The sequence below is a fragment of the Haliotis cracherodii genome, unplaced genomic scaffold, assembly GCF_022045235.1.
Source record: "Haliotis cracherodii isolate W230 unplaced genomic scaffold, xgHalCrac1.p SCAF_10, whole genome shotgun sequence".
NCBI classification, from domain to species: Eukaryota; Metazoa; Mollusca; class Gastropoda; order Lepetellida; family Haliotidae; genus Haliotis; species Haliotis cracherodii.
The window spans coordinates 49,937,234-50,060,170 of record NW_027266265.1 but is presented as its reverse complement, the minus strand read 5'-3'; the positions used below and the strand labels follow the sequence as shown (position 1 = coordinate 50,060,170).

The window sequence follows — 122,937 nt, the reverse complement described above, 5'->3', positions numbered from 1 at the left end:
GATTATGGGTTCGAATCCCAGATTCGCCCCGATTATGATCCTTGGTTTCACCAAAGTGGTAAACGTCTAAGGCTTTCCATCCACATCGATCTGACAGGCCATGATATAACTGGTATACTGTCCTAGGCGGCGTTCAACAAGACAGGCTCACTCTAGACAAGTTGCGCTCAAATGCCCATTTAGATGTCGTTTTTAAAACTGGCTCGAAAAGGTATGATGTACATTTCAACACACCTTTTACGCTCGTCGTCCTGACTTGTCATGAAATGCCGTTAAATTCTGGCAATTTACCAACAGTGTGAACATTCCCGTTATTTGTGAATTGTCCCTGTTTCCGTTTATGTTAAAAAGCATTGACGTACGCGTGTGAGGTGTGTGTGTCTTTATCGACTTCAACTGTCATAACTTTATAGTGTCAAGGTAGACATGTAAAGGTGTGTGTGTCTTTATCGACTTCAACTGACATAACCTTATAGTGTCAAGGTAGACATGTGAAGGTGTGTGTGTCTTTATCGACTTCAACTGACATAACCTTATAGTGTCAAGGTAGACATGTAAAGGTGTGTGTGTCTTTATCGACTTCAACTGACATAACCTTATAGTGTCAAGGTAGACATGTAAAGGTGTGTTTGTCTTTATCGACTTCAACTGACATAACTTTATAGTGTCAAGGTAGACATGTAAAGGTGTGTTTGTCTTTATCGACTTCAACTGACGTAACCTTATAGTGTCAAGGTAGACATGTAAAGGTGTGTGTGTCTTTATCGACTTCAACTGACATAACTTTATAGTGTCAAGGTAGACATGTAAAGGTGTGTGTGTCTTTATCGACTTCAACTGACATAACTTTATAGTGTCAAGGTAGACATGTAAAGGTGTGTGTGTCTTTATCGACTTCAACTGACATAACCTTATAGTGTCAAGGTAGACATGTAAAGGTGTGTTTGTCTTTATCGACTTCAACTGACATAACCTTATAGTGTCAAGGTAGACATGTAAAGGTGTGTTTGTCTTTATCGACTTCAACTGACATAACCTTATAGTGTCAAGGTAGACATGTAAAGGTGTGTGTGTCTTTATCGACTTCAACTGACATAACCTTATAGTGTCAAGGTAGACATGTAAAGGTGTGTGTGTCTTTATCGACTTCAACTGACATAACCTTACAGTGTCAAGGTAGACATGTAAAGGTGTGTGTGTCTTTATCGACTTCAACTGTCATAACCTTGTAGTGTCAAGGTAGACATGTAAAGGTGTGTTTGTCTTTATCGACTTCAACTGACATAACCTTATAGTGTCAAGGTAGACATGTAAAGGTGTCTTTGTCTTTATCGACTTCAACTGACATAACCTTATAGTGTCAAGGTAGACATGTAAAGGTGTCTTTGTCTTTATCGACTTCAACTGACATAACCTTATAGTGTCAAGGTAGACATGTGAAGGTGTGTGTTTCTTTATCGACTTCAACTGACATAACCTTATAGTGTCAAGGTAGACATGTAAAGGTGTCTTTGTCTTTATCGACTTCAACTGACATAACCTTATAGTGTCAAGGTAGACATGTAAAGGTGTGTTTGTCTTTATTGACTTCAACTGACATAACCTTATAGTGTCAAGGTAGACATGTAAAGGTGTGTTTGTCTTTATCGACTTCAACTGACATAACCTTATAGTGTCAAGGTAGACATGTAAAGGTGTCTTTGTCTTTATCGACTTCAACTGACATAACCTTATAGTGTCAAGGTAGACATGTAAAGGTGTCTTTGTCTTTATCGACTTCAACTGACATAACTTTATAGTGTCAAGGTAGACATGTAAAGGTGTGTTTGTCTTTATCGACTTCAACTGACATAACCTTATAGTGTCAAGGTAGACATGTAAAGGTGTGTGTGTCTTTATTGACTTCAACTGACATAACCTTATAGTGTCAAGGTAGACATGTAAAGGTGTGTGTGTCTTTATCGACTTCAACTGACATAACCTTATAGTGTCAAGGTAGACATGTAAAGGTGTGTGTGTCTTTATCGACTTCAACTGACATAACCTTATAGTGTCAAGGTAGACATGTAAAGGTGTCTTTGTCTTTATCGACTTCAACTGACATAACCTTATAGTGTCAAGGTAGACATGTAAAGGTGTCTTTGTCTTTATCGACTTCAACTGACATAACTTTATAGTGTCAAGGTAGACATGGAAACTAAAATGACTTATGATGGAACAGATACTGACCATGGTCGGGTTGGCTGGTGCACCAAGAGGGGCTTCAAGAACATTTATTTTAATTTTGCATTTTACTAAGTACAACAATGTACTTATATGGTTTTGAATATATTCCATCATTTCGAACAATGCATCAGTTGATTAGCCGTTGGATTAGTGAAAATGGATTTATCTTTTGAACTATATTTGAACGCCAGTTTATGAAATATGTCCACTCTACTTGAATAATGCACAAGGGTGCTAGTTTTGCCATACATTAACAGGATATAGAAAGGACAAGATGTGACAATTGATGTGGGTATTATGAAGCCATGTGGTTATTATTTCTGTGATGAATAATTGAAATAAATGTGTGTGACCATAAATGTTTCTTTTTATATGTTCATCATTGTCAACCCAAGCATCAACATTTACAACCCCTGCCTACAATCTGGATAATCGTGGACACGCCTAGAAATATAAACATTCTCTACTACCCTTTGAAAAATACCCGTGTAGATCCGGGTTAGAATAGGTCTTCAGCAACCCATGCTTGCCGTAAGAGGCGATCGGGTGGTCAGGCTCGCTGACTTGGTTGATGCATGACATCGTATCCCAATTGCGTGGATCGATGCTCATGGTGTCAATACTGGATTACCTGGTCCAGACTCGATTATTTACAGAAGGCCGACAAATAGCTGGCATATTGCTGAGTGCGGCGTTAAACAACAAACAAACAAACAAATACACCTACCCTTTGAAAGATAGCTTGACATATGCATGCACACACCTAGACGTATTAAAACATCATGGGCACGCATAATCAAGTTTGACAAATCGGTGACACAAATGGTGTCCCATGCAATTCTTTATGATCTTCCCGTGTTATTTAGGTGAACAATGGACTTGTCTTTGCATGTGTTTGTGATGGGTGCTCACCTTTTCTCGAACACCTGGTATCATCACCATTTGATAGTGATGCATAAACACATGCCTATGACAGTCGGAGATGTAGAATCAACTGCTTTTAGCAGAGATTTCTTGTGATTATGGAATGGATGCTTTAATTCATACAGATAGAGCACATAAACATGGGACCTCCTTTGATATCTGTCATGGCACGTGCGTCTATTCAAGTAGAGTATATGAACGGTCTCCGATCACCAATTGCTGTCAGATATAATGTTTGCGCACGGGTGGCCCAGTAGTCCATTTCGATTTGCAGAGTTGCGCCCCTTGGGCACGCCGGTAACCTATAATAGTGGGTTTGAATCCCAGCTCGCCGCGATCATGTTTCTAGGTTTGTCAGTACCATACCCGTGCTCGTGGGTTTCACCGAAGTGGTTAACGTCTGAGACCTGCATCACTTCGGGCTTTCCTCCCACATTAAGCTGAGACGCTGTGATATAAATGGAATACTGTTCAAAGAGGCGTTAAAACCCAACTCACTCACATATACTGTACCAACACACGTTTAACATATGACATTTAGTAAGGGACTTCCCACATTAACCCAATATCTGTCCTCTGCTCGTCTGCTCAGAGGACCTGTCACGGTAGATAACTCGCGTGCGGTTTTCCTACCTCCCTGAGGAAAAGAGCTACAATCGTAATATCTTCACGGGCGTGTAAGGTAGCCGCGGTTACATCAGTTTTAGTTTTGCTCTGTGAAACAGTCTTAGGCCATGGCGTAAACGTTGCGCAAATATGGCGTAAACTCTACGAGCGTGTAAATTTACGACTGCTTTGTGAAACGTACCCAGGGCGTTCAGGGAATGGATTCAAATGTATCGTGACATCACGGAACACAATAGGACAGAAAGCATGACCCCCACTAAAATGCTGCTCCGCATTAAATTGCATACCTAAACTCTATTGACAAAAAAAACCTCTCTCAATAACGGTCGTCGTGTTGTAGGAGATGTATGCAGAGGGATCGGTCGGTATGCCGGTTACTCGGACTTCATGTAGTGCTCCATTGTTGCACGAGGTATTATGAAAGTAACGGAATATGCCGAGAGGAACCGAATGCACTGACTTTAATCCATGTGCGTCTTTCGTTGCACTACTTCTAAGGCAGCCTCGTGATGAATGAGGACCAGAGCTCACACTGTGTGTACGAGACCACTCGAATTGGTCACGTGGAATGCTGAGGAGTGAGTGAGTGAGTTGGGTTCAATGTCACGCTCAACAGTATTTCAGGTATATAATGGCGTGTCACCTTAGTTACCACTTTGTTGAAATTCAGAACAAATCTTGGTTTCGATCCCACGATTATAGGATATTATAGGATTCTGACACGCCTAGGGGACGCAACTCTTGTTCATATTACTGAGATTGTGTGTTAACTGCCGAGTAAAAGAAAGTATACACTTGAAAATTGGGTTTGACCGAACAGTTACAAACGGTTTCAGCTGCCTAAACACAACAAACTTAAGCTCCAAAACACTAGGATATCCGTATCAAATACATCACTATCGAATAACAATTTCCTGTTTGTTTCATTTTTAACCACCATGAAACGTTGGTGAAAACTTTCTTTTGTTCGGTTTATTGAAAAGTATTTTGTGTTTTGTCTGAACGTTTGACGTGAAGCTGTATGCCTCTCATTCCTTGTGTCGACTGTCAATACGACACCAATGGAATGAAAAAACCCTCCACTATTGTAATATTAAAAAGCAAAGAAAAATAACGCCTGAAAATCAGATTCCTTTATACACGAGATACCTGCAATGAGTCACATGTCCACAGAATCGCAAGTTCGTAGATCATATACAATAGCATGCATTTATTTTAACCGTCATAATTTGATACTTCATGGTGACGTTAGCTTCACGTGAGTGAGTATTGTTTTACGCCGCTTTTAGCAATATTTCAGCAATATCACGGCAGGGAACACCAGAAATGGGCTTCACCCAGTGTACCAATGTAGGGAATGGAACCCGGGTCTTCGGTACGAGCGAACGCTTTAACCACTTGGCTACCCCACCGCTCTATAGCTCAGAGAATATCATGGCATACAGTCAACTCATACTGAAGACGGCATAACGTGTACATGACCTGTATTGTTCATTCTAATAGCACAAATTTTCCACTGTATCGGTGAGTTCGTTATATCCGATGGTCATCGTGTACAGTGAAACCCCAACTTCCGGACGAATGCAACTTGAACGCTGGTATACAAAGTGACATCACATAAATGTACCCCTGTTTCGTTAATTCTGACGATTTGACAGGGAATACCATTGTCCATATTAAAAGAGTTCCACTGTATACAGTGTGTTCTTGTATACTGAATCGCCCTAAATATCATCAAATGCATGTTCAAAAGACTCTGGATATACAAATACTCCGGCACTGAAAAAGGTTTTAACACGGATCTTCCACAGGGTCACTAGGTGTTGCTTAGCCAGTGCGCTACATTCCCTACTTGATGGTTGGCTTGTGGTTTCTTGTACCTCCAGTTGTCGTTAACCTGCCAGTTGGGTTTATAGTCGTATCTTCTCTCAGAACGAGCGTTTAGAGGAGTCCACGGACCTAATCTCATTCTCTCCTTCTTCGCAGCCCTCTGAGAAACACTAGTAAAGTCAGAATCATTGTCAACAAGTCTATGCCTATGCCTGTCCTTGTAATCTCTTCTTCTTAGTATGTCCTGATCGTGTAAATACTTCAGGCGCTCATTTTCACTCATGTGCCAATCAGGTCCCAGATCGGAGCCCCCCATGGGTAAAAGACTTCCTCTGGTGAGGAGATGGTCCCTTCGCATTCCAAAATGGCGTTCCCGCTCCCTTTGGCGGAGAATTTCTTTTTCCCTTTGCAGCCAATTCGGATGGTCAGTGTGGTCAGGTAAGGTACCGTAGTTCTTATTGAGCCATTTGGACGTGTCCATGATGGCAGGATCAGTGCGCCGATGACGACGATAGCGGTTGTGCTGTTCTAAGACTTCGCTGTCGACGTCGTTGTACAGGAGGTAGTCGTCATATTGCCTGTCCCAACGATCTCTGTCAGTCAGTCGGGGTACATGACCTATATACCTCCTCTTCCCCAACGGAGTTTCAAGGAAGTCCCGGTTTAGATGTTCATCACGTTGGATGCTAAATGGCCAGGCTCCTGGATTCCTTGGCGCCGCGTGGTTCTGGATCCACACTGCTGTCTGAACCTTTCCCGGATCACTTACATGTCCCAGATGTGTTCTTGGCTTTCGAATAATTCGAGGAGGTCGAATTGGCTCTGTGTATGAATACCTCGGTCTCGGCTCGTCGGGAGGGTAGGAGAAGTATGGGTAGTGGCCACTCGGAAGATCATACGGGTAATGACCTTCATAGTCATCTTCATCCTCTCTCAGAGGATTCCTGGAATAGTGTCCGTTGTACGCGTTATAGGGGTAGCGGTCTCTCAGAGGATCCTTTGAATATTCCGCAACAGGTGGTTCGTAAAAGTCAAAGTCTCTCGTGATGGTTCTTGTGGCTAGAGTTTGGTTCCCCTGTGATAAAGGCGCTAATCTCTGAGTCGGGAACTCAAAGGGCAGGTCTCGTCTACCGTAGTCAGCTTCACGACTCCACGGTACAAAAAGCCCACGCACTTGACCAACGCTATGCCCGGGGGAGCCAGGAGGGTGGTAACGGTTGATACGGGAGGGGGTGTGGGGGTTAACAAGGTCTCCGACCGTCCGGGGCTTCTGTCCCTGCCTCGTAGTGATCGGCCCTGGGGTGTGAGCCAGGATAATGTCTGTTCTTGGAGTTCCCCTTCTGTCCATGATCGGGGCATTCACGGTGGTTATCTGTGTACCATCGTCGTCAACGGGTTCTATCAGCTCTGTCCGGTTGTCCTCATCTCTGTTCCGGGTAGGTGGACCTGATCCTGCCGCCATATTGGTTCGTGAAGGAGGAATAGATTCTCTCGCCATATTGGTTCGTGAAGGTGCTTTGGATGCTGTTGCCATATTGATTCGCGAAGGTGCTTTGGATCCTGTTGCCATCTTGGATGGCCAGATTTTCAATTCACTATTTCGAATAAGCAGACGGTGTCACCTTGTTCAGATCTGAAATGATTAGGAAATATTGATGAGGAATGTAAGTGAAAAATAGTAATTTCTCGCCCTACAAATATTATCGAGAAAAAACAATCAATTTGAACCTTCAAAACGGCTCTAAGTGATTTAAATGGTAGGGATGCAAGTATTCATATCCTGTCGAGAAGATGGTCCAAATGGCGGTGCAAATATCACAGACAATGCTTGATGTTACACATGTTATCTAGGGAAAAAGCCTGTGCTACAATACTCAATGGTCTGTGTATAACAGACCATTAAATACGTGTGAAGAAGGATGCATTGGAGATTATCAATAGGCATTATATGACGTCATATGTTGTTATTACCTCAATTTAATATTATGGGAAGCTATACAAAAAACTACTGTAGTCAGGACCAAGTAATAAAATACATATTAAAATGTCACGATACTATAACGCGGCCAATGTGGACTTAAAATTAACCTGGAAACGTAGTGTAAATAAGGAGGAAGGAAGGAAGGAGTGTGGTGAGAAAGGCTATCTTGCTGATATGCTTTTTGACCAATTACATTAAGCTGTGTGAAGTACATACATTTATAACAAGAAACGAAAATCAAATCAAATTGTAATTCCCACCTTCCATTCTCATGATGCTAGTATACAGTTGTGAAGATCTACCCAAACAGTACTAGTTCCTCTGCTGCCATCTTGGATCTTGAATCATGGGTCACCGAATTGTCTCCGTTGACAACAAGAGTTTTTCTCGTTGGAAGAAGATAGGTCAAAGGTATTAAAGACGGGCATGTACGTTTCTTGTTGAGAGTAAACGCTTGTCTATTGAATGCTATTTCTGGAAGAGTGTATGGATACTTCGGAACACCATGCCGTATATATTGCAATAGCAAACCTCGCTGTGTCTCGCTATGTGGTTTGAATGGAGTAACATTCCGCTTTGGAACAGATCATTTTGTTCGTCGGCGGAACAGTAATAAATCTGTAGAAGTCAATGCACCGACTGTGATCTATATGGTATTGAATGATAGGCGTTGAGTTCGCTGAATAAGTTCAGATAAGTTACATTGAGTCATTGCTTGGATACCGGCGTGGTATTGACACAGCTTTGTAGCTTGTTTGTGTGGGTGTTTGTAAGTGTGTGTGTGTGTGTGTGTGTGTGTGCACGCGTGTTTGAACATAACCATCAGCAAAATAATCCATGTATGTTATCGCATCATACATTTTAATCCTGATTTGCTGAAAGTATTGCTGATTTAAATTATTAATTCATAAACTGTCGCGGAAAAAAATACACTTCAAAAATGAGAGTTTGCTAAAACATTACAAACGTTATGAAACCGTTTTTAAGCTGAACACAGTCGCCAAAACACAGCCATGATACACATATCAAATACATCACCATCGAATAACCATTTCTTGTTTGTTTCATTTTTAACCATCATCAAACATGGATGTATTCTTTCTTTTGGCCGGCAATTTGAACTCTTTTTGTTTCGATGATGCTGCTCTAGTATATTGGGAATGGTTTTGTTGTACCAGGGTCCGATTCTCAAATTTGTGACGTCTGTTTTTGTGTTTTTAATCCCTTAATTCAGAATTACTAAGACCATGGATTTGTCTAGCCATGGAACAATCCCGCCCCTTCCATCCAGATCCCCATCTTCATCCGTACACTCCATGATACTGATGTTTTATGACACCAGTCGTCCAAGGTGCCACAATTCGCTGGACAGAGTTGCGTGCCTAAGTCGTGCCAGAATCCTATGATCGTGGGTTCGAATCCCACATTCACACTTATAATTCTCCGTGCCATACCTATGCTGGTGGGTTTCACCAACGTGGTAAATAACTGCTTCCTGTGCGACGTTCGGTTTCCTTCCACTTGACGTTGACATGTTGTGATGTAACTGAAATATTGTTTAAAGCGGCTTTAAACCAAACTCACTAACTCACTGTATGGAGGTACTATTCACACTTATCTTTGCCCATACTAGTATAAGGTACTGTAACAATGTCCATGGATATCAGGACACGGTGCTGTGGTGAATGTCCCTAAATACCAGTATAAGGTACTGTAACAATGTCCATGAATACCAGGACAAGGTGCTGTGATGAATGTCCCTAAATACTAGTATAAGGTGCTGTAACAATGTCCATGAATACCAGGACACGGTGCTGTGGTGAATGTCCCTAAATACTAGTATAAGGAACTGTAACAATGTCCATGAATACCAGGACACGGTGCTGTGGTGAATGTCCCTAAATGCTAGTATAAGGTACTGTAACAATGTCCATGAATACCAGGACACGGTGCTGTGGTGAATGTCCCTAAATGCTAGTATAAGGTACTGTAACAATGTCCATGAATACCAGGACAAGGTGCTGTGGTGAATGTCCCTAAATACTAGTATAAGGTACTGTAACAATGTCCATGAATACCAGGACAAGGTGCTGTGGTGAATGTCCCTAAATACTAGTATAAGGTACTGTAACAATGTCCATGAATACAAAGGCCACGGTGCTGTGGTGAATGTCCCTAAATACTAGTATAAGGTGCTGTAACAATGTCCATGAATACCAAGACACGGTGCTGTGGTGAATGTCCCTAAATACTAGTATAAGGAACTGTAACAATGTCCATGAATACGAGGACACGGTGCTGTGGTGAATGTCCCTAAAGACTTGTATAACGTGCTGTAACAATGTCCATGAATACCAGGACAAGGTGCTGTGGTGAATGTCCCTAAATACTAGTATAAGGTACTGTAACAATGTCCATGAATACGAGGACACGGTGCTGTGGTGCATGTCCCTAAATACTAGTATAAGGTACTGTAACAATGTCCATGAATACCAGGACAAGGTGCTGTGGTGAATGTCCCTAAATACTAGTATAAGGTACTGTAACAATGTCCATGAACAGCAGGACAAGGTGCTGTGGTGAATGTCCCTAAATACTAGTATAAGGTACTGTAACAATGTCCATGAATAGCAGGACAAGGTGCTGTGGTGAATGTCCCTAAATACTAGTATAAGGTACTGTAACAATGTCCATGAATAGCAGGACAAGGTGCTGTGGTGAATGTCCCTAAATACTAGTATAAGGAACTGTAACAATGTCCATGAATACCAGGACACGGTGCTGTGGTGAATGTCCCTAAATACTAGTATAAGGTACTGTAACAATGTCCATGAATACCAGGACAAGGTGCTGTGGTGAATGTCCCTAAATACTAGTATAAGGTACTGTAACAATGTCCATGAATACAAAGGCCACGGTGCTGTGGTGAATGTCCCTAAATACTAGTATAAGGTGCTGTAACAATGTCCATGAATACCAAGACACGGTGCTGTGGTGAATGTCCCTAAATACTAGTATAAGGAACTGTAACAATGTCCATGAATACGAGGACACGGTGCTGTGGTGAATGTCCCTAAAGACTTGTATAACGTGCTGTAACAATGTCCATGAATACCAGGACAAGGTGCTGTGGTGAATGTCCCTAAATACTAGTATAAGGTACTGTAACAATGTCCATGAATACGAGGACACGGTGCTGTGGTGCATGTCCCTAAATACTAGTATAAGGTACTGTAACAATGTCCATGAATACCAGGACAAGGAGCTGTGGTGAATGTCCCTAAATACTAGTATAAGGTACTGTAACAATGTCCATGAATACCAGGACAAGGTGCTGTGGTGAATGTCCCTAAATACTAGTATAAGGTACTGTAACAATGTCCATGAATAGCAGGACAAGGTGCTGTGGTGAATGTCCCTAAATACTAGTATAAGGTACTGTAACAATGTCCATGAATAGCAGGACAAGGTGCTGTGGTGAATGTCCCTAAATACTAGTATAAGGAACTGTAACAATGTCCATGAATACCAGGACACGGTGCTGTGGTGAATGTCCCTAAATACTAGTATAAGGTACTGTAATAATGTCCATGAATACCAGGACAAGGTGCTGTGGTGAATGTCCCTAAATACTAGTATAAGGTACTGTAATAATGTCCATGAATAGCAGGACAAGGTGCTGTGGTGAATGTCCCTAAATACTAGTATAAGGTACTGTAACAATGTCCATGAATACCAGGACAAGGTGCTGTGGTGAATGTCCCTAAATACTAGTATAAGGTACTGTAACAATGTCCATGAATACCAGGACAAGGTGCTGTGGTGAATGTCCCTAAATACTAGTATAAGGTACTGTAATAATGTCCATGAATACCAGGACAAGGTGCTGTGGTGAATGTCCCTAAACACTAGTATAAGGTACTGTAACAATGTCCATGAATACCAGGACAAGGTGCTGTGGTGAATGTCCCTAAATACTAGTATAAGGTACTGTAACAATGTCCATGAATACCAGGACAAGGTGCTGTGGTGAATGTCCCTAAACACTAGTATAAGGTACTGTAACAATGTCCATGAATACCAGGACAAGGTGCTGTGGTGAATGTCCCTAAATACTAGTATAAGGTACTGTAACAATGTCCATGAATACCAGGACAAGGTGCTGTGGTGAATGTCCCTAAATACTAGTATAAGGTACTGTAACAATGTCCATGAATACCAGGACAAGGTGCTGTGGTGAATGTCCCTAAATACTAGTATAAGGTACTGTAATAATGTCCATGAATACCAGGACAAGGTGCTGTGGTGAATGTCCCTAAACACTAGTATAAGGTACTGTAACAATGTCCATGAATACCAGGACAAGGTGCTGTGGTGAATGTCCCTAAATACTAGTATAAGGTACTGTAATAATGTCCATGAATACCAGGACAAGGTGCTGTGGTGAATGTCCCTAAACACTAGTATAAGGTACTGTAACAATGTCCATGAATACCAGGACAAGGTGCTGTGGTGAATGTCCCTAAATACTAGTATAAGGTACTGAACTCTATGTCCATGAATAGTGAATGAGTTAAAATCTAACGTCGCATCGGCAGTATTTTAGCCATATCGCGACATGAATACTGGAACAATGTGTTGTAATATATGTCCATGAACCAGTGAATGTGTTGGTGTTGTTTTACGCCACAGTGTGAAGCTGTATTATGCTTGCTTGTAAAATAATCAGGACTGGGCCAGTAGCTGACTGGGAGAGAAACGAGGGATTCGAACGCATATTCACAACGCGACAATGTCCTTTCTAGGATTCCATACATGACACGCAATCACCCAAGTTACCGAGCCTGACCCCCGATCCATCAAAACGTCTGTTACGAGCCCCCTGGAGTCCCCTGAATTCCTCACCGGAATTCCTAAAGGGTCAGTTAATCCGTCTTCACTAGCATATCTTGTGACATACACGGGGTTCCACTTGAAGACTTGAATTCGCATCACAGAACAACAAATGTGTTTATTGTATGTACATGTTTGGCATCCATGGAACAACACAACACCTTGCATCAGGCATACGGTGGTGAGTGAGTGAGTGAGTGAGTGAGTGAGTGAGTGAGTGAGTGAGTGAGTGAGTGAGTGAGTGAGTGAGTGAGTGAGTGAGTGAGTGAGTGAGTGAGTGAGTGAGTGAGTGAGTGAGTGAGTGAGTGAGTGAGTGAGTGAGTGAGTGAGTGAGTGAGTGAGTGAGTGAGTGAGTGAGTGAGTGAGTGAGTGAGTGAGTGAGTGAGTGAGTGAGTGAGTGAGTGAGTGAGTGAGTGAGTGAGTGAGTGAGTGAGTGAGTGAGTGAGTGAGTGAGTGAGTGAGTGAGTGAGTGAGTGAGTGAGTGAGTGAGTGAGTGAGTGAGTGAGTGAGTGAGTGAGTGAGTGAGTGAGTGAGTGAGTGAGTGAGTGAGTGAGTGAGTGAGTGAGTGAGTGAGTGAGTGAGTGAGTGAGTGAGTGAGTGAGTGAGTGAGTGAGTGAGTGAGTGAGTGAGTGAGTGAGTGAGTGAGTGAGTGAGTGAGTGAGTGAGTGAGTGAGTGAGTGAGTGAGTGAGTGAGTGAGTGAGTGAGTGAGTGAGTGAGTGAGTGAGTGAGTGAGTGAGTGAGTGAGTGAGTGAGTGAGTGAGTGAGTGAGTGAGTGAGTGAGTATGGTTTTACGCCGCTTTTAGCATAATTCCAGCAATATCACGGCGGGGGACACCAGAAATGGGCTTCACACATTGTACCCATGTCGGGAATCGAACCCGGGTCTTCGGCGTGACGAGCGAACGCTTTAACCACTAGGCTACCCGACCGCCCCCATACGGTGGTGAGGGATCGAGCTGAACCTACAGCACTGACAAACTTATCCACACATAGCATATACACGGATAATATGTTGTGATCAGTTGTGATATTGCGTTAGGAGAGCTTTTCTTAATGAATATCCTGCAACGTTGGTTTCCATCAGAAGAACGGAGAAATACCATATACATGTACTAAGTATGTTGGTTAATATGTGAAGAAGTACTTATATTCAAGAGATATTAGATGTGTTTGATGCATAAACTAACATACTGTTGTGTTGTGTGAAGCAACGCTCATGAACGCATCACATGTGACGTCATAGATCCATGATTCAAGATGCACCATTTGTCTCATGCAGGATTAGCGAGTAAAGTTTGGAAGTCACGTGCAGCATATCGTGATAAGAATAAAGACACTCTGTGGTAACACTTGACTGATAGCTAGTTTTGTCATAAAGTGGTACAGATTGGAAACATCTCTTCTTACCGTACATACTTATATATGTTGATGGTTCGCGTTTCTTTTTGCGGTGAGTATATATTTTTGGTTTTGCAAATAGGTTGTCTGTTTGCGCAAGACAAGAATCGTTGAATATTGATGCGGTGCAAATTAATACTCACTCAATCTCTGCTCCGAGATATCATATTATGTGTTTCGTATATAATGTTTGTGGGAGGGGAAATATTACTTCTTTTAGTATATCATGTAGTTTAGCTAATAACCATAATAATTACGTATAACTGCATTAACAGTGGAGGATACCAGATTTTAACGGTTAAATTTAGCGCAAAAAGATATTCATGATAGCAAGTCACATGGTAACCATTGTTGGCATAGCAAACCTACACGGCAATGGTCATTTTAGGACAACATTCTCCCCGCCCCTCAACATAATGTTGATATTGTGATCATAGTTTGGTTTTCTATTACTTACTTTGCAATTTAATAATGCGCTTACCTCGAATTAATACTCTTTATATCGGTGAATAAAATAGCAAATTTAGCTTCACAAACACTTCTAGGGCAGCCTCTTTTATACATTAGCTCAAAAGAACAAGATTTCCAAAAGCCTTTTAGGTTGTTACGCGTATGGCCATCAACAACAAAAACGTGTTTATGCATTTGTGTTTTTTCATGTAAACAGTTTATGAGCGTAATGCGTAAGAAGTAAATAACTATCAAATCCTTCAATACGTTTTAAAGTGGAATACGCTTCTACTTATTCGCTAGTGCTTAAACGCATTCCTCATACCGGATTGTATATAAGGTTAGCGCTGTCATGCGGGGATACACGAGAAATACATAGGGAATATATTACAACATTAACACACTAATGATAATATCTGTCCCATCTATGTAGTCCATTTGTAAACATGTTTTTGTGACACTGACAACGACAATGAATTTATTCCAAACTATCTGCGCCTATCGAAAATAACAATACACACGTAATTGGACTTACTTTATCACTTTATATTCTTGAACATAGATGACATGCTATTCACTGTAACTTGAGGTGCTCAAAGACTTTTCCACCAATGTAGGAATAAGACCTCTTCCCGAGGCAAGAGAGTTAACTGACCAGTCCAGTTCCCACCCTTGTCGAACTAGGCTGGAATTACTGGGCTCGACCGTAGCGCCACCAGTGGCTATTACCACATTCGTCACCACTCGCCCCTTTCCGCAACCTGCAAGAAGACTCGTCCCCCTATCGATGAATGTTATGTGCGAAAATACGACAAACCAATCAGAATGCGCGTGTGATTTCAAGTTCAACGTCAAAGAATCCCTCAGAAATAAGTTTTGATTTTACATATGTCTTGCATCTAAAAATATACCCAAGACACAGTTAAATGCGTTCAATCATACTGTATAATTCCGCATGTCCCGATGTGCTTTAAATTGCATCTGAAATATATATAATATATGGGGAAATATATGTGATCCATTACGCAACGAGTTGACAATATTGTTTTAGTTATGCCCGTTTGCGCTAAGATGGAACTCGGTCGCAAAAATGGCCACGAGAGGGGCACGAGTCGCTATTCGGCTTGTCCCGGAAGAACACGAGTTGGTCACGAATGGCTATTACCAGTCATGTACCTAATAAGCCTCCCCTATTGACCAATCAGATTTCACATCTCGTATCACATGCATTTGCTTCAAACAAAATGGCGGTGCCCAGGCAAGACGATCTGATCGATAATCAAGATCTATATTGTGATAAAACGGGTCTACATCGCGAAATGCATCAAATCACCTTGATTAAAAACATGAACAGATTTGGAAAAAATCTGCTGACAACGAGTTGGCAGTGCACATGCTTTGCAAATCCTGCAACCGACCGAAATCTGCACGACAGTTTACGAACCGGATTTTGATTTCGTTACGCGATTTTGATTGGACTATGCATAGACTCTTTAGTCCATAATATCAGCCTAGTTTGGCAAGGGTAGAAACTGGACTTTTGTATCAGTTCACTCTCTTGCCTCGGGAAGATGGAAGAAGATGTCCCTCCATAGTTAATGTCATGGTAATCCAACACTCGACTCTCCTCAACCCCATATGTCATCCCGCCCAGCATTGGGCGCAATCCTAGTTGGAACAGAATTGCTAGTTTCACAAGTTCACGTGACTATTACATTACATTCAGCATTAATATTGGCTGTACCTAGAGACAGTCATTTACACTACAGCTTAATAACAAAGACACCTGAGTAAAGTGAAGTATCGTTAATTGTAAGTGCTTGGGAAAATCGAAAATATATTAAAGTATATCGAGATAAGTGGAATGCCAATAAACGACCACAGTGCCGATAAAGATTGTGCTGGGGTCATCAAGTTACATCGGTGCGTCTTACACGGAAAGTTGAGTAACTGGAATTTGAGTTAACCATGCTTCGACTTCCAAACCATTCTCCGTGTCAGAATACGGTTCAATGTTCTCACAGAGCCTTATCACAGGTTTAAATCCCGATCACGATCACGATCAGACTCGTAACACATGGTTTTCACAAACTCATAACGTCGTTGAATATGGCCATTGTAATGACAATCTCACTGAAATCAGATCAAAGATCTGAGGACATCCCATTTCGGGTCACGTCAGAACGACCTTTCATCCAACCAATCAGAGCGTCGCTTACCAGGTCATGAAAGTGACAGACGGAATGTGTTTTCTAATCATGCAACCTTGAAATATCCAACAGAGGGTATTCCGAACGACAGTTACGAGTTTTATAATTATATCCGTACAATCTAGGCCATCTATAAGCCATTCCGGAATGCTCTCTTTATCAGTTTTAAAATGTTTAATCGAGAATAAGTCAAAATATGTTTCGAAGCGTCGCCAGTTTGAAACTAGTGTCGTAAAGCTGGAGAAAGCTGTCATTTCATTGATCGGTCAAAGTGTGCGAAAGGTCGTTCTGACGTGACCCGTAATGGGATGTCCTCAGATCTTTGTTTAGCGGTAGCGAAAACTAAGAACTGATTTTAATGAGATTGTTATAATGACGACATAGTCTGAGTCGAGTTTCTCCCCTCTGTCGAAAGAATTCATCCTGACAACAAGCAAAGTCTGTGAGGTGGGAACTGTCAGTCCCGGTGCCAAGGGTCATTCCACTCACGGCAGCTGATATCTCTGGTTGTCTCGATCTACACCTGTGTCGAACCATGTGTCTTAAACATCTGGGTATCCTGCCACACACCCCGAGTCGATATTGATGTCTACATACACATTTATATCACAACCATGGGGAGAATAACAGTTATCACATACATACACATGACATATCACAGTTATACTATATAGACACAGAATATATCATAATTTACACATACATACATCGGATATGTCACAGTTATCACATATATACACGGAGTATATCAGCTATCATATGTACATGTGGTATACAATAGTTATCACATACATACACAGGATATATCAGTTATCATATGTACTCATGGTAGACAATAGTTATCACATACATACATCGGATATGTCACGGTTATCACATATATACACAGGATGTATCACAGTATCATATGCACACAGGGTACATCATAGTTATCACATATATACACAAGGTATATCAAAGTTATCATATATACATATAATAGATCACAGTTATCATATATACACAGGATATATCATAGTTATCACATACATACACAAGGTATATCATAGTTATCACATATACATATGATAGATCACAGTTATCATATATACAAAGGATATATCATAGTTATCACATACATACACAAGGTATATCATAGTTATCATATATACATATGATAGATCACAGCTATCATATATACACAGGATATATCATAGTTATCACATACATACACAAGGTATATCATAGTTATCTCATACACACAGGATATATGACAGTGACAGTTTCATGTCATTCACAGAAGTAATATATCCATTGCGGAAACGAGTTCTTGAAGACACAAGACACGTTATCTTGACCTTGACATTTGACAGGTGTTCCTAATACCACAAACACCAAACAGCATCACTTCCATTGAAGTGAGACATTTGTAATGTATTATTTGTTGTTTTCTGACTCTGTTTACACACACACACACACACACACACACACACACACACACACACACACACACACACACACACACACACACACACACACACACACACACACACACACACACACACACACACACACACACACAATGTGCTATGACAAGAACAAAACGAAAACAGGGGACTCCTTCTTGTATGCTGCTATTGTCAAAAAGTATATCCCGTGTATATTATGGAAATATATGCAGCCAATCAAAACGTTTTTTCGTCACAGGAATATACTACGATTCCTTCCATACAATCAACAGTTGAACCTAACCTGACACATCTACAGTGTGAGGTGTTCTTTTGAGGAGGATGAATTCAAAGGTTCAACCAGACCTCGTGTCACCGTGAGGTGCATAATATTCCTCAGTCTATGAGTGAGTGAGTTTCCTCCGCTTGTAGTAATATTCCACCAATAGCATGGCGCTGACACCAGAAATGGGCCCCATGTCATATCCATGCTGGGACCCCGGGACTTCGGCTTGACGAATGAACGCTTTAATCACAAGGCTACCACACTGCCCGCCCTTATCTAATACTCAGCCACCTGTGTACGTTATCCCGACCTGGAAGCGCCGATGGTCCCATCTCGTCCATTTCCTTCCCGTAATCCTTGTATCTATCCCAGCCAGGGTCCCTGGTTGGCTCTTTAGGTCTGTAGTGATTGTAAGACTTGGCAGACACCCTCGAGAATCCACTCTCGTCGTCCCCATGTCGGTCATAGCGATCTGGGGGGATCTCTGGCGACAGCCTACCTACAAACGATCCCTGCCTGGGTTTGACGCTCTCGGGAGAATCATACGTGCGTCTGTGTTTCTGATTCATGTTTCTATACATGTCTTTTTCCCTCAGTGCTTGTTTGTGGTCGTGGTGTCGCTGCTCCCTGTATCCAGGATCTGAACCATCTAGACTGTCATGTATAGGAATCAAGCGTTTAGGGTGATGTCTTCCAGGTTCATAGTTCCGATGTCGTCTTCTTTCTCTCTCCAGTAGAATAGGATCTGAGCTAAAGTTCTTATTCACCCATCTGGACGTACTGTGAGCTTTGTCGTTGTACATAATTGGGTTTGTGGGGTAGTAATCTCTATGCGGGTGGTACTCCGTGTGCTGATCAGCCTCCAAGTACCTTCTGTCGTACTGGTAATATCTCCCATCGTAATACGGCGTGTCTAACCAATCTCTGCTGTCTCCAAAGTTCCGCTCGACCCATCGTGAAGTATTCGTAGCTTCCGGTTCCTGTCCAATGAAGCGTCTAGGTCCTAATGGTGTCTGGAGTATGTCTGAATCCGTCTCAACATCATACCCGAGCCACATTGGCCGACTTGAATACTCTGCAGCGTAACCTGAATGTCTGCCCACCCAGGCGGCAGTGTTGCTCACTTGAGGGTCAGCTACGAGTCTTTTCTCTGACCATGGCGGCGCAATGAGGGAACCCCTTCTTGGCACTTTACTCCAGCTTGTTTTGGGAGGTTTTGGTGTGGCGTCATACCTCCTCAGCTGTTCCTGGGGAAAGGTTCTGAAGGTGTGATTGCTAGGAGCACGGACGTTGTACCTTGGGAAGCTCCATCGAGAAGACACTGGCGTCCTCAGCACGTCGTCTTCATGGACAACTGTCCGGGTAAACCTGCTGACCACAGACCCTGGTACGGGCATCATGCTTCTGTCCGAGATCACTGAGTCCTTGTAGTCTCTGGGCAGTGACATCATGGACCCCTGGTCTGGGTTCTCACTCCAAGGAGTGGGCGGGGGAGAGTCGATGAGATCTCTCCTCCTCAGGCCCTGTCGGGGGGTCCTCGGTAACTCTCTCCGTCGGCGTCGGTGACGGGAGGGCGTCGGAGGCTTCCACAAATTCTTGATACGCCTCGGGGTTCTCTCCCTTGGGAACATAGGACCTGGGGGTGGGAGGTCAGGGGTGACCACGACTGTCCCGGGCGAGTATCTGTCCGGGGGTGGGGTCAGGCCTCGGGGGTGGCCCGGAATGACCACAACAGTTGCATTTCCTCGACTAGGGGCTCGCTTTGGTCTCGGGCCCTCATCATGGACAACTGGTTTTGGTTGGTAGGATGGTCGTGGCTCTTGCCTTGGTTCTTGCCTTGGCACTTGCCTTGGTCTATTTTCGGGAGGAGGTTTTCTCTCCGGGGTCAGCTTCCTGGCTTTTGGTTCAGGTTTGGCTTCTTTTATAGGCTTAGGTTCTGGAGGTTTTTGTTTCGGTTTTGGCTTGGGTTCATCAGCAGGTTTACTTTTGTCATACATTGGTTTGTTATTGTCATACATTTTCTGTTTATCACCGGGTTTACTTTTTTCGTACATAGGTCTATCATTGTCGTAAAGTCCCTTGTTAGCATTTTTGCTTTTGTCATACATATCTGCCCCCTTTGTTTTGTCATACATAGAAGCGCCCTTTGTTTTATCATACATAGGTTTGTCGTCATACATGGGCTTATCGGCGGAGTATAATCTCTTGCTGGTCGCCATGGTGATGTTTCAAGCTGCACCTGAAACAAAAAGATTTGGTTCAACCACAGAACAAGTGAACACAAGCATCTTTTACACGAACATTGGGGGATGTTTCACTGATTCGCGTATGGTGGCGGTGGTGTGGTGGTGGTGGTGGAGTGTGTGTGTGGGTGTGTGTGGAGGGGTGGGGTGGGGGGTACGGTGTTGGTTGGGGGTGGTGGTTGTGATGATGATGTATAGGGGTCGGGGTGGGGAAGGGTTGGGTAGGGTGGTGGTGGTGGTGGAGTGTGTGTGCGGGGGTGGGGGGGGGGGGGGGGGGGGGGGATGTGTCTGCCTCTATTTAAAAAATCTGACTGGGTTTTATTTTTCGTTGCATGTCTGCTAGGATACAGGTTTATTCTTTTTCAGGGCATGACCCAAGACATGTAGTTGCTTGACTACTTACTGTGACGTTAATATTTCATAGAGTTTCAGTTTGGGAAAACACCAGGTTTAGTTCGGTTTCCGTATTGTGTGGATTCTGGTGGAGTCAAAACACTGACCAAACACCTCTAGATATCAACGGGGTTCATATGGTAAACATATGGTTCTATTTGTCTTCTGTTTAACGCCGCGCTCAGCACTGTCCCGGCTATATAACGGCTGCCACAACATATAGGAGTCTAGACCAGACAGACTGATGATTGTCGTTGTGAACGCCCCATGGATGGGAAGGAGGACACGCAATGGCCCAAGTCACCGAGGGTGGCCACTCTGTCTACTGAGTTGCCTCGTGGGAGAAGATAGAACCAGGAATCCCGACGACGCGTAAATAGATCATGCAAAACACTACACATGTGGGATATCATGTCAGACACGATACATGTTGGATATCATGTCAAACACTACACATGTGGGATATCATTCCAAACAACACACATGTGGGATATCATTCCAAACAACACACACGTGGGATATCATGTCAAACACTACACATGTGGGATATCATGTCAAACACTACACATGTGGGATATCATTCCAAACACTACACATGTGGGATATCTTGTCAAACACTACACATGTGGGATATCATGTCAAACACTACACATGTGGGATATCATTCCAAACACTACACATGTGGGATATCATGTCAAACACTACACATGTGGGATATCATGTCAAACACTACACATGTGGGATATCATGTCAAACACTACACATGTGGGATATCATGTCAAACACTACACATGTGGGATATCATTCCAAACACTACACATGTGGGATATCATGTCAAACACTACACATGTGGGATATCATTCCAAACACTACACATGTGGTATATCATGCCAATTACTACACATGTAGGATATCATGTCAAACACGACACATGTGGGATATCATGTCAAACACTTCACATGTGGGATATCATGTCAAACAACACACATCTGGGATATCATTCCAAACAATACACATGTGGGATATCATGTCAAACACTACACATGTGGGATATCATTCCAAACACTACACATGTGGGATATCATGTCAAACAACACACATGTGGGATATCATTCCAAACAACACACATGTGGGATATCATGTCAAACACTACACATGTGGGATATCATGTCAAACACTACACATGTGGGATATCATGCCAAACACAACACATGTGGGATATCTTGTCAAACACTACACACGTGGGATATCATGTCAAACACTACACATGTGGGATATACATTCCAAACACTACACATGTGGGATATCATTCCAAACACTACACATGTGGGATACCATTCCAAACACGACACATGTGGGATATCATGTTAAATACTACACATGTGGGATATCATGCCAAACACGAGACGTGTGGGATATCATGTCAAACACTACACATGTGGGATATCATGTCAAACACGATACATGATGGATATCATGTCAAACACTACACATGTGGGATATCATTTCAAACACTACACATGTGGGATATCATGTCAAACACAACACATGTGGGATATCATGTCAAGCACTACACATGTGGGATATACATTCCAAACACCACACATGTGGGATATCTTGTCAAACACGGCACATGTTGGATATCATTCCAAACACTACACATGTGGGATATCATGTCAAACACTACACGTGTGGGATATCATGTCAAACACTACATATGTGGGATATCATGTCAAACACGACACATGTGGGATATCATGTCAGACACTACATATGTGGGATATCATGTCAAACACTACACATGTGGGATATACATTCCAAACACCTCACATGTGGGATATCATTCCAAATACGACACATGTGGGATATCATGCCAAACACTACACATGTGGGATATCATTCCAAACACTACACATGTGGGATATCATGTCAAACACGACACATGTGGGATATCATGTCAAACAAAAATAAATTCCCCAAATATGTTTCCTTGTTACTTTTTCTTATTCTACACGCCACAATAAATCCTGACTTAGAAGTTGCAGTCAGAGATAATATGTTAAATTTGTTATTCATGTATGAAACAAATATTATTTCATGAAGTTCAAGATATGACGAAAGTGAATCCTAACTGAGGCTTCCACGAATCAGTTTCAAAAGTCTTGAAGCTATTATAATTTTATTTTTACATAAATGGAGCGTATCTTCAAACAAATGACGGGCGTGATTGTGCACCTACGTACTACGGATATACCGAACAAATTCCAAAGGTTTCTGGAAGTTCGTTATAACCATATTTTACTGTATTATAAACTGGATAAACAAAGGACCGTACCTCCTTGTGCCACCAATCACTGATCCAGATAGTCTTCAATGCAAGCCTACAGGGTACTCTTCATTCTGGTACAATTCTGACACAGTCGGGTTCAAAAGTCATTCCCCATTCATTCTCCAAGGTGGGGTCCCAACAACAACATATGCTACCTGTTCACATGAAAAGTGACTATCGAATTCAGTTTCCAGAATTCATGAAGCTGTTCAACAAACACCGTCGTCCTCCAGCGACGCCGACAACAAGCTGTACATTACAGTCCGATTCGTAGACTTCTGTGAATGCGCAAAAGGCCAGTCATATATCATTCTGATTATGAATATGATCTATTACCACTCAGGGTTTCTGTTGAATGTTTGAATACTTCCTTTATTTGTGTGGAACTATAGCAAAGCACCCAGGACAGGCACGTTTCAATAGGCTTTTAAAACGATCTCTCCCTCACTGAATAGACCGTTTCAATTACAACTATATATGTGTGCTATTCATGTGGTGTTTGAGGGGGGGCGTTTATCTAAATACATGTATAAACGTCTATCGAATACGATATAAAAGAGGTACAATATCACTGGATAGGACCGCGTATGTTTGAACAATCCGAGCGAACGATAGTCATTAAAAATGCAATTGATGGGGGTCAGCTTGGTTATATTTATTTCAGATAAATGTTTTTGATATGTATCTCTTAATAGCAAAATAGTTGAGGATTCAATTTGGAAAATGTATTTCAATTCATTTAGAAAAAAAATATGTTTTTACTTGATTGGAGAGGATAATATTAAACTATTACCTGTAGTCTATCCCAATTGATGAATGAATAATCTATCCTCAATTGTTTAAGGTATAGGTTTTCTACAAATTATATTATTATTTTAGTTGTCATGGAAAACATGAACTGGCTAAGTGTCAGCCGGTTAGGTCAATGGAACAAGTGTTTGCTCATCATGTTCAGCTCAATTCTGGTGGACCGGCACCACTGTGTGGTTCGTCAAATCAAAAGACGGTACAAGATGGCGATCGGTATCAAGAAGGACTGGTCGGCTTGGAGTCCGTATACTCTGTCTGAGTGGGATATCCATGTTAAACTACGGATTGGTATCTCAGTTGGCTAGCATTATACAACCGGCAGAAGTCAGAACTAGTACACACTCTCACACACAGTGCAATAATCTTGAACGTGACTTTAAACCCCATTTCGCTCACTATTCCCGAGGTGCTCTGCAGTCATGTATTAAATTAGAGCTGAAAGTGGTATAAATTCATGTCCTTGCTTCTTCGCTCATTCACCCAAAGAGACCGCCTCCGTGGTCTAGTGGTATAGCGTCCGCCCGGAAAGAGGAAGGTCGTGTGTTCGATCCCCGGCCGCGGCATACCACGGCATAGCAAAAGGTCGTGGAAGGTACTTGTTGTTTCCCTGTCTGGCGCTCGGCAATAAGGACTGGTCGGCTCGGAGTCAGTATACTGTGTCTGAGTGGGGTATGGTATCTCAGTGAGCTAGCACTATAAAATAGGCATTAGTCCGGACTAGTATAAGCACACACGTGCATGCACGTCGCTATATGAGTGCAATAATCTTGAACGCGACGTTGAACTCATTTCACCTCACCTCACGATTCACACAAAGACTACCCTACCATTTACTCCCACAAACTGGAGAATGGTGTGGATGTTTCAGGGTGGGACCACCGATCCCAGAGGTCCACATAGTGACATTGTCACTTAGCTGCCGCGTTCATACCCAGAGGTCTTCATCTTACCCAATGCTGTATGGCGCAGCAATGCCTACCTTACCATGATACGTTTCAAGCTCCTTCCCAACGTATGCAACTTCGTTCCAGGTTTAGGGTGTAGTATAGAGAACACCTCGAACGGGCTATTGCTGTGAGGAGCTTGGATCTGCTAACCATTTGCTCCCATCCTTAAGGTTAACTTATAAACCTATTCATTGGGATCGCTATTAAGTAAGAGACTTCTTTCTTTTGGCATTAAAACCTATTGTGAGGTTTTACTTTCCAGTCGGGTTAAATCTCATAAACAGGGACGTTGTCATGTCCCTGGGACTTTATATAATATCCCAGGGATTTTTTCGGATATTCAAGTCATATTTGCTATAATATCCCAGGGATTTTATATAATGTCATGGGTATTTTAATAGTGTAACTTCCGTTCAGATTGTAACATGTAATGAAATGTAAAATCAAAATGACACATGTTTACTTTATATTCCCGAGGATCGGACTCGTAACCTTCATATCTGTAACCCAGTGAGTGTACCACGAGGCTACAGAGGTATTATTATGCCATACTGGTTTTTAGAATGTCCTTTTCAAGATCCGTACGCCAGCAACAGATATTTTACGCGCGTTTCCTAAGGTTCACGGAAAGTATGTTTGAAACATAAAAATGTTGATAAATGTTGTTTTAAGTTTCTTTTTTCGGTTTATAAGTATGGAAAAACACTTTCCCTCGGTTTTGGTAGACAGAGCATGCCCTGGGGGTCGGGAAAAACCGCGGGGGCTTCGCCCCCTTGGTGTCTCCCTCTCCCCAGGGCATGCTCTGTCTACAAAAACCTCGTAAGCGTGTTTTCTCCAATACATAACCAAACGTCTTCCCATAGACTTCTCTAGTAACGTTATATTTATTTTTCAAATGCGAGGCAGTCAACAGCTCACACATGTACATGTGTGCAGTCAGGCCTTAAAGCAGCAATAAAAACAATAAACTTGACAAGCTTGGCCAGTTGCTTTGTCGAGTACAGGGCCCACTTGCACAAAGCGATCTTAGCGCTAAGATGATCGTTACTCCCATACTTCAGCATAGGCTTACAATAGTCTTAGCGCTAAGATCGCTTTGTGCAAGTGGGCCCAGGAGGCTAAACATACCAGCCCCACCCCCACCAAATTTCACTTGCTTGAAAATATCTGTAGTCACACAAGTCATAAGACAGCACTAAATATTAAATATATATTGTCAATGCAAGAGAATAACCAGTCAATATAAGCGTGCGTGCGTGCGTGCGTGCGTGCGTGCGTGCGTGCGTGCGTGCGTGTACTAGACCGGACTGATGCCTATTTATAGTGCTAGCTCACTGAGATACCATGCCGCAGTTTAACATGAATACCCCACTCAGACACAGTATACTGACTCTGAGCCAACCAGTCCTTGTGTAAGCCCCTTAATGTCGAGCGTCTTTTTGTATGACGCGGCCGGGGATCGAACTCCGGACCGTCCGCTCTCCGGGCGGACGCTCTACCACTAGACCACGGAGGCGGTCTGAACCTGCAGCAATGCCTCTCTAATCATGATCTGTTTCAAGCTCTTTCCCATAGTGTGCACCTTCGTCAGACTCATGTTTTAGAATATAGTATACAGTGAGTGAGTGAGTTGGGTTTTACACCGCTTTTTCTTACATTCCAGCAACATCACGATGAGGGACACCGGAAATGAGCTTCACACATTCTGCCCATGTGGGGAATCGAACCCGGCCCTTCGATGTGACGATCGAACGCTTTAACCACTAGGCTCGCCAACCGCCCATGGCACAGACAGCTCCACGAACTGTCTATTGCTGGAGGAACTTGGATCTGTTAACTGTCTGCTCACATTCTGATGATGATGGTTCATGTTCACCATGTTCACCATGTTCACCATGCCCTGCTCCTCGGGTTCAACGAAGAGGTAACTGTCTAGGTCCTGGGTTGTCTCTAGGGTTCAACGAAGGGGTTACTGTCTAGGTCCTGGGTTGTCTCTAGGGTTCAACGAAGGGGTAACTGTCTAGGTCCTGGGTTGTCTCTAGGGTTCAACGTAGGGGTAACTGTCTAGGTCCTGGGTTGTCACTAGGGTTCAACGTAGGGGTAACTGTCTAGGTCCTGGGTTGTCTCTAGGGTTCAACGTAGGGGTAACTGTCTAGGTCCTGGGTTGTCTCTAGGGTTCAACGTAGGGGTAACTGTCTAGGTCCTGGGTTGTCTCTAGGGTTCAACGTAGGGGTAACTGTCTAGGTCCTGGGTTGCCTCAAGGGTTCAACGTAGGAGTAACTGTGTAGGTCCTGGGTTGTATCTAGGGTTCAACAAAGAGGTAACTGTCTAGGTCCTGGGTTGTGCCCAGGTTTCAATGTAGAGGTTATTTTGTAGGTCCTGGGTTGTCACTAAGGTTCAATGTACGGGTAACTGTCTAGGTCCTGGGTTGTGCCCAGGTTTCAATGTAGAGGTTATTGTGTAGGTCATGGGTTGTCTCTAGGGTTCAACGTAGGGGTAACTGCCTAGTTCCTGGGTTGTGTCTAGGTTTCAACGAAGGGGTAACTGTGTTGGTCCTGGGTTGTCTCAAGGGTTCAACGAAGGGGGTAACAGTCTAGGTCCTGGGTTGTCTCTAATATTTAAAGCAAAACTGTTTAAGTCAGTACCATACTTATCAGTTTAACAGTGAAAAGCATCAAAACATTTCTACCAACATTGAACTGATAGCTGTGACAGGACAGAAGCAAGTCCTTCCCCGACTCAGGCATCGGGCCAACACCACTGGGACACGGACTGGTGCAGTCTCAAGATATGTTGGCACATACACAAAGTCTCTAATTAACTTGAAGAAACAAAATGCAACCAAAAAACTGAAGCATTCATTCCAGACAAATCATAGAGGTTTACATACATTTTGCATTCAGTACACACCAGTGTAGAGTAATAAATATATCTTGAATATTTTATTTTACTTCAATTCATATTAGAAAAAGAGACTGCTTCCAGTCTAGGAGACACAGAGACAAACCTATGTTTTTTATATTATTTCACAATAAATGCATCTGTATATTAAAAGACAATATTCTAAGTCTGGTAATGTAAAACATATCTAGAAAGAATTGCCTGATGTTAACATCTAGACTGTTTGATTGCACCGGTGAAGATCCTGGTTAAGAATTGGTCTTCAGCAATCCATGATTGTCATGAGGCGAGCGATGGGATAGGGTAGTCAGGATCATTGACTTCATTGATGTGTGTCATTGTATCCCAGGTAGAATAGCGTATTCGACCAATACCCCCCCCCCCCCCCCCCCCCACCACCAATAAGTAAATATTTCGTTTTAAATGAAAATCGTCCGGTACCGGGGTTTCCGGATATTTGAAGTCCGTATACGCGGGGCATGACTGTGTTCTGTTTATTTTAGATATTTGTGACTTTGAATATTATGCGCAGAAAAAGATTACACCGAACCCTTCAGCGGAGTCCGGCAAACGAACGGGTGATGATAAACTTCGTCAGTACAAATTCGAAATTGGAGATAAAAAATCACCAGACATATGTTGATTTACCGTTTAAATTGTATTTTTCGTTCAACTAGGCATTGTTTTATATCCAGGGATTAAGATTACCTAGTGAATTTTCTCGTAAACTATGCCGGACCCAGCAATCAGCTGTACACACGTTTTCTTGGAATCTACCGGTTATTCGGTCAAGACACAACCAATGATATAACTTTACAGGATTTTAAATGCAAGGATCGGCAAAAGTTGTATCTGAAACTATTTTTTTATCAGGAATAATATATTCCAATATCTTGTTAATTTAGATTCAGCTTTTACTAAACATATTTAAAATAATAAGAACCCTAAGCGAAGCAGCTGATCGCTATTGCCAGGTATTATTTTTTTACATGGAACCAGTCTGACCAGTCACCGTCAAGGCTCCCGTGCACGTGATCGCGTGATCGTGTTGACATAGATCGTCCAACAAAAACAAATGACTTTTAACGAATCAAAGTATGCCATTTATGATATATGTATCCATTCTCTGTTAACTAAAGTTCGTTTCAAGGCGTCAATAGCGGTAATCTGACCGTGGTTGCTGTTAATAACGGTGAGTTGTGCGATCTTCCGATCGTTTCACACACGATTTCGCCGAAATTAATTAAAACAATATGAAAAGGAATTTTGAATAAAATTAATGAAATAGGTTACAAACTTAAGTCCAGATATACAAAGAACACTTTTTATAGCCAAATTCAGTAGGGATTTGTTGACATGGTATTTCCGGTGTTACGTGCTCACAGTAATGTCTTTCCATGGGGGAAAAAACATCAAAACTCATTAATTCGTGTATAATGCGCACCCCCTTCTACACAGCTGTGGTTTTTTTGGAGAAAAAAAGTGCGCACTATTCTCAAGAAAATACGGTAAGGCTTACTGATGAATTTACGCCAATTTGACTCTGAATTGGTCCCAATAAGCGCACACCCCTTCTGTCTTTTTTTAAGCGCCCTGGTGCAACCCATGCTTGCCGTAAAAGGCGACTATGCTTGTTGTAAGAGTCATCGTACCCCAATCGTGTGGATCGATGCTCATGATGTCAATCACTGGACTGTCTTGTCCAGATTCGATTTTTAACAGGCTGCCGTCATATAGCTGGAATATTGCTGAGTTTGTGCCAAACAACAAACAAACAATATATGGGAAGCAGGCTCTCTACAGTCCTGGGTGCCATTGTACAAAGCGATCTTAGCGCTTAGGTGATTGTAACTTCCTTACCATACCATAGACTCACGATAGTCGATAGTCGTAGGGCTAAGGTTGTTTTGTACAACGGCACCCTGGAAAAGGACAAGGGGGCACACAGACTGCAAAATAAGTTGACAACAAGAGACACTGTGTGTAATTTTATTGTTTATTTACTGAATCCCTTTATATGATTTACATGCAAAAAAATAATATCACTGATAAATGACCTTAAATGACTGAAAAGAGATTTGAACTATAAAGGTTTTGTAAGTGAAAGCAAATCTTCAAATAAAGTTGCTTCTCAGAACTAACAATCCATGATACTCATCATTCTAAAACACTTGTTAAAAACGGCCACAAAAATTTAACTCCAAGCATAACACTAATTAAATATTCAAACCACACTTTTAATAATCACCAGTTTGCTTTCACTCAAATTTCAAAACATGGAACTTGAAATGTTCTCTTCTTCCCACCTGTCATCTTTTACATAAACCACTTGAATGAATCCAAACATGTTTTATCACGTAAATTGAAATTGAGGCAACTCAGAAAGTGTGGTTTCAAAAATAAAAAATTCAGTGCAATATGCAACTATTATAGCGAATACAAGTGTGAAATTCATTAACTAGCACCCTCTGAAACTGGTTAGGAATTAATTATTGACAAATTAGACACAAAAAGTAATAAAATATCAAAACTATATAATATATATTTAAGATGAAGTACACAGACATCAAGTGATAAACATGGATATAAATGTCTAAAGTACACACTACAGGGAAAACCTACCCTGGTCTCTAGGGTCAGCATAGCAACATATATAGTCTGATGCCTCCATTCACCCACATCTTGATGACTATAATTTTATAACACTGTGTCAATATCATCAAGCCAAAAAAATAGTTTTAATAATTCAAAACTACAGTCATTGAGCTGGAAATAATCTTGAAAATATACATACCAGTGAGGTAACATTTTAATACTTAAACTTAATATTCATTAAACATATTTGATCTCAAAAAATATTTTTGTCAGTGACTTCTATATTGAGCACCACCTAGAAACACTATGGCAAAACCAGCGAAATTAGAGTTACCTCCCCTTAATATTACTGGTCCCTTTCTATTTCTACGAATTTATTTGTTTAGAGAAATGAGCGAATGAACACTAGTATGTTCATCCAACTACTTGAAGCCAAATTGACAGTTCATACAGCGTTTAGAAAATAGCCATCAAGAATTGCATTATCATAATTGTAAGAACACACTATACATCAACAGCATGTATGATAACAATCCAAACAGAACAAGCACGTGTGCAAGGGAAAGCTCAAACATCATATATAGATTCATCAAGATAACTGAACTTAACTTTACAACACTTTTTCCCAAATGCCCTGAGATTATTTTTTGACTTAAAGCATAACAAAGTTCTTCATAACGTTTGATGTCCTGGAGGCTCAACTATTGAACAGGTCTTTTATTAAACTATTCGAATTACACAAGAAATGAATAATTTATCATGAAGTCAACATATTGTCATGGATCAGTATTGCTGATTTTGTTCATTAGCGTATAAATGAAACATTGAAAACACAAAAATCAGAAAGAAAATAGCAAAAAGTGGCATTGAACATATAGTTATGATTGTGAAGAAAAGGAAAATATTTGTAAATTCGAAAATGAAAATTGCACTGCAAAGAAAAATATTTACTAACAATCATAATTAATTTCACAATTTGACAATAGAACACTTCGTTTTGCTTCATTCATAATCAAATGTTAGCAACGGTTAGAGAACTGAAAATAAACAAGTGTATTCATAAAACAAACAACTTTACAAAACAATATACAATTAACAAGAAGTAGAAGTAATAAGTATATCCGTGTTTGTAAAATCATCCAAAGTTCATAAAACAAAATTCATCCAACTTTCAATATCACATCCTAAACCATGTAAGTTACCTGTTGTACATATAAACCCAAGTCAGATCTAATAAAATATACAGCAAAGAGAGATGCATATGGATGCTTCAGAACTCATATCCATATTTGTGCAGGCATTTCACTTAAAGATGTACACACACAAAGAAAGAAAAGACCATATATCTTCCGCCCTGATCTCAAGATGGAGGGACATTTACACTTAATGATGAAGATGACAAATTTAAACAATGATGACTTACCGGTAGTCAAATTTAAATTCAGTGCACACTGGCATGACTGGTGCACTGTGCTATCTACCTGGCTGTTGCAAGGCTGTAACCATGGTAACAAGTACAGGTGTAAAAGTAATAATTGGGCTTGAGATGTTACTAACTTCCATTATAACATTATCGCCATAACTTGAACTGCAGAACAGGTACTAGTTTCATTTCTGAATAATGAAATATTTGAAAATAATATTTAAGCATTTGAAATTTGAATGCTGATTTTGAAAAGCATGTCAATATATGACTTCATCTACAAATCTAAAAAAAGGCTTGTAATGATTATAAAATTTGTTTTTAACACTTTGTTTTATAATCAGAAATAGACGCAGTGACTTGAACTCTTATGCCTGTGGAAAGTGAAACCCTTTTAATCTAGACACTGCTATTCCAAGTTAATCATCCAAGTTGTGTCCCTTTGCATATATCCATGTTCCCAGCAAATCCTCAACAACCCAGGGTTTCGAGGTTAAACAAAGATCCCGATGGAGGGTATTATTGTGTTCATCTTGAAACCTGTTCCAGCCCAAACACCTCAACACAACGTGCCCCCCGAGTGGCCCCGTAGAGAACGTGATCGTCATCCAATGTCCCCTCCATATATACATGGTATTAAAGAATGCATAAAAGTGAAAAGATGATATGTACCAAGCTTGGCAAAATATACAACATATTCGTACAAATATGTGTCCACCGAGAAAAATAGACATTCTAAATGTTACACAAAGGTTTTGGACATCGGAACAGAATCTGGACTGACATTTTAAAGGCAAATGTTGGCTCATTGTATTAAGGCCTTTATCTTTGAAGAATATTCTTAATTTCTTACCAAAACTGAAAATTATTATAATTTGTAAAATATTTATAAACAAAGAACTGTTGATAATAGCCTGTATAAAATATTTCTCTAGCAAAACCATGTTTTGAGTAAGAACATCCCAAAAGGCCTTTACAAGACAACAGACCATGTCACACCAATGTGACCTAACTAAATACACAAGCCATTTAGAGGGAACCAGAGTTAAACAACGATAAGTCTTGTCCTAGTACTGCTATCCTAGAGTTAGGTTACATATATGTTTTGTCCTAATACTGCTATCCTAGAGTTAGATTACAACATTCACGCAACATTGACTATCATAAGCCTGCAAATTCTAATCCTCAATTGTTCTTAGCTAAAACTTTTACAAGACACTAACTCTTTCGCAGGCATTTTTAAGTTGGAAGAAAACAGATTTCTCATATGAAAAAACTGCATAAATACTCATTTGTAACCCAAATGGTTGTGGTTTTCAACCTGTTCTAAAAGTATCTCATTTCAAATTAAGTTCCTCTTGTTCATTTTTCTTTGCAAGAAAAATGAAACATGCCTGTGTGGGAATGTCAACCGCCATACCCTTTTCGTAGAGTTCTGTAAGAAAACTCCCAAAACAGGCTTTAGCCAAAATATGTAGTTAGCTGCTTCAATGCAAAACAAGCATCACTTAGAAATACCCTCATTAAAATCGTTTTCACAACCAATAAAAGAATCAGAACGGTGACAGAAGACAGAGAATGCGACATAGCAGTACTAAATCCTTTAAAAAGCTTTAAAACTTTTGAAACACGCTGTTCGAGCGACAAATTAAAGTAAACTTAACCAGTGTTTGAAATAATTTTATAACCTAATAAGACAGTGGGCAGGTGAGCCATTAATGTCGCCTGCCCACCTTCGAAGTTACCTGCCCACATACAGATATCATAAATGTTGAAAAATCACAAAAAAAAAGAGACAAATCGCGTCTTGATTCAGTTGAAATAATGCTAACAATTACTTGAGGATCTATAAGGAGTTTTAATAAAACTGAATACATATGTTGGTTTAAAATGATCTGCCTGACAGTTGGGCAGGTAAGGAAAATTTCATGCAGTTACAGGCCACGGGTAGGCGGGGAGGCAGTTATTCCGGACACTGATCTCAAAAACATTTATTGACTATTAAAGAAGTTCCTTAAATATGGTAGTGGTTAATCACCAGGTAGAATGAGATCCATTACAATATTCACACACACACACACACACGCAGCAGTATCTAACTGGGCATGCGTGGTCAGACAATACCAAAGTTCCACAAATCAGAGAAAAAAATATCCCAAACCTCCATATTCATACTTAATTCTTATAAAGTTTCTTTGAATGAGCTCTGTTATGCACCATATGACATGATGCATCGTTGTGCATTTGTCCTCACTTTGAGTCTCATCAGGAGTCTCTATCCAGGCAAGTGTGTGCTATTAGGGGTATAGATTTACATAGGGAAGCCAGTTTGTTCAACGGATCACGTCGAAAACATGCAGGACACATTACACTAATTCATATGGGGTGACAACCCCTTTATCGACTGGTATATTGAATTTATACACTGTTATATCTATTGAAGAATTACATATGCATTTATTACTTGTATTAGATGTGATTGGAAATTTCAACCTATTATCCGATTGCTTAAAATCAAATGACACAAATGACAAAACATACTTCTAAAAATAATTAAGAGTTGCATTTTGAAACAGCTGATTCATTGATGGCAAGTTTGTTTTATTCAATCATTCGTGTTTTTAATTTTTAACTTGGGAGGCACAAGCTTCCATTAACAGTGCAACAAAATTTTCAAACTTTTATAAATACACTTTTAAATATCATTATGGTTATCTCAAAATGATAGTTATAAAACTGACCTTATTAAATAGTTGATTCCTGCAACCATTCTATCTGAGTATCAATCCATTACACATTATCAAGGCATAATAGTTAAACATTCAGGCCCTGGGCCATGTATAACTATCACCAAGTTTCCTAAAACGTCAGCATGTAAATTTACCATCACTTAACATACAGGTCTATGTAGTAAGTCAATATTTCTCCGTTCTCCAACCTGTGACCAAGTCAAGGTCAGTCTAACAGGCTTTGTGAACATCTACACACTGTTACCAGCACATAATGGTTGTTTCAAACAATCTAGCTGTTTTTCTACGATCCGGTCGAGGGAGGTTCAGTTCAAACTAGAGACACCAATCCTTACTAGAACGTTCAACGCTCCAAAGCGATCAATGCATCTTATAGCCGATTTCTAGTCAAAAGTGGACAAATATGTCATCTTTGGCAAGAAAATTAAATAATAAATAAATACAAAAGTATTGTAGATCTCCTAATGGTAGTAAATGATAAAGAAAATGGTAGCCATTTGTCATTATTAAAAGATATTTTATGTAATAACAGCCCAAAGCAAGCTGGTGAAACTTTAAACCAGATCCTGAGTAAATTCATAATGGATTTTCAAGTGCCTGCATTTGTCAATATCGCAATGGTTAGGTAAGTGGATGCTCTGGCTCCGCGTGAACTTGCTGTGGCAGCGGTGACGCAGCTAGTACTGTGTCTTGGTCTCGTAGGATGTAGTAGTTGTAGTTGTCTCCACCGTGGCGGCGGAGGAGCTGGTGGTGTGAGACGCGCCGGTCTGCCAGCCGCGGTACTGGAAGAATGTGTCCACCCCGAACACTGCTGTTGTCGCGAAACAGAAGAACTGAAACACAACATGAGGCAATGAGTAAAGCAGCTCTCACACGTTGCTGAGGTGGTTGCCAAGCTCTCCCGAGCCTAACTCGGTTAGGACTCGGGAGGAGACTACATATATACTAGTATCATACGAGTATGCTACGAGTGTGCTACGAGCCCCATAGGAGTCCAATAGGAGTCCAATAGGAGTCTATTAAGAGTTGCATACAAGCACAACGATATCGATATGATCTGTACGAGTTTGGTACTATTTAAGTACGAAGTGGCTATGAGCTGCTAAATAATTCGGCGGGAATTACACTCGTATAGCTCGTATTAGACTCCGTCAACTCGGCAATAAATTTTGCAGACAATCCTCATACGAGTTCTGTACGAGCACAAAGGGGGTACGACGAGTAGGACGAGTGTGTTACGAGTTTGTTATGAGTTTCTTAGGAGTTGGCTGGCGGCCTGACTGTTTTGAGCAGCTCCAAAACTCTTGTAGATCAATACAAGGTATACTTTGGCTAACAGTGAGTGACTGAGTGAGTGAGTTAGGTTTAACGCCACTTTGATCTGTTTGTTTGTTTGTTTGTTGTTTAACACCGCACTCAGCAACATTCCAGCTATATGATGTCTGTAAATAATGAGTCTGGACCAGACAATCCAGTGATTGACATCATGAGCATTGATCCACGCAATTGGGATATGCTGACATGCATCAACAAAGTCAGCGAGTCTGACCACCCAATCCCTTTAGTCGCCTCTTACAACAAGCAGTCGCCTTTTACAGCAAGCATGGGTTGCTGAAGACCTATTGTACTGGATCTCCACGGGTCAACTTTGAACAGCATTCCATTTATATAACGGCGTGTCACCTTAATGTGGGAGGAAACCCAGAAGTGATACAGGTCTCAGACGTGTACCACTTTGGTGAAACCCATGAGCATGGGTATGGTGATGACAAACCTAGAAACATAAACGGGATGAACCGGGATTCGAGCCCACAATCATAGGTTTCTGGCGTGCCCAAGGGACGCAACTCTGCCAGCGAATCACGGCACCTTAGACGTCTTGGCCACCCATGCCCCCAGGACATAATGAAGTGGGTCTTGTGTGAGGTCTTTTACAATAGATCATTAAGTACATGGACACATTTCCTATTAATTTTAACATAAGGGTCTTCGATTCTTAATATGGAAACACAGTGGCATGTCAGGCAATACTATGTCCATGATACAAAACTATCTATTTGAGTAGAAATGCAGGAAAATATTCTTCAATGACAAACCAAGGACAATAATCACAGATTTGGGGGTTAGAAATATCAGATCCTGGCATGGGTAAGGGAGGCAACTCTACACATTTTCATGAGGTTTTGTTACTATGAAAGGTGATGAATGTCAAATGACTGTCATGTGACTGTACTCACGGCGGTAGCGGCAATGGATCCATGCCAGCCTCCACGTACAGCGGCGACGATGGCGGAGATGAGGAAGAAGATGGTGAAGACAATGTAGCACACAAACTCCTACAACAAGGCAAGGTTAATGGTTGACAACACCTGAGTGAGTTCGGTCTGATGCTGTATTGAAAATTGCATCATGATTGAATGTGTCAGTTTGAAGTTGGAGGAAAGTCTCAAGTGATGCTTGTCTCAGATGTTTATGTCTTTGGTGAAACCCACAAATACAGGTATGGTGCTGAAAAAACTCGAAAACTTAACCCCCTGCATGGCAAAATATATTTCTGATTTCCCACAGAATTTGTGTGCGTGATGTATTTAAAATCTTAAGTGACATCAAAATGAAGGTTGAAAAGGAGGGACATATAACTGTAAAATGTTATTTATTATATTATTTTACAATGTTATTGCTTATATTACTGTACAATGATAGTTTTGACATTACCATAAAATGTTATTGCTTAAAGTACTGTACCCTGATAGTACTGATATTACTGTACAATGTTATTACTTATAGTACTGTACAGTGATAGTACTGACATTACCGTACAATGTTATTACTCATAGTACTGTACCGTGATAGGACTGACATTACCGTACAATGTTATTACTTATAGTACTGTACAATGATAGTACTGACATTACCATACAATGTTATTACTCATAGTACTGTACAATGATAGTACTGACATTACCATACAATGTTATTACTTATAGTACTGTACAGTGATAGTACTGACATTACCATTCAATGTCATTACTTATAGTACTGTACAATGATAGTACTGACATTACCATACAATGTTATTACCTATAGTGCTGTACAATGATATGACTGACACTACCATACAATGTTATTACTTATAGTACTGTACAGTGATAGTACTGACATTACCATTCAATGTTATTACTTATAGTCCTGTACAATGAAAGTACTGACATTACCATTCAATGTTATTACTTATCATGCTTATAGTACTGTACAGTGATATGACTGACATAACCATACAATGTTATTACTTATAGTATTGTACAATGATAGTACTGACATTACCATACAATGTTATTACTTATAGTACTGTACAATGATATTACTTATAGTACTGTACAGTGATATGACTGACATAACCATACAATGTTATTACTTATAGTTCTGTACAGTGATAGTAATGACATTACCATACAATGTTATTACTTATAGTACCGTACTTACAATCAATGGCCATGGTCCTGGGAGTTTCTCAAAGATGTGAAGGAAGTGGAAGATGAACAACAGTGCCACCACCACGCACGCTGCCACGGCCACAAACTGGATCCAACCAGCTCCGTAGGGCACCCAGTACACCACCGACGTGCAGATGAGGACAATAATACAGAGAACCTGAAACAAGAAGACTCAGCTCAGGTCATAGGAACATGTCTCCGTCCAATCAACTCCAGCATTTACCCGAGTGAGTGAGTTGGGTTTGACATCACTTTTAACAGTATTCCAGTTATATCACGGCGTGTCAGCTTAATGTGGGAGAAAAGCCAGGAGTAATGCAGGTCGCAGACATCAACCGGTTCTCAGTTGGGTTTAACACCGCTTTTAACCATATTCCAGATATATCATGGCATGTCAGCTTAATGTGGGAGGAAAGCCCGAAGTGATGCCGTTCTCAGACGTTTACCGGTTCTCAGTTGGGTTTAACACTGCTTTTAACAGTATTCCAGTTATATCACGGCGTGTCAGCTTAATGTGGGAGAAAAGCCAGGAGTAATGCAGGTCGCAGACATCAACCGGTTCTCAGTTGGGTTTAACACCGCTTTTAACCATATTCCAGATATATCATGGCATGTCAGCTTAATGTGGGAGGAAAGCCCGAAGTGATGCCGTTCTCAGACATTTACTGGTTCTCAGTTGGGTTTAACACCGCTTATAACCATATTCCAGTTATATCACGGCGTGTCAGCTTAATGTGGGAGGAAAGCCTGAAATGATGCAGGTCTCAGAAGTTTATTACTTTGGTGAAACCGACAAGCAAGGGTATGGTGCAGATAAACCTAGAAACATAGGATTCGAACCCACAATTACAGGCTCTTGGAGTGTCCACAGGATGCAACTCTGCACATAAAATTGTTGCGTCAGAGCTGACTGGGCCACTTGTACGCCCAGCATATATCTCAGAATTCACTGTAATTGTTTGCGGTTATTGAGGTACAAAAATCGGCACAATGGTAAATTCAAACACGACCTGCATGTCATCATTTTCAGTCACAGGTTTTGGTCCTGACTCGATTATCTTCCAGTTCCATGTCTACATGCTAGTTTTACAGCTAAAATATTGCTGACCAGCACAATACAAAAAATCACTCCCTCTCTCAGGATCACTCACAAATTCGACTATCTTGAGTATTCCGGGGATGGACTTGACGTATCCGACATCGGGGTGGATGCCCGTCGTGCTGGACGAGGTGGTCGTGGTGGTCGTCTCGTAGGTAGACATGTTGACTTATGTCACTGATCAATGAAGACAGGAGATCACAGAAAATCCCAACTGAAAAAAGATACACCAAATAAAACAATGTCTGGCTCAAAGCAAGCAATGATGATATTTACCCTGAATAAACACAGAAGGAAAAGAACTCACATCACAGATTATGAGGGGAAAAACTCTATTTCTGTCATTCAATATTGAAACAGGATAAATAAAATGTCATGTCCTGCATACTATTGTCTTGAATACACAATCTAAAAAAACAAACAAACCAGGATATATCTTTGAGGATTTCCTTTCAAAAGTCACAAAAAACAAACGTCATTGTGATTATCGAAGTATGTCTGGCAAACGTTGAAGTATGACTGGCGATAGGCAAACGTTGAAGTATGACTGGCGATTGTCAAAGTTTATTAGTTTGTTGTTTAATGCCACACTCATCAATAACCCGGCTAGATATGAATAAGTAATCAAGTCTGGACCAGATAATCCAGTGATTGACACCATGAGATATGATGACAGGCACCTGATCCTGTTAGTCACCTCTTACAGAGAGCATGGGTTGCTGAAGACCAATTCTAAGACCGATACACAGATCAACGTAGTGATTGGCGCAGAATGACTTTCCCCAACAAAGCAGCCATATAAGACTGTCCATATCTTTTCTGTTTCCCATCTGTCCCATCTGCCATGAATTTTTATTCCATCATGAAAAGTTTTCGATCACAATTTCTCCTGCTGCCATGGACAGTAATGCCCTGATGAGATAAAAGAAAATACACCCTCAATTGCACACTAAAAACCCAGCTTGATCTTTCTTCAGTAATATTTATTAAACATTTGCACAGTGACTCGATCCACGTCATAAATTAATTTATACACTGTTACGAAGTGTCCTAAAAACTTTAAAATTTCATTTTAAAAAGTTACAATTAGCAGTTGATTAGCATGATTATTGAAAAAGTGTTTTTGATTTATTTTAAATTTTTGAAATTTCACCTGCCCACTCTCTGGCTAGTTCAGGTTGGAGATGAGAAACACTTAAAAAAAATATGGATGTACTAATGGTTGAGGTTGGAGATGGGAAACACTTAAAAACAACATGGATGGCCTATCCTGCTCCCCTGTTTATTTGATAAGTCCTAATAAATACATGATAAACTTGATATGACCCCTTCAAACACTAGTAACCACATACTTATACAGTGTGAGACATTGTACAACAGTGATTGTTTAACATTATAAATATCTCTCTACCTGCTGTAACAGTGGCCAGTACCCAGTACCCAGTACCACAAGCATGTTATATCCTGACCTGTCTGTGACAGGCCAAGTCTGCCCCACTCCTCTGTAAAACACAACCCCCCCCCCCCCCCCCCCTTCCATGTAACCCTGCCCCACTCCTCTGTAACCCCGCCACACATTTGGCAACAATTCCTTCACCACATGGACTCCTGACTAATCCCTAGCCTACTTCATGGAGTCCAGATACTGCTGGCTGTTCCATACAATCATCTACACCATACAATCCATAAGGATAAACCCCCAAAATAATTTCTTGGCCGTACACAAATGACCCAATAAAAAACGTTGATTTATTATCAAGGACTTATTTTTAAATGATACACTAAAGAAGGATTAGGCTCCACTGTTTTCAGTTGAGGTCTAGACATTTTCTCTATAGTGCCCTCCATGGAAAAAAAATATATTAAAAAAATCTCTAACGGCACACCCGCCCTCCTAAGCCATGTAGTGAGTAAGTGAGTTTGGTTTTACGCCGCTTTTAGCAATATTCCAGCAATATCACGGTGGGGGAAACCAGAAACAGGCTTCACAATATAGAACCAATGTCGGGAATCGAACCCGGGTCTTCGACGTGACGAGTGAATGCTTTAACCACTAGGCTACCCGACCGCCCCCCTAAGCCATGTAAACACACTAAATTGCATTTTTTTTTAACTAAGAATAAGAAATGATTTTACAACTCAAATTTAATTTATGTACTTAATTGCCAAAAGGCAAAACAGCAGTAAGAACTAAATGGATTGATGCAAATCAGTGACGCCACCAGGTGTCTGCATGTCCTGCCCTACCTGTAGCACCCACCACTCACACAATAACAAAATAACACAAAAATACAAAAATATAATTAAAAAAATATAATTTTCCCTACCAGTCAGTTTTGAAAGAAGTCATGTGAAACAACACTATTTATCAACTGGTCCTCCTCCTAGCATGTTTAGTGTTTTATGCTGGTTTGTATAAAAATAAATAAGCACACACCATGAAATAAAATGGTGTTTGTAGCACTTGGCTCAATCTTGTTAAGAGTAACAGTTTGCTTTTACTGCTGGTCCCAAATACATTTTAAAATTTTTTTTATTAGGTTGCTAGGCAACTTCTCAGCAAATCACACAAAACATATTTGTCAAGCAAGATATTATACAAATTTACAAATAATTAAATAATGTGACTCAGTGACTCAGAAATTCTATTATTGTTCCAATCACCTGTTGAGCAGTGTACATGGAGCCTTCGTCGACTCACCAGGGGCTCAACCACTGGCGTGACTTTGCCCTGCAATATATATAGGCTACGCAACACCCACCACTACTAACACATGCACACATGGCTGTCGTTCCAGATTTATCCTGTTTATTTACATTTGTTTGATGTGTTCATGTCCGTGGTCACTCCTTGTACTGTGACATTCAGAGGGAATATGGTCCAAGACGTTTTCACCATGGAGATACAACACAGAATAAGCTCTACTGGAAATGGAGTGAGATCTGATTTCACCATTACAAAAGTTCTAAAGTGGAATTCTACCATCCTAGGCTGACTCAGTCTCAAAAATATATAATTTTCATACAAAAAACCCCCAACTTCATTTAAATTGAAAAGGAGCCCCACTGAGATGGGAGGATCTGTTGAAAATCTAGACTTGCTTCACTTAGGGGTATATCATTACAAGCAGCGCTGGGTGGAAGGGAAAATATATAGTTCAGGGACTGTGAGACAGTCTACAAGTCACCTTGCACGACATGAGATGCCTGGACTGTGTTATCGTGGTACTCACTGTTCGTGACCAAGCAAGTGGCACTTGATAACATACACCAAACATTACATCATGTTTATAGTTGTTGGGTTTCGGTCACTGGGTTGGGTTGGGTCATCAGTATAAGGATCTATACCGTAATGTAGCCTTTACAGTATTAAGGTGAGGTGAAATTGGTTTTAACATCGCGTCCAAGATGTTTGCACTTATATATATATAGCGACGTGCATGCATGTGTGTGTGTGGCTGCTTGTACTAGTCCGGATTGATGCCGATTTATAGTGCTAGCCCACTGAGATACCATGCCGCAGTCAGACACAGTATACTGACCCCGAGCCGACCAGTCCTTGTTTTAGCCCCTTAATGCCAAGCGCCAGGCAGGGTAACAACAAGTACCATCTTTTAACGTCTTTTGGTATGACGCGGCTGGGGATCGAACCCCGGACCTTCCGCTCTCCCGGCGGTCCTTTACAGTATTAAAGAAGTTGTTATCCATAAATTGTGTCTACTTTGTCATCTGTCAACTTCTAAGTAATGCCTATGAAACAATTCATTATTATTGAAGCCCTAAATCAGAGTGAGAAGGTGCCCTAAATCAGAGTGAGAAGGTGCCCTAAATCAGAATGAGGTGCCCTAAATCAGAGTGAGAAGGTGCCCTAAATCAGAGTGAGAAGGTGCCCTAAATCAGAGTGAATAGGTGCCCTAAATCAGAGTGAGAAGGTGCCCTAAATCAGAGTGAGAAGGTGCCCTATATCAGAGTGAGAAGGTGCCCTAAATCAGAGTGAGAAGGTGCCCTAAATCAGAGTGAATAGGTGCCCTAAATCAGAGTGAGAAGGTGCCCTAAATCAGAGTGAGAAGGTGCCCTAAATCAGAATGAGGTGCCCTAAATCAGAGTGAGAAGGTGCCCTATATCAGAGTGAGAAGGTGCCCTATATCAGAGTGAGAAGGTGCCCTAAATCAGAGTGAATAGGTGCCCTAAATCAAAGTGAGAAGGTGCCCTATATCAGAATGAGGTGCCCTAAATCAGAATGAGAAAGTGCCCTAAATCAGAGTGAGAAGGTGCCCTAAATCAGAGTGAGAAGGTGCCCTATATCAGAGTGAGAAGGTGCCCTAAATCAGAGTGAATAGGTGCCCTAAATCAGAGTGAGAAGGTGCCCTATATCAGAGTGAGAAGGTGCCCTAAATCAGAGTGAGAAGGTGCCCTAAATCAGAGTGAATAGGTGCCCTAAATCAGAGTGAGAAGGTGCCTTATATCAGAGTGAGAAGGTGCCCTAAATCAGAGTGAATAGGTGCCCTAAATCAGAATGAGAAGGTGCCCTAAATCAGAGTGAGAAGGTGCCCTAAATCAGAGTGAGAAGGTGCCCTAAATCAGAGTGAGAAGGTGCCCTAAATCAGATTGAGAAGGTGCCCTATATCAGAGTGAGAAGGTGCCCTATATCAGAGTGAGAAGGTGCCCTAAATCAGAGTGAGAAGGTGCCCTAAATCAGAGTGAGAAGGTGCCCTATATCAGAGTGAGAAGGTGCCCTAAATCAGAGTGAGAAGGTGCCCTATATCAGAGTGAGAAGTTTTAGTCTTGAAGTGTGGCCCCTGCTGGACCTTCTTTTCCCCTTGAACATGCTGGACCCTTAACTTTATTCATATGTTGAAAATAGTTATTGTGCATTAAGAAACCAGTCAGAGGTATAATATCCATTCTAAACTATCTTTCAAGCTTGTATCAATATGTCAACATAAAATCAAATATTCATTCATAAGTTGAGACTGAAAACCATGGAAAACTATTCTATAAAACATCGAACATTGAGTCTAACCATACATTAGCCAGGCTTCACAAAGACATGATAGATTTTATCATATTTATTATGTTCAATGCAAATTCACTCATAAACAACGTCTAACTAAAGCTGACTACAGATCCACATCATGGAGAGCTATGGTAAAGTGGTGGCCTTGCGGTACAATGATAAATACAGATAAAATACCATTACTGACATTTAGTCATGCCAGTCTTTTATTGGGCCCTGTTATGAGGGCTTAAACCTGTCTAAACTCACGCAGCCACTCAGGTGTGACACACACACAGAACAAGATCAATGGTGAAATTCTTTACATGAAATTTGACACTTCTATGGCTAACATTGCCAATGTCATGGTATGCTGACCGTTGATCAGCGATAAAAATGCATACGACTTGCCCTGCTTACTGAAGTGAGTGAGTGAGAGATTGTTTAAGGCTGCCCTCAATATTCCAGCTATATGATGTGGGTCTGGGCCAGGCAATCCTGTGATTGACATCATTAACATCGATCTAATCAATTGGAGGTACAATTCCATGCATCAAGCAAGTCAGGGAGCCTGACCACCCAATCTTGTTAGTTGCCTCTAATGACAAGCATGGGTTGCTGAAGAATAATTCTAATCCAAATTTGTGAGTGTTTATATGTTGTTTAATGCTGCACTCAGCAATATTCCAGCTACATGATGGTGGTCTGTAAATAGATGAGTCTGGACATGATAATCCAGTGATCGATATCATGAACATCGATCTATGCAAATGGGATACGATATCAACTGAGTCATGGAGTCTGGCTACCCAATCCCATTAATCACCTGATGTGACGTAAAGCATTAACTCACTCACTCACTCATTAATCACCTCTTATGACAAACATGCACTGCTGAAGATGACATGTAAGCTGGATCTTCAAGGGTACACGACTGAGTGAGTGAGTAGATGGGTATTGGGTGAGTGAGTGAGTGAGTGAGTGACAAAGACACCCAACCAGCCAGGTGACACTTTGTGACACCCAACCAGCCTGGTGACACTTTGTGACACCCAACCAGCCTGGTGACACTTTGTGACACCCAACCGCCCAGGTGACACTTTGTGACACCCAACCGCCCAGGTGACACTTAGTGACACCCAACCGCCCAGGTGACACTTTGTGACACCCAACCAGCCAGGTGACATTTGTGACACCCAACCAGCCAGGTGACACTTTGTGACACCCAACCAGCCAGGTGACACTTTGTGACACCCAACCAGCCAGGTGACACTTTGTGACCCCCAACCGCCCAGGTGACACTTTGTGACACCCAACCAGCCAGGTGACACTTTGTGACACCCAATCCACATTGGTCCATCGTTTCAACCAGCATGGTGTACTAAGTACCTATTGTGCCCACAATCACCATGAGGACTGTCCACACAACGCATCTTGTTCATATTTGTCACATGTAGAACATGTACCTCCTCCAAACATTGTTTGCATGTATCATGTTCAAATGTTGACCAGGCAATCATGAATACACCAGAGTGACTGAAGTAAACAAGTTATGTTTGCACCACTTACAACACGTTAAGCAATCATGGGTGACACCAGTAATTGGCTTATGTACAGTACCAACATGAAATAAAAACATTGCCCGCTTCACAAAGTGAAACTCGACAAGACAAGCAAACACCAAATCCACTCAACCACCCTGCAGCCCCTGACCTTGAACAGCCACATGTTTATTGCTTTGAACATGAATGAACTGGCATTCAGCATAAACTAGACTGACACCAAGTCTATGAAAACATTTCTTTCAAATATTTGTAATTTATTTCAAATCAGAACCTTTCCTCCACTGCTCTTTGGAATCAAGTCATCCAGACTTGCTTCAGTTTGATCTAGACCCTCCAAGGCTTTCCTTAAATAATAAATAAAAATATAAATTCTCCAGAAATGGCGCAGGACTATGCCAAAACACTAAGCCTAAGCATCAGACGTTTACCACGTCCATGAAACCCACGAGCACAGGTATCGTGCTAACAAACCTAGAAACATAATTGGGGTGAACCGGGATTCGAATCCACAACCATAAGTTTCTGGCGTGCCCAAGGGGCGCAATTCTGCACAGCGAATTGTGGCGCCTTAGACGACTGGGCCACCTGTGCCTCCTTTCAGGATGTAGGTTGAGGGGTTCACGTCACAGTCCAGCTTGTCAAGTCCTGAGCATCTGCTACAGACTTTGTGAATCAATCATGACATGTTTCCAGCTCACAGGTTTTTTTCATCATGTTCATTATCAGTGAAATATTTGTGTGTGTCAATCATAGATCATCTTTCCGACAGCCAGTCAATATTGTTAATAGAACAGCACACAGAATCAATGTGTGACATCAAATGAAATATATCAAACGTAATGGCAGAACAATCATATTAATGACCAGTCGACAGTCTGTCAGCTAGAGAGAGAGAGAGAGAGAGAGAGAGAGAGAGAGAGAGAGAGAGAGAGAGAGACTTAATATGGAAGAGGATAATCATATTAATGACCAGTCGACAGTCTGTCAGCGAGAGAGAGAGAGAGAGAGAGAGAGAGAGAGAGAGAGAGAGAGAGAGAGAGAGAGAGAGAGAGAAGAGAGAGACTTAATGTGGAAGAGGATAGCCTGGAAGTGATGCAGGTTCCTGACTTTTACCATGACTTCTATGAAACCCACAAGCACGGGTATGGTCAATAATGGTACTGACAAACCCAGAAACAATTGGGGCAAAACTTAATTCAAACCAACAACCATGCGTTTCTAGTATGTACAAGGGACACAATTCTGCACAGTGAATTTCGGCATCATAGATGACCCTATCATGTACTGAAAATGAGGGATAGAAAGGCATATTTGTTTAAGTCTGCCATGCACTTGAAACTAACGTTTAGATGTGCCCATTGGAGTTATTACATGCTACAAAGAGAATAAATAATGTCAATTCACCAAGGATAGATAGTGTGATTCCTTCCTTTTCACTGAGACAGATAATACCTTTTTTGATTTCCAAATACCCAATTCGATCTCATGAATCATACTGTGAATACAGCATGCTGATCATTTTCCATGTTTTTGTCACGGTGATTTGTGGTTTCTGAACTTTGATATGATAAACACAGCCACAAGGTCTTTGTTGTTTATATCCTGATTTCTCAATGTGTCCTTCTGGCAGTGGAATCTTAACTAGGCAATTCTGACTCTAACCGTGCCATCTGAACTTGAATACAAAGAATGTCAAACCCTCAATGTACAATGCTTTCATCATAATCCTCCATAATTTCAAATAAACATATCCTGCATCTGCAGAAAACATGAAGTCTGTCAACAAAAAAGTGTTGAAATGAATTATTAGCTGGTAATCGGAACCACTGACAACAGCTACATAACGAAATGCCGGAGTCTATCGACTTCATCTCTCGATCCCCCTTATGATCGGCAGCATAGAATAAATTAAGAGCAAGTATTAATCATTGAAGATGTTCTACAAGTCTCATAGCAAGAAATTCCTACCGAATCAATTACAGCTGATTGATCCAAAGATCAAGGAGATATACACACAGCTTAGTCTCTAAGGCGCAGGCGGTGCATGCTTGCGTTGCTATTTACGGTTGCATCTCTACGCGCTCCCATGCACACACATACATGTACAATGCTGCATCACAGATAGCGCTGACAGCACTCACTCCAAAATAGACTCAGATGGGAACTCGCTGAGTGGGATACAGAACTTGGTCACAGACCCAGGGGAGATTTCAGCTGGAACTTGGCGTGCACTACTCATGATGCAGTACGCATTTGTTTGTTTCTTAATTTGTTTGTTGTTTAATGCCGCACTGAGCAATATTCCAGCTATATGACGGCGGTCTGTAAATAATTGAGTCTGGACCAGACAATCCACTGATTGATATCATGAGCATCGATCCATGCAATTGGGGTTGATGACATGCATCAACCAAGTCAGCGAGCCTGACCACCCAATCCTGTTAGTCGCCTCTTATGACAAGCATAGTCACCTTTTATGGCAAGAATGGGTTGCTGAAGACCTATTCTATCCCGGATCTTCACAGTTTGCAACTTCATCCCCTGATTTATAAGTTCGAAGCAAGAGCCTAGGAAAATTCTGTTCAGTCAAGCAGAATCAGCAAATAGGACACATTATTACATAAATTCTTCTGAAAATGATCCAAGGAGTCAAGTCCTGACTAGTCACTAGTCTCAGGGGTTCTTGGCCCAGACGGCTGATGATGTTGAATATGTATGTACACGCTGAAATGAATCGGGTTTAATGTCTCTGTGGATGCTATTTCAGTACCGGTAATACTGATAATTCAAGACAAGTATTTTGTATTTTTGTATCAGTTGTGTATGTCAGTGTATTGTGGGAGGTAAGTTCTGTAGATGGGATGCACACTATTGTGACCCGTGAAGATCAGGTGGCTGCTATCAACTTGTAATGATCTGATATCATTGTTTTTGATGTAATACTAGTAAATAATACTGAAGTGATTTATTTCGTTTGTTGATTGTTTCCTTATTTTGATGGTACAAAATTAATGCGCATAAAATTAATACGACCTTCCGTCTTCAGCAACCCATGCTTGCTGTAAATGGTGACTATGCTTGTCGTAAGAGGCGACTAACGGGATTGCTGACTTGGTTGATGCATGTCATCGTATCTCAATTGTAAGGATCTATGCTCATGACGTCAGTCACTGCATTGTCTGGTCTAGACTCGATTATTTACAGACTTCTGTCATATACATGATATAGGTGGAATATTGCATTAAACAAACAAACAAACAAACAAACTTACAAAGTCTTCTAGTCTGCGTGTATGCATGTGTGCATGTGGGCTTGCCTTTTCATGTTAATTGGAGCAGGGCAAGCAAGCATGCAGGCACATGTGAAAAATAATTCAGAAATTAATTGATTCAGAGGCTGTGAGACAAACTACATCCAGCCCTGCTTGACTATTATTGTAGTGACACCTGTGAGGGCCTTGCTCCAACTGAATGTGTCCCTGAAGTAAAAACACTGTTTCAGAGGTGGAACCTTTTCATCAAGAGGAAGATGTTCACCAAATATTATCTTCATTCTCCCTCGTTGTAACACATTTTATGAACCCTTTTTTTCACCATACCTTTTTTCTTTAAACAGTTGATATCGATGATTATGAAGTTCACCTACTTAAAGAATTCATATAGTCCAACGCAGAACAGAGTCAACTTTTTGGAAGAATTCTGCCTTATAACGAGGTGGTGTGGCAACCTCCTTGACTGTTTAAAGAGGCGGACAGAGCTATAAATAGCTCTTTCCAATTGATGAGCATGTAAATGGAGGTCTTGGGGAAACCCAGTGAACATTGGTCTCTCTTAAACAAACAATACATTCTGGATAACTTGACACTGCAGAAATAGCGCATCCTTTGGCAACTAGAAAAACAGCATCAAAGAAGGGGCGCAGTGTTCTCAGCCAGAAATTCTAAATAAAGCCTAGCTAAATTAGATTTTGTATGTCTGAAAGAGCCAGGGAATAATATTTAATGCAGTATCAGCACTTTCACATCTCGTCACTGTACCATGAGATGTATCAGCATCTAGTAATCATGGTTATGGCGCCTTTGTAGCAGGAATGAGGGGACAGGCAGCAAGGATGCCATCGAAGGGTTGCGAGGCATCAAGAACAAATACTGACACAGTGACAGAATTGTTATTCAATTAATTTAAAGTGAATAAGCATCTTAGACAATGCTCAATGAATTAATATTGTATCATGCTTAAGTGGAAATATCTGATTGTTTTATTTTGAAACTTGGACATAATACACGCTGTTTCAATATAATTGAGTGAGTGAGTATGGTTTTAAGCCGCTTTTCGCAATATTCCAGCAATATCACGGCGGGGTACACCAGAAATTGGCTTCACACATTGTACCGATGTCGGGAATCGAACCTGGGTCTTCGGCGTGACGAGCGAACGCTTTAACCTCTAGGCTACCCGACCGCCCGTTTCAATATAAAGCGCCACTGACAAACTTTTACATATGTTTGTTGTTTAACGACGCACTGAGCAATATTCCAGCTATTCCAGGTCTGTAAATAATCGAGTCTGGACCAGACAATCCAGTGATTGACATCATGAGCATCAATACACACAATTTGGATACAATGACATGCATGAACCAAGTCAGTGAGCCTGACCATCCGATCCCGTTAGTCACCTCTTACGGCAAGCATGGGTTGCTGAAGCCCTATTCTCAAACCGGATCCACTGTACCTTGAGATATATCAGCATACAGTAGTTAGTAATCAGGTTGAGGCACCGACGGCAATAGGTGGCAAGGACGCCATCTATTAGAGTTGTAAGGGATTGTGAACAGTTATTGCCAGAATTGTCATTCCATTATTATAGTTTTTGGGGAAAAGCATCTTAGACAATCCCTTAACTTTACATGATTCAGTATAACAGAGCTCCAGATAAGCTGCGTATCTGCGTGAAATACGCATCAGAAATGCAGAAATACACAGTAAAATATAATCCAAGCGTATCAAATACGCAACGAACATTACAGATACGCTACAAAAATAAAACTTGTGCGTATCATCAAAATATTGTGAAGTAACCCTGCGTATTCGATTAGCAAATCAGCAACTTATTTTGAAATTATAAAGGGGCATTCCGTCAACCTTGCCAAACTCCACGATGACAGTTACATCATGATCATTTGCCATCACACTTTCTTGTGGAAGTATCGTGGTATTTTTGAGTCCTATAAAGCTCTCGAACCCGCACGACACCAGTTTGCAGGGACTAGATGAATAGTGTTTTTAAATATTTAACTTAAATACCCACATGTGTAAAAACTAGTGGGTAACAGAAATTTGAATACGCAGGTAGAATTATTGATACCCAATGATTTTAAAATGCATGGGTAAAATACCCACAACACCAAAAGCTTATCTGTAGCTCTGGTATAATGAAAATTCTTGTGTCCCATCATTACAGTAAATTTTTTTATTTTTTTTATAAAAGTCGAACAGCGCATCTGATTTTGTATTTAAGATCAATTTCATAACTGCAGTTGTATTATTTAAACTTTATTTCAAACCTTAAGTTGGCTGTGACTTTTAAATATGCTCTAAAGTTGGCTGTGAATCTCAACCCAAAAGTTGGCTGTGAAAGGATAACATATTTGAAATAATTAGGCAAAAAGTGAGTCAAGGTCATTGTCAATTTGAAAAAGGTCAATCAGTTCCTTCAGAGTGTTTTCCATTACATAATCAATATCAGATGGTTACCCCTCACACTTTTCCATACATGAAAAAAATCCCTGGTGATGACAAATGCTAATTCATGAACCAGGGATGCATGTATCTGTTTTAATAAACATCACATACTGATTACTGTGTTAAAAATAAATGTCTACTGTAACAGTGAGTGAGTGAGTCTGGTTCCATGCCGCTTTTAGCAATATTCCAGCAATATGTCCGGGGGACACCAGAAATGGGCTTCACACATTGTAACCCATGTCGGGAATCAAACCCGGGTCTTTAGCGTGACGAGCGAACGCTTTAACCACTAGACTACTCGACCGCTCCTTATGTACTGTAACAAGAAATACACGTTGTCTACTAACGACATGTGAACTAAGTTTGTTAAGCCGCTCGATCTTTGACATCACCATATGTTTTTTCTGAGCACCTTCTTTGTCAGTTTTCTAAGTGCCCAGTGTGCTTATTACAGTGAATACAGTACATACAGTGTGGATTTTATTATGAAAAGGGAAATACATTAATTATTTTGTCCAAAGACAAGAGGATATACATTCAAGCTGGAAAAGGGGATGAAATTAATACATATTTTTCTGCTTTTGGGTCAGATGGTTATCATGATACTGTGAACTATTACAGTAGCCATTACAGTAGGAAGTCAATGAGCATTGTTCCGCCCAGAGTGTTGTTGAACATCCCCTTCTTGCTAGATTAAGTACCAGGAACGTTTTCATTCGTATCAGGGAGTTGAAATTTATCTCTTCTTTCTCATGACCTGCTAGCCCGTAATATTTAAAAAGAAAATTCAACTCAAATTTCTTTCCTCCGATGGATTCCAAGTTTTTGCACACACCATTATGACTGATTGTATCCGATTCCCAGGGGAACCTAGTCCTGACATTCCTTGAGCCGCAGGGGGCGTGGCCAATGGAGGTCATGTGGTACAATCAACTTTGTTTTCTAGAGTCTAGTCCACTAAACATGCTAAAGAACATGAGGAATAAATGAAAGAAATACCAAAAAGTGGTCATCCCCCTGTACCATGTGAGTATCATGAGAAGCAAAAATGTTTTTACCTGTCCTTACCTATCGGTACTCAAAAAGCTAGAGCTATGACACTCTCTGACATTGACAACGCCTGTATATCATACACACATCGCTTCCTCCAACAATCAATACCAATAGCCTAGTTAGTCCTCATAAAGTGTTGGTGGGAAACTCTCAGGTATATGTCATATTGCTCTCGGCTAAATCAATGCCAGTTCCAGCAACGCTGTCATCAATACACACCTAATTGTCATCACACTTTTTCCCAACAAACTACTAGTAATCATGGCAGAAGTGTGTTATGATTCATAAACGTTAGATGTAGCCAAACAAGCAAACACACGAGCAAACACACAAAAAAATATTATATCTACTACTAGAATTTCATGAATTAACAACAGCCATCATAAGATGACAAATCCCCCGGCTCCCACAATAGCAAAATGCACCACCTTCAGACCCTGGTTAATACATGTTCCAAGTTTGGAAGAAAACGCTGTCACAGTTTTCAAGTTATGCTCTGGAAACGAAATATAGATGGACGGACAGACCAGATGATGACTATACCCCCCCTGGATTATATGCTAGGGGGATAAAAAGTACTGGTTCAGATTTCAAAATTATGTGCCTCATGTTGATCACATGACAATTCTTAAAACAAAACAGTTTTTCTATATTCTTCTAATTCCAATTTGTTTGTATGTGTGTAGTTGCCATGGTAACAAAATAAGGAAGAGGTTATTTTAAACATGTAGCTTGCAAAGAATTTGCAGAAACTGGTACTGAAGGACAAAATGATATTTATACACACTTATGAAGTGAGCTGATGTATCTTGAGCGGCTGTGCAGTATACCATTTACATCTTATTACCCAGGTGCCTTGGCCCGTCAAACCAGTGGTTGATAGAATAAACAACAATAGTTGGTTGTTTAACATAGCACTCATCAATATTCCAGAACATGACATCGGTCTGTACATGCTGTGAATTAACTGGACACGACAAAGCAGTGACTGATATTATGAACAATGATCCATGATGTCAGGGCAAAGGGAACAAAGTCACCAAATAGTTACCTATAATTCACCGTTTAGTTACTGTAACCACCCAAACTTTACTGTAATCAACTTATCTTCCAAGTACCATCAATCCTAACAATAACCAACCAATCCTCATTCTCACCAACCAGTCCTCATTCTCACCAACCAATCCTCATTCTCACCAACCAATCCTCATTCTCACCAACCAATCCTAACTGTAACCAACCAATCCACATCATAGTCACGATTCTATGGATTCTGTACTGGGGACCTATTTTTTGTATTTTGTAAACTTCCTTGTTGAATGAATTGTGTTTTGAATGACATGAAAATTTGATCACTGCTAACACAAGCAACCAACAAATGCAACTAACACAAACAGCTGCCAGAGCTGAATAGATGTTTCCGTAACACGTTTCATTGATGCATGCTTCTATTTATAGCTGGTGACATGTGTCAAGGTCAAACTTGTAATTACATTCACATAATCAATACAGTATTAGACATGATCGTGACCACAGACACTCCAGGCAGAGGAGTCCTTCAGCATGTGCAGGTACCACTTGGGGCACTTTCCAAACGTATCAAATTAACATCAATAAAGCAAACATTACTACAGCCAGTCACACTTAAACTATTCACAGGGTTTGTTTTACAATCCCTAATCCTGTTTATTTATCCATTTACAGAATAATTAAGTAATTAAAATCACGTTAAGATTTACAGAATTAAATAATAGATATACAGAATAAATAATATTTATATAGTAAATTAAATAATTTACGAAGGTTGCCAAGGAGGTGCAATCAGCATTTATGTAATATGCTTGAACCCGATAAGTGTGTCTGAGTTAAGGCTGTCAGACAGCCTTCCAAGGAAGTTGCTTGGTGCCCTGGTTAGGTTGGTTGGTTGGTTTGTTGTTTAAAGCCGCACTCAGCAATATTCCAGCTATATGACAGCGGTCTGTAAATAATTGAGTCTGGACCAGACAATCAAGTGATTAATATCATGGGCATCGATCCACGCAATTGGGATCGATGACATGTATCAACCAAGTCAGTGAGCCTGACCATCCGACCCGTAAGTCGCCTTTTACGACAAGCATAGTCGCCTTTTACGGCAAGCATGGGTTGCTGAAGATCTATTTTACCCCGTATCTTCACGGGTCCCCTGGTTACATTAGAAATCACTGTTCGCTATCATTATTTATACATTATTATATTTTAACGCCACACTCAGCAATATTCCAGATATGTGGTGGCAGTCAGTAAATAATCAAGTCAATCCAGTGATTGACATCATGAACATCAATCTACTCAATCAGGATACGAAGACATGCATCAACCGAGTCGGCAAACCTGACTACCCGATCCCATTAGTCGCCTCGCCAAGCATGGGTTGCTGAAGATCTACTCAACTGGAACACGATGACATGCAACAATAAAGTCGGTGAGCCTGACCATTAGTCACCTCTTACAACAGAGCTGTTGAAGACATAAACAACCGGGATCTACATAGAGTACAGTGAGTGTGTAAGGTTTAATGTCACTTTGATCGCCTCTTACGACAAGAATGGGTAACTCTACCATAGCTACTGCCCCAAGCACTGTCGGGTGTTACCATAGCCAGGGACAGCAGTACAATATAGGCACTGACTACAGTGATGAAATACATCAATAGGCAAGCATAATCACTCACTGACAACATTCGGTCATCTCAACACAGGTAACGAGTTTGAATAATGGTGGTATTAGCTGTTGTAGGCTGTGCATTCACCGGACTGCGTGGTGAGCAGCAAGTGTAACAGAACTTCAGCAACACCTGTCAGTGTCTAAACGGTCTGCATGGCTGAATATCTATCCACATCATTATGGCCAGCAGAGCCCTTTAAGTACACAGCATGGTGCGCGGCAATAACCATCTAAAGTATTAATAAATCCCAAGGAAGTCTTTAGCCATTAATCCAAAATAAAGTTGTGAAAAATTTCTTTGATGTCAAAATCTACCGTGTTCTAACCAGGTCACAGCGGTATGGGCATCACCAAGCCTGGAGTGAGCAAACCAGTGACTGATAGCATGAGCAACCACCCTCACCCCTGGGGTACCAAGACATGGCACTGTTCCCCAAGTGAGTGAGTAGCTGAGTGAGTGAGTGAGTGAGTGAGTGAGTGAGTGAGTGAGTGAGTGAGGTTTTACACCGCTTTTAACAATATTCCAGCAATATCACGGCGAGGGACACCAGTAATGGGCTTCACACATTGTACCCATGTCGGGAACCGAACCCGGTCTTCGGCATGACGAGTGAACGCTTAACCACAAGGCTACCCGACCGCCAATGATAGTTAGATAAGATCAGTATGTTTAACACTCTGAGAAAGCGTCAATCACTGAACAAATGGGACACCTCTTACTGTTAATATAACAAGAATGAGGTATCGCTGGTAACTGTTCTGACCCGGACTCCCAAATTTACTCATTAAATCCCCTAGGTAAACCTAATATTTATAATAAAATCTATGCCCAAAGCATGTGAGACTAGTTCACTTCACCCACACTGTCAAGGCACACTAAGCCTGCTAACACTACTATCTTTGACCCGAGTCAAAGCTGAGTCTGGTGAGATTTTGTCAAATCCTGGTGAGCCTAGCTCATAATTATCAGCAGCCTTTGAAATAATTTTAAAACCCAACAACACAGTCAGGGATGTGACCCATTAATGTTGCCTGCCCATCTTCAAAGGTAACCTACCTGCATTTAGTCACTGATAAATACTGAAAAATCATTAAAAATAAGAGACAATCTACAAGGAAAAATGACAAAAATAAATATGTTCGTGGTTTAAAAATTATCTGCCAGACCGTTGGGCAGGTGGAGAAAAATTTTCATGCAGCCCGAATGAAAAGTAACCAGCCATGGACGCAGTTATTTCTGATACTGATTTAATAAGCCCATAAATATCCACATGAAAAGCTTTTCAACAAGTTGCCACTTGACAAATTTCGGTGAGTCGACTCAAAAGAATTGCAAGCCATTTGAAATGAGAGGAGTCCAAGGGAAGCAGTCTGGCATGAATATTTCGTGCCAGGCAATTTATGCAGCAACAGGATCACCAGATGTCCAAGTCACAGTCCGTTATAGCAGTATATGACTTTGACTGGCAGGGTAATAAACACGATAAACTGTCTAGCAGTATCAGATCAAACCACTCTGTGATTGGACCAACATCATGAACATGCCAAAGGACTTTATGAACACGGGAATGTTTAACCATATGCCTAAACTAAACACTGTTTGCATACATCTAGCCCAGGGCACTGTTCCACAAAGCGATCTTAGCGCTACGACTATCGTAAGCCAGTGTTAAAGTATGGGAGTTTCGATCACATTAGCGCTAAGATGGCTTTGTGGAACGGGGCCTAGGCCTTTTACTAACCGCAATGCAATCATCCACTGGATATCACCTCAGCTAATACACAGTTTGCTCAACCATTTGGACATTCTTGTCCTAAGTTCAGCACAACCATTTGGACATTCTTGTCCTAAGTTCAGCACAACCATTTGGACATTCTTGTCCTAAGTTCAGCACAACCATTTGGACATTCTTGTCCTAAGTTCAGCACAACCATTTGGACATTCTTGTCCTAAGTTCAGCACAACCATTTGGACATTCTTGTCCCAAGTTCGTATGCCAGAATAAACCAACATGGCTGCTTAACGCATTAAGAACACGGTCATGTTCATATTTCAATACACCATTCATGATCGAGCTCTGAAAACCGTATTGTGCAGTTCCAGAAACACACATCAATGTTAGTTGTGATCTTTGAGATGTAAAACTACTGGTGTTGACAAAGGGGTCAGACTGACTCACACAATAGTTTGGCAATAGTTTGGCAATAGTTGCGATAGTGCCTCAGCCAACCATTTCCTGTGTTTTGTCCTACAGAGATTCATGGCAGACAGAACAAGCTATTTCAAAAGGCTGATTTTACAATTTTATTCAGGAAGAAGCACTTCTAGATATTGATGCATTGAAGGTTGTGAGGGTTGTGAGGGAACTGCTGTAGTATTTAAATCTAAAGGCTACGGTACTTAAATGTATATTATTTTTTTAAATAATGGTTATGGCAACGACATTTTCTCACTAACACATGATTAATTCTACAATGTTTTAAACACTGAACATTGAGATATCTCAAGAATATGTGCATCTTTGTGCTTTTAACGTCTGTATTGTCACTGACACTCAAGCAGTGTCCATGGATGCTGATAATTGGAATTCAACAATAACGTCCCATAGTTTTACAAATGAGTGAGTGAGTTGGGTTTAACGCTGCTTTTAAGAATATTCCAGTTATATCGCGGCGTGTCAGCTTAATGTGGTAGGATCCCGATGTGATCCAGGTCTCAGACGTTTACCACTTTGGTGAAACCCACGAGCACGGGTATGGTGCTGACAAACCTAGAAACATAATCGGGGCAAACCGGGATTCGAAGCCACAATCATAAGTTTCTGGCATGCCCAAGGGAAGCAACTCTGCACAGCGAATCGCCGCGCCTAAGACGACTCGGCCACCCATGCCCCCGTTTTACAAATGAATTCATAGTAAGAATAATGGTCTTTTATATTCAAGATCTTTTATGTGGTCACTCTACCTCAGTACACTGTTTACAAACACATGAAAATCATTTCATTGATCTATGGCCAGGGTACAAACATTATTAATACCTCACCCCCATACAGATAAGGTAAAAAATTTCATATACCCTGCTGGGTATTCTTACAATATGTACAATACACAATACAATGTGATTATATTATCTTAAAACAGAACACCTCTCAAATGCAGTTAACAAACTTAACCTATAATATCTAATTATAACCCAAGGGCAATAACTCTGGATATGTTTATGTCGGCTGCTTGCCATCAAGTCGTCTGTGAAACAGTTTGCTAGCTATCCTGATAACAACATCATTGAGAAACAAGCGAGTGAGTGAGTATGGTTTTACGCCGCTTTTAGCAATATTACAGCACTATCATGGTGGGGGGGACACCAGAAATGAGTTTATACATTGAACCCATGTTGGAATCGAACCCGGTTCTTCGGCCTGACGAGTGAACGCTTTAACCACTTGGCTACCCCAACCCAGGGATAAATAGGTGAAAATTACCGTATTCGACATAATAAGCGCCCCTGGCGCTTTCAAAATTAGAAATAGGGGGCTCTTATTGGAGTAAAATTTTGGTGAAAAACAACATAGTTGAAAGATCGTAAATTTCGGGGTTTATGCTGACAGCCTGAAATGATACAAAAGAAAAGTCTGTGTGTATTATACACGACAGATATATTTTTCAAGAATTTAATTGCCCATAATTAAGGGTGCATATAACACATGAGTGTGTACTATACACGAATAAATAAGTCTTGTGTACATTGATCAATCGGATGGAATTGGAATTGTTCACTATTCAATATATTAGCAAATATCGCCGTAGGCGCTTATTACGTCGAATACGGTATGTGAGATAGTAATATAAATGTATCCCTCGGGACATAAGGTCACAGTATGTACCTCATGTGAGACTTACAATAACTGAGTCAGTGTACATAGACTTGCACAGAAGGTACATGACACCATACACCCCTCAATACCTGTCGAAAACTAATACAGTATTCTGATTATAACATACCAAAAGTATATATCAGTCATTATTATTATAACGTCTTAAAATAAAATCTATAACATTCCTTTGAAGAACATCAACGTGATTTTGAATAAAATGAAAATCCTAACATGATCATACACTGCGTACCATATCTGCGAAAACATCAAATCTTCAACTCACCCAAACTGAATAAACGTAGACTTGAGTAAACGATGAGTAAATAGTGAAATTTGACCCAAACCAGATACAATTTAGGTCAGCTTATAAGTTAAACAATAGTGGGCGTAAACACAAGAAACTGACATTATATCTGAATACCATTGGATAATTACCTTAAAAGCTGTAATTAGACCCACTAATTAATGTTCCCAGAATACTGCAAGGTATCGCTTTAAACACACACAGCTGCATCAGCAAGTTTGGGTTGGCACTGTTCTTTGGCTATACAGGGCGCCGCATTGGACAACTCGTAACATCACTTGATCATCTTCATCACAGTGGTGCACTGTAGGGAGTATGCAACCAGGGCTGTATTGCATCACCGTGTATTACGGCCGTTATTGCTACAGTGAAATAGGCTTAACCCTTGATGTGTCAATGTTATGCCACTTCAGGAAAAGAGTATGTAATGGGCAGTCATTACAGCAGCAGAAATCTTCCCAATAGCTTCATCAGCTGCACAGGCTAGATAGAATAATAGATACTGATATAACAGATGTGAATTGGGGAATTCTCAAAAGGGTGGGTTCAATCACCTTCAGTGTGTGTGGTATGTTTGTTTTTCAACACAGAACTGGGCAATATTCCAGCCAATTGACGGCGGTCTGTTAGTAATCAAGTCCACAATAGACAATCCAGTGATTAATATCATGAGCATTAATCCATGCAATTGGGATTGATGACATGCATCAACCAAGTCAGCGAGCCTGACCACCCGATCCTGTTAGTCGCCTCTTACAACAAGCATAGTCGCCTTTTACAACAAGCATGGGTTGCTGAAGACCTTTTCTTCCCCGGATATTCACGGGTGCCTATTATCTGAAGCAGTAACAGCAAACATTTCTCACCAGTTTGCCTCAACCGTGCACTGTTAGGGTTAACATTAGCTTCTTCAGCTGAGGTGATTTATCCTAAGAGACAGGGAATAATTTTCCTCAAAAGATTGTGTTTCTAATCTTAGGCTTAGGTGAAAATAATAGCTGTAATCTGAACCAGATCATGAGGATAGATCTGCCCTGTGAGAACAGCCAACGCTTGCATCTTCTAGGGACAATATCACACCAAGAAATATGATACACTGCTACAATACCAGTCTGCTCTTGGTAAACATATACAATACTGTGTTTTAGATCTCATGTAAGCATCGAGAATGCAGACATGAAACACAATACAGCTTTGTTTCCATTCTTTTTTTAGCATATTGAGTGTGAAAATATAATAAAAGTATTTTTATCACAGAAGGATCATTTTAAATGTTTCGCCACAATTCTCATTTAAAAAATGAAAATGAAAATACATAATAGTTTCCTATTCCACTTTTGAGAGGGACATTTTTATCTTGCCATGACACACGAAACTTATTCTCATAATGTCAAGTGTACAATCAGACATATCTGATTATCCCATCAAAAGTTGAGAGGTATCTTATGCTTCAAATGCAAGTGCCTTATCAAAACACATTTCCGGCACTGATAATGCCTGATTTAAAGGCTAAAATCCCTGATTGAAAGCAACATACATCTTTTGGCCTTTGAACTACCATGAAATGATAAGTATACACCTATCAAACATTCCATATAAATTTTTATTACTGGGATTTATCTAAGATCTTTAAATAAGTGCCCTTGGCAGATAAACTGAAAAAAATACACTATATTTTAGTTTTATACTAGATTTTTCTTTTAAATTCTTATTTTTTAAAACTCAGTGAGTGAGTGAGTGAGTGAGTGAGTGAGTGAGTGAGTGAGTGAGTGAGTGAGTATGGTTTTACGCCGCTTTTAGCAATATTCCAGTGGGGGACACCAGAAATGGGCTTCACACATTGTACCCATGTCGGGAATCGAACCCGGGTCTTCGGCGTGACGAGCTAACGCTTGAACCACTAGGCTACCCGACTGCCCTTTACAACTCAGAGTGTATTGACAATGCATTCAAAGCAATGACGGCAAGCTAAAAGTTGGTTGGTTGGTTTGTTGTTTAACACCACAATCAGCAACATCCCAGCTATATGACGGCGGTCTGTATATAATCGAGTCTGGACCAGACAATCCAGTGATTAATATCATGAGCATCGATCCAGGCAATTCAAGCTAAGAGAAAAGTATCTACCATGACAGGTACTGTTATCAGTCACCTCAACAAAGCCGAAACATTCGTTGAATATATGAGTTTGGAAATTTTCCAATATGGGAATGTTAACAAACATTTGTTGCAGTCTTAAGGCCGAATATCAGCCTCGCCTGGTCAAGACATATCCCTGTAATATTATGTAAAGGTCAATATCAAGAGTTATCATCATGATAATACATGATGACTGTGAATCCATGTGGTTAACAAGGAAACTGCCATTGTTATTACAGCCGCAATTCTGTGATTACATCATAAAGACTTACCATATTCTACATAATAAGCGCCCGGGGCCCTCTCGAAGTTAGAAGCAAATATATCAGCATATATCGCCATGGGCGCTTATCAGAGCAGGGGGCTTATTACGTTGAATGTGGTAATTACTTAATTGTGTGTACTGCTGGCATATTGCATGTCCTTTACTGTAATATCAAAGGAGGGTAATTATACTGCTTCCATCATAAAACAATGACTTGATGTGATAAAGTCTGATTCAAAGCAAGATGCAAGGATGTGGCCAATTTGCAATTCAATTAACAATGTCCTTGAATTCTGAGTTAAGTTTTATTATCTTATGTAAGTATTAATTAAGAGCACTTATGAAGCAATTAACTACATAAGATAATGTCTCTAGTTTACATTGGCAGATAGTTACTGATTTGATGTTTCCGGAGACTAACATTTGACATTCCTTATATACCACTCAAAACCGGGTTAAAAAACACCCACAGCTGGAAGTCTGTGTTGCAATATGCCATGACAGATTAACTGAAGTCATGTGATAAAAACAGGGCGTTCTTTAACTTATTTTTAGCATGAACACACAATGTCATTAAGAAAGTGCTCAAATGTAACAAATGTTATATTTGGGATAACACTTTCTTAATAAAGTACAGATTCTAGTACTATTTTGGGGGGTGGGTCCTGTACGAGAGGAAGTGTTATCCCAAATATAACATTTGTTACATTTGATCACTTTCTAAATGTCATTGTGTGTTCATAGTTTTCGGCCATGGGAGCCATGCAAATTTACACTTGTCAGAGGGTACACACACATCTAGACTACCAGTTGTTGGACTTTCATTTTTGTGGAAGCCTCGGTGACTGAGTGGGTTAGATCGCTGACTTTGTGTGCTGGTGATTAGGTGCCTCGTTATGGAAGTGTGGGTTCGAATCTCGGAGGGGACTCAGCCCCCAAAAATGTACTAGTATCTGTACTTTTCTAAGGAAGTGCTATCCCAAATAGGTTTATAGGCGTCTGGCATGCCCAACGGATGCAACACTGCACAGTGAATTGTGTCGCCTGAGATGACTGGGCCACCCGTGTTCTCGTCTGTTGGACTTGTGTTCAAGGTCAATGTGTTTGTAGTATACTTGTGTGAAGCTTAAATATTACTAGCTTCCTGTAATAACATTTTTAAATGAACGATACAATTTATAAAGTGTGCCCCTTCATGCAACAGAAAAATGTAGGACTGAAGCGATACACTGGTGCACCAGTGCATCGTGAGTTTTCATGCAACGATACGATACACGAAACAGTGAAACTAATTACTGAGGAACCTACCAAGAGTAATGAAGAGTAATGACAATGCCAGACAATCTCAGACAATTACCTGCTGATTACTGCTAGACCCAACAGTTATACACATGTACAGTACTCTGCCAGAAAATCCTCCGAGCTAATGAGTATTTACTTACCATTCTATGGGTATTAAAATTACTCATTGGGTATCCTCGTATTATGGTTTTTCGGATGCTGAAGAAACATTCATAGTTTTCCCGCTAATCACAAAAACATGATAAACAACTGCATCACCTGCCACTCACCTATAAAAGAAAATGTCACTTAAAAACACGCCATCATCCGAGTATTTACAATGTCTATGATACACTCCTCTATATAGCGTCAGAAATCACAATATTATGCAAGATGGCGATCTGAAAAAGTAGGATGTCCATAAAACATTATCCGATGATATAGTACCCCCCGGTAAACTAATTTTGCCAACCCTTCGGTCCTGTCTATTGGGTATTTTTAACCAATCAATAAACATTTGAGAATAATTCTGCTTCAAATACTGTTTCAGGTCACTTCTAATATGCATTTGTTCATACCTGACCTAATGTGCTGCAAAAAGTTCACTAATGGAATACATGCATATATGTTACATAGATAAGCGGGATGAACTGCTTTTTCGCATATTCACTGCAGCAGAGAGTTGATATATGAGGCTGGCATTCAATCAATAAATAACAATGTGTAATAAATAACAGGTACACAAGCTGAAAAAGCTACATTGGATAAATTGTACATTGTGTTGATCAATGATTGATTGGGCATATTTGTATGCAACAACTAAAACATAATTGGGTAATGGTGGTATTTTAGCTACTTCATATTACAGCTTATCTGAAAAAGCAAAACGACTCTTTCAAGCAATTAGGCCACAACTATGTCCCAAGACCAACACTTAGTCTCTGAAAATAAGTTGATAGATACAAGCAACTCCATTTAAATTGAAAAGGAGACCTAGTAAGATGGGCGTTTCCTTGTGGAATATCTAGACTTGTTTCATTTAGAGGTATAGTGTTACAGAAAGGGCTGACAAACATTTCCCTCATGTTGAGAGTAACATACCTAATGATAGTAATTAGTCTACTTCCCAGACCCAAGAAAATAAATTAAAAAAAGAGTCCAACTCAAGTCTAGAAAGATTTGGCAAGTCTAGATTGCCTTAGCTCCAGGCTCTGAAATTAAGAATTGTCCTGGGCTCCTTTTGGATATTATCTTTATTTTGTAGATATATATTATTAATTGAGTTAACTTTATTTTTGGGACAAAATGACTCTAGTTAATTATGTTCAGATAATTTTCTGTCTATAACCAGTTACAGATGTGACAAAAATATCAAGAATGATTGAGTCTCCAGTAACACAGTTTTACTTCTAGATGAATATTGTACATATTAGCTGATGTATACATCAGGCATAAACCCATAAACAGACATAAGAGCTGAATTCACACTAATATTCAAGTTGCCAGTCTTTTGTGAAAAAAAGTCAGAAAGATCTACCCGAAACAAGACAAGAAAACATTTCTTTAATTACATGCTCCTTCCAAACATATTGTTGTGCCGAAATTTGCATAATTCCATACCGATGGGTATTCTTGACAAATGCCCACAGACATGATAAAATATGTGAAACAAATTCGAGTAATCCAAACAAATGGTGATGGGGCTTGTTGTGCATTCAAGCATAAAAAGGACGCTTTTTCATGTTCATATATATATATATATTGTTAGATCCCAGAGTAGAAACAAGTTGTTCAACTTCTGCTTGCGTGGACTGGTTCATCGAACAACCCAGCGTAATGTGTTTCCAACTGCCATAAGGTTACATAGCATGTGTAGCTATCGCCCAGTTGTTAACTTTTTTCAGATGCACATTATAAACATGATAAAAGCTTCTAGCATGACCTTGACCTTGACATACAAACCGAAATGCCAACGTCAAATGTGATACCAGTATGTCTGCACTGGGTCACCTGGGGTATTTAGGGGACCAGGAATGCCAGGAATGTTTGAATGTGCACGTGATGCAGTTGTCTGCCTGTGGAGTATGGGCGGGAGAGTTCTTAGTTACCATTTTGATGGAGGTCCCTTATAGTAACAGACTTCTAGTGATGTGTCAGATGAGATCTGATGCAACTTTCTGATCATTGGACTTCGTAGTCGTAAGCCATTTTGAGTGAGTGAGTGAGTGAGTGAGTGCGGTTGTTTTCCAGCAGTATTCTTTCGGGCTGGCTAAAAGGATTGATAATCAGAATTATTGTCAATGGGAAGAAATATTACGATTATCAATATAAAATTGTTGTCATCGATATTACCTTGCATAAACTATTGTGAGGAAACGGAGATTAAATGAACCGAAACGGTTTTCTTTTTGTCAGACTTACTTTCTGCAGAAGACGAAAAACAACCACTTTTGTCATATCTCAAATGCCTACAATGTAATCAATGCATAAATGTGTCAATACTCACCAGTGAGGTGAAATATGTTCATTTCTTTCTTGATTTTCATGCAATATTTGCTTAAAGTTACTTCTCCAATATTTATCGATAATTGATCAGTATTTAGTTAGCGATTATCTATCTCTGTGACCTATATCGATAGCCAGTCCTTATTCGTACCGGCAATGTCACAGCAAACAAACAGGATGAGGTAGGTAAATATTTTTGTAGCAGTGTGTCAGACCTACACATGGCAAAGACATACTGTGTTAAATTATCACAACTTTCCAAGTTTCTGAAATTGAAATGCAGGTTGTTCTGTATGTTTAGCAAAATCCTAGGAAACTTTGAGAATATGACTAAGTCATTTCACTTCTCACTTACGTCATGAAACAGGATGTAGTTTACTTTACGATCTGCTACCATGGCAGTCGTTGATAATTAGGTGTACTCCATGCAAGTGTGGTCCATGTTAGCTATAGCAGGGATAGACTGACAGACACAGCCACTGGTCTGCTGCAGTAGAAACTACCATACTTAGTTCACTAATCCTTATAATGATGACATTGAAAAACCCTTAAAATCGGAAAATTTCTACGAGTCTACTAGTCCTTATGATACCTTAACAATTGAGCAGCTTGACAAGGACTAGCCCTGTTGACTGCAAGACTAGTGAAAATCTTCAGGGCCGAGTTGGTTACTCCTAAAATCTATGTTTTACATGAACTACTTGTCCGAAATGTGCTTCGGACTAGTTAGCCTTGACCAATGGTGTATACCCCTGGATAATTTCCATAACAGAAATTACTGTTACCACAGAGCAAACGGAATTAAGATTGGGGGATTAAATATCCCAACCACAAGTGAATATCCGGGTTAGAATAGGTCTTCAGCAACCCATGCTTGCCTTAAGAGGCAACTTTGCTTGTCGTGAAAGGCGACTAACGGGATCGGGTGGTCAGTCTTGCGGACTTGGTTGATGCATGTCATCATATCCCAATTGCGTAGATTGATGTCAGTCCCTGGATTGTCTGGTCCACCATTTTTTACAGACCAAGGTTGTACAACTAGAATATTGCTGGGTTTGGCGTTAAACAACAAACAAACATACAAACAAATATTCTGACAGCCACAAGCATGACTATATATGTAATTCTCAGCGTTACGTGGTTACTGCATGTATTACATAGTAAATCAGGGTTGGAAATTCTGTGTATTTAAGTGTCAACTGAAAGTCAGAATGACTAAATTCACAATGGGGTAAGATCCTACATTAATATAAATATACAATGAGGCGACTTTTATTATGTGAAGCCAATAATAAATGTACTTTCACACATAGACATAGATATAGACATAGACACACACACACACACACACACACACACACACACACACACACACACACACACACACACACACACACACACACACACACACTACACACGCACGCACGCACGCACGCACAAACGCACGCACGCACACACACACAGATTTTTAACCAAGGGCAGGTAACTCTAACCTTCTTTCCTAAAAATGAACATACAAACCGCACATCACACAATGCTTATGTTTGAGCAGGTTGTGTGTTTGTGGAAGATTAAATGGCCTTTTGGGCTGTAGTGCAGTTTAAACACACACCACTAAACTTTCATAAATCGCTGCAAAAAGGGAATTTTAATACAAGCGACAAACTATGTTGTTCCTCCGGAATACAAAGATTGTTAATACCATAATACCAAGCAAATTGGCTTGTCCCCAAAAATACCAGTAAATTTTCTTTTCCTTTTGGCCTATTGAACCATTTTTCAACATGTTCAAATAACCTTTATTTTTTCATTGAAAAGTATTCTTCTTGTTGACATGGTTGACACACTTAAATCTCAAAGGCGCAGCTACACATCCATAGGATCTTACAAAACAGGTCTTACATCCCGAATTGCAACAAATCACGTGAGCACCTTCATTAAAAACATAAAAAGATTTGGAAAATATCTGTTGACGAGTTGGCAGTGCACATGCTTTGCAAATCCTGCCATCGACCGAAATCTGCATGACCATGATGACAGTTTACAAACCAGATTTTGATTGGACCAGCCTAGTTCGGCAAGGGTGGAAACTGGACTTTTATAGTCAGTTAACTCTCTTGCCTCGGGAAGATGTAACACTTGTAGCTCACCAGGTTCTCCGTCAGTGCAACCATGGTAACTTGATTGCATTTTTCCACGATGCACGAAGCCTAAATATTTGATGCAATCTGCCATACTGGTATTGGTTACCATGACAATCGTGATAATATCATAAACAAGAATATTGCAAATACTCTCAGAATTACAAAATTTGTACTGGCTTATGACTTGTTAGAATTGGTAACATTTCATGACAAACATTTTGCAATTAATTTGTGACAACCATACAATACGCACTGGTGCTATTGACATTTATAAAGTTTCAATGTTCAGTGTGCTGTTGAACTGTCCATGCTGATGGCATTTATCATGTTTATATGGAACTGAAACGATTTCAAAACAAATCATATAAAATGCAGCTATTGTCATACATGTTTTACCAATATGAAAAAGAATTAATACAGATAACATGGCTTCTCTGTGAATCAAAATATGGTGATTCATATCACAAACTACGTATTGTATTTTTACAAGCTGTCACAGTCCAAACATCCAGGTTCGGCATGCCACAAGTTGGTTCCCATTGAATGCCTGAAATAATTAGAAGTTTTCTTTGTTTGTCATTTAACGCCACTCAGCAATATTCCAACCATATGACGATGCTCTGTAAATAATCGAGTCGGGACAGACAATCAAGTGATTGACATCATGAGCGTCGATTCACACAATTGGATACAATGACATGTCCCAACCTAGACACGGATCCTGAAATTAAGCATTGTTCTGGGCTCCATTTGGAATCTATTTTATATTTCGTAAATACAGTAAACTACGTTTAAAATCACCAAGCATATAACGAACTGGCGGATATAATGAACTGTTTTTTTTGGTCCACACCATTGGGTGTTTAAATCATGATGTATACATGTTTATAACTAACTACGCTTATAACATACTAAAATTTGTTGTCCCTTTGAGTTTGTTATAACCTTAGTTTACTGTATTTATATATATTAATCAGATAACTTTATTTCAGGGACAGAACGCTAGTCAATGTCTAGCCTTGAACTTGTACTCAATGTCTCTATATACAGCAATCACTATGGCAGTAATGCCTGACATGATGTTGTGTAGTGAAGCTATTTCAGCATCAGTCAGGGTGAGATTATTGTCTTACTGCCAGATTTGACTTATCCACCTACAGAAGGCAAAACGTCCACTCTGTGTAACAGTGTCAAGTTCCCCAAGCTAGAGGCAGGCGAAAATGTCAAGTTCATGTAGTGTTGGCACGAACCATGTTACAGCTTGTTTTATGACTTGCCTGTGAACAGATCACCCATTTAATAAACATACAGCTGTATTACATATTGTGTGCACGTGCTTATGGATGGCGGGAACAACTTTCACTGACAATCTCTTTGGTTTATTCAATGACACTGCGTGTAGAGATGATAGATCACTGAGAGGAGCTTATGCACACTCGATGACCACAGCAACCCTGTTGCTAGGTTTACGTCACATGACATTATTTTGATGGTGGATCTTGCAACGAAATTGTGATTGAATAAAGTCTTTGTTAAATTATGGGAGTTATGATAACTTTAGTGCTACGATAGTTGTGTGGAACGGAACCCTGAATACTAAAGGTATTCAGGTTTATGGTATTAAATTAACATGTGTCAAGTAAGTATTATTCTATTAAACTCAATAGGATTATGTTGTGCATCTCATGGATGTCTGCCTATTAATAAACAATGGTGAAAGTTTTTAAAAAGTTATAAGCGGGAAGGAAGCAATAACATTGTCAACTCACTCCCGTGTAATACCAATTTTATGAAATTTGTGAATAGTTCTGGTGTCTGACACGCTTTCGCTTGTTTCATAAAATTCTTGTGAACTATTCACAAGTTTCATAAAATTGGTATTACACGGGAGCTCTTTAGTATTCTGTATGACCAGTAACAATTTCCATGTCTTGAAAATGAACTTATTCAACTTGTTCAAGCTTAGAGAAAAGTTCAAAATCATGCTTTCCATCAGAAAACCACACTTCAAAGGCTATTCAAGATTGACTTCCTTGTGTGAGTTCCTCGACAGTTCAGGAAAGGTACTGGGTTCACTGTATCCCTCGACCCTGGATGTTCGTCACGAGAACCGACTGAAGTGAACACCTGGTGGTCAGTGGTAATAATGTCTGACCTGCCTGGTAGTGTGTCACCATACCCTGATTTTGTTGATCGTTAAATCATTGTGCTATCATAGTACCAACCACTTGTAAACCCGGATACTAATGTGGATTGGATGGTTAAATGTCTGACCTGCCTGGTAGTGTGTCACCATACCCTGATTTTGTCAATCATTTTATCATTGTGCTATCATAATACCAACCACTTGTTAACCTGGACACTAATGTGGATTGGATGGTTAAAATGTCTGACCTGCCTGGTAGTGTGTCACCATACACTGATTTTGTCGATCATTAAATCATTGTGCTATCATAGTATCACTTGTTAACCTGCCTTTTTAATGGTTAATGGTAACATGTGAGGATTAGATGGATGAATAGCTGGAATATTGATGACTATGCTAGCTGTTGCATAAAACTACATTCACTCACTCAAGTCACACTTATTTAAGCAGGATTCAGTTCGTTAGTTGAGGTTCTTAAAATGCAAACAGAGAACATTAACCATATTAAGGGCTGTGTGTGTGTGTGTGTGTGGGGGGGGGGGGGGGGGATGGGAAAGAGAAATTGTCTACAGGAACAATTTACCCCCTGGAACCCCCCTCTAAATGCGCCTAGGCCATGCGTCCCAATAGTATCAACTCAAGAGTGTGACTTAACAGATGAACTGAGGCACATACCCAGACCAGCAGATGGTAAGACTGCCTGCTGCCCCACCGCCCCATTTTTAGCTACCACCCAGCCAGGCATCACAAACCTCAGCTGGTGTTTCATGTAAGACGGCAATTACAGGGACTATGGTACTGAAAAGCTGCACTGATTGCCCCAGCAAGGAAATGACAAGTAGGACTATATCCTGTGGAGCAGGAATGTGACTGATACCATGATGCCACCAGTTTGGCCTGTCTGGAGCAGGTTTACAACTCCCTCAATCCTGTCATGCCCAGTGGACAAGTTCAAAGGTCAAGGTCTTGGTCATAGTCACCACGGTTCAGTAGACATGACTACCTCTTGTCAACTCCCTGTGAAGTTGTGTGTCATGCTGTGACCACCGGTGTGTGTCACGCTGTCACAGAGCGCGCTGAATGAGGAAATACACTCCTGCAAACAGTTATTCGTCATAGCTAAGATGTCTTTACTCGTGATATTTCATCAAATATTTGACACATGGTTGAAATGTCTTTTAATGACAGATTTCGTTATTGAAATATTCATGGTGAACTCATCAGCTGTCAAACCAATGTGATTTGTTCACAAAATAACACACGAATAAATTACTAAAAAAATGCTGATCATGTATTTTTTTACCCAGACTCCTGAAAAATTATTGCATAGATTGAAGTTTCAAACAAAAATACCAATAGCATTAGGAGTAATTCTTCTCAACTGCCTCTTAACCATATGAATTTCATTTCAAGTCCAAATGAAAATTATGTCAATTTAATTTTTTATCTTAAATACCAGATGCATGATACAGCATGTACAGTATGACCATGAGATTAGGTATAATGCTTACAATGTAATCAGTAATGAAGTATGTTAATTTCTAACATAACATTTCATGAAAAACACTGATAAAAAAAGCCTTATCAAGATAATATCAATAATGCATTGCAATTAACAACTGAATTATTATACTGCTACACCTCTAATCATGCTATTAGCACTAGCCAATGAGCATCCAGACTACTGGTAATTTGGTCACTCCCAACATTGTGGTAACGTATTAGCTGAATCGGCAAGTTTTCTGTCAGCATCTTTGACATTCACTGTATATACCAAAGCAACTGGCAAATTGTCTATCAAAACAGTGGCTTGCTTGCCCTGGGCCTGCCTGAAGTACACACCTAGTTTCCCCAACCGTCGTGAAATGTTGGGGTTATATTGGCGGGCTATTCCCTTGCTAACTTACATACATAATATTAAGGAGCACTGCATTCCACTGGCCATGCTAGCTAGCTGCTAGGAGCGATAGATATTGGCCTGACTTTTGTATTGCAGTTTATTACAATAATTCATGTATTACAATAAGTACAGCAATATATTGCATGCATGCTTGAGTCGTCCGAACGCATGCATAATGGACACATTATTGACAGGAAGTTGGTCGTGATTAGTTTTGCTTTTTCGATCACAGGCACTGGTTGAAAATGTCATAATTTCAATGATTTGTCACTTGGTCAACTTTACCAACAAGTTCTAAAAGAATTTATCATTATATTACAAAACGTAAAAGGCTCTTTTTATTATTGGCCCTACTATCAGTCAAAAATCACCTTGATTAAGCCATCGCATTAGTTTTAATTATGTAAATGTGAATTCTTAATTCCCATTTGGGAATTTATACCAACAATTGCTGCAGACTTGGGGCCAATATCGGACTCTGAGCAGGTCTTGATATACCCTTGATGTCCGTTGGTCAATTTCTCGGTTCAAAATTATAATAAAGAGGTATCTATTCTACAGTGGGACTACATCAAATTTCAAAACAAAGTAGGTTTATCTCCTAAACGAACTTGGAACAGGGAACAGAAGAGATTTATCTTCTGCTGAGAGACCGATGTTCAGCATCAAGACTGCAGCAAAATGCATGTTAATATATACCTATGACTGATGTTATGACTTTGGACAGGTGACCAGAAATTCACAAATATATAAGGAAGAAACACTGTATTGAGCGCAGCAATAAAATATCTCTATATTTTGGAAAATATGAAATCTAAAAATCCCAATTTTGTACATAATTTTGATCCCCTCCCCCAAATAGCCTCTGTCCAGCCAAGGGTAATAAGTTTGGAATCCTCAACAAATCCTGACTATTCTTATCAGAGACTTGGATGATTACTTCAGGAACCAAAGCAGCGCTAAACCCAACCCACTCACTCACTGTACCTACGGTTCAGGGGCAGTGGGGTAGCCTAGTGGTTAAAGCTTTTGCTCGTCATGTCAAAGACCAGGGTTCAATTCCTCAAATGGGTGCAATGTGTGAAGCCCATTTCTGGTGTCCCCAACGTGATATTGCTGGAATATTGCTAAAAGTGGCATAAAACCACACCGACTCAGTTAATGTACTTACAGGTCAAGCAATCCATCAATGATTGACCCTGAAGCAGACACTTTGGGTCATGGTGCCCCTGTTGTTCTCAGCCAGTACATCTAGCCAGGATTTCCAGGATATTGAAATCACCGATTTAACTACAAAATGATTACACACAAGGGAACATTACACTGCCGTTCTAATTAAATATCACATGGCAACACTAAATGCATCATAATTAAAAAAAATAAAAATTATTTAACATTTGAAGAAAGGTTCAAATTCTGACACTATGAAAATATTAACCTGAGATCTCAATTATCCGACACTGACTATTTGCATCTGCCATTATTTTCACGCTGCAGTGACGCGATTGTTCACGCAGGATGGTGACCCAAATAGCAGGTTCCGCCTGCAGATCAATATTTGTACTCGGGATGAAGGAGGCAACAGCCATTGCTACAACATACAAAACGGTCTTAGTTCTGTCATGAAACGTTGGGCCGACCACGGCTCGTTACAAGCCTTCTAATTACACACTGGATTTGTTTGTAACACCTGTTAACATATTAAATAACATTACAGACATGGTAAAAGAAAACCAATATGATGAAAGGTTAAACAATGGTTATCATGGTTTTGGTTTGTTGTTTTTCAGGACATGTATTAAACTAGTTTTTTAACATATTAAATAAAAAGGAAAAAAACCTGTGGCTTCGACCAACATGTGCGAACCTTTCAAGTGCTTTGGGGAGACTAGTTCTGCCTCTGCTGTTAAGCTGCTGGTCAATATCCCTCAGAATTAAACACACTCTACCCACTTCTAATTCATGATCTTACTCCAAATATGTTCTACTTTTTTATCATTTAACTAACATCAAGAGTTCAAGAAAATATTTTCACAGCCGACCTGTGACTGGAAACCTAACTTACATTAATATGATTAAATCCATAGTCCCTAGTTCACAAAATTTTTTTTTCAAGACTTGCCATAAATATTACAATGAATTGTTTGATAGGCATTACTTAGAAGTTGACGGATAACAAGATAGACACAATTTTATGGATAACAACTTCTTTAATACTGTGAAAAGCGATGTTTCAGTATAGATCCTTATAAGGATCTATACCGAAACGTCATTTTTCACAGTTTTAAAAAATTACAAAAGCTATTGGACAAGTGAAAGGTCGACAGTCTTCTAATACACACTATGAATTCTGACAGGCTAAAATAAAGTATGGCTGAAGCCATAGTGACAATGAGTCTAGTTATTTATAGTTCTCGCTCTGGATTTAAAATGTCATTGTAAACATACCTAGCGCCCCCACAACCGGGCTCCACAGAAGAACTGCTGTCAATAAGCCAATGGCTGACAGGCCTGTCGGTGCGGGAACCCTTATCTCAATATACAGCCCACATAGAAGCTTACACAATTGATGCTGTCACCTCAGTCAACATTGTGCATGGTATACTTATCGGCCAATTGATTAAATTCCAAAAGGTGAAATTCATGCACATATCATGCATATGCTAGTACTAAATAGATGTCGCCAGCTGTTATTGACACAGTGCAGAATCTCTATAGGTAGACTTTTTCTGGAGAAATCACCTAACAGTGTCTTAAGTCAGCAATTTCAATTATTTGCTGTCTTACATCATGTATATGACACAATCAATTTAACAATAACTGAAAAAGAGTTACCAGATGGTTGCAGTCATCTTGTGAGGATCACATAAGGGGCTGTGAGACATGCCAAGGACGAGCCCAGAGCTCCAGATAAGCTTTTGGTGTTGTGGGTATTTTACCCATGCATTTTAAAATCATTGGGTATCAGTAATTCTACCTGCGTATTCAAATTTCTGTTACCCACTAGTTTTTACACATGTGGGTATTTAAGTTAAATATTTAAAAACACTATTCATCTAGTCCCTGCAAACTGGTGTCGTGTGGGTTCGAGAGCTTTATAGGACTCAAATATACCACGATACACTTACAAGAAAGTGTGATGGCAAATGATCATGATGTAACTGTCATCGTGGAGTTTGGCAAGATTGACGGAATGCCTGTTTATAATTTCAAAATAAGTTGCTGATTTGCCAATCGAATACAGAGGTTACTTCACAATATTTTGATGATACGCACAAGTTTTATTTTTTTAGCGTATCTGTAATGTTCGTTGCGTATTTGATACGCTTGGATCATATTTTACTGTGTATTTCTGCATTTCTGATGCGTGTTTCACGCAGATACGCAGCTTATCTCTACATTCATATAACAACACACAATATTTGAAGTCAGATATCAGACTTATATCAGACTGGGATGATTCAGCAAGTATAGGAACTATTTCATGGAAGGTCACTGAAAGTGTCGCTTTGTGTAAATTACACAGCTGTCCCAGGTGGATGATCAATAGTTACAAGTACGCCTTCAATTATGATTGTCATCATATGGCAAAGTTGTAGTCCTATTGATCAGTCTTGGAATATATTTAAATAATTCATTGAAAATACCGATGAGAGTGAGGGGAAACATCCATTTTATTTAGAAAAGGATAATGTTAGGTTAGGTATACTCGACAAATATCATGCAAATATCATTGTCATCACCTAAATTCACAACTGAGTTCGTAGTTTGAGAAAGTGTGTGTGTGTGGAGGGGAGGGGGGGGGGGGGGGGGGGGAAACAAGGGTCTAGTCTTGTCGGTTGGACCCCCTCACGTCCAATTTAGTTTTCATACCATCGTCAAGTCACACAAGTTCGATCGACATGGAACTTCAACCGGCCATTTTGAATTATATTTCTCGCGATATGTAACGAGAAATTACTATACCTGCAGCTTTGATCTTCTGACAACACTGCTTTCGTTCGCTAAGACGGGAAAATGCTTCGTGTCAAGTTACCAAACGTAAGAGCTCATATTCAGCAAACAACTAGTTTTTAACCCGAGATCACAAATTAACTTGATCAGCTCAAATAAAATGTCAATTGTAATAAATTCACGCGTTGTAAATCGACGGCATGCCTATCGTCTGCTTGTTTACTTTCATGGTGTAAATGTCACGTGATCAGACACATGATGTGCTCACCAAAATTTAGAACTATGGAAACAAGTAAGGGCCATTTCTTATTGAAATCTTTATGCTTATTGAGAACTTCTGTCTCTGTAGTTTTGATGATATATAAAATAAAGCTTTTATTTTTTCAGGTTTTGACCAATGGTGAATCAACCAGAAGAGGCCAAAATAGGCAATATTTGTCTGCAGCCCTAGACAAGGCATATGATGCTGTTTTGGATGGAATGGCAAATTAGGAAAGCTGCCACTACCTTTGCTGTTCCATTTGCTACACTTCATGACAGGATTAGTGGGAAATTTCTATTGAATGTAGTAATACTGGTAGAGAGCCACTATTGTCCATAGAAGAACAGGAACTTAATTCACTTATTGATGCCAAGGCAAATTTTGGGTATGGCTGTACTACGGCTGAGGTTACTACTACTGCCACAGACCCGGCAATCAATCTTGGATAGAAGTCAAAGGATGAACAACCCCTATCACTTCAGTGGTTCTATGGGTTTATGAAGCGATGGCCTGATCTATCAGCGAAGAAGCCATGATCCTTTGAGATACAGAGAGAGAAAGCTACCTCAGAAGAGATGGTCACTCATTATTTTAATGAACTTGGGCACATCCGGATAAGTACAACCTGAAGACATGCCCTCATCGAAGTTATGTTGATGAAAAGGGACTTGTGGAGAATCACACCCCACCATCGGTAGTCACATCGAGTCAGAGTACTCCAGCTGCAGTGACAACATCAAGATCAAGTACTCCAACTGTTATAGGTTGCGACAATGCGTCTGGTAGTTCTATACCACCATATTTTGTATTCCTTTCAGGAAGTACCCCTGGAGCAGCAGGCCCTGTAAGCGACTCTGGCTGGTCAAACACGGAGATTTTTCAGCACTGACAGAGCATTTCCCGAAGCATGCTGTCTGCAGATAGTCCACTTCTTTTTGTGTACGATGATCATAGATCCCACGTATCTATTCCACTCATCGAATTGGCACGTCAGCATCACATTATTTTGTTTGTACTGCCTGCACACACGTCCCAAGTTTTACAGCCAATGGATGTTGGTTGCTTTGGACCTTTAGCTAATATTTACAACAACCTCTGTCGTTCGTATATGCAGGAAAATGCCACAAGTAGATAAACATTCTGTTCGTGAACTTGGCTGTAGAGCTTATAGCCAGTCGCTGACACCAAAAAATTTGCAATTCTCTTTCAGGAAATGTGGAGTCTACCTATTTGACAAATCTACCACCACCAATATCAACTTTGCGCCATCAACAGATTTTAAGTAGACTGAACGTTTGCTGCATCCTGATACTGGTGTTATTGATTCGAGTGTGCCAGTTGGAGACAAGGATGTCACTTCACATACTGAGGGCAATGATATAACCTGCAGGATTCTTTGAAGACAAGACGACAGTACTTTTCAAGAAAGCTGTGCCTACTGAAAAGAGAAACGCTCTGAGCGCTGTTGTCGGGGGCAAGGTCATCACTGAAGACGTCATTCTGAATTAAATTTATTTTCAAACAGACTGTGAAATCGGCACCCAAAAACAGAAAGCAAGCACCTAAACCTTCAAAAAGAAAAACTACCATCACTGCAATGAATGCAAGTACTTCTGAAACTTCACGGACCAACGCACATCAGGACGATAGTTTTGATTCGTACGATAGTGATGTGACAAGTGACGACAACTCTGCTGCAAATGTAACCAATTTGTACCTGATGAGGTTCAAGCTAATGTCTCACTGATCATTACAACCTGGGCACAATGTACCCATCCTTGTACATGTCAGCATAGTCCTGCACCATGACCGTGGAATATATTTATTTTATGAAAAAATAATAATCTAGAAATGCATACAAAAGCAAGTCTAGCCAGCTCAAGCTAGCTCAGCATAGGGAATTTTTTTTATTTTTAGAGTCAAGAAGGATATTGTGTAATATAAGATTTCAGAGACTAAATGTTAGTCTAATGTCAGCACAGTCCGGTTTCCGATCATATTTTTCGGAGTGTTTTTTAAAAAAAAATTATTTAATTTTTATGAGGAAGATGATTGTTTCCGAGGACTACTGTTTTAAAAAACGTGATTTTCCTCGGAGATTTCACATCCCTGAGCACTGGACACATTTACTTTTATGCATGCCTGTTCGTGTTGTGCGTCGACATTCTGAGTTTTGGTGCCCCTGTCATGATGAGCCTGAATAATAACTCCCTGTCTCAACCTTGTAAATAGGCTGGATATTTGTGACTTTTCATCATTTTGTTTTCAATACTAAAACATAAAATGAACGTTTGATGGACAAAAATATCATAAAACAATTGTGGACTGTTCTAAATCGGATTTTGACACAAGAGATCGTCCATACATCATCCTTTATGCGAGAAGCCAACTAATCAAATGATCGAACTGTGTGACAGAGCTTTCTGGGTCACTTCTGTTGACAGTGAGTGTCGATTTCAGAACTGTTTGTCATAAATAAAAAAGTGTACAGGGAAGATATTTGAGAAAAAGATTATATATGAATATTACTATTAATATTCAGCAACTTTCCGTAAGTGATCAACTTCCTTGACACAAGAATATATATTATGCCAATGAAAGTTCATTTTGAAAATGAGAAGATTACTTTTTTACAAAAGCTGAACGATTCTGCATCACTTACCTCTCTATCAACATCTGACAAGAAATACGTTTAAAGATCCTGTACAGCTAACGCCCTCAACTAGGAGAAACTACAACTCCCAATATCCGCACTCAAGTCCAATGTCAACAAGAGGGAGTGGATCGAGTATGATAGCCCCGGTGCAGTTCTACATATTTGTAGCAGCCTATCACCTGATATTACGCTCGCAACATATACGCCTTGTTTGCTAATCACACACACACGAGACTACACAAGCGTGACATAACAAGCTGATATTGTCATAACGGACTCGGCCAGTGACAAATTCACTCGATAAACGAATTCAATTTATGGATTTACAAGCATTAGGTCAGAGCGGACTGTCGGTAAAACCTTCACGGTGTGGATCAATGTCATGGCCAAGGAGCACACGGTAAAGTGGTATTAGAAACTACCACAGACAGAGGATTGTGCGCGGGACAAACTCGTTTGACTGGGAGGGAGGCGGCAGGCAGCAGGTGCCCCTTTGCGATCCGGTACATGCCCTGTGGAACTCGATGTGTCCACTAATACTCGATGCAAATACGTAATCAGTTAACAATAACGAAATACTAGTTCAATATGTTAATTTATAAGTGTTGGGTATCCATGCATAAAGTACCTGTAAGTTAGAAAGAGAATGAAAAAGACTTACCAAATAGCGAAAGAATTTCTAATTTCTCCAACGGAAGTACAAGCCACTTCCGGACAAGTGGGCGGAGTCAAGAGCAGACAACTTTGTAATGCTTGAATGCAATGCTAGCCACTGCAAAAATGGATTTTACAACATTTTCAATGTTCTCACTATTGTGTAGAATAAATAACATCTCGTTGATTCGCCAACATTACCTAACCACATTATGACACACAAACACCGAAAAACAATGTGAATTTTATTTTGATAATTTACACACGTTGTTATGAACATGCTTACATTACACACTCACTTGAATACTAATTAAGGTACTATTAAATTTTCTATTTTCTAGTACCTACAGAATATCGATCATGCTATTAAGCGCCGATAAAGAGACGATTTTATCAATGTATTTTAAACTTGAAACATAAAATATATATGACAATCACCCCTTTCTGTCACTTAATTGTTTCATAATTATGCCAAATATATGTGATGGAAGACAATTATCAAGATATCTGGACCAGTCACTCATCATGCCTCAGTGATATCTTACTCACTCCATCTAACATAATTCTGATCCCATCGTAATTTCTCATCGTAAAAATACACTGTGGATATCGCTTGATCTCACCCAAGCGATATCTCCTGGGGGAGCCAGTTTTGGATGATAAATATTACTTACAGTAATGAAAAATAATGCAAAGTGCGCCTTTCAAGAAATATCCAATGATGTTTATCGTAAGCAGTATATCTCGTGATTCTATTTCAAGTGGTGAGGACGATATTCATTCTAAAACCCGAATGTCCGTGTCTTGTACGTACATGGGTTTAGGCTGTAATATACTGTCTGCGTACCGAATAAGAAACTATTGTATTATTCACTGAAGTGATCTACATTGATGAAAATCCCATTAATAAGCTAACATGGCCAAAATATATCTCAGTACTTGACCGACGGTATCTTGTCCAGTGGAACTCGGTATTAATAAGAGAACATACACTAACGAAATTAAGAAAATTGGTGTATTTATACCGAATGGAAATAACCTTGCTTCAAACAGGTATAAGCTGCGGGCAAAAGAAAGTAGACACCCATGCCTGATGGTCAATAAAATGCAACAAACAAGAAATGGTTATTGGATGGTGATGTCGTTGATCCGGGTATCACAGTTGTGTTTGAGACCTTAAGTCTGCAATGTTTCGGGGACTGTTTTCAGTCTAGTAACGTCTTGATAACGTATGTAATTGTTTGGTCAAATCCAATTTTCAAGTGTATACTTTCTTTTGCCCATCAGTTTATTTGTCCTTGAGAGTACTTGAAAAGAAGGGAAGTTGTACGGAATCAAGGGCACTATTTAAATTCTTCTCAGATAAATTAAGTGGTGTTAAACTGCCATTCAGCATTAATGCATGAATAAATATGCATATATATATGTATATATACAGATGAAACAGTGACAAAGGTAACACCTGCCCCGATTATCCAGTGTATTTATTATATTACCACTCTATTCTGATACACTGGGTAATCGAGAAGTGAGTGAGTGAGTATGGTTTTACGCCGCTTTTAGCAATATTCCAGCAATATCACGGCGGGTTTCACACATTGTACCCATGTCGGGAATCGAACCCGGGCCTTCGGCGTGACAGCGAACGCTTTAACCACTAGGCTACCCGACCGCCCCCGTAATCGAGAAGAGGCAACGTAAACACCAATTTCATATATGTACCAATAGGACACAGCATGATGCACGTCAGTTACTAAATTAGTTTAGGCTACCTGGATGCCAATGGATAGTTGTGTATTCTATCAAAAACATTACATTTTCTCTATGTCCCCAAAAACAATGCAAAACATTCAAACCTTCTATGAAAAGCACTCTTATCGGAAGGCACACGCAATAACCGTGATAGAAAATATCACTAGCCCTCTGATGGTGTTAAGTCTAGAATAGGAAGCTATCATCCTTGCTTTCTTAAACGCTCACGCTTTTGGGGCCTGTACACTTTCCATGGAGTGAGTGAGTATGGTTTTACGCCGCTTTTAGCAATATTCCAGCAATATCACGGCGGAGGACACCAGAAATGGGCTTCACACATTGTACCCATGTCGGGAATCGAACCCGGGTCTTCGGCGTGACGAGCGAATGCTATAACCACTAGGCTACCCGACCGCCACCACTTTCCATGGAAATTGTCTACCCTAGAAACGCGTATAAACAATCGTGTCATACGTGAGAAAGGGACTGACATCCGTCACTGGCTCATAGCGTATGTTCGGTCCTTGAGTACACAAGAGCTTCCATTGACGCGTTTGTTGCCAGATTTATATTCTGCATTTGTCGATACAAAAATCGTTGATATTTACCGTTGGTTTTGTAAAAATAGTATCATGAGCACAATGTGTAAGAACTCAAAATATTATAATTTATATCAAGTAAAATAAAAGATGAAGATGGATTCGTGGGTGTGGCATCTTGTCCCAACATAATGTTTTAGTACTGTTCGAAGTTCTTCTCGGCACTGTATTCGGGGGGAGAGCTTGTCGCCTGTGGTCCGGTCACCCCTCCAGGCTGTGAGCGTTCTTCGCGCCATGCTTTGAAGGAGAAGTAAGCCATTGCTACATGCAAACCCAGCGCCACAAAGCCGAACACCTATAGAAAAAAACCCAGAAAACAAACATACCATTTTATAGCGAGTGTAAGTTGTAACACATGTTATATTTGGGATAAAACTTTCTTAGTAAAGTACAAATTCTAGTACCTTTTTGAGTTGAGTCCCGTCCGGGATTCGAACCCACACTTGCCAGAGTGAGGCACCTAATCGCCAGCACACAAAGTCAGCGATCTAACCCACTCAGCCACCGAGGCTTCCACTCTGGCAAGTGTGGGTTCGAATCCCGGACGGGACTCAACTAAAAAAAGTACTAGAATTTGTACTTTACTAAGAAAGTGTGATCCCAAATATAACATGTGTTACATTTGACCACTTTCTAAATGACATTGTGTGTGAGTGTAAGTTGTCATAATCTGCACTCAGCAATTTTCTAGCTAAATCGCGGAATCCTGTACTTAAAGGGGAAGTGTACACGCAAAAATCACTTTCTTTCTTTTTCTAAACAAAACGCAATTTTAGAATTAGTTAGTATTTGTGTTTGAAAATATACACTCATTTTTTTTCCCAGTGAAAGTAGGAAGCTCACAATAGTGTGAAAGTGATATGCCGTTATGAGGCCTTCGTTTTACGAGCGAAATAGGCCTGAGTTATCCCCCTTAGATTATGACGTAATTGGTGCCAATTCAACTGGGTCCCTGTCTATTCTCAACGCAAAAGATATCAAGGACCAGTTTGCGGTAAAACAACATGGTCTACGACACACTCCGGCGCAGTGGTGACTCAGCATAACACAATTCTGGCTGGCATCTGAGATGCTAGAATCACAAAACTGTACCTACACCACGTGAAGCGGCTCTATCAAAGCATGATGACGTCATAATGTTTATCAATTGGCACCAATGACGTCATATTGCAAGGGACATAAGCCATGGTGTTTTTGTTATGGAAATAGAACACTTGGTAAATGTGAAAAATATAAATCGTTTTAGTGCAAAAAATATGTTAATTAGATATGATGTTTTTATATTTTTGTCTATGACACTTCTATGTTAACACTTTTAATGTGGAAAAAGTACAAGAAAAAAAGGTTCATTTCCGTGTGAACTTGCCCTTTAATCGGGTATGTGAATGACAAATCAAGGGTTAAAAGGAATTTTATTGATATGTGTAAAAAATTTCACATTATTCCCCGGAAGCGAACTCTGCCTTTTTATAGCATACAGAATATAAGCGCTTAACCAACGCAACGAAGAGATATAAAGAAGCTACATGAAAAATACACGCCTGCCTCGAACATACCAAAGTGTCTTTCGAAATAAATAAAGAAACGACGATAATTCCGCCAATTCCATCAACCTCACGCCACACCGCTGCGGTATTGCGGTAATATTGCTAAAATTGTGAAATACCACACAGACTCAAGACCTCCGCAATTGTGACTGAAGCGCATGTAAAATATACTCAGGGAGTTTATGCTAGAAGTTTGCCTTAAGGAAGAATTGTCTACGTCTCATTGTAACGAAATGTCTCATTGAAATGCTGGGATTCTAGGCTTCATTAAAAATGTACTTGATAGTAGATTATTATTAAACATATTTTATTGTCCAAAAAGACAAAGGGATTTGGCACAAGTGCAGCACTTATTACCGCCTTCTCCCTATATACAGTTATACATAATATTGCATATTGGAAATGAGTGAGTGAGTGAGTGAGTATGGTTATACGCCTCTTTTAGCAATATTCCAGCAATATCACGACGGGGGAACACCAGAAATGAGCTTCACACATTGTACCCATGTCGGGAATCGAACCCGGGTCTTCGGCGTGACGAGCGAACGCTTTAACCACCAGGCTACCCGACCGCCCCTTGATAAAAATGAACAATTACAGTTGAAGCTTCACATTGTGGAAACATACTGCGCAATATATATACAGTGCTCATCTGGAGGATATGTACAATGTGCAGGAAAGTGAAGACAGTGTGCATCTCATACATATGCTAATATTATACATTTTAGTGTTGTATATAGATTTAACATTATTAATGATTAACAGTTTGGAAACCTAGCTACTGAATCTGTTAGTCGTTTCTATAAATTGTGTACAGACAAAAATATTTTGTATTCAGGAAAACATCTAAGTTGGGATCACCAAAAAGAATACTATGTAGAGTTTTTTGTCCTCCAAGATTATCGATAGCTGTCAGTAATGTCTCCCTAAAATCATCATATAAGGTACATTCGAAGAAGAAATGGAATGAATTTTCACAAGGAGCTCCGCATTTACAGGAAATAGTATCAGATAAATTAACACGAAACAGGTCGGAATTTAGTGTGCTACAATTGTGTCTCAATCTAGTGTGCAATATGTTTGTAGATCTCTTACCGCAATTATAGTACATAGGTAGTGATGTAGGCTGCTCAGATGCTACAGCTTTAAAATATGATATTGATGGACTATCCCTGATTATAGTAGATATATATATCCTTTGGATGGTTGGTTGGTTTGTTGTTTAACGCCGGACTCAGCAATATTCCAGCTATATGACGGCGGTCTGTAAATAATCGAGTCTGGACCAGACAATCCAGTGATTAATATCATGAGCATCGATCCACGCAATTGGGATCGATGACATGCATCAAACCAAGTCAGCGAGCCTGACCACCCGATCCCGTTAGTCGCCTTTTACGTCAAGCATACTCACTTTTTACGGCAAGCATGGGTTGCTGAAGACCTAATCTACCCCGGAATCTTCACGGGCCTATATATCCTTTGAACAATTTGACAAAACATATATGATGGTGTCAGAACCAAAAGGGGTCCAATGCCAAAATTTGTGATTTAGTGTCAACAATCGGAAAGGAAACAGGGCGGTCCCTTCCATGTAATAATACAGATATCATGGCCAAATTCACTTCTGAAGTGGCCCTAAATAAGCGTTAAAGTTGACATGTCAAGAAAAGTGCCTAGTGTCCTCGTTATAAAAAACATTAGATTGCACTAGGCCTTTTTATTATAAAGTACAGCCGAAATACAAGTCGTATGTTAAAGCTTTTCAAGAATATTTGAACAATTCGATGACAATAAAACGTTTTAATTCAGTGTTACACATGTACCATGCATAATACTTCATAAGTCTCAAACTTGACATGACAATCACAAGACAATTATTTTTTATATTGGCCCTTTTGTTCCTCAGTAATTTGTTTAGTAATAGGTTGTAAAATCACTTGAATGTTTATTTGCTTTCTATTTATATTATATTTGATTGGTGAAAGATGAAGCTTTAAGGTCAAGGAATTAGCTTAACAAGGACTAGCTAGAAACAGTTACAAATTCAACAGTTTCTGATTATATTCACCAATAGACCCTTTTGGTTCAAATTTGTTTCGTAGTGTATTTTGCAGAATGTGAGCTTTTCTTAAGATCCCTGGCGAGCTGATCGTTCATATTTTCAAACTTCTCCTAACAGAACATATTCGTACTGTTATGAACAGAGGAAGGAAATATTGTTTTATGGAGACACTTTGATTTCGATGCTATTTTGAGTGTGAAAGAAAACCAACTGAGGAGACTACAAGATCACTTATCCTGTCAGTTGTTATTAAATACTTATGTCACTTCCAATTACCAGGGGCGGTCGGGTAGCCTAGTGGTTAAAGCGTTCGCTCGTCACGCCAAAGACCCGGGTTCGATTCCCGACATGGGTACAATGTGTAAAGCCCATTTCTGGTGTCCCCCGCCGTGATATTGCTGGAATATTGCTAAAAGCGGCGTAAAACCATAACTCACTCACTCACTCACTCCAATTACCATCGCCAAAGGCTCTAGCCGTTTCTGTGGTCTGGAGACTAATGTTAGAACGCGTGGATCTTACCCTATAATACTGAAGGAGTTATCTCCCATTAATTCATTTCATAGCGACATATAAATGTTCGGTTGATTTCTACTCATTCATTTCAAGTTGACGCTACGAGTTTATATCCAACTACCGGTAGTCCCAATCAGACTTTGGATTAGTGGTTTAAACAAAATACCTAGATTGAGAAAAAATATTTTGTCTTCCCTGATTTGATGTTTGTTGTTTAGCGCCGCACTCAGCAATATTCCAACTGTATGATGGCGGTCTGTAAATAAACAAATCTGGGCCAGACAATCCAGTGATTGATGTCATGAACATCAATCCACGCAATTGGGATACAATGATATGCATCAACCAAGTCAGTGAGCCTGACAACCCGATCCCGTTAGTTGCCTCTTACGACAAGCATAGTGGCCTTTTAGGGCTGAAGGCCTATTCTATCCCGGATCTTCACGGGTCTTCCCTGATTTGAAAGGTAACAACTGTGTCTAGCCCTGTGCTGTATATAAAACATGCACATCGGGTCAGTTCTAACATATCAAAATTATCATTTGTTTCTGAGAAGTTTGTTTATTTGCTGTTTAACGCCGTAGTTAACAATATTTAACAATATAGTTTTCCCTTCTCGCGATACTAAACGGTCCTTATCAAACCGTGCCCCGTCAAACTGTTCACTTATCGGACGTCAGATATAGTAACTTTCCTGTTTATATTACTAAGTGCTAAACGTGGGATGCTTGGAACCTATTGTAACGCCGAATCCCCGGTGACGGATAAGCCATATGTACTCAGATTAAAAAATGTAAAGAAGATAGTACTCAATTTTTGATAGGGATATGTCTTGGAAAATATCCCTGTCAAAAGTGGAATAGTATATAAGCATGGTATAAATGAACGAAGACTCACAATCTCTTAAAAATGGAATACCATAAGCAATATCTACTACCGTATTCCCCCGATTAAACGCCAGGGTGTACATTTCGCCAGACAGTCTTTACCCCCAGTATGTATTCACAAAGATAATAACGGTAAGAATTTCTTGCGTGAAAATATACGTTTAATCCATGTCAGGTGTTTAATCGAGGAAATACGGTACATTAGTAGCAGGTATGTCAATTGTCTATAGAACTGAGCGTGAACTGTTACCGCTGCTGCCGCATTCCCAGCCTGACCACATGCTTGTACAGCCACCAGGATTGATGCGATAAAGTAGAAAAAAGACCACACAGATGACCATATGAGGTCCTGAAAACAAACAATAAGCTCACATTGAAGTGCAGGGTAAAAAATGATGTACAGCTTCTTTTAGATTGAACTTTAGTGAATCATTTGAGAAAATAATCCGGCGCAGAAAAAAATGGAAACATTGTTCACCATTTTTGGAGAAATGTTTTCAAACTGTCAAAAAGCAGATATTTGTCAACCGAAACCAATCAGCCACATTTTCTCATGTGCTCCGCGAAACAGCTTCGTAACCCGTGAAGATCCGGGGTAGAATAAGTCTTCAGCAACCCATGCTTGCCGTAAAAAGCGAGTATGCTTGTCACTTGAGGTGACTAACGGGATCGGGTGGTCAGGCTCGCTGACTTGGCTGATGCATGTCATTGTATTCCAATTGCGTGGATCGATGCTCATGATGTCAATCACTGGATTGTCTGGTCCAGACTCGATTATTTACAGACCGCCGTCATATAGCTGGAATATTGCTGAGTCCGGCGTTAAACAAAAAACAAAAAGAAAACAAACGACAGCTACCTGGTTCTGTAGTTCACCTATTGTGCCTTTGTCTATTCGTTATATCAATCCAATTTCATTCAAAGGGGGAAGGTAAGGTAGCCGTGTGGTTACCCCCGCACACACCCCTCGGGATCCGCCAGTAATCCTTATGGGGCATTGTATAAAAAGTTGCAGACATGGAATGGTGCATCTTCCCGAGGCAAGTGAGTTAACTGACTATAAAAGTCAAGTTTCCACCCTTGCCGAACTAGGCTGGTACATTCGTGACCAACTCGTGTTATGCCGGGACAAGCCGAATAGCTTCTTGCGTGTCACGGAAAGGGGCGAGTGGTGACGAATGAGGCTGGTATTATGGAGTTAGATTTTGGCTGGACTAACGAGTCTATGCATAGTCCAATCAAAATCGCGCACCGAAATCGAAATCCGGTTCGTAGAGTGTCATGCAGATTTCGGACGACTGCAGGATTTGCAAAGCATGTGCACCGCTAACTCGTTGTCAACAGATATTTTCTAAATCTTTTCATGTTTTTAATCCACGTGCTCACGTGAATTGATGCACTTCGCGATGTAAGCCTCGTTTTATCACAATATAGATCTTGATTATCGATCAGATCGTCTTGACTGGGCGCACCGTTTTGTTTGAAACAAATTCAAGTGATACGAGAAGTTGAATCTGATTGGTCAATAGGAGAGGCATAGGAAGGACATAACTGGTAATAGCCACTGGTGGCGCTACGATCGAGCCCAGGAATTCCAGCCTAGTTCGGCAAGGTTGGAAACTGGACTTTTAAAGTAAGTTAACTCTCTTGCCTCGGGAAGATGGGAATGGTGTTAACTCTCTACTCACCCATATCTTCCAGGGGACAAACTTGAAGATGATTTTTTCGTACAGAACGAGCATATATATGATGTAGTTGATGAGGCCCGTGAGGAAGTCAGACATGGAGACGAAGCCGTAGAAGCTGTAGCCGGAGCCGTACGCGTAATCGCAGACTATGTTGGCGCGTCCGGCGGACAGACAGATGAACCCGATCAGGGAAATAATCTAGTAAAATAAATAAATCATCATGAATCTGTTTGGTATGTCATCTTCTGGTTTATTTTTTTCAAAGTCACCATTTTCCTATTTCCTTATGCTACCTTACACACACCATTTAAAGCCATATGCGAAAACCTGCATCGTCAATACTTGAGGGTGCTTACGTTCCTCTAGACTTGCGCAAGTCTCTAAAGCAATAATTATTTGTTTCAATCATACTTTCTAGATGGTATGAATAATAAGAAGTCCCTAAAAGAGACTGGCGTCCTAGAGACTGTACTCTCCGCTTATATAGACTATTATAAGGATAGAATTACAATACATCGATTAACTTATCAATCAGTAAAGCCTTGGAGCAAGGCTAACACTCCATCATTCGTGAGTACACACGAAACGATAAGAAGATACGAGTTGATGATTAAACGTATGTTATAAACAGTCTTACGTCTGTTATAAATAGCGATACCCCGGCAAAATATCAACACCGCCTATCCACATCTCTTGACATTGTATTGCAATCGACCGGTGGAAAGTGCAAATGTATTCATCGATAATTCTGTCAATTGTTGGGTTTTTACCGTTATAGCGGCAGTAAGAATGCCATGTATACTCTTGCAGTAAGTGATGTCTATGTATATGCCCCACTTCAAGTCGAGTGTTTCCCTTCCTTCATTATTTGTGTTTTGACTTCCGCTTTCTGTTTCGTTGTCCATTGTGGAGATCTGCAAATAAGACCATTGTTAAAAAACTATTTTGAGCAGACACATGGAAATGAACACATAATAACAGTTGTATCATTATAGGGGGTGAGTGAGCGAATGTTATTTGACGTAACAGTCAGCAATAATTCATCTATATCACACAGTCGGGTCTGGGCCAGCCAAACTAGCGTAAATAATGGAGTCTGGACCAGACAAATTAGTATTAGTATTTTATATTATGTCATGTTGTTTAGGTGTGTGTCAAGTGACTTTATATATTGTGTCACGTTGTTTAGGTGTGTGGCAAGTGACTTTATATATTATGTCACGTTGTTTAGGTATATGTCAAGTGACTTTATATATTATGTCATGTTATTTTTTAGTATGTGTCAAGTGACTTTATATATTATGTCATTATATTTAGGTGTGTGGCAAGTGACTATATATTATGTCACGTTATTTAGGTGTGTGGCAAGTGACTATATATTATGTCACGTTATTTAGGTGCGTGGCAAGTGACTATATATATTATGTCACGTTATTTTGGTGCGAGGCAAGTATCTATATATATTATGTCACGTTGTTTAGGTGCGTGGCAAGTATCTATATATATTATGTCACGTTATTTAGGTGCGTGGCAAGTATCTATATAAATTATGTCACGTTGTTTAGGTGCGTGGCAAGTTACTATATATATTATGTTACGTTGTTTAGGTGCGTGGCCAGTTACTATATATTTATTATGTCACGTTGTTTAGGTGTGTGGCAAGCATCTATATATTTATTATGTCACGTTGTTTAGGTGCGTGGCAAGTATCTATATATATTATGTTACGTTGTTTAGGTGTGTGGCAAGTGACTATATATATTATGTCACGTTATTTCGCTGTGTGGCAAGCATCTATATATATTATGTCACGTTATTTACGTGCGTGGCAAGTATCTATATATATTATGTCACGTTATTTAGGTGCGTGGCAAGTATCTATATAAATTATGTCACGTTGTTTAGGTGCGTGGCAAGTTACTATATATATTATGTTACGTTGTTTAGGTGCGTGGCCAGTTACTATATATTTATTATGTCACGTTGTTTAGGTGTGTGGCAAGTATCTATATATTTATTATGTCACGTTGTTTAGGTGCGTGGCAAGTATCTATATATATTATGTTACGTTGTTTAGGTGTGTGGCAAGTGACTATATATATTATGTCACGTTATTTCGGTGTGTGGCAAGTATCTATATATATTATGTCACGTTATTTAGGTGCGTGGCAAGTATCTATATATATTATGTCACGTTATTTAGGTGTGTGGCAAGTATCTATATATATTATGTCACGTTATTTAGGTGTGTGGCAAGTATCTATATATATTATGTCACGTTATTTACGTGCGTGGCAAGTATCTATATATTTATCATGTCACGTTGTTTAGGTGTGTGGCAAGTATCTATATATATTATGTCACGTTATTTCGGTGTGTGGCAAGTATCTATATTTATCATGTCACGTTGTTTAGGTGTGTGGCAAGTATCTATATATATTATGTCACGTTATTTCGGTGTGTGGCAAGTATCGATATATATTATGTCACGTTGTTTAGGTGCGTGGCAAGTATCTATATATATTATGTGACGTTATTTCGGTGTGCGGCAAGTATCTATATATATTATGTCACGTTATTTCGGTGTGTGGCAAGTGACTATATATATTATGTCACGTTATTTCGGTGTGTGGCAAGTATCTATATATATTATGTCACGTTATTTAGGTGCGTGGCAAGTATCTATATATATTATGTCACGTTGTTTCGGTGTGTGGCAAGTATCTATATATATTATGTCACGTTGTTTAGGTGCGTGGCAAGTATCTATATATATTATGTCACGTTGTTTAGGTGCGTGGCAAGTATCTATATATATTATGTCACGTTATTTAGGTGTGTGGCAAGTATCTATATATATTATGTCACGTTATTTAGGTGTGTGGCAAGTATCTATATATATTATGTCACGTTGTTTAGGTGCGTGGCAAGTATCTATATATATTATGTCACGTTATTTCGGTGTGTGGCAAGTATCTATATATATTATGTCACGTTATTTAGGTGTGTGGCAAGTATCTATATATATTATGTCACGTTATTTAGGTGTGTGGCAAGTATCTATATATATTATGTCACGTTATTTAGGTGTGTGGCAAGTATCTATATATATTATGTCACGTTATTTAGGTGTGTGGCAAGTATCTATATATATTATGTCACGTTGTTTATGTGTGTGGCAAGTATCTATATATATTATGTCACGTTGTTTAGGTGCGTGGCAAGTATCTATATATATTATGTCACGTTGTTTAGGTGTGTGGCAAGTATCGATATATATTATGTCACGTTATTTCGGTGTGTGGCAAGCATCTATATATATTATGTCACGTTATTTCGGCGTGTGGCAAGTATCTATATATATTATGTCACGTTGTTTAGGTGCGTGGCAAGTATCTATATGTATTATATCACGTTGTTTAGGTGCGTGGCAAGTATCTATATATATTATGTCACGTTATTTAGGTGTGTGGCAAGTATCTATATATATTATGTCACGTTATTTAGGTGTGTGGCAAGTATCTATATATATTATGTCACGTTGTTTAGGTGCGTGGCAAGTATCTATATATATTATGTCACGTTATTTAGGTGTGTGGCAAGTATCTATATATATTATGTCACGTTATTTAGGTGTGTGGCAAGTATCTATATATATTATGTCACGTTGTTTAGGTGCGTGGCAAGTATCTATATGTATTATATCACGTTGTTTAGGTGCGTGGCAAGTATCTATATATATTATGTCACGTTATTTAGGTGTGTGGCAAGTATCTATATATATTATGTCACGTTATTTAGGTGTGTGGCAAGTATCTATATATATTATGTCACGTTGTTTAGGTGTGTGGCAAGTATCTATATATATCATATATGTCACGTTGTTTAGGTGCGTGGCAAGTATCTATATATATTATGTCACGTTGTTTAGGTGCGTGGCAAGTATCTATATATATTATGTCACGTTATTTAGGTGCGTGGCAAGCATCTATATATATTATGTCACGTTGTTTAGGTGCGTGGCAAGCATCTATATATATTATGTCACGTTATTTAGGTGCGTGGCAAGTATCTATATATTTATCATGTCACGTTGTTTAGGTGCGTGGCAAGTATCTATATATATTATGTCACGTTATTTAGGTGTGTGGCAAGCATCTATATATATTATGTCACGTTATTTAGGTGTGTGGCAAGTATCTATATAAATTATGTCACGTTGTTTAGGTGCGTGGCAAGTATCTATATATATTATATATGTCACGTTGTTTAGGTGCGTGGCAAGTATCTATATAAATTATGTCACGTTGTTTAGGTGTGTGGCAAGTATCTATATATATTATGTTACGATGTTTAGGTGTGTGGCAAGTATCTATATTTATCATGTCACGTTGTTTAGGTGTGTGGCAAGTATCTATATATATTATGTCACGTTATTTCGGTGTGTGGCAAGTATAGATATATATTATGTCACGTTGTTTAGGTGCGTGGCAAGTATCTATATATATTATGTCACGTTATTTCGGTGTGTGGCAAGTATCTATATATATTATGTCACGTTATTTCGGTGTGTGGCAAGTGACTATATATATTATGTCACGTTATTTAGGTGTGTGGCAAGCATCTATATATATTATGTCACGTTATTTAGGTGCGTGGCAAGTATCTATATATATTATGTCACGTTGTTTGGGTGTGTGGCAAGTATCTATATATATTATCTCACGTTGTTTAGGTGCGTGGCAAGTATCTATATATATTATGTCACGTTGTTTAGGTGCGTGGCAAGTATCTATATATATTATGTCACGTTATTTAGGTGTGTGGCAAGTATCTATATATATTATGTCACGTTATTTAGGTGTGTGGCAAGTATCTATATATATTATGTCACGTTATTTAGGTGTGTGGCAAGTATCTATATATATTATGTCACGTTGTTTAGGTGTGTGGCAAGTATCTATATATATTATGTCACGTTATTTAGGTGTGTGGCAAGTATCTATATATATTATGTCACGTTGTTTAGGTGTGTGGCAAGTATCTATATATATTATGTCACGTTGTTTAGGTGCGTGGCAAGTATCTATATATATTATGTCACGTTGTTTAGGTGTGTGGCAAGTGACTATATATATTATGTCACGTTATTTAGGTGTGTGGCAAGTATCTATATATATAATGTCACGTTATTTAGGTGTGTGGCAAGTATCTATATATATTATGTCACGTTGTTTAGGTGCTTGGCAAGTATCTATATGTATTATATCACGTTGTTTATGTGCGTGGCAAGTATCTATATATATTATGTCACGTTATTTAGGTGTGTGGCAAGTATCTATATATATTATGTCACGTTATTTAGGTGTGTGGCAAGTATCTATATATATTATGTCACGTTGTTTAGGTGTGTGGCAAGTATCTATATATATTATATATGTCACGTTGTTTAGGTGCGTGGCAAGTATCTATATATTTATCATGTCACGTTATTTAGGTGCGTGGCAAGTTACTATATATATTATGTTACGTTGTTTAGGTGTATGGCAAGTGACTATATATATTATGGTACGATGTTTAGGTGTGTGGCAAGTATCTATATATATTATGTCACGTTGTTTAGGTGTGTGGCAAGTATCCATATATATTATGTCACGTTATTTAGGTGCGTGGCAAGTGACTATATATTAAATCACGTTGTTTAGGTGCGTGGCAAGTATCTATATATATTCTGTCACGTTGTTTAGGTGCGTGGCAAGTATCTATATATATTATGTCACGTTATTTCGGTGTGTGGCAAGTATCTATATATATTATGTTACGTTATTTCGGTGTGTGGCAAGTATCTATATATATTATGTTACGTTATTTCGGTGTGTGGCAAGTATCTATATATATATTATGTTACGTTATTTCGTTGTGTGGCAAGTATCTATAAATATTATGTTACGTTATTTCGGTGTGTGGCAAGTATCTATATATATTATGTTACGTTATTTCGGTGTGTGGCAAGTATCTATATATATTATGTCACGTTATTTCGGTGTGTGGCAAGTATCTATATATATTATGTTACGTTATTTCGGTGTGTGGCAAGTATCTATATATATTATGTCACGTTATTTCGGTGTGTGGCAAGTATCTATATATATTATGTTACGTTATTTCGGTGTGTGGCAAGTATCTATATATATTATGTCACGTTATTTCGGTGTGTGGCAAGTATCTATATATATTATGTCACGTTATTTAGGTGCGTGGCAAGTATCTATATATATTATGTCACGTTGTTTAGGTGTGTGGCAAGTATCTATATATATTATGTCACGTTATTTCGGTGTGTGGCAAGTATCTATATATATATTATCTTACGTTGTTTAGGTGTGTGGCAAGTATCTATATATATCATGTCACGTCGTTTAGGTGTGTGGCAAGTATCTATATATATTATGTCACGTTATTTAGGTGTGTGGCAAGTATCTATATATATTATGTTACGTTATTTCGGTGTGTGGCAAGTATCTATATATATTATGTCACGTTATTTCGGTGTGTGGCAAGTATCTATATATATTATGTTACGTTATTTCGGTGTGTGGCAAGTATCTATATATATTATGTTACGTTATTTCGGTGTGTGGCAAGTATCTATATATATTATGTTACGTTATTTCGGTGTGTGGCAAGTATCTATATATATTATGTCACGTTATTTCGGTGTGTGGCAAGTATCTATATATATTATGTTACGTTATTTCGGTGTGTGGCAAGTATCTATATATATTATGTCACGTTATTTCGGTGTGTGGCAAGTATCTATATATATTATGTTACGTTATTTCGGTGTGTGGCAAGTATCTATATATATTATGTCACGTTATTTACGTGTGTGGCAAGCATCTATATATATCATGTCACGTTATTTAGGTGCGTGGCAAGTATCTATATATATTATGTCACGTTGTTTAGGTGTGTGGCAAGTATCTATATATATTATGTCACGTTATTTCGGTGTGTGGCAAGTATCTATATATATTATGTCACGTTATTTAGGTGCGTGGCAAGTATCTATATATATTATGTTACGATGTTTAGGTGTGTGGCAAGTATCTATATATATATCATGTCACGTTATTTCGGTGTGTGGCAAGTATCTATATATATTATGTCACGTTATTCAGGTGTGTGGCAAGTATCCATATATATTATGTCATGTTATTTAGGTGCGTGGCAAGTGACTATATATTAAATCACGTTGTTTAGGTGTGTGGCAAGTATCTATATATATTATGTCACGTTGTTGAGGTGCGTGGCAAGTATCTATATATATTATGTGACGTTGTTTGGGTGTGTGGCAAGTATTTATATATATTATGTCACGTTGTTTAGGTGCGTGGCAAGTATCTATATATATTATGTCACGTTGTTTAGGTGCGTGGCAAGTATCTATATATATTATGTCACGTTATTTAGGTGTGTGGCAAGTATCTATATATATTATGTCACGTTATTTAGGTGTGTGGCAAGTATCTATATATATTATGTCACGTTGTTTAGGTGCGTGGCAAGTATCTATATATATTATGTCACGTTATTTAGGTGTGTGGCAAGTATCTATATATATTATGTCACGTTATTTAGGTGTGTGGCAAGTATCTATATATATTATATCACGTTGTTTAGGTGTGTGGCAAGTATCTATATATATTATGTCACGTTATTTAGGTGTGTGGCAAGTATCTATATATATTATGTCACGTTATTTAGGTGTGTGGCAAGTATCTATATATATTATGTCACGTTATTTAGGTGTGTGGCAAGTATCTATATATATTATGTCACGTTGTTTAGGTGTGTGGCAAGCATCTATATATATTATGTCACGTTGTTTAGGTGCGTGGCAAGTATCTATATATATTATGTCACGTTGTTTAGGTGCGTGGCAAGTATCTATATATATTATGTCACGTTATTTAGGTGTGTGGCAAGTATCTATATATATTATGTCACGTTATTTAGGTGTGTGGCAAGTATCTATATAAATTATGTCACGTTATTTAGGTGTGTGGTTTGTGTGTGTGTGTGTGTCTATATATATATATATATATATATATATATATATATATATATATATATATATATATATATATCCTGCAACCTCGGGGTATCGCGGTACTTGTGATGTACGCTAAACGGAACAAAATGCACTCACTAACCTTTATGATTATTCGTGTTCTCTGTATGCTCTGTTTGACAAGGGAGAGAACTCCATCGTATCGCGGTACAGAGAAAAGTTGTGTATAGAGGTCCGAATTGGACAAAAAGAGGACATAATTCTACCAACCACTTGGTATGATCATGCCAGACATCAGTGATTTGTCCAGACAAGTGCAAAGACAGCACAAGTAAAATTCTAAATGTGTTATCAGCAATAGGTATTCAATGCATTTTTACCGAAAAGTAAAAGAAAAATATTTTTATAAGTCAACAACAAAATATCAGAAATGATATTTTAAGATTGTTTAAAAAAAATTGGATGACAATAATTTGTCACAAAATGGAAAAATGTCAACAATAAATATATAAAAAGCACTCCTAGTATGCCCAAAGTATGTATTTATCTTTTGGTTACTAGTGAAGAACGTATTTCTAAGTTTGGCATTATGGCCCTTATGATCTCCCAATAGATTCTGGGCACAGAGCGGGAAAAGATGTGCGGACTACGTAACTACCGTTACCTCATTAGTCTCCATGAATATGCAGATGATCTAGTTCAGGTCGATAGAGAAAGTTTACTTGGGGAACTGTGGGTTATATCGTTGGCCATTGATAGATGGGGGTAAGGCAATATTACAATATATGCCAGAAATATGTATCAACGGATTAATTACTCCTTACCTACAGCAGACGGAACATTCCGAGGAAATTGAAATTGTTTACGAAGTGAGCACTTCCTGATTACCGATTTGCATTAATAGACAGCCGCTAAGAGGCGTGTCCCGCGTGAACTATCGGAAATCACAAATGCCGCCATACGATGAATGCCGCGGTACCATGGGGTCCGAGTATACAGAACGCGGCGGTCTGTAGAAAATCGAGTCTGGACCAGATAAACCAGTGATTGAAATCAGGACCATCCTCGCCATTGGGAACCGATTACATGAACGTTTAACATTGTCACAAATATGATAAATATAAAATAGACAAAATTATTTTCTACTCACACGACCGCTCCCAATTGTTTAAATAAAACAAACAAGACGGTTTTATGGGTCTAACTTTATGTATTTGGTCGACCAACGATGGAAAATGTCTAGATTCAGTTACACCATATGATTTTCACGACAGCCACCATTATTTGTGTGTCTCCCTATACAAACGTGATAAATGTGTACATCGAACTGAAGATGGTTTTTTTTATGTCAACACCAACGAGTAATTTCACAACAGCCGTCACGGTATATATGCATGTGCCCATGTTTATGAACGTGCCATGTGTCACAGTCATATATGACTCGTATATCACCATCATCACCACCGTCTGTTGCATAATGTATAGTCCGTCTAAATAACCTGTCTACCAAGTTGGTTGTTTGGTTTGTTGTTTAACGCCGCACTCAGCAATATTCCAGCTGTATGACGGCGGTCTGTAAATAATCGAGTCTGGACGAGACAATCCTGTGATTGACAACATGAGCATCGATCCACGCAATTGGGATACAATGACATGCATCAACCAAGTCAGCGAGCCTGACCACCCGATCCCGTTAGTCGCCTCTTACGACAAACAAAGTCGCCTTTTACGTCAAGCATGGGTTGCTGAAGAGATTCTACAGCGGATCTTCATGGGTCTTGTCAACCAACACTAATACACGTCCTCGCTGGTACGTTAAACCAAGCGACACCGTTCCCGGAAGTTTGAAAATTAATTTTTTACCCTATTCGGCTATAACGCGGATTACTCTGATAAGCGTATTAGCATGTGATGTTTACAGCCGACCTGAATATAATTCCCCCGAATTTACACTTGATGAACATCGAATAACTGCAGCTTAGCCACAAAGAAAGTAATCTCATTAGCGTTAACAATCCTGGGTCAAGATAGATGTAAACATAGTCTACACTCCTGAGATGATAGCATACATTCAACGTGTACTACATGAGTAGACCAAGGTATTATAACGGGGATAGCAGGAATACAATACCGCTAACAGACCATTAAACGCGGAAAAGCTGACTCCAACTGAGAAAATACTTGGTGACAGCCGGGTGTTGGACTAAACTCTACATATCGGCATTGACTGACAACAAACAGGGGAGCCACTTGCTTACCTTGTGTTCAGATCCGCCCCTGTGCGCGTCCTGATGTCACGTGACTAGAGGGTACGCCGGTAGAGGGAGGTGTGTGTGGTTATCACAATCATTGACTTGTGGGCCTGTATATATATATGTGGTATCATAAACACGAGACATGACAGAGTGGCTAATGATAGAAGAAAACGTGTCTATGAATCTATTGATGTGTCTATATTATATCTAATAGTTCCAACTGTGTTCATTAGTGTTTGTTTGTTTGTTTGTTTAACGCCGCCCTCAGCAATATTCCAGCTATATGACGGCGGTCTGTAAATAATCAAGTTTGGACCACACAATCCAGGGATTGACAACATGAGCATCGATCCACGCAATTGGAATCGATGACATGCATCAACCAAGCCAGCGAGCCTGACCACCCGATCCCTTAGTCGCCTTTTACGGAAAAGGATTGCTGGCGTTATGGGATATCGCTAAGGACAAAATATGCCACAGTTTCCATTGAATGAGGGGGTGAATGAGTATTGTTTTATGGCACAGTCAGCGAAAATTATTGTATCTATACACGGTGGCCTGTTGATATTACGTATAAATCGAATCTTGTGTCAAAACAGTAGATGACTGCCTCGGATGACTGCTGGCAGTGTTCTGGGGACACACCGTGCTCTCACTGTTCTGGGCGAAAGGTCAGTCAGCCATGGTAGTGAGTGTGAGTGAGTTGGTTTCAGCGGCGCTTTTAACAGTATTCCAGTTATATGACGACGTGTCAGTTTAATGTGGGAGGAAAGCCCGAAGTGATGCAGGTCTCTGACGTTTACCACTTCGGTGAAACCCACGGGCACGGGTATGGTCCTGACAAACCTAGAAACATAATCGGGGCGAACCGGAATTCGAAACCACAATCATAGGTTTCTGGCGTGTCCAAGGGACGCAACTCTGCACAGTGAATCGCGGCGCCTTAGACGACTGGGCCACCCGTGCCCCCGTCAGCCATGGTAAAAGAGACAATCGGGTGATTAACTATAGCAAGTTGCGGAATAGCAGGTATACGTTTATTCATTTATACATATAACATTACAAATAAACAGACATTAAGATACATATTCAATTAAAATCAATTATATGAATATGGTTATTGATTTAATTTACATATTTATTGGTAATTCAAAGGTACGTGAAACATACTATCCCATACAACTATAGCTTTTGTTTGCTTGTTTCTTATGAAGGAAGGCGGCCTGTAAATAATTGAGTCTACACCAGACAATCCAGTGATTGTGACAAACGATCGGGGTACGATGACACTCAACCAACCAAACCACCGAGGCTGACCACCCGTTTCATTTGACCACCCGTTCCATTTGACCACCCGTTCCATTTGGTAGCCCCTCACGACCAGCAATGGCTGTAGGGAACCTATTCTAACCCGAAGTCCCCACGGGTGTCAGCGAGAACGAGTGTCATTCTTTGGTATATGATATTCAAGTATATCAAAATGTCTGATGACAAAAGTTAAATGCAGACACATGGTATTACATTTAAATAATTTTGATCAACTTTTGATAGGACCTTCATCTTGAAAAACAATTAAATGACAATCAGTCAATCCCAAGAACGGCTATGTGACGCATTTGAGAAAACTAACTCATTTCATTATATATTATATCTATAGACTTCAACACTTGAGTTCATGCTGAAGGTTCAACTTAAAGTGAACAAATCTGATAATGCATTTAAAGTGACTTCTTTCAACATGTTCAATGCCCAACTTCCCTGTAGTTTTAATAATCCCTTACCAACGTACTTGTGTTTCAAACTGCAAACCTTTTTAAACTTACTTACTTACTTACTTTGGAGATTTAACGTGCGCTTTCCGACTGATGCGTATTTCGCACACGGGCCCGGCCAGGCCATTTAATGTGTTTCCGAAAGGGGCGAAAGTGGTATGTGCAACCCAAGAGAGGCTTTAGGGGTTGCTTATATATAATTTGGGAATTTTGAGATTTGGAATAGATGCCGATGGGGTTGGGGAGGAGAACTAAGGGAGCTGGGTATGGTGGATGTTTGTTTGTTTATGTGATTTTGATTTGGTAGGTTATTATGTTTTTAGATGCGTTTTATTAGTTCCGTTTTGATTAAGAATACGCCTAAGGCCTTGAAGTTTTCTAGTTTATTTTGTGGGTTTAGTGAGAGCCTTGTTTAGATTGAGGGTGGTTTGTAATGCGGTTCGATGTGTGAGGTAGTGTGTGCAGTGGATGAGTGCGTGTTCTGGGGTTTCTAGTTGTTTGCAATGTGGGCAGTTACCTGTAGTGTGTTTTTTTTATTTTCTTTAGGTGGTTATTTAGGTTGGTGTGTCCTGTTTGGAGTTTAGTGATTACCCTGTCGATTTTTTTTGATGGATGGAGAATTTTTGGTTTGGTTAGTGGTTTGCTGAGCACTCTTTTGATTTGGCTATTTGAGTTTAGATAAAGGTTATGCCATTTTTTGGTGATTTTTTGCTTGTTTACACTTTTAATTTCTGATTTTGAGATGGGTAAGTTTAAGCTTAATTCTGGGATTTTGAGGGATAGTTTAGCTGCTTTATCGGCGTTTTCATTACCGTATATTCCTACGTGGGCGGGGATCCACAAGAAGGTTATTTGTTTGCCTGCCTTAGTTAAGTCGTTGGAGCTTTTAAGTATTTGATTTATTAATTTAGGTCGGTTTTTGGTATTTTTGTTTTGGAGGGCTTGCAGTCCACTTAGGGAGTCGGTAAGTATTAGGATTTTTTTGTGGTTTTTGGATTCTTGATTATGGAGGGCTTGCAGTCCACTTAGGGAGTCGGTAAGAATTAGGATTTTTTTGTGGTTTTTGGATTCTTGATTATGGAGGGCTGAGGCCATGCCCATTAGTTCTGCCGTGAATATTGATTGGTTATTTGGGAGTCGGAAGGATTGTGTGGTTTTAGTTGGTTGTGTGGTATGGACTCCGAAACCTGTGTGTTTGGAGGTCGGATCTGAGGATCCGTCCGTGTAAATGTGACACCAATTTGGCCAATTTTCGTGTATGTATGCTAGTGTGGTAGTTTTAGCTATGTTTGGGTCGGTTTGTTTATTTATTTGTCTAGCTAGTGTTGTGTCTATTTTGGGTATTTTAAGTTTAGGGGTGAAGATATTTGATTGTTTGCAGTTTTGTTTAAGATTTTTAATTTGGTGTTCATTTAGGTAGTTTGTTATTCTTTGGGATATTGGGGCAAGTAAGGGGTGTTTACGAGCTAGAGCTTGGTTTTCAGGGCTGATATTTTGGTTTATTAAGTTTTGGATGAGAGGGTTTGATTGGGACGCGGCCCAGAAATTTAAGCTTAGCTGTTCCCTGCGTAGACTTAGTGCCATCTCTCCTGTTAAGGCCTGAAGTGAGGTGTAGGAGGTGCCATGTTGGGTGCGTGTAATTAGTTTGAGAGCCTGATATTGTATTGAGTCAAGTTTTTTAGATAGGGAGTTGTTAAGGGTGTTGTATATGGCGCAGCCGTAGTCTAGTTTTGATCTAATTAGTGATATGTAGAGAGAGAGGAGAGTATCTTTGGAGGCTCCCCAGTTAGAGCCAGTTAGGCATCTTAGGGTGTTTAGGTCTTTACTGCATTTAGTTGTTAGGTTTTGGATGTGAGCATCCCAGGTGAGATGTTCATCGAAAATAAGTCCTAAGAATTTGGTTTGTTTTTGAAATTTGATTGTTTGATTGTTTAGCTGGAGGATTGGGGAGGCGGGTTTCATGTTTTTATGTTTGAATACTATTCCTGTTGTTTTTTCTGAGTTAAGGGAGAAACCCCATTTGTCAGCCCATTGTTGTATTTTATTAAGAGATTTTTGGAGTAAATTTTGGGCCATTTTCATGCTTTTAGTGCGGATCCAGATGGCTCCATCATCCGCGAATTTTGATGTGTTTACTTTAGGGGATAGGCCCTCGAAAAGATCGTTTATCATTATATTGAAGAGGGTGGGGCTGAGGATACTGCCCTGTGGAGTGCCATTTTCTAGGGGACATTGGTCCGATAGAGTTTGGTCTATACCCACGGTTATTTTACGATTGTTTAGGAAGTCCTGGATGTAGTTTATTATCTGACCTTTGAGTCCTATTTTTTTAAGTTTTTGTATTAGCCCATCGTGCCATACCATGTCGAAAGCTTTAGAGAAGTCTAAGAAGATGCCTGTGGTATATTGTTTATTTAGTTGCCCTGTCTTAATATCTTGTTCTAGTCGGGCGAGGTTATCTAGGGTTGAGCGGCCAGGAGTGAAACCGCTTTGATCTGGGTTTATGATGTTATTTGGGGTTAAGTAATGTTGTAATCTATTTTTAGCCATTGATTCCATTACTTTGCATAAGTTTGAAGTTAGGGATATTGGTCTATATGAGTTAGCTTGATTAGCTGGTTTATTAGGTTTAGGGATTGGTATGACTAGGGCCTGTTTCCAAGGAGTTGGAACCTGTCCGTTTAGGTAGATGAGATTGTATAGTTTGAGTAGTGCCTGGAGTAGTTTTAGGGGGAGTTTTTTAATTATTTGGTAAGAGGTTAGGTCTAATCCTGGAGCTGTGCCCTTTTTCCTGTTTTGGATTATGTAGAGGAGCTCCTCCATTGTGTAGGGTTGATTTATTTCTAGATTGTTATTGTTTGATTCTTTTGTGGGTTTGTTTTCTGTTTTAAGTTTATCTTGGAATTTTTGGCTGAAGTTGCTGTTACTGCTAACGGCCGAAAAGTGGTTGGCGAGATTATTTGCTTTTTGGGCGGGGTTGGTTGAGTTGTTAATGTTACGGTTTTTTTTATGTCGTTTTAAGCCTCTAATGGCGTGGATTTTGCGCCAGACCGTTCTGGCATCTGTACGGTTATTTATACTTTCGCAGAATTTTTTCCAGTCTCTACTTTTGGCTATTTGGACTAGTTTTTGAACCTGGTGGTTTAGTTCGTTGGCTATGTTAAAATATTTGTAGTCGCGTTTTGCTTTATTAAAGGCTGATTTACGTTTTCGTCTAGTCTGTTCTATTTCCTCATTCCACCATGGTACCGTCGGTTTGCCTGTCTTAGATGTTTTGAAGGGGATGGAGGTTTTGGCTGCGTTTATTATATAGTCTGTTAGGTTTTTACAATAGGTTTCTGGATCCTTATTTTCTATTTCGTTTAAGTTAGCTTCGTTGCAGATATCTTGGAATTGGTCCCAGTTAGCTTTATTGTAACGGAATTTTGGTTCTTGGTTTTCTGTTTGGATTGGTACGTTTGTATTTCCTATGGTTATGTTTATGGGGAAGTGGTCACTACCTAGCGGGACGTCGTGCACTTCCCATTGAGTGCTTTGGGCTAGATCTGCGGTGCATATGGTTAGGTCGATAGCCGACATTTTTTGGTTTATCTTATCGTACCTCGTGGGTTGGTTGCTATTAAGGAGTACTAGGTCGTTTGTTTCTATCCATTCGGAGATTAATTTGCCATGATTATCTATTTTATCATCTATGCTCCATGTAGGATGGTGAGCGTTAAAGTCTCCTAGGAATATAGTAGATTTATCGCTTATTTGGAGTAGTTTGTTTAGATCCTCAGGTTGGACTTTTTGTTCCGCCCAGTGGTAAATATTTATGATGTTTATGTTTCGGTTATTTAATGTGATTTTAATGCCGTTGGCTTCTAGGTTTGGCGTGTCTATTTTTATTTCTTCGTAGTTTATATCTTCCCTGATAAATATGATTAGTCCTCCTGCGGCTCTTCTTGTTTTCGGTTTAGCTCTGTCAGTTCTAACTGAGTTGTAGTTACGTAGTGTGAATTTGGATTTTTTTGAGAATTTGGTTTCCTGTATACAAGCAATGTGAGGGCCTTTGTTTAGTTTAAATTTAGTTTTTAGTTCATGGCCGTGGGAGGTGAGTCCGTTGGCGTTCCACTGAAAAATATTTAGTCCTTCCATTATTGGTTTCGGGTGATTGGTGATTTATTTTTTATTTTTTATTTTATTCGGTGAGTTCTTTTAGCTGGAGGTTAAAGAGGAAGAAGGGAAGATCGGTTAATTTTATATTGAAAGCTACTTTGTGGAAGGATTTCATACTAGCTTTTGGTGAGATTTGACTATGCATGTATGCTAGGAGTAAGGTGAGGTTATTTTGGTTTGGGGTGTTGGCTGGTTGGGGAGTTTGGTTTGTTTTAGTTGGAATAGTGTCTATTGTTTCGTCAGTAGTGGAGAAATCTTCGTCATCGGTTGGATTAGGTTTAGCTGATTGAGTTTCCATGGGGGAGGCATGTGATGTGGAGGGTTGTGAAGGTGTTTGCGGGATGGGTGTAGCTGATGTTGTCTTAGTGTTTGTGTTATGTTGTTGTGCTTGCTTGTGGGAGAGTGTTGTTGCCATATGGGCTGTAGGGTGCTTGGAATAGGGTCGTGTTGTGGTGGTCATTTTGAGGTTTGTTTTGCATGCGGGGATTGATGTTTTGGCTATGTGAGATGTGGGAGGGTTCGTGGTTGGTTGAGTGGCTGCTTGTGTGTGTGAGTTGGGTGCGGTTTCTCGGTAGGGGTCCCAGACAGAGCTGTCGGTTATGGGTGTGGTGTTTGTTTGTGGGATGGTGTGTGGGTGTGGTGTAGGGAGGAGTGGTTTATATGCAGGTGTAGCAAATTTTCGTGTTTGGATTTTAGCCGTGTCTATGTTTATGTGTTTGTTGGCCTGCTGGGTGAGTGTGTGTCTGTGTGGGCATTGGTTTGAAAGTGAAGTGTGTTGGGTGGATTTGCAGTGGATGCACCAGGGTGTGCATGTGCCTGGGCAGTCTGTTTGTGCGCATTTTTTACATTTAGTTTTAGGGTATGTGCATTGGGAAGCAGTATGGTTGTATTTGAGGCACTTTGAACATTGCTTAACCTGCTTTATATAGGGTTTGACTTCTAAGTTGGTGTGGGCTCCGAAGGATATGTGTTTGGGAGCTTCAGGGAATTTAGCGGTTTTTTTAAAGTTGATTATGACAATGGAGGTTGGGACCGTTTTTCCGTTTCTAGTTGAGGTTATTCTGCGCGTGCTGATGATTAGGGGTTGAGGGTTTTGGTCTTGGTTTATGTTAGCTTCTAGAGAGTATAATTGTAAGTCCTCTGTTGTTTCCCTTGGGTTAACCCTAATTACGCCTCGAGTATATTGTTGCCAATTAGGTGTTTGTTTGATTACCGTGACGTGGAATATTTGAGTTATTTTATTTGCTGCGTTGTAAGATTCTCGGTTAGGAAAGATTATCTGGTATCCTTTGTTGGCTTTTTTAATATTGTTGTAATTTATTTTTTGTCTTTTAAACCAAAGTCCTATTTTATCTGCCGAAAGTTCTAGTGAGAGAGTGGTGCCTGAGCCTGCTGAGAAGAAGTAAAGCTTTACTGTACCTTAAATATGTACTCCAAGACGAAATCATAGACACGCCAGGAATCACTCCAATCAAGCTGTAAATCCAAAACGGAAGTGTTATTTATATTTTATATTACACAATCAAGTCCAGCACAGCAATCGCTGTGTTAACCATTTGCTTTCGCGAATAGAGCCTTTGTATCGCTCCAACTTGTGGCTTGTTAATACCCGTGGCTTGACAATCAAGTCCTGGCAACGCTCGTGTATTCGGGAAGGCTTCACCGTAAGCGAGTAACACAAAGGCTGCGATATAATGTTTCTGGCTCTGGTGCTTATTACTCAATGCGCGTATTCTTCTCACGACCAGGCTTAATTATGAAAGTTAAAACCCGTAACAGGATACAGCTGAGTTAAGATATGCCGGTCATGCACACTCAGCCATTGCTGTCATATCCAAGCCGGTCGCACGCTTACCGTATTACACCCACTAAATATATATATGTTTTCGCGAACACCTGTCATCACTGATTTTTCAGTGATCCATGCATATACGTTTCAGACCTATTTTGCCTTGTGCACCCAGTCGGGTGTGTTCCGGTGGATGACCAGCACTGGTTGTTCTCGTGTGTTGACGTGTGATGATGTTATGCAAGTTATTAAAGTCTTTGATAGGCATTTAGAAGTCTTTGATAGGCATTCATGAACATGAACATGAATACATGACTCGTTTTATGGATAATAACTTCTTTTATTCTTTGTCACGACGATCAGAGCTACTTCCTGCTCATTCTTCAGGTGAATGAAAGTTCGTTCTGATATTGGAAAAAGAAATCAACTAAAAAATGTTACCCTGTTCAACGTAGCGATCTGTCACACACAGAGCTTGAAAAGCACGAGATTAACTAAAAAAGGATGTGCGCAAGTGGTGTAGCAACGGATGTGTTTGGACCAGCACCTCCAAGTTAATCGGCGAGTGTATTTGGACGAGCTATTCCAAAACAAACCATAAACAACTGTTTCCTTCTGTTCACCCCCATGGTGTATGAGCTATCAACATTACGTATATCCTCTTTAAGGATGGTAGTAAAAAGTACCTGCTCTTAAAATATTTGCCCGTATTTAATTGATATTTCCCAGAATAGATTGGGGGTGTGGGGGTTGGGGTGTGTGTGTGGGGTGTGTGTGTGTGTGGGGTGTGTGGGGGTGTGTGTGTGGGGGGGGGGTGGGGGTGTGTGGGGGGGAAGGTACGTCGATTATCTGTATCATTTCTCCCAGTAGCGATTGTAATATCACACCTATAGGTAACTACTTAACTACTTACTGGACACTACCCTCTCAAAAATAACGTCGTCCAATTTACGACGTCAAGTTGCGAGCGCATGTTCGAATCTCCAACAATGACGCCATCATAGAACAATGTTTTATCATGAAATAAACCACGCTTCGTTCTTCATTGTTCTTTGGGATTTAACGCGTAGCTGGTGTCCGCCCACATCTCGGCAAGGTTGATGACATATTCTCTTTACATTCGTTGTTAAGTCATACATTAAGTTATAATAACCGTTTGTATTGTGCATTTGTAGACTACATACCTCCATTTATAGGTATAAAATCTGGTATAAGTTAGCAAAGATGGGCATAGAAGGAAAGTCATTGTCAGTTATTTATTCTATGTATTTAAACGTGAGATCATGTGTAAGTGTCAATGGCTTTAACAGCCAATGCATAGGAGTAAAATTAAAGCGTTAGAGCAGTGGCATTATAATGGTACTTTAATTATTGTCCTGTGTTATGATAATAGGTTTACTAAGGCTGAAATACAATACTTGTCGTATCAGGGTAGGAAAGCTCTTTTCTTTCAAAATAAGTGCGGATTCAGCATTTTTAAAAGTGAGGGGTCCAAAATGTCAAAATCCTCTCTCAGGTAATTTTATGTGATTTTATTTTATTCTATTTGTGAGCAAGAATTATTTACTAATTTTAACTCGTGGCTAAGCAACCCCACCACCCCTTTTTTATAAGAACACTGGAAATAAAGTTAACAAAAAATATAATATGATTTGCTTTCATCAATTTTTTATTATGCATTTGAAGATCTATCATGCAAAACAAACACATCTGACATGTAAAATAAATCTCCAGTATCATAAATGTTTATTTGCGAGACAGGTATGAAAACATATGTAACTTGTGAGGTTATTAAATTACATCAGTGATATTGAAACATGACCACAATATTTCAAGAAGTATTCAAACCAATAGTAATAAACACATCAAGTCACTATGATAGAAAACTATAAACTGTTTTATTAAAAAATATTAACATGGTATAACAAAATATGAATATATCATCAGTATTGACCTTTTTCACACTTCGCTACTTCCTGTTTGAAAGCGAAGCTTGGAGAGCAGAAGGTGAAGGCTGGATAGCACATGAAACACACGGAGATATCAACAAGTCACGCAATCGGGACAAACTGTGACAATTTAACCATCCCGGTACATTTATAGTAAGTATTGAACATTATTCTTATTGACAAACTATTCTACTGTTATCTGGTCTCCTTACCGATATAAATTTGAGTCTGGCCGTTCTGTTATGATTTCAATTTAAAATATCCATGACCACCTAACTCCCAGTGCAGTTTATGGTAGCTGAACAGACTACAAATGCTACTGAAATCTTGTAAAGAATAATTCATTGTTTACACACCATTAAACTATTTATTGTGAGTTTAAATAACTTTGCGGGTTGAATTTGAAGTCGAAATATTCACCTTTTGATCATATCTAGATATATGTCAGAAACTAACTTAATTGATATAGGCCTATGTTGATATAATGTATCAAATTGAAACCTACTGAGAATTTACAATCGTAACAAATCAGAATTTTGCATCAGTTGCGTATTTGATGTAAATTGTAATGGACTCAAATGCATTCCAATAAAATATTAGACCTCTAGATCTACTTGTGCTGTTGTGATTGTGAACAGTTGTTATTTTGATTGTCAATGTTGTCAGATTAGATAGCATGAGGTGCAATATTTCATCTGAATTATTACATAAAGGATGTGTAAATATTTGATGTAAAGTACAGTTTGATCTGCAATTTTGGTAACAATTAATATTTCTACCAAAATGATATTTACTTTACTGTACCAATTTAATCATGTCATGAAATGAACAAAAACCCAACTAATTAATGTCCAGTAAATGTTCAATCAACATGTGATCTTTATATAATTTACAGAAACAGATAACTCTTTAACAGTTTGTATTCAAATATTTCAAATGCATAAATTGATATTGACATTACTAAAAACTTAAAGTATAAACAGAATTATTTTTAATTCCCATGCGTATTGCAATCATAACTCATTAATTCCCTTTGTTTAATTGTGAAACCCATCTGGTTTTATGTCCACAAACATGTTTTGAAACTTTTAAAGCAAAAGGATTTCTTTTGTGCAAGCAATTGCCATGTATTATTGATTATTTATCATATCAATTTATATGTAAAAATATAGTTTACTGTGTCATTTTGCAATAATTATATTGTTATGATATAATATTTTACTATTGTTAACAATCTTTAGAACTTTAGTTTATTTCAATCAAGTCAAGTGGTGTGATTATTTTGATATTTTTTTATAATTCAATCAAAACGAGAAAAATAAAAAATATAAATACATAGAAGAAATTTGTTTTCCTTGTCAAATAACGATGATAGCATGAATTTATCTCATGCTCCTTGTATAGCATGCTCCTTGTGAAAATTCATTCCATTTCTTCTTCGAATGTACCTTATATGATGATTTTAGGGAGACATTACTGACAGCTATCGATAATCTTGGAGGACAAAAAACTCTACATAGTATTCTTTTTGGTGATCCAAACTTAGATGTTTTCCTGAATACAAAAATATTCTTGTCTGTACACAAATTTATAGAAACGACTAACAGATTCAGTAGCTAGCATAGTATTGTTTCCAAACTGTTAATCATTAATAATGTTAAATCTATATTCAACACTAAAATGTATAATATTAGGATATGTATGAGATGCACACTGTCTTCACTTTCAAGCACATTGTACATATCCTTCATATGAGCACTGTATATATATTGTGCACTATGTTTCCACAATGTGAAGTTTCAACTGTAAATTGTTCATTTTCATTATGCAATATTATGTATAACTGTATATAGGGAGAAGGCGGTAATAAGTGCTGCCCTTGTGCCCATTCCCTTTGTCTTTTTGGACAATAAATTATGTTTAATAATATCTCATCTTGTGATCTGACAAAGTTAATATTTTCAAGTCAAGATATCAACTTTAGTAAACCACATGAAGAGATAAACATTGCATTTGACAAAATAAATTCAAGTCTTATATTTTCTTTGTGATCTTCATGACCTTACTCAGAAAACCATAGTGTCAATGAGGCAGACTGACTGTAGGTGTGACAAAACGTGATATTTCACCTGATTTTAATAAAAATCTTATTTATTTCACTCTAGCGAAAGTATGTTTTCAGCATGGTCAGACTAAACAAAGTATTTCATGATTAAATACATACAGGTAATACAAATATCAAAACGTGTTTCATTAAAACAAGAGTGAATTTCTGTGTGACATTGATATAAAGAGCTGTAGTACACTGTCATTAAATTGATGCATCTTTTGAGTTTACTGTTTACAAAGAATATACTGTTTGAGTTTTAGACATATCAGATGAATTGATGCCTTCAAGATTGTTCTTAAGTAGCAAATGTAACACACTGTGATTAATTTTCCTTAAACTTCTCTATTTCAGAAGAATGTTGTTTTCTAAATAAGCAATATTTTGAGAGAGGGTGAATAAGCATTGTTTATAAAAAATGTTATTGAAGTAGGAATATTATTACAATATTATTGAATTATTCATTTCAGGCCAGCGAGTCACCACAATTAAGTACTAGTATCCGGGTGACGGATGTCTGGAGGAGCTTTCCGCTGACAGTAACACAATGGTTACAATGTGCATCCTGTCAAAGGACGAGGAAGTGAAAAGCCTTATTCACTCACAAAACAACATGGCCAATATTTATCAGACACTTAAAAAGCACATTGTACCATTTGTTTACAAGCAAGAAAATTATTTTCTCCTGGAATTTAATTAGGTGCTTTTGACTGATAAAGACACCCAATCCATTTTAAGTTTTGAAAACTTATATTGTGAGAAATAAAGATATGAAAATTTTAGTTTGTTTTTCTTTGTTAAATATGAGAAATCCAGATTGTTCCATCAACATAATTTGTACCAATACATATATTTTATCTTGGCTTGATTACCAATTGAAGTTTATTCCTTTTTATCTTTTGTTATTTTATTTGTACTCATATCTGATCAAGACATTTTCAAACTATTCAGGATAAATGTATTAGTAGCTTCCTTTTGATATACAATTACCTATCATCATACAGGATTAGGTGAGGGTGTTCAAGAAGTTGATAGTTGTATCAATTCTTATATTTCTTCGATATCATGCTTTAATTATATTTATCAATTTTTAGTTTCCTTTTACTTGTTTTAAACAGTTCACACATTATTACTTTTGTCGTACACGGTGCAATCTCAATCGGCAGTAATCAGTTAAGTAAGTGATGTTTGAAGAACAAGTAAAGTATCATCTGTTTATTGAGTTATCGCCCCTTCTGAATATTTATTTTGACACACGAATTATTTTCGTAATTAACATTGTAATATGTTAAAATGAAAATCATAGCAGAAAAAGTGTCTTTTGTCAACTGGACTCATGGCAAAACGATAGCGCGTTGTGCAGCAAACACCACTATGAAACGTGAAATAAACATGATCTCGATCTTGATCTCGAGTTCGCCAAGCAACGCATTGACAGCAATTTTGCAAAAGTCCACTGACATGTCTCATGTTATGCGGTTTATTTACGATACAAAACTTCTGTCATTGAATGTACTGTCACATTGTACCTATATGCAGACGAGGTTATGATAAAACAATCTATTTCTGAAATACGTATCTCGAAATGCACTTTTCCATTCACTTCCGGGATCCTGACAGCAAAATGCAAATTCCAGTGTATTACAGGCATATTTTAGTTGGACCTCACGATTAAATGTGAAATATCTTATGAATTAGATACAGAGGATACCATTTTTTGTTTGTTTGAAATGTCCACCAGTGAAATGCACAACATGCTGTCTGTTCCCTATCAGCTGATGCGACTCACACTGCATGGAGCTATGCTCTCCAAGCCTCGTTTTCGATCCAAGATGGCGAAAGTGTGAAAAAAGTCAATAGGCTTCCCTCCAGATTGAATGACAAAAATATATATTTAAATGGTATGATTTTTGTAATGTTTTGTACTGAGCGACTAAAAAAGACACTCTTTTATTTCAGAATCTATCTTCACCTCATAAACAAGAGGTTCACATTTGTATTTCCAGAAATAGTTGAAGAATCAGAATTATTCAATCTTGTGTTGTCAAGGTGATTCGTGAACGATTTCCATCTGATGTATTTACTGTTTTTCTCTATGCTCACTAAACTTGGCAACTTGTTAGTGCACTGGTTGACTATTTCAAAAGCACAGTTCTCTTGTTGTAGGAAGCACTGTACCTCACAAGACACACTAATATTTTATGATTTGTAGCTCTGCATGAGAATAAACACAATTTGCACACAATGAAAATGGATCTCAATACCAGGAATTTCTTCTGACACCGGTGGGGCAGGATAATCTAACCTTTCGCAAACACCTGGTATCATCACTATTTGAATGCGATTCTTTAACACATGCTCATGATTAAGTCAGAATCGTGCAATCGACTGTTTTTGACAGAGATTTCTTATGAATATGGAAAGGGTTTTGTCGCTTTTATTTTCTTCCATATTATCATTAGGGGACCTGAAAAAAATAACATTTTTTAAAGATAAATGTGTCAAAATAATATGTACACTGACGAAGTGATTGTAAAAGTAGGTGGTAATAGTCACCAGCTGTGCAAGGCATGTCATGCTTACTTTCGGCCTCACTGGGTGCCTGAATACAAATGTCATCAGTTAACTGTGTAGCATTGTATCAGATCTATACTTTTACATGTCATTCACACTATTCTTTCATATGTCATCCACACCACAATCTTGCTACAATATAGAGTATAATAGATATACAAAATAGTTCAATACAGAAATTATTTGCATATAGTATTTACGTTGTGTGATTATGTATTGTCAAAATATTATTTTGTACCTCATACTGTGAAGCATGGTGTGCAATGCTTCTGGTGTACACTGGACAGCGACAGTACACCATGAAGGACTGAGGCTCTTCTAGGGACCTGTACTTTCTGGGCATCAGTGCATGGTGTGACCTGGCTGAAAACTACATATTTTAAAGATACAACATTGAAACATTAACACTTTTGTCATATATATCTCACCATCACAAAGTAAAAAATGGTAACTCGATTTATTTCATGTATCAATGTACTTTAAAAATTGTACATGTGTGTAAATTGCATCAAACATGAAATATGAGGCCCATGATATTGTATAGTGACGGGATATTTTGTCAGCTACAAACCAGCAAAACCTGATATGTTTTTAAATAAAAAGTATAATGCCTAAATATAAAAAATGAAACAACATGTTGCAACAATGTATTTTTGTGGCTTTTAACTTCAACAATCTGAATCATAATAATTCTACATGATTAGATCACGACCTCCAGCGCCCCACATTTGGTTATAACGTTTCGAAAATGTTTTTGTAAAATATTGCAGAAATGCTTTTGAAAATGTTTTATTCATGTGATTTTGTATGGTTCCTAAAACGTTTTAGAAACATTTTCTCTCAACATTTGATTATACCGTTTCCTATCTATTTCTGTAAAATATTCCAGAAATGCTTTTGGAAACGTTTTATTCACGTAAATTTGTATGGATCCGGAAACGTTTAAGGAACGTTTACTGTGAACATTTGGGTAAGCTCCGTGTTTTGCTGCCAATGTTTAAAACGTACAAGGCCCACTCACTGTTATCAAGGTAGAAATGATTAGGACAAATAGTCAGGGACTGAACACCCTTCAGGCATGTACTGCAGAAAACACAATACCAATGACCCACATGGTAATCCATGCCATGTCTTCAACATTCAGTCAACAAAGTGGTACACCAGGAACACCCCAACCCACTTAACGGTCAGTGGCTGAGTGCAGATACAAATCCAATTTTTAGCATTAATTTAAAACCTCAAAACCATCAAAAGATACTTGATCTAGTTGCTCATGGTATTTAACAACAGTTTCTGCACTTACGTTTGCATCATTCACAGCCCCTGGTGTATTTGGTGTATTCCTCAATATACCTAATACCCATTTTCCGTGTGCATCTACTGGAAGGCCTGACCTTATATCGCCTACACTCCAATTCGCCTACGCCCTTATCAAAACAAATTTAGGATTGACTGCACATCACATAAATGCTGTTAGACCTTTAGAAAAGTTTACACCAGTGCATTTATGCACTGTGCACTTCATTTCAATGCCACATTTAATAATGCGACTATTACTAAAAATTGGATTGCATCGACAGATCATGTTTGAAAAGAACTTGGTATCAAACAAAATGTGACAGTAACATTATGAGGCCGTGAGAAATACCTTGTTGTATTAGCTAACTTAGTACAACAGTGTCCCTCTGTATTTCTATGAATACGCTATAATTACACATTACGCTCTGCATTCAACACGGGTAAAAGTCATTCATTGCTGATGTGTATTTGATGATTGTTCAAGTGCATAAGGGAATATATTTTCTGCATATGCACATTGAAGTTTTTACTTCGATCATTACGTAATATTTAGGTTGGTGTCTGGTGCAGTTGTTAGGCTTTCAGGAATGTTATTGTTGATGTTAGGGGCGCGTTGCAAGGCACGAATCGCTTACAGAAAAAAATTAATCGCTGCAAAAGTTCGAAGCGCATGCGCACTCTTCCAAAATGGCGACGCAACTACCCCTTGGTTGCCTTGACGAAGAAGAACGTAATAAAAGAGGCTCGATGACGAGCTGATGAAGTTTACGACTATTTTGAAGATGTAGAGCAGACTGAGGATGATGGCTGGTAAGCTACCTTTGCTCATTTCCTCGTTGATCCAGTCAAAAATTTCTTGTTCCGCTGTCAAAGTCAGCCGCCATTTTAGTTTGAGAACGAAGCGACCTCAGTCAGCGATTGTTTCGCGTACTGGGGTGCGTTGCAAAGCGCCAATCGCTTGTAAGCGATGTACAGCGATTCGCCTCACAACAGTGCGCTAACTTTCAGCCGCTTGCAAGCTAAACAATCGCTGACTGAGGTCGCTTCGTTCTCAAACCAAAATGGCGGCTTATTTTGACAGCGGAACAAGGAATTATTGATTGGATCAACGAGAAAATGAGCAAAGGTAGCTAACACACCATCATCCTCAGTCTGCTCCACATCTTCAAAGTAGTCATAAATTTCATCAGCTCGTCATCGAGCCTCTTCTATTATGATCTTCATAACGTCAAGGCAATCAAGCGGTAGTTGCGCCGCCATTTTGAGAAGAGTGCACAAGCGCTTCAAACTGTTGCAGACCCCGGGATGAGCGATTAATTTGCTTTCTCTTAGCGATTCGTGGCTTGCAACGCGCCCCTGTTGGAAGGCAAAACGCTGTACATCGCTTTCAAGCGATTCGCGCTTTGCAAAGCACCCCTAGATCACGAACATTGTGTATCCCTCTGACAAGTGTAAATTGGCACGGCTCAAATGGCCGAAAGCTATGAATACACAATGCCATTTAGAAAGTGGTTAAAAGTAACAAATGTTATATTTACACAATGTCATTTAGATACTTCTTAGATAAGCGGATACTACTTTTGAAAATGAACTACCCCCTAAGAAATCAGAGTTCGACTATCCAGGGCCTAGATTTTCGAAATAATCGTAGCCCTAAAATAAACGTACAGTTATCATAAGGAAATCGTAGGCTATCGTAGCCAATTTTCGAAACTATCGTAGCCCTAAGATATCTTAGTGTGTCGTAAATCTAAGATAGCCCCATATCTGTCGTAAGTTTATTTTGTCTTCTTCCGAGATGGGGGCATATACTTTGCCATAGATATTTTGCCAAACAATTAGATCTAGTCTGCTTTACGTTCAAGCATTGACATTTAATTTTGTTAAACTGTGTGAACACAAAGAACGCATCAAAGATTTCACGCCAGAAAAGTTCTTAATCGCGACAGCGATCCACATAACTATGGTGTCGATAGCTTAAAATATATTTCTATAAAAGTCCATGCTGAAGAAGTATGAAACAACGTACCTTCTCGATAATTTGGGAAGGATAAAAATGACCGTGACCTTATTGATAACTCAGGGGCAGCTAATCTTAGTTCAAACTCTAGTTAGAGTGGTTTCCCTTTGTATTCGCCAGGCCAAGCTCCTTCTCAGCGGGTGACACCTTCGTTACACTCTAGGTAACATCGCTGCCGCCAGTGTGGGCGCGGCCATTACAAGAATCTTGAAATTTGCCCTCTAACCCCAAATGTTTTGTTTATGTCTTTGGGAATAGAATAGAGAGCCCCGCGAACGGACTATCGCTGTGAGGAGCTTGTCGCCAGGTGAGACTTTTCTCAATGTTACAGTTTTCATAAAGTGCGGAGTTCCGCTGTTATATTTCGTGGATCGCATGTCAATGCTTTAGTCTTTATTTTCGCATTTTGCAAAATTATATCATCTACGTTTTAACAAGGAAATACATGTGATCAAATATTTTGTATAGTATATTTGTATAAAGAGTATATTTAATATTTTTCAGCAATAGCTTGATATTATTTTTGAGTCCTTTGTTTATTCGTGAAACACATTGGATACATAAATAACAAAACAATCTTATCAAGCTTACATTGTCATTACAACCCGCTCGTGGGTGCGCTGCTTCGTGAACAATTTTTGTTTTGAGTGCTTCCAGGTATAATGTTGGTGTATCCTCTATAGATACTTTTGACATATACACGAAAAACAAGCAGTAGTGTCAAACTGACCCCGTATACATCACGTAGTATCAGACTTGAATACGCATCTTAATTAAATCCTGAATGTCTGCTGTTCAATCAAAGGTCTTGTCATTGTCATTTTGAATAACGTCCCTTACTATCTTCCTTGACTTTGTACGTTACCAGACGTTTAGATCAGCTACGCAGTGACATGCAGTGTCCCACCACACGGCGGGAAAATGCAGCAAGACGCCATCAATTCGTGGCTGCCATCACACTCAAAAATGACCTGCGGAATGCAAGTGGCGTCAACGTTTCTACTCAGACAGTGCGTAATCATCTCCTTGATGCTGCTCTCTGGTCATGAAGAGCAACCATTTGCATCCCACTGACCCAACATCACAGGCAGGCACGTTTGGATTGGGCTGAAGATCACGTCAATTGTACTTTTCACTGTTCGAAATACTGTCGTCGTGCTCGAGCTTGGCGTAGACAAGGAGAAAGATTTCACGGATCATGTTTTATGGGGTGGGATCAGAAGAGCTGGAAGAATCGGACAGGACTTCATTTTCATGGACGATAACGCCGGACGTCATCGTGCGAGGGACGTTGATGCCTAATTAGAGCAGGAGACAACTGTACGCCAGGAGGGCAAGCCCGGTCACAAGACCCCCAACCCTACGTGGAACCACATGTGAAACGAGCTGCAAATCGCCCTCTCACGACGCCCTGTCCTTCCGGCAAGTCTACAGTAACTCGGCAATGCTCTTACTAAAGAGTGGAACTGTCTTCCATTAGCAACCATCCAGACACATATCGGGAGCATAGGACGACGGTGCTAAGCTGTTATCGCATCAAGTGGATCACATACGCGCAGCTGAGATTTGTTGGGTTTTTTAACAAGGAATTAGCATTCGTGATATTTTGGTCAGTTACTATTATGGCATGACCTGACTGATTATTGGTCACATCTTGTTTGCTAACATTGAGTCACACATGACAACGGACTTTTGTTCATTAAACACGTCTTCACGCAATTTGAACACAATTTGACGTATTATCTTGTAGGATCCTTGGCACTCTTTGAGTAGTATAAACATTAAGAATGTTCTGGCTATGTAGACATGTTGCGTTCCCGACACATATGTTGCGTTCCTATAAAAATAATAAACGTTTTTTTTGTATATCTATTGACTAAACATCACAATGATTCCTGGCATGAATTTTTTAATGTATTTTTCGTTTGGTTTTGCTAACGCACTTTCAGTTCTTGAAGCTCGAAGTGTAACACTATCATAGAGTATACCTAGAACCTTGAGGCAATGCAGCATGATACCAACGTGGTTATGAAAATATTATGTAAATGTTAATTGAATTTGCCAAACACAAGGATATGGTTTTATGTCTGTAAATTTTAATAAACTGTTAGTTAACTTAAGTTACACAAATACTGTTTCAGGATTTGAGACCAAAATAATCCACTTTGTATCAAATGACACAGTTTTCCGACATTGTACTTACCTGCACAATCGTAATATCGACAGTGTCCTGTAGTGTGTGGAATCAAACGCCACATCACTCTCTCTTCTCACTCTCTTAGTTGGGTTTAACGCCGCTTTTAACATTATTCAAGTTATATCATGGCTTGTCTGCTTCATGTGGGAGGACCGAAGTGATGCAGGTCTCAGACGTTTACCACTTCGGTGAAACCCACAAGCGCGGGTATGGTGCTGACAAACCTGGAAACATAATCGGGGCGAATCGGGATTCGAACCCACAATCATAGGTTTCTCTGCACACTTCTTCGCGCGCCTTAGTTGACTGGGCCACCCGTGCCCCCCAAACGCCACATTAACGGTTAGCTATAATATTCAGAGAAAGAAGCTTGGCGAAACTGAACGATCGTGTCATTTATGTGAATTACCATTTATTGTACAGGAGGTGATTAATTCATGCTGCAGTGGATATGATCTGGACAGTAAAGCAGTACAATAATGTGCAATTATTTTTTTTCAGAATGTTTTCCGGTGTTGTGTTCATGCTCATTGACAGTTACAAATCAATATTATGAAACTTGTATACGGTGGAAATGTTGTAACCGACACAAAGAACCTTGAGACTATCGTTGTAACAACAAAACATTCCTTTTACGGCAAATATGTTAAATGTTATTGTTTGTCCTGTGTTTTATTTTATGTTTAAGTTGACGACATAATTCATATATATATATATATATATATACAATAATGAGGTAAATGTTCACTCGGTGTACATGTAATATATAATAAAATAATAAATAAAGTCCACGTTAGTCAATCATCTTCTTTATATCAGTTTCATATATATATATATATATATATATATATATATATATATATATATATATATATATATATATATATATTAGCTGGTCTCCCTAAGGCTGAATCTGTATGTATGAAAATTAAGGAGACCCAAAAACATGTATATTTTGTATTTTTTAATATATTTTTTTCATCTTTTAGCTATCGATTGCCAGGATGATTTAGAGTTAAAATACATCATTAAACTTAATAAAAGTATATGTGCAACAAAATATACACCTGGTCTCCCTAAAGCTGTTTTTTACATACGGTCTCCCTAATGCTTGTTTCAGATATATATATATATATATATATATATATATATATATATATATATATATATATATATATATATATATATATATATATATATATATAAAATTATTCATCTGGAATATATTCGTAAAGGCACCGCAGTGGTACTTTGTCAACGAGAAATGTTATATGAATTACGCTACACTTCACTGCATTGTAGTTTAAACATTTTACTAAATAAATCATATTAAACATATGCCTACAAATTTTCATTGCTGATCTCCGCTGTTAGGTTGCCATGGTCGTCTCAATGAACAAACCTTTGGAATCCGTAGCGTTGTTTTTCAGTGGAGTAATCGGGTGCTGAGGGTGGCCTTGTGGTACTAGTGTTTGCTATGCACGCTACAGACTCGAGTTCCGTTCCACATGTTGATCCCACTCCTCGGAGACGTAAACTAGGCTTTGTCCTATATATTCAGAATATAGTGAAATGCATGTCTTATTGATGATGTCAATGATATCAATATATCGAGAGTTTCAGAAACACGTGGTATCGAAACAATATCTGAAGTTAGAGATGAGACAGAAGTGAGGTGAAGTGAGGTTAAATTGTTTTTAACGTCCAAGAGCGTTGAACTAACATAGCTAATGTCCTTCAGACATTATGTGATAGATTAATAGTCATTGTTTTAGTTTTGTTTTCCTCGTACTAAATTGAAATGGTTTTATTACATAAATTAACCTTCTAAGTGTGGCACATTTCTGGTGTCCCCCGCCGTGGTATTCCTGGAATATTGCAAAAGCTACGTAAAACCACACTCACTCACTCACTCACTCACTCACTTCCAGGTGTGTGTATATGTTTAGTTGATACTATGATGGAAAGGTACATGTTCCCTGTATCAGTACTCTCTGATATTGTGTTCTACGTGTACAGGATCCATCACTTGAACATAATACCCTCCTGGTTCAGATTAACTGTATAATTATTCCTATCACCTTCAGATCTAGTATATGATATAATGTATGAACTAAATTGTATTTTGTTCAGCTAATTTCTGCACTACGTACTTGTTAAGAGCGTGACCATAAGATGTTACCACAGTTATACACTATAAAACTGTGTTAAGGTATTAAACAGGTGCTAGTTATTTTTAGCTTTATACTTAGAACTTATTTTTTAGTCCTAAAACAAACAGAGGCTTTGCAGGTTTTGTCTCATGCCAGGATCTCAACATGTTCTGAAGGGGCGTCGGGTAGCCCAGTGGTTAAAGCGTTCGCTCGTCACGCCGAAGAGCCGGGTTCGATTCCCGACATGGGTACAATGTGTGAAGCCCATTTCTGGTGTCCCCCGTCGTGATATTGCTGGAATAAAGGCGGCGTAAAACCATACTCACTCACTCTCTCACTCAACATGTTCTGAACATAAACATGTTCATGAAAACTGTGGAATACAGTTGTTTTTGGTGCCATTAATTACCTCTCCTTTTTTGATCGTCAATACGAGGCACCCCAGAACAGTTACGAGTGACAGACGATGGTACATTGATCAATCTCTATGGTCCTGGACCCGTGAAGATCCGGGTTAGAATAGGTCTTCAGCAACCCATGCTTCCCGTAAAAGGCGACTATGCTTGCCGTAAGAGGCGACTAAAGGGATCGGGTGGTCAGGCTCGCTGACTTGGTTTATGCATGTCATCGTATCATCGTATCGCGGATCGATGGTCATGATGTAAATCACTGGATTGTCTGGTCCAGACTCTATTATTTACAGACCGCCATCATATAGCTGGAATATTGATGAGCGCGGCGTTGAACGGCAAACAAACAAACAAACAAGCTGTATGGCCCTGGCAGCAAACAGGAAACAATGGAATGGAAACACTCCGGGTCTCCCAAAACCTAGAAGTTTAAAGCAACAAAATCCAATGAAAAACGTGGCTATCTTCTTTGTGACAGGGATTATTACCATCGATTTTTACCACGGGCAACAACTTTGAATGGTAAATAATATGCCAACGTATTGTAAAGTATGTGTGTGGGGGTGGTACAGGCGTCTTTGGCATCGCAATTTGCTGTGCGGAGTTGTGTCCCCTAGGCATGCGAGAAACTTGTGATGATGAATTCGAAATCCGGTTCGCCCTGATCATGTTTGTGGGTTTTTCATTGCCATACTCGTACTCGTGGGTTTCACAAACGTGGTAAACGTAACACTTACATGCTTCACTCTACCAAAAGCAGTGATATAATTGGAATACTGTTCAAAGCGGCTTTAAACCTTTCTTTCACCCACTCTACCAAAAATCGCCGTGATATAATTGGAATATTGTTCAGAGCGGCGTTAAACCTCACTCATTCACTCACTCTACCAAAGGTCGCCGTGATATAATTGGAATATTGTTCAGAGCGGCGTTAAACCTCACTCATTCACTCACTCTACCAAAAATCGCCGTGATATAATTGGAATATTGTTGAAAGCGGTGTCAACCCTCACTCATTCACTCACTCTACCAAAAGTCGTCGTGATATAATTGGAATATTGTTGAAAGCGGTGTCAACCCTCACTCATTCACTCACTCTACCAAAAGTCGCCGTGATATAATTGGAATATTGTTCAGAGCGGTGTTAACCCTCACTCATTCACTCACTCTACCAAAAGTCGCCGTGATATAATTGGAATATTTTTCAGAGCGGTGTCAACCCCCACTCATTCACTCACTCTACCAAAAGTCGTCGTGATATAATTGGAATATTGTTCAAAGCGGTGTTAAACCTCACTCATTCACTCACTCTACCAAAGTCGCCTTGATATAATTGGAATACTGTTCAAAGCGGCTTTAAACCTCACTCATTCACTCACTCTACAAAAAGTCTCCTAGCCAGGGCTTCTTCGTTCATTTAAGTAGATTTCGCTTCTTTGTTTGTTTGTTTGTTTGTTATACTGCCTATACAAAAAATTGTTTCATTTACGATTTCTCATCGCTACGAATATTTCCGTCAAACCAAAAAGAAGCTTTTAAGACTGCACGGGTTTCCGAGCCATTCAGAAATCAGACATGATATGTCTGAAAGGATTCGGTTTCACTACTTTCTGAGTTTTGTCAGCACGACACGTTAACGGTCGCGGTATCTGCTGAATTCCTTACCGCTTGTATTCCTGTTTCGGAAAGTACGGTCTGAAGTAAAGAAAACCAACACAACATACAAATGTCCCATCAT

The 122,937-nt window shown here is 39.4% G+C and overlaps 4 protein-coding genes and 1 pseudogene across 8 annotated transcripts; 1 reads left to right on the top strand and 4 right to left on the bottom strand.

The window, feature by feature from the left end:
- Positions 1 to 4,931: 4,931 nt before the first annotated feature.
- LOC139451980 (uncharacterized) lies at positions 4,932 to 8,063 on the bottom strand. The gene is made up of 2 exons (XM_071233263.1): positions 7,849 to 8,063; positions 4,932 to 7,240 (listed from the first exon to the last, which is right to left on the bottom strand). Exon 2 carries the CDS (start codon positions 7,175 to 7,177, stop codon positions 5,594 to 5,596), a length of 1,584 nt encoding a protein of 527 aa, XP_071089364.1. The 5' UTR covers positions 7,178 to 7,240; positions 7,849 to 8,063; the 3' UTR covers positions 4,932 to 5,593.
- A 10,114-nt stretch (positions 8,064 to 18,177) lies between these two features.
- On the bottom strand, positions 18,178 to 23,458 carry LOC139451971 (uncharacterized). The gene is made up of 2 exons (XM_071233256.1): positions 23,225 to 23,458; positions 18,178 to 20,492 (listed from the first exon to the last, which is right to left on the bottom strand). The coding sequence occupies exon 2, from the start codon at positions 20,470 to 20,472 to the stop codon at positions 18,526 to 18,528; it is 1,947 nt and encodes a 648-aa protein (XP_071089357.1). The 5' UTR covers positions 20,473 to 20,492; positions 23,225 to 23,458; the 3' UTR covers positions 18,178 to 18,525.
- Positions 23,459 to 34,555: 11,097 nt separating this feature from the next.
- LOC139454490 (plasmolipin-like) lies at positions 34,556 to 79,458 on the bottom strand. 3 transcript variants are annotated; one of them, XM_071236235.1, is made up of 5 exons: positions 79,396 to 79,458; positions 39,290 to 39,451; positions 38,128 to 38,295; positions 36,882 to 36,980; positions 34,556 to 35,477 (listed from the first exon to the last, which is right to left on the bottom strand). In XM_071236235.1, exons 2-5 carry the CDS (start codon positions 39,398 to 39,400, stop codon positions 35,322 to 35,324), a joined length of 534 nt encoding a protein of 177 aa, XP_071092336.1. In that variant the 5' UTR covers positions 39,401 to 39,451; positions 79,396 to 79,458; the 3' UTR covers positions 34,556 to 35,321. The 3 variants fall into 3 exon arrangements, with proteins under 3 accessions (XP_071092336.1, XP_071092337.1, XP_071092338.1); XM_071236236.1 differs by lacking the exon at positions 79,396 to 79,458 and adding an exon at positions 78,741 to 78,914; XM_071236237.1 differs by lacking the exon at positions 79,396 to 79,458 and adding an exon at positions 47,767 to 47,835.
- Positions 75,880 to 77,587, top strand: LOC139453878 (uncharacterized; annotated as a pseudogene).
- A 956-nt stretch (positions 79,459 to 80,414) lies between the features above and the next one.
- On the bottom strand, positions 80,415 to 106,363 carry LOC139454489 (CKLF-like MARVEL transmembrane domain-containing protein 7). 3 transcript variants are annotated; one of them, XM_071236233.1, is made up of 7 exons: positions 106,311 to 106,332; positions 106,121 to 106,177; positions 98,775 to 98,878; positions 89,213 to 89,356; positions 88,443 to 88,640; positions 87,005 to 87,103; positions 80,415 to 82,034 (listed from the first exon to the last, which is right to left on the bottom strand). In XM_071236233.1, exons 4-7 carry the CDS (start codon positions 89,345 to 89,347, stop codon positions 81,876 to 81,878), a joined length of 591 nt encoding a protein of 196 aa, XP_071092334.1. In that variant the 5' UTR covers positions 89,348 to 89,356; positions 98,775 to 98,878; positions 106,121 to 106,177; positions 106,311 to 106,332; the 3' UTR covers positions 80,415 to 81,875. The 3 variants fall into 3 exon arrangements, with proteins under 3 accessions (XP_071092334.1, XP_071092333.1, XP_071092335.1); XM_071236232.1 differs by having other exon boundaries at positions 106,121 to 106,359; XM_071236234.1 differs by lacking the exon at positions 98,775 to 98,878 and having other exon boundaries at positions 106,121 to 106,363.
- Between the last annotated feature and the right edge of the window lie 16,574 nt (positions 106,364 to 122,937).

Excerpts from the sequence above, each read along its gene's own strand:
- LOC139454490 (XM_071236235.1), bottom strand. The coding sequence starts at position 39,400 with ATGTCTACCTACGAGACGACCACCACGACCACCTCGTCCAGCACGACG. Across the intron at positions 38,296-39,289 it reads TACTCAAGATAGTCGAATTT|GTTCTCTGTATTATTGTCCT; the intron begins GTGAGTGATCCT and ends TTCTTGTTTCAG. Across the intron at positions 35,478-36,881 it reads GATCCATTGCCGCTACCGCC|TTCTTCTGTTTCGCGACAAC; the intron begins GTGAGTACAGTC and ends GTTGTGTTTCAG.
- LOC139451971 (XM_071233256.1), bottom strand. The coding sequence starts at position 20,472 with ATGGCGACCAGCAAGAGATTATACTCCGCCGATAAGCCCATGTATGAC.
- LOC139454489 (XM_071236234.1), bottom strand. The coding sequence starts at position 89,347 with ATGGACAACGAAACAGAAAGCGGAAGTCAAAACACAAATAATGAAGGA. Across the intron at positions 87,104-88,442 it reads TTGTCCCCTGGAAGATATGG|GACCTCATATGGTCATCTGT; the intron begins GTGAGTAGAGAG and ends GTTTGTTTTCAG. Across the intron at positions 82,035-87,004 it reads CTGGGAATGCGGCAGCAGCG|GTGTTCGGCTTTGTGGCGCT; the intron begins GTAACAGTTCAC and ends TTTTTTCTATAG.
- LOC139451980 (XM_071233263.1), bottom strand. The coding sequence starts at position 7,177 with ATGGCAACAGGATCCAAAGCACCTTCGCGAATCAATATGGCAACAGCA.